This window comes from Triturus cristatus, chromosome 8, assembly GCF_964204655.1.
Source record: "Triturus cristatus chromosome 8, aTriCri1.1, whole genome shotgun sequence".
In the NCBI taxonomy this organism is placed as follows: Eukaryota; Metazoa; Chordata; class Amphibia; order Caudata; family Salamandridae; genus Triturus; species Triturus cristatus.
In genome coordinates this window covers 1,207,491,361-1,207,635,539 of record NC_140591.1, presented here as the reverse complement: position 1 = coordinate 1,207,635,539, position 144,179 = coordinate 1,207,491,361, and positions in this window count along the sequence as shown.

The following is a 144,179-nucleotide window of genomic DNA, read 5'->3' as shown; positions in this document are numbered from 1 at the left end:
AGGGCCCCATTTGGTAATAGCAGGTGCCGGTGGATCTGGGGGCCTGAAACCTGGCACCATTGGCAAGTGTACAGTGGTCTACACCAGCTCATCCATGAGCCGGAACAACACCTTGCTCCTGAGGCAAAAAAAACACACCACTTGTTGATGTCCTATGTGTGCCAGTTGCACAAAATGCTATGTGAGGCTGGAAGGTATAAGTAGTTGAGGCCTCTTCAGTCAGCATCCTTCGGCATCAGTCACTGGCTCTTAGCACACCTGATTTAGAGAGTCGAGGATCCATTTCACGTCTGCTTTCTTGTGTGCTCTGTGTTCCTTGAGGATATATACTTTTTCTGACTACAACACAACAAGGGCTAGCTGCAGGCACTAATCACTCTCCATAGCTTGGCAGATCATGTCGATGGGTAGACAATGGTCGAGATCATGCCACCACATACCTGACATACTCTTCTGTGTCATCTGCTTCTGCCTCTTCCTCCAGTGCCACTTCTCAGGAGTGAAGGGACAGGTAATCTGCCGGGCTATTCGCCCTGGTTGGGTATTCCATTGACAATAATGGAACTGTAGCATCCATTTCTCTTTGCATGGTGGCGATTTGAAGCAGGTGAGCTAAAAGAGTGGGACCAACGGCTTGTGATTGGTGCTCATGACAAATTGATTCCCATGGGCATAAAGGCAGAAGTGCCAGCATACCCAGTGGAGGGTGATGACCTTCTTTTCCATTGGGCTAGTTCCTCCATGTGTAATCTGAAGGCAAAATTGACGAGCTCTAGATCCTCTGGCGTGATGCTGCTAAGGAGCATGTCTTGACCTCCTTTGGGGACATAGATGATTGTGTTGACCTATGAGTCTCCATGCAAGATCTTGGTGTTGAAGCTGCCTAGCATAGGCAGGGGTTGATCTTGTACATATGCGAAGAACCTCATTTTGGCGTGGGTCAGTGGGGGTGGTGTGGGGATGGTTCGGTACAGGTTATAGTGGTATAGGTATAGTGACTTTGACAAGCAGTGGTGGTATTGCTGACAGTGGACACTGAGTGTGTAGTGTATTCCCTGCCATTGTCATTCATGTCTTCCTCTTCAGTCTCTTTTCCCACAATGGCATTCACAACCTCTTTAGCCTTTATCCCTTTTGACGACCTGCACACTTACGTGAAATGATCTTACTTTCCGCATGCTGTGCATTTATTTCCCCTTACCGGGCAGTCTGTTGGCCTATGGGTGCATACTTCATAATACCAATATATTCACACTGTTTTGATTGTTCATTTGAGTTTTTCCAGTGCCTTCCACGGTTGGGTCGTGTTGATGGGCTCGGTTTTGACTATTTGGTGTAGTGCTGCCTCCACATGCGATACTCTTGCCTTCAAGAGCTCTTTCGACATTCCCATGGTAAGGGTGTCTTTTGCAGGGATTTTCTGGGCTCTAGTAGAATGTTCTCTCTGAGCTTTGTTGAGGCACACCCTTGTATGATCTGCCCTCTTATATCCTCTTATTCATAAGTGAACCTGCAGGTGCAGGCTAATTCCCTTAGTCTGCTATAGAAGCTATCTAGTGACTCCGCCACTTCTTGGTGAGCCTGTCGGAATATGAATTGCTCATTGTCTTGGCTAGCCATGAGCTCAAAAGGGGGATTAAGGACAGCAACAAGTGTGTTGTACGTCTTGGGTGTCGCCTTGCTAATTGTTTTGTATATCTTGTGTATGCCTTTTCCCCCTAGATGTAGTAGGATGGCTCTTTTTCTCTCTGATTTGACCACTGTGGACTCAAAGTACAGTTCCAGGCACTCTACCTAGTCTATCCACTTGGGCGCCTGCATGGATGGAGCCCCTTCAATGATAAATTGCTCAATAGCCGGTATAATTTCCATGTTACTGTCAGTGGTGTCCTTGAGTGTAATGTACTCCTTCCGTATTCTGATGTGTTTAGAGTGCTGGTGTTCTGGGTTGTCCCCCTTTACTCCCAACTGAAAAGTGGGGCCTCAGTCTAATGGCTCTTTTTCCTGTATTGGGCGTGGTTTCCTTTGTAGCTCCCCCTGGCTTCCTTTTGGTGGGCCTCAGGAACAGCACAAGTGGCCAGGAGGGATGGAGATGTGTCACTCCCATGTAGGATGAATACCACCGATGGTATGCAGTCAGGAACCCACAACAATAAGTGGTCCATCCAGGCTCTGGACCATTACAGCTACGGTGAATATGAAAAGAGGGGGGTGTATAGTATCTTAAGGCGCAACTGCACTATAACACAATCTTTGAAACAACTGTAAGCTCGTATTGTGGTGCATCAAACAATGGGAAACACCCACTTCCCAACACAAAGAGCAATATACAAATTATGTTTGTGCACACACTCAATAATAAAGCATGGTAGCAACTTTTTTGAAATTTAATATAAAAATTCTGGAGCTCCTTCTCTTTTTTTGGGGTATCTTCTTTTATTCTTAATCTTCCAATCCCAACGCGTTTCGTCGCTTAGGTAGTCTACCGCGCGACTTCATCAGGGCTGGAAGCAATAAACAACTTCCATTGTGATGAATACAGGCCCCAGCTAGGCCCGCAGGACACAAGGGTTCGCTCTTCTGCAATGGAATCTATAAGGAAGTTGGCACGGAAACTGCAAAGTACAAAGACAAAGTTTATTAACCCTTAAGGGTGGTCCTACAATCCATACAACACCCTTCAGTATTGCATAGAGTAGCACACAGAACTTGCGTACACGGTCCCCTTTTATACACAAAGAGGGGCTCATAAGTGGGTGGATACAACATGACTCAAAGAATATTACCTTTTATGGTCATTTTCGATACAGAATCAATATATGGGCGGAGCTGACACACTCCTTGAGCCCGCGAAAACATGGTCAAGCAAGGACTAACTGATAACAGATGTGGTCAAGTCTGGGCATGCGCCAGACAGACAAAAGGAGCTATTTATAGACTGTTACTAGGCAGATTGCAAGAGCAACTAACACGAAGATAGGACTCTTCTCGTGCTGCACACGTGGAGGCATGACAATACAAAATGGAGTCCAGACTTTAGTCAACATAACGAGAGAAAACTCGGTCATATAAGGGGAATTCATGTCTTCAGTGAATGCTTACTCACACCGCTATCTCAATTTTCAACAGACGACCCTTTCAGCATTTACTGAAGACAGCCGGTTTGTTAGGATAATCATCGTATATGTCAATCTTCATCATTTCTTCTATTTCTTTAGTCAGATGTTTCTGGTAAGTGACATTGGCAATAGCTTTCTTATCAGGAATGCAGAGTGACACACATAGGGAACAGAGTAAAGGACCACATTGAATACAAATGCAACAAGAAAACAAAACTGCCACAATGATACAGAGACCAGTTAAGACCTTCCACCCCCATGTGGTGATCAACGCCCAAAACCATCCAGAAAAGGTCCAAGTACCATTTTCTGTATGGATTTCAGCTGCAATTTTATGCAGTTTATTGATAGCATTATAAACTGATGGCGTGTGGTCAGGAATAAACACGCAACAACTACTTCCGATAATTTTACAAGCTCCACCTCGGTCAGCTAACATAAAATCTAACACCATGCGATTCTGCAATGCAACAATTCTAGTAATCTGTAATTCTTCCGTAAGATTCCCAAGAGCAGCAGCGGTTTGATTTGTCACAGCCTCTACCACTCTTGTTAACCTTCGAACTTTCCTACTATTTAGGGCAGCTCCAACAAAGAAAAACAATCCTAAATTAAAATCAATATACTGCTGCAGACTGGTGTCAGTCTGGTCCACGTCATCAATCGATAGAGTACGTTTATACCTATTTACAGTCACATTATTCAACAACTTCAAATCTTTATGATAAGATGCAGGCGCCAAGAATACAGGGGGTAATAGGAATGCTACATAACATACTCCAGACCAACCGGCTGGCAAACGGTAATAACCTTTATTTCCACATACGAAGTATGTATTATGAGATGCTAAGAAGGTACTGTTATTCAATCCGTCGATATTTAGAATAGTGATGCAATCACTAACACCAACAGGAATATAACCCACACTCTGGACACACAGGTCCGCTTGAATCACAAATCGGTCTTTCCCCACAGTGTCTCTGGTGTTCGTGAAAATATAAGGAATCGATTCATTGTCTGGTCGATACTCTTCCCATTCCCAAATTGTCCCATTCGCTTGCGGGTATCCATCTTCATCCTGATGACATTCTCTATTAAGTCTGAAGAGTAATCGTCCCACTGTAGGTTTCCGGGTGGCAAAAAGCAAAGTGTACCATGCTCTACAAGAGCCATTATGAGAAAAAGGAAGAGGTATGAATGGCGTTCCTCCTTTCTTCTGATGAGCTGGCATCATACCACATATCCAACAGTTCGTAGCATTCGTGGCAACGTGGGTATGATGCAACATCTGGATGAAAGTGTTATTCAAATAAGACTGACGATGCTTCAATTCTTGATACGGAAGGGTATAAAAGTAGTGCTCCTCAGGCACTGGAGTAGTCAACACAAGTAACTTTCGAGCAGGAGTCACATCCTCCACAAACCATGTGGCTATCCCAACAATAGCTACTGTAAGCATAAAACCTGTTGCACAAAGGATTTTCTTTTTCTCCATGTCAGAATAAAGAATCAATATCTTCCTGAAACTAAAAGGTTTGTCAGAACTCTTCCCCTTGGGCAGCGGTCGATTTCTTCACCAGCGGGCCAAGACGGGTGTCGCTACACTAATGCAGGGCTGATCCCCCCCCTTGCCTCATTGGCTCTCCGTTTTACTAACCCAAGGGCCGTTCTGACAACATGTCCTAATACTGAAGAATTCACTTCCTTGGCCTGAGATGATATCGCTTTCCTCCAGGAGTCGTGTGGTCCGGGAAGAGCTCCTCAGTGTCGTTCGGTTCCACAGCACGGCCTTTCTCTGCAGTCAGAATCTCTCGTTGATCGGTCAATACAGCAGGCTCCACCAATCCGGGCGGTACTTTGCGACAGTGCAGGGAATGGATCCAATTCTTTCTGTTGGAAACCCGCACAGCCGTCCTCGTTGCAAGTAGGACCTGCTCAGGACCAACCCATCTCGGCTCCAAGCTGTTCGTCCTTTCAAAAATCTTCACCATAACATAGTCTCCAGGCCGGAGACTATGTCCTTCGCCGGTGGACCGATCAGGGAGCGCCTCCCGGACCTGTTGATGAATAGAAACCAAGTTATCCGTTAACTGCGCCAGATAATCATTCATCATTACACAAGGTACATCATACACAGCCTTAGGTCTTGGTGGACCCCAAATATTCATTGGGCGTCCGAAAATAATCTCGTACGGTGTAAGACCGGTTCGAGAGTGCGGTATCGATCTAATTGACAATAATGCCAGTGGTAAAGCATCTGGCCAAGTCAAAGATGTCGAAGCTTGGATTTTAGCGATCTTGAGCTTCAGTGTACCATTATACTTCTCAACTAGTCCTGCAGACTGAGGGTGAAACACTGCGTGAAACTTCTGGGTGATGCCCAGACCCTTCAGAACATACTTTATAACATCCGCTATAAAGTGGGGTCCGTTATCACTCCACAGAAGTCTACAAACGCCATATCGAGGGAAGAACTCCTTCAATAGCATTTTGGCGGTAGTCATTGCAGTATTGTCTTTCGTAGGGTATGCCTCGACCCATTTACTAAAGGCACATACCACCACTAGAACGTACTTCAAATTGTTACAGCGCTCAAGCTGGATGTAATCCATCTGCAAAACCTCAAAGGGTGCAGTAGGTGTCGCAAATCCTCCTGCTGGAGTTCGAGTACCCTTTCCTGGGTTGTACCTCAGTCAAATCATACAGGTCTGCACCACCCTCTTTGCCGCGCTAGCAATCTCTGGATGCTCCCAAACTTGTGTAAGCAATTTTACAATTGCGGAAGCTCCAACATGTGCTAGCCCATGTGCCATCTGAACCATAGGTTGTACAAAAGCTGTGGGTAGCTTCCATCTATCCATCTGCTTATTTCTCCAACAACCCTCATCATCCAATTCTCCCTCACTGGACCATTGCTCCCGTTCTTTATCAGAAGCGGTCCTCTGTATTTCCTGCACTTCTTCCTTCGCATCGTGCCATCTTTCTACCTGCGACTTCACTACATACATGGCAGTAGCACCGGGCTGCATCGCAGTCTCCCGTGCCACCCGGTCTGCTAACGCATTCCCTTCTCCAACTTTATCAACTACTTTCTTATGGGCACTACATTTAATGATAGCAATTTTCCTCGGATATGTCAATGCAGTCAAAAGGTTGTGAACTAACTCTCCATGCATTATTTGTACTCCATGCGACGTTAGAAACCCTCCCTCCTTCCAGAGTAGGCCGAAATCGTGCGCTACTCCGAAAGCATAGCGGCTGTCTGTATAAACATTCACACACAATCCTGTACTGAGCTCACATGCTCGTGTTAATGCTATCAGTTCTGCTGCTTGAGCTGATTTCTGTGGTATGCGTGCTGTCTCCACTATTGTTTGCAGTGTGGTAATTGCATACGCTGCTGAAGTCGTACCGTCTGGTAGCTTCAGGCATGATCCGTCCACCCACAGTTCTCCATCTACATCTGGAAAGGGCGTATCCTGGAGATCAATACGACCCTTTGTTTGTTCCTCAGTCACAAGAATACAATCATGTGCTTTCCGCGCTCCAGACTGAGTCTCGGGGAACGGCAGCAATGTGGCCGGATTTAACGTTACGCACCTCTTTAACGTAATATGAGGAGCCAAAAGCGTCAGCTCATATCCCGTGAAACGGGCACTGGTCAAATGCTGCGTCTTTGTCTGATTAAGCAGGGCATCAACAGCATGGGGGACGAATACCAACAGCTTATGAGATAACACAATTCCCTCGCTTTGGCGTATTGACACAGCTGTCGCCGCAACCGAGCGAAAACAACCAGGCAATGCTCGGGCAACAGGATCAAGTACAGCCGAAAAATATGCACAAGGGCGCTGCTTGTCGCCGTGCATCTGCACTAAAACTGATAATGCACATCCATCTTTCTCATGCACATACAGCGAAAAAGGTTTTGTATAATCAGGGGTCCCTAACACTGGTGCTGAACAAAGGGCCTGTCGCAATTGCTGGAAAGCAGCGTCACACTCATTTGACCAAGGAAGCGGAATAGGTGTGTCTTTTGTCAAAAGGGCTAATAATGGCTTGGCTATGTGTGAGAACCCTAATATCCATTGCCTACAAAAAGAAACAAGACCCAAAAATGCACGCACGTCCTTCTGCGTGGAAGGCGCTGGCGTGTCCAAAATTACTTGGATACGATCTGGTGTGAGTGCACGCCCCTCCTTAGACAAAAGGTGGCCCAGATAAGTCACCTTTGGTCTACAGAACTGCAATTTCTTCCGAGATACTTTGTGATTGTGGGATGCCAAAAAGGAAAGCAAGGACAACGTACTCTTCTCACACAACTCCGGAGTGTCAGCCGCCAACAAGATGTCATCGACATATTGAATGAGGGCGACACCCTCGGGCAGAACAAAGGAGTCCAATTGTCTTTTCAAAGCTTGACTGTAAATGCTAGGGCTTTCTGTGTAGCCCTGAGGAACTCTACAAAATCGATAAGACCTATTATTCAGAGTGAAACCAAAAAGGTATCGACTGTCGGGATGAATAGGAATCGAAAAGAAAGCATTTTTCAAATCAATGACTGAAAACGTCGTCGCCGTAGGCGGGACCAAAGTAAGCAACGTCGTGATATCAGAAACCACTGGATATTGAGGTATCACGATCTTGTTCACTTCTCTCAAATCAATGATAAACCGATAAACTTTGGCATCCGTATCCTTTTTCAAAATGGGTAGAATCGGACTGTTACAAACGTTGTAGGGAACCTCCTCCACTACTCCCACCTTAATCAAATCCCGCACAATCTGTATAAGGGCCTCCTCCCCCTCCTGGGAAATACGATACTGCGGGAGGCGTGGTAACACCGCCCCCTCCTTGACACTAATGTGGACGGGCGGAATCACCATCTGTCCTACATCGGTATCCGAAACGGCCCACAAAGTACGGGGGAGAGTTGCTAACACAGTATCCTCTGCAACCACACACATCCGTACAGACAAAGGGTGATTATCATTTAATATCACACGCACACCAGCGGGGGAGCAGCGGATCGTAGCTCTGAAGTGCTTTAGCATATCAAGACCCATAATGTTGTCCGGCGTGTTCGGGGCAAGCAAAAACGGACAGGGTGCAGAAAAAGAATCAACCTGAAATGTGAGGGGCCGAGAAAGAGGGCTTCGGGAGAGTGTACCATCAAACCCTACCGATGTAACCATTAAGCCAGATGGGGGAGCCCTCGGAACCAATTGTTTAGACAGCGCACTACGAGTCGCTCCTGTATCTACTAGGAACTGATCAGTAGAACCCAAAACCTCAGCTGATACATAAGGACCCTTCTGATCAACCGGCACCTCAACTGATTCTAACCCCCATCCAACGCATTCCTATGCATGCTGAGAATCATGGTACCCAGAGCGGTCAATCCCTGACACTTGATACTGGTTTTGCCGATCAAAGACATTAGGTCTATCTCGGTGCTGCCCGGCAGGGTCAAAACGAGCGTGATCGTTAGAATTCCCCCTAAGATTTGAGAAACTCCCTCTACCTTTATGACCACCCTGAGTATGTCCCTGCCGCGAAGCATGCAACGCCGGGCAATCTCTGGCCCAGTGTCCCACTTGTTTACAATACGCACATTGATTCCTATTCAAGTCAGATCGGCCCGAGGGAGGACCATAAAATCCTCCCCTACCTCTATTGACACCCCGACGGGGCGGGCCATACACTTGCGCTAACATCACCTTCGTTTTTAAATCTTTCGACTTCTTCTCCTCCTGCCCCTTCGCTTCTTGCTCCTGACGCTCATAATACTGAGCTATAGTCAGGAGGGCTGTCGGAGACGCCGTGGACCAAGAACTTTCCCTCGCCTTTAGGCGGGCCGCTATTGCTGGTAATAAATTCGCCACATATTTATCAGCAAAAAGGTGCCGACCCGTATCATCCGTAAGGGACTGACCACTAAAATCATGAAACGTCTCCTCAAAGCGCGTAAAGAAATCTGCAACTGATTCATCGGCTTTCTGCTTACACGAGGCTAACATGTTCCAGTCAATCTTTTTAGGGGGAATGATTGTTTTCAACTTAGTCAGAATAGCAGCAGGGAGATCTAAAATAATTTGAGGTGGTTTCTGCGCGGGCTTCCTCTCCCTATCCTCATCCTCAAGCTCAGACCACCGAGCCTTAAAAACGGCAACATCGTCCACCTTCCGTACGGATCGCCACATATCCGGTGGTAAAATAAGCCCAAAGAACAGATCTATATCTGCTAAGGTCATAGTACAAGAATTCAAGGCCCCCTCGACTTCTTCGTAAAAGGCCGCTGGATTCTTGCGGGGATCAGGCAACGCATTCTTTAATGCCATGACGTCAGCCCTATGCCAGGGAGTATAAACCCAATTGTACACAAAATATCCTTTAGCATCGGCGGAGATAATATCCGAACTAGTTCCCGCTCCTTTAGGAGGAACATACAAAGGTGCCGCCTCTCGCATTGGTTTAGCATGCACTAGGTCGCTCTTATCTGAGTGGGAGGTAGATGATTGGTCATCACCGACACGTGAAGCCGACTGCTTTTCCTCCTCAGCTTTCTGGCGCGCTTTCTCTTTAAGGTCACTCACAGCGTCCCGTAATGCAAACAGCCGTCGAACCGCATTAGGCGCCTTAGAGGGAGAGAAAACACCATTACGCAATGCTTTAGCATCTAATACCACATCATCAGGCTCAAAGACGCTGGAATATTTCCGGAAAGCAGCAATCACTTCATCAGAAAAGTGGCCCAAAAAATACAACTTCTCTCTATCCTGCCACTTCTCCCAAGAATTCAACAACTCAGCAAGGGATAACTTGCCCTTAAGTGCACGATAGGAAACTTGCCGAAGCTCACCCATTCGGTCAGCCGATAACATGGACCGCGTGTCTACCTTACCCGACACCGATCCAGAATCCGGTGGCCCTGGGGCAGACGCGCCAACATAAGGGGGCGGAGAGCGATCTAGTAAATAAAAATCATCGTCAGGATTATTAAGGACAGGATAAAGTGACTGACGGACAGCATATTGACCCGAGACTTGCAACCTACGCTCTTTCTCTTGTCTCTCCGCCAGTTCTCTTTCCTCCCGACGCTTCGCTTCCTGTGCTCGCACATGATCATTTTTCCGTTGCTCTTTATCAAACAGCGCTTTCTCACGTTTCTCTCGCTCACGCACTTCCTTCACCCATAATCGCACACATTCAAACATGTCTTGACGAGCACGCCGTTTACACATACACTGTTCCACATACTCAATCTTACGCATATCAAACGATCCATACAAAGGCCATCGTAACTCAGGATCCTTTCTGGTGTATTTCCTCCATATTGTGCTGTACATTATGGAAGAAAGACCATACTTCACATACATATCCCTATTAGGAGTCCCCTCTGGGGGAGCTGGAGCAGATTCCTCGAGGTTTAACCGGTTTCCAAAGCAGCAGCACCACTTACGGAGTGCGCTAAAAGCAGGCATGCTCAAAAATAATGCAAAATATGCAGTATTATCCAAAAAATGGCACTTAAACGTTGTGCCGCTCAAAGTTACACAGTTCCGGAGAAATATCTCCACATTACCTGCCTATATGTGTTGCAAATGCAAAAATAACAATTGATGGACAGAATGCAGAACAATGTCATACATTCACCCCAGTACAGAGATCTGGGCCTAAATCCATCGTTTTTTTGCTCACCATGCCATTCCAGTTTGAACCCAGCCATATGCAAATCAGTCTTGACCCTGTGCCCCATGGGAACAGTCCAGCCCGAACTGCCAAGCCAGGTCCTCCCTGGACTGGAAACAAGCATCCTTGGACCGGTTTCGGGCTTTCAGCCCTCATCAGCCAGGATAGCCTGATTCCAGTGGCATGGAGAGCAAGGGACTCACGTCTGAGCATACCCTTCCCACTCGGGGTGACAAATGCAAAAATAACAATTGATGGACAGAATGCAGAACAATGTCATACATTCACCCCAGTACAGAGATCTGGGCCTAAATCCATCGTTTTTTTGCCCACCATGCCATTCCAGTTTGAACCCAGCCATATGCAAATCAGTCTTGACCCTGTGCCCCATGGGAACAGTCCAGCCCGAACAGCCAAGCCAGGTCCTCCCTGGACTGGAAACAAGCATCCTAGGACCGGTTTCGGGCTTTCAGCCCTCATCAGCCAGGATAGCCTGATTCCAGTGGCATGGAGAGCAAGGGACTCACGTCTGAGCATACCCTTCCCACTCGGGGTGACAAATGCAAAAATAACAATTGATGGACAGAATGCAGAACAATGTCATACATTCACCCCAGTACAGAGATCTGGGCCTAAATCCATCGTTTTTTTGCTCACCATGCCATTCCAGTTTGAACCCAGCCATATGCAAATCAGTCTTGACCCTGTGCCCCATGGGAACAGTCCAGCCCGAACTGCCAAGCCAGGTCCTCCCTGGACTGGAAACAAGCATCCTAGGACCGGTTTCGGGCTTTCAGCCCCCATCAGCCAGGATAGCCTGATTCCAGTGGCATGGAGAGCAAGGGACTCACGTCTGAGCATACCCTTCCCACTCGGGGTGACAAATGCAAAAATAACAATTGATGGACAGAATGCAGAACAATGTCATACATTCACCCCAGTACAGAGATCTGGGCCTAAATCCATCGTTTTTTTGCTCACCATGCCATTCCAGTTTGAACCCAGCCATATGCAAATCAGTCTTGACCCTGTGCCCCATGGGAACAGTCCAGCCCGAACTGCCAAGCCAGGTCCTCCCTGGACTGGAAACAAGCATCCTAGGACCGGTTTCGGGCTTTCAGCCCTCATCAGCCAGGATAGCCTGATTCCAGTGGCATGGAGAGCAAGGGACTCACGTCTGAGCATACCCTTCCCACTCGGGGTGACAAATGCAAAAATAACAGTTGATGGACAGAATGCAGAACAATGTCATACATTCACCCCAGTACAGAGATCTGGGCCTAAATCCATTGTTTTTTTGCTCACCATGCCATTCCAGTTTGAACCCAGCCATATGCAAATCAGTCTTGACCCTGTGCCCCATGGGAACAGTCCAGCCCGAACTGCCAAGCCAGGTCCTCCCTGGACTGGAAACAAGCATCCTAGGACCGGTTTCGGGCTTTCAGCCCTCATCAGCCAGGATAGCCTGATTCCAGTGGCATGGAGAGCAAGGGACTCACGTCTGAGCATACCCTTCCCACTCGGGGTGACAAATGCAAAAATAACAATTGATGGACAGAATGCAGAACAATGTCATACATTCACCCCAGTACAGAGATCTGGGCCTAAATCCATCGTTTTTTTGCTCACCATGCCATTCCAGTTTGAACCCAGCCATATGCAAATCAGTCTTGACCCTGTGCCCCATGGGAACAGTCCAGCCCGAACTGCCAAGCCAGGTCCTCCCTGGACTGGAAACAAGCATCCTAGGACCGGTTTCGGGCTTTCAGCCCTCATCAGCCAGGATAGCCTGATTCCAGTGGCATGGAGAGCAAGGGACTCACGTCTGAGCATACCCTTCCCACTCGGGGTGACAAATGCAAAAATAACAATTGATGGACAGAATGCAGAACAATGTCATACATTCACCCCAGTACAGAGATCTGGGCCTAAATCCATCGTTTTTTTGCTCACCATGCCATTCCAGTTTGAACCCAGCCATATGCAAATCAGTCTTGACCCTGTGCCCCATGGGAACAGTCCAGCCCGAACTGCCAAGCCAGGTCCTCCCTGGACTGGAAACAAGCATCCTAGGACCGGTTTCGGGCTTTCAGCCCTCATCAGCCAGGATAGCCTGATTCCAGTGGCATGGAGAGCAAGGGACTCACGTCTGAGCATACCCTTCCCACTCGGGGTGACAAATGCAAAAATAACAATTGATGGACAGAATGCAGAACAATGTCATACATTCACCCCAGTACAGAGATCTGGGCCTAAATCCATCGTTTTTTTGCTCACCATGCCATTCCAGTTTGAACCCAGCCATATGCAAATCAGTCTTGACCCTGTGCCCCATGGGAACAGTCCAGCCCGAACTGCCAAGCCAGGTCCTCCCTGGACTGGAAACAAGCATCCTAGGACCGGTTTCGGGCTTTCAGCCCTCATCAGCCAGGATAGCCTGATTCCAGTGGCATGGAGAGCAAGGGACTCACGTCTGAGCATACCCTTCCCACTCGGGGTGACAAATGCAAAAATAACAATTGATGGACAGAATGCAGAACAATGTCATACATTCACCCCAGTACAGAGATCTGGGCCTAAATCCATCGTTTTTTTGCTCACCATGCCATTCCAGTTTGAACCCAGCCATATGCAAATCAGTCTTGACCCTGTGCCCCATGGGAACAGTCCAGCCCGAACTGCCAAGCCAGGTCCTCCCTGGACTGGAAACAAGCATCCTAGGACCGGTTTCGGGCTTTCAGCCCTCATCAGCCAGGATAGCCTGATTCCAGTGGCATGGAGAGCAAGGGACTCACGTCTGAGCATACCCTTCCCACTCGGGGTGACAAATGCAAAAATAACAATTGATGGACAGAATGCAGAACAATGTCATACATTCACCCCAGTACAGAGATCTGGGCCTAAATCCATCGTTTTTTTGCTCACCATGCCATTCCAGTTTGAACCCAGCCATATGCAAATCAGTCTTGACCCTGTGCCCCATGGGAACAGTCCAGCCCGAACTGCCAAGCCAGGTCCTCCCTGGACTGGAAACAAGCATCCCAGGACCGGTTTCGGGCTTTCAGCCCTCATCAGCCAGGATAGCCTGATTCCAGTGACATGGAGAGCAAGGGACTCACGTCTGAGCATACCCTTCCCACTCGGGGTGACAAATGCAAAAATAACAATTGATGGACAGAATGCAGAACAATGTCATACATTCACCCCAGTACAGAGATCTGGGCCTAAATCCATCGTTTTTTTGCTCACCATGCCATTCCAGTTTGAACCCAGCCATATGCAAATCAGTCTTGACCCTGTGCCCCATGGGAACAGTCCAGCCCGAACTGCCAAGCCAGGTCCTCCCTGGACTGGAAACAAGCATCCTAGGACCGGTTTCGGGCTTTCAGCCCTCATCAGCCAGGATAGCCTGATTCCAGTGGCATGGAGAGCAAGGGACTCACGTCTGAGCATACCCTTCCCACTCGGGGTGACAAATGCAAAAATAACAATTGATGGACAGAATGCAGAACAATGTCATACATTCACCCCAGTACAGAGATCTGGGCCTAAATCCATCGTTTTTTTGCTCACCATGCCATTCCAGTTTGAACCCAGCCATATGCAAATCAGTCTTGACCCTGTGCCCCATGGGAACAGTCCAGCCCGAACTGCCAAGCCAGGTCCTCCCTGGACTGGAAACAAGCATCCTAGGACCGGTTTCGGGCTTTCAGCCCTCATCAGCCAGGATAGCCTGATTCCAGTGGCATGGAGAGCAAGGGACTCACGTCTGAGCATACCCTTCCCACTCGGGGTGACAAATGCAAAAATAACAATTGAGGGACAGAATGCAGAACAATGTCATACATTCACCCCAGTACAGAGATCTGGGCCTAAATCCATCGTTTTTTTGCTCACCATGCCATTCCAGTTTGAACCCAGCCATATGCAAATCAGTCTTGACCCTGTGCCCCATGGGAACAGTCCAGCCCGAACTGCCAAGCCAGGTCCTCCCTGGACTGGAAACAAGCATCCTAGGACCGGTTTCGGGCTTTCAGCCCTCATCAGCCAGGATAGCCTGATTCCAGTGGCATGGAGAGCAAGGGACTCACGTCTGAGCATACCCTTCCCACTCGGGGTGACAAATGCAAAAATAACAATTGATGGACAGAATGCAGAACAATGTCATACATTCACCCCAGTACAGAGATCTGGGCCTAAATCCATCGTTTTTTTGCTCACCATGCCATTCCAGTTTGAACCCAGCCATATGCAAATCAGTCTTGACCCTGTGCCCCATGGGAACAGTCCAGCCCGAACTGCCAAGCCAGGTCCTCCCTGGACTGGAAACAAGCATCCTAGGACCGGTTTCGGGCTTTCAGCCCTCATCAGCCAGGATAGCCTGATTCCAGTGGCATGGAGAGCAAGGGACTCACGTCTGAGCATACCCTTCCCACTCGGGGTGACAAATGCAAAAATAACAATTGATGGACAGAATGCAGAACAATGTCATACATTCACCCCAGTACAGAGATCTGGGCCTAAATCCATCGTTTTTTTGCTCACCATGCCATTCCAGTTTGAACCCAGCCATATGCAAATCAGTCTTGACCCTGTGCCCCATGGGAACAGTCCAGCCCGAACTGCCAAGCCAGGTCCTCCCTGGACTGGAAACAAGCATCCTAGGACCGGTTTCGGGCTTTCAGCCCTCATCAGCCAGGATAGCCTGATTCCAGTGGCATGGAGAGCAAGGGACTCACGTCTGAGCATACCCTTCCCACTCGGGGTGACAAATGCAAAAATAACAATTGATGGACAGAATGCAGAACAATGTCATACATTCACCCCAGTACAGAGATCTGGGCCTAAATCCATCGTTTTTTTGCTCACCATGCCATTCCAGTTTGAACCCAGCCATATGCAAATCAGTCTTGACCCTGTGCCCCATGGGAACAGTCCAGCCCGAACTGCCAAGCCAGGTCCTCCCTGGACTGGAAACAAGCATCCTAGGACCGGTTTCGGGCTTTCAGCCCTCATCAGCCAGGATAGCCTGATTCCAGTGGCAAAGTGAGTCCCTTGCTCACTTTGCCACTGGATTCAAGCAAGCCTGGCTGAAGACGGCTGAAATGCCAGAAACCGGTCCTAGGAGGCTTGTTTCCGGTCCAGGGAAGGCATGGCTTGGCAGTTCGGGCTGGACTGTTCCCATGAGGCACAGGGTCAGACTGATTTGCATATGGCCATATCTGAACTGGGGTGGCAGAGTGGGCTAAAGAACGGTGATGGATCAAACCCAGATCTGATGACTGGGTGTGAGTGTTTGATTGGTTCTGATGCTCCGTCCATCACCACCCCCTTTTGTACCGCTTTGTTCGCCATAAGTTGGCAGGGTATGCTCAGACGTGAGTCCCTTGCTCACTTTGCCACTGGATTCAAGCAAGCCTGGCTGAAGACGGCTGAAATGCCAGAAACCGGTCCTAGGAGGCTTGTTTCCGGTCCAGGGAAGGCATGGCTTGGCAGTTCGGGCTGGACTGTTCCCATGAGGCACAGGGTCAGACTGATTTGCATATGGCCATATCTGAACTGGGGTGGCAGAGTGGGCTAAAGAACGGTGATGGATCAAACCCAGATCTGATGACTGGGTGTGAGTGTTTGATTGGTTCTGATGCTCCGTCCATCACCACCCCCTTTTGTACAGCTTTGTTCGCCATAAGTTGGCAGGGTATGCTCAGACGTGAGTCCCTTGCTCACTTTGCCACTGGATTCAAGCAAGCCTGGCTGAAGACGGCTGAAATGCCAGAAACCGGTCCTAGGAGGCTTGTTTCCGGTCCAGGGAAGGCATGGCTTGGCAGTTCGGGCTGGACTGTTCCCATGAGGCACAGGGTCAGACTGATTTGCATATGGCCATATCTGAACTGGGGTGGCAGAGTGGGCTAAAGAACGGTGATGGATCAAACCCAGATCTGATGACTGGGTGTGAGTGTTTGATTGGTTCTGATGCTCCGTCCATCACCACCCCCTTTTGTACCGCTTTGTTCGCCATAAGTTGGCAGGGTATGCTCAGACGTGAGTCCCTTGCTCACTTTGCCACTGGATTCAAGCAAGCCTGGCTGAAGACAGCTGAAATGCCAGAAACCGGTCCTAGGAGGCTTGTTTCCGGTCCAGGGAAGGCATGGCTTGGCAGTTCGGGCTGGACTGTTCCCATGAGGCACAGGGTCAGACTGATTTGCATATGGCCATATCTGAACTGGGGTGGCAGAGTGGGCTAAAGAACGGTGATGGATCAAACCCAGATCTGATGACTGGGTGTGAGTGTTTGATTGGTTCTGATGCTCCGTCCATCACCACCCCCTTTTGTACCGCTTTGTTCGCCATAAGTTGGCAGGGTATGCTCAGACGTGAGTCCCTTGCTCACTTTGCCACTGGATTCAAGCAAGCCTGGCTGAAGACGGCTGAAATGCCAGAAACCGGTCCTAGGAGGCTTGTTTCCGGTCCAGGGAAGGCATGGCTTGGCAGTTCGGGCTGGACTGTTCCCATGAGGCACAGGGTCAGACTGATTTGCATATGGCCATATCTGAACTGGGGTGGCAGAGTGGGCTAAAGAACGGTGATGGATCAAACCCAGATCTGATGACTGGGTGTGAGTGTTTGATTGGTTCTGATGCTCCGTCCATCACCACCCCCTTTTGTACCGCTTTGTTCGCCATAAGTTGGCAGGGTATGCTCAGACGTGAGTCCCTTGCTCACTTTGCCACTGGATTCAAGCAAGCCTGGCTGAAGACGGCTGAAATGCCAGAAACCGGTCCTAGGAGGCTTGTTTCTGGTCCAGGGAAGGTATGGCTGGACTGTTCCCATGAGGCACAGGGTCAGACTGATTTGCATATGGCCATATCTGAACTGGGGTGGCAGAGTGGGCTAAAGAACGGTGATGGATCAAACCCAGATCTGATGACTGGGTGTGAGTGTTTGATTGGTTCTGATGCTCCGTCCATCACCACCCCCTTTTGTACCGCTTTGTTCGCCATAAGTTGGCAGGGTATGCTCAGACGTGAGTCCCTTGCTCACTTTGCCACTGGATTCAAGCAAGCCTGGCTGAAGACGGCTGAAATGCCAGAAACCGGTCCTAGGAGGCTTGTTTCCCGTCCAGGGAAGGCATGGCTTGGCAGTTCGGGCTGGACTGTTCCCATGAGGCACAGGGTCAGACTGATTTGCATATGGCCATATCTGAACTGGGGTGGCAGAGTGGGCTAAAGAACGGTGATGGATCAAACCCAGATCTGATGACTGGGTGTGAGTGTTTGATTGGTTCTGATGCTCCGTCCATCACCACCCCCTTTTGTACCGCTTTGTTCGCCATAAATTGGCAGGGTATGCTCAGACGTGAGTCCCTTGCTCACTTTGCCACTGGATTCAAGCAAGCCTGGCTGAAGACGGCTGAAATGCCAGAAACCGGTCCTAGGAGGCTTGTTTCCGGTCCAGGGAAGGCATGGCTTGGCAGTTCGGGCTGGACTGTTCCCATGAGGCACAGGGTCAGACTGATTTGCATATGGCCATATCTGAACTGGGGTGGCAGAGTGGGCTAAAGAACGGTGATGGATCAAACCCAGATCTGATGACTGGGTGTGAGTGTTTGATTGGTTCTGATGCTCCGTCCATCACCACCCCCTTTTGTACCGCTTTGTTCGCCATAAGTTGGCAGGGTATGCTCAGACGTGAGTCCCTTGCTCACTTTGCCACTGGATTCAAGCAAGCCTGGCTGAAGACGGCTGAAATGCCAGAAACCGGTCCTAGGAGGCTTGTTTCCGGTCCAGGGAAGGCATGGCTTGGCAGTTCGGGCTGGACTGTTCCCATGAGGCACAGGGTCAGACTGATTTGCATATGGCCATATCTGAACTGGGGTGGCAGAGTGGGCTAAAGAACGGTGATGGATCAAACCCAGATCTGATGACTGGGTGTGAGTGTTTGATTGGTTCTGATGCTCCGTCCATCACCACCCCCTTTTGTACCGCTTTGTTCGCCATAAGTTGGCAGGGTATGCTCAGACGTGAGTCCCTTGCTCACTTTGCCACTGGATTCAAGCAAGCCTGGCTGAAGACGGCTGAAATGCCAGAAACCGGTCCTAGGAGGCTTGTTTCCGGTCCAGGGAAGGCATGGCTTGGCAGTTCGGGCTGGACTGTTCCCATGAGGCACAGGGTCAGACTGATTTGCATATGGCCATATCTGAACTGGGGTGGCAGAGTGGGCTAAAGAACGGTGATGGATCAAACCCAGATCTGATGACTGGGTGTGAGTGTTTGATTGGTTCTGATGCTCCGTCCATCACCACCCCCTTTTGTACCGCTTTGTTCGCCATAAGTTGGCAGGGTATGCTCAGACGTGAGTCCCTTGCTCACTTTGCCACTGGATTCAAGCAAGCCTGGCTGAAGACGGCTGAAATGCCAGAAACCGGTCCTAGGAGGCTTGTTTCCGGTCCAGGGAAGGCATGGCTTGGCAGTTCGGGCTGGACTGTTCCCATGAGGCACAGGGTCAGACTGATTTGCATATGGCCATATCTGAACTGGGGTGGCAGAGTGGGCTAAAGAACGGTGATGGATCAAACCCAGATCTGATGACTGGGTGTGAGTGTTTGATTGGTTCTGATGCTCCGTCCATCACCACCCCCTTTTGTACCGCTTTGTTCGCCATAAGTTGGCAGGGTATGCTCAGACGTGAGTCCCTTGCTCACTTTGCCACTGGATTCAAGCAAGCCTGGCTGAAGACGGCTGAAATGCCAGAAACCGGTCCTAGGAGGCTTGTTTCCGGTCCAGGGAAGGCATGGCTTGGCAGTTCGGGCTGGACTGTTCCCATGAGGCACAGGGTCAGACTGATTTGCATATGGCCATATCTGAACTGGGGTGGCAGAGTGGGCTAAAGAACGGTGATGGATCAAACCCAGATCTGATGACTGGGTGTGAGTGTTTGATTGGTTCTGATGCTCCGTCCATCACCACCCCCTTTTGTACCGCTTTGTTCGCCATAAGTTGGCAGGGTATGCTCAGACGTGAGTCCCTTGCTCACTTTGCCACTGGATTCAAGCAAGCCTGGCTGAAGACGGCTGAAATGCCAGAAACCGGTCCTAGGAGGCTTGTTTCCGGTCCAGGGAAGGCATGGCTTGGCAGTTCGGGCTGGACTGTTCCCATGAGGCACAGGGTCAGACTGATTTGCATATGGCCATATCTGAACTGGGGTGGCAGAGTGGGCTAAAGAACGGTGATGGATCAAACCCAGATCTGATGACTGGGTGTGAGTGTTTGATTGGTTCTGATGCTTCGTCCATCACCACCCCCTTTTGTACCGCTTTGTTCGCCATAAGTTGGCAGGGTATGCTCAGACGTGAGTCCCTTGCTCACTTTGCCACTGGATTCAAGCAAGCCTGGCTGAAGACGGCTGAAATGCCAGAAACCGGTCCTAGGAGGCTTGTTTCCGGTCCAGGGAAGGCATGGCTTGGCAGTTCGGGCTGGACTGTTCCCATGAGGCACAGGGTCAGACTGATTTGCATATGGCCATATCTGAACTGGGGTGGCAGAGTGGGCTAAAGAACGGTGATGGATCAAACCCAGATCTGATGACTGGGTGTGAGTGTTTGATTGGTTCTGATGCTCCGTCCATCACCACCCCCCTTTTGTACCGCTTTGTTCGCCATAAGTTGGCAGGGTATGCTCAGACGTGAGTCCCTTGCTCACTTTGCCACTGGATTCAAGCAAGCCTGGCTGAAGACGGCTGAAATGCCAGAAACCGGTCCTAGGAGGCTTGTTTCCGGTCCAGGGAAGGCATGGCTTGGCAGTTCGGGCTGGACTGTTCCCATGAGGCACAGGGTCAGACTGATTTGCATATGGCCATATCTGAACTGGGGTGGCAGAGTGGGCTAAAGAACGGTGATGGATCAAACCCAGATCTGATGACTGGGTGTGAGTGTTTGATTGGTTCTGATGCTCCGTCCATCACCACCCCCTTTTGTACCGCTTTATATGTGTTGCAATGCATATATTCTCACAATAATCAATACAAGATATGACCGGTCATCACAAATCAAACTCAAATAGCCAAACCAGGCTTCAAAAACTCGGAGCAAGTACCGTACAACGGTTCTTACCAATCAAGAGTCCAGATTCCAACTGCCAAGCTCCAAAATTCGCCCAAACGGCTGTCACGGCAGGACCGACAGAAGAGGTCTCAGTCGAGGACCGGCGCCACCCAGATGGTCAGCTCGGAAGGGAAGGAAGAAAACCTCGGGATGCCAGGACTAAAGTGCCTCTGGCAGTGATCACATCCCCGGCCAAATTCCTCACCTTCGTCACGACCAATCCTTCGAGCATCCGAGTCGCCGATGAGCCCCACGTGACGGGCGCCAATTGATGAATACAGGCCCCAGCTAGGCCCGCAGGACACAAGGGTTCGCTCTTCTGCAATGGAATCTATAAGGAAGTTGGCACGGAAACTGCAAAGTAGAAAGACAAAGTTTATTAACCCTTAAGGGTGGTCCTACAATCCATACAACACCCTTCAGTATTGCATAGAGTAGCACACAGAACTTGCGTACACGGTCCCCTTTTATACACAAAGAGGGGCTCATAAGTGGGTGGATACAACATGAGGCAAAGAATATTACCTTTTATGGTCATTTTCGATACAGAATCAATATATGGGCGGAGCTGACACACTCCTTGAGCCCGCGAAAACATGGTCAAGCAAGGACTAACTGATAACAGATGTGGTCAAGTCTGGGCATGCGCCAGACAGACAAAAGGAGCTATTTATAGACTGTTACTAGGCAGATTGCAAGAGCAACTAACACGAAGATAGGACTCTTCTCGTGCTGCACACGTGGAGGCATGACAATACAAAATGGAGTCCAGACTTTAGTCAACATAACGAGAGAAAACTCGGTCATATAAGGGGAATTCATGTCTTCAGTGAATGCTTACTCACACCGCTATCTCAATTTTCAACAATTGTAATATATGTATGCACATATTAAAACAAATTCACATAGATATGTGTTAATTGGAGATGAGCCCCTATAGAGCCTCATGCCCAAGGACTACATGTCTTGCTCATATATAGTCAATTCAATATGACAAAGTAAATAAAGACATCACTAAAATTGTATAACTGCACCAGTGTGTTGCTTCTGTGATCCTAAGTTTTTACCATGTTCAAATCACACGGGGACAGAGTATCCAATGAATAGAGTATTCTCAATATTTAGTTTCATATCTCCATAGTGTAGTAATAGTGAATCTAAAACACCTATACATACCAACATGCCACCATAGTGTACCAATGTGAATCATCCAATGATAGTAACTATTAAGTACCTCAATGTTTCAATCGCCGATATTAGATCTAAAGTTGACCAATAAATAGCATCAGGGTAAGTTGCGGAACACATGAGGCAAAGTATCCTAATACGCTGTATTCAATACACTTTGGCGGAAAACAAACGATAGTTATCATACCTTAAATCATCCTCCCAAAATTATCTTTCGTATACAGCATTGAAATCTTCCAAGTTGTGGTGAGTCTGTTATTCGTACCCGCCTAAGCCAATTCTATCAGTACGTCGTATCTTCACTCCCTGCAGAGGTAAATATACACTGCATATAAACATTTAAAAGAAATGTCGCCAATCCGATATCTACACATTCCTAAAAGCTATGTTAGCTTAAGCCACTAACGGCATCAATTGACTCGCATTTACCATCTAAGTGTTCGTAAGGCTCTTACCTAGTTTATTGTCGTTAAGTCGGTTAATTATGGCCGCAATATATTTCAATATGCCAATATTGATGTAGTTCTGTCCCTGGAGTACGGGCTCCTGTAGATAGGCAATAATATCAATAAACTACTGTCCCACGAGATTAAGTTTTAGAATTAAAGTGTTATGTCCTGATTCTCAATTGAAACATACCTGTCAGTTCTCATCTATATTCCGTCAATGATACAGCGGCGGTATGGCACTGTCCCAGTCTGCATTATATACAAACAATCAAAATCAACGATGCCTTTCCTACATTGGCGTTCTCAGTAGCCACCATTTTAGGATGGGAATATGATACGAGTTTCAGTATAATTCAGTGTTTACATCATGAGGGTATATTACCCCTACCTCATATCAAATATACTACTCCGTCAAATTCTACATCTAATTTCCGACACAATGTCAATATTATGGCTTTACTTTACTATATATGTCCTGTATCGAGACGAAGAGATGACGCCTCTATAGCTAAGTACTAACTAGGCGCCATTTTGAAATGGGAACATGTCCCACTTTACTCCCACGTAATCGTATTTAACTTAGTACGATGAAGAGATATTTCCAAAATGGTCAAATATCATAGCGTTTCATATCAACGTTTACATATACAATAGCCAATTCCAAGGTTTCATATACCATATATATAATCCATAGCCCGCTATTTTCATTATCCTTATCCAAGGCAATTATTGGATTCATTCTAATAACTTAACAAAACCGAAGTATGTAAGAGCAATATAGTCACCCATTACTTATAACACAATTGAATTCAAATCTATTTATGGTTTACCTTATTCTGTTGGATATATCAACTTAGTTTGTTCCGCATTCTGACCCTTAAATGATTTCATCTCCCTTAGTATAAATACGCAATAATTTGCATATCTTGAAAACAGCAGCCTAAGGGTTCAACAGATCTCGATATCTTAGTCTCCTAAAAAAGATTGAAGTTCGTGATCAGAATTAAGACCATTTTCCACAGCCCGCAAGCGCATGATCCACCTTGCCTCATGCCTTCTCAACTGAAGTTCCCTGTTGCCTCCACGTGGGTCCAAATAGATATGCTCAATAGCAAAAAATTCAAAGCTTTTCATTTGACCTTGTGCCCCACAATTGTGTACATGCTCTGCTATCGGATATCTGATGTCATTGTTTTTTACAGCCCTCATATGCTCACTTATACGATCCTTAAGAGCCCTGATTGTACTACCTACATATATTTTACTGCATTTACAAACAATAATATAGATAACATATTTTGTACAGCAATTAATGTTAGTCAATATGTTGTAGGTTTTCCCATTACTATCAGTAAAATACTTTGTTTTATCTCTGGCATATCTGCACATACCACAACGCCCACATTTAAAGAAGCCTTTTGTTAGTGTTGTTAACCAGGTATCTTGTTTTCTTGCTCGGGGGTAACTAGGGCTTAGCATTGTACCTATTGTTTTGCCCCTTCGGTATGTGATTTGAGGTTTCTCAGTTATACAGTCTCTGAGTGTGTTGTCCGCACGTAAAATGTGCCAATGCTTATTTAAACTCTTCCGAAGGGACACATTAAGTGGTGTGTAACCGATTATCATCCGTACTGGTTGTGTAATCATTGCAATTTTTGTCTTTGATTGCAAGGTGGTCAGACGTTCAGTCTTTAGGGCTTTTACCTTTGATATTGCTATCTCATGTCGCGAATAACCCCTATGTAAAAACCTTCTTTCCATGTCTTCAATACATCGTTTGAACTGAGTATCAATACTACAATTCCGCCTCGCCCTTATCATCTCTCCATATGGAATGGCTTTAATTTGATGACGAGGGTGAGCACTGCTAGCATGCAATATCGCATTACAGGATGTCGGTTTTCTATACATGTTACTCTGAACCTTATTGTCTTGAACATATAGTTCTACATCTAAAAACATCACCTTAGTCCTGCTGAAACAAGTAGTAAATCTAATGTTCATATCATTAGTGTTCAAATATACAAAGAATTCCTCCAGGGAATCCTCTGTACCTGTCCATATCATCAAGCAATCGTCTATGTAACGCCCCCAATATAACACATGTTCATTCCAACGACTGCCATTAGGGCCCCAGATCAACACTTCTTCTAGCCAACCCATAAAAATATTCGCATATGATGGCGAAAATCTGGAGCCCATAGCTACTCCTTGGTTTTGTTTGAACCATTCATTGTTAAACAGGAAGAAGTTGTTACACAATATCAACTCAATCATCGCCAGGATCATTTGAGTATGTTCCCATTGATTCGCAGGTTTTTTAGACAAAAATGTATGTATTGCTCGCAATCCCAAATCATTCCTTATACCGGTATAGAGTGAAACAACATCCAATGTAACCAGTATCATATCTGTGTCCCAAGTAATATCACTTAGGATATTCAGAATATGTCGTGTGTCCTTAATATAGGATGGCAAGTTACTAACTATCGGTTGTAGGAAAAGATCTACAAATTGTGATAACCGTTCTGTCCAGAATTTTTATATTGAATTTCCAAAAAGTTGCTACCATGCTTTATTATTGAGTGTGTGCACAAACATAATTTGTACATTAAAGCTACGGTGAGTGGATTCCACCCACCTCGTAGCCAATGTAGAGGTTCAATGCCTAAAGGGCATCCTGCTGTTCGCCTTTTAGTAGCTTGCATGGCTTAGCTAAATAAACACACCGGGAGACCATGGTTATGTTCTTGAGGGCCACCTGTGTCTACCATCGCAGGCCATGCCCTCCGCCTTTAATCAACCGCCTGCATCACAAGCAGGCCAAACCAAACACTCCCTCAAGGCAGGGTGCACCAGTTGAACTACCTGTCCACATGGTACCTCCCCAGTAGCGTGCTTGCAGATCAAGGAACTATACAGTGATCAGGCAGCATTTTAATTTTTTTATGGATACTTAGGGGGCTTATTTACAAGCCCTTGTGCCGCCGGTGCATCACTTTTTGTGATGCACCGGCGGCACATATTGGTGAAGCCACCCTACGTGGCTTTTCCTGCCCTTGTAAATATAGCCCCTTTACACGCAGCACTCTGCGTGAAAGGGCCGTGCAATAAGTTTTGCTGTGGGTGTTCCAACGCAACACCCATGGAACCTGACACATCATAAACCTGGAAATGTGTCTGAATGCATGCCTCCCCTGGGGAGTTGTAGGGAGGCGCAAGGAGGAGGAATGTATTCATTTCTCCTCATTTTTTCCTCTTTCAGTGCGTGCTGAATTCTGCAGCACACATAGAACATGGAAATCATCCCTGGTGATTGTTTATGTGCAAGAAGTTGTTTATTCCTGCACATAAACAATTATTTAAAAAAAGAAGTTTTGCAAGTTCTATGTGTGCTAATGCAGCACACATAGAAGTTGAAAAACCATTTCAGATTGTTTATGTGCAGGAAGGTATCCCTGCAGTGTGGTGCAGCCAAAGGGCTTGCAGTGCCGCGCTGCGGCACTTTCTTGTAAATGAGGCCCTTAGTCTGTGCATTATTGGACAAGGATATGTGGACTTTCGAATAAAAAAGCCAGGACATGACTGTGCATAGAATTTTTCTTCACACTTCACATAGATGGCTTTCACCTACACCTAAAAGATCTGTCATCAGTCATTGTGATATACATAAACTGATCAAATATTGATGCCTTAGAGGGGGCGTGGCCAGCAGCATGGCAGACTAGATGTGTCCGACCGGAGCTCCGATGGCCGACAACTGATCCTGCCTTAATCCTTCGCTCACCTGTATGATCCTGCTTTGAAACTCACGGGCTGAGTGCCGGACGACAGTACCCGTGCCCAGATCAGCCTGTATGGTCGAAAACTGACATGTAGGGGTGAGAAACACAGAAAGGATTGGAGACCTGGCCATGGACAAAATGGCGGCGGCCTGATCTCCAAGCAATGAAGGAGGCGTCGCTGGGGGAGCTGCAGACTTCCCTTGGGCCAGGGGCGACAGGAGTGGTGAGGAGGCGGAGGGCATGGCCTGCAATGGTAGACACAGGTGGCCCTGTCGGCCCCCCTTTTTCTTCTTGCCCCCTCCTTTGTCCTCAATACGCAGACTGCTGTGGCGCGGTGCCGAGCTGCAAAGACAAGAATGGAGGTGGAGTGAGGGATGGCACACAAGGGGTCGGCGACGGACACAGGGGTCTGCAGTGCAATATCAGCACTGACGGTGGTGTTCTTGCCCGCCGGCGTGAGGGAGCGACAGGAGAACTGCTGGAGTGGTGGCCGGTGTGCCCCTGTGTGCCCGAGGGCCCGGCTGCATTGTTGTGGAGGCCGTAGCCTGGGGGAGCCTCCGACTCCAATGGGAGGATTGCCAGCGGGGTCCCGGAGATACGGAGGTGCACTTGCATCATTGTTTTGCCCACGGGGCAGTAGATTGGCCCACGAAAGGCAGAGAGCCTGGCTGCACCGGGTTGGGTGAGGCCATGGGGAAGGGCCCAGACCTGTGCTGAGCCCAGGGGCTGACTGAGAAGGGGCAAGAGACTCCAAAAAGCCCTTCAAAACAGGGACAGAACGGTTATTACTTTTGGGGCCCCAAGCTGGAGGCGACAAGAATGGTAAGGTGAGCCGGTGTGGGGTTCGGGGAGCACGACAAAGAAGAGACTGAAGCCTGCTGGGTCAGCACTGGAGCCCCCCCTGCCGCTCACTGCCTGGCCGCTGGCCTGTTGACTCAGCGATCGGGCTGTGGACTTACACTCTTGCCTGGGGACACATATGGTGTAGAGCTGGGGGTCTGGCATTGTGGTGCAAGGAAGCTCTCGAGGGGGCCAACACGAACAAAGACATGGTGGGGAGTCCCTGTCAAACTGCAGGGGCAGAGCATTGAGACACCTGGGACTGTGGGGCACATACGGGGACGTGCAGATGAAGCATTGCCTGGGCCCCACACACGAAACCCTGTGAAACAAAGAGGGAGTGGTAGGCGCACCGGTGGATGGGAAGGAGAACTCTGCCCCAATACAGGTGACCACAGTGTGGGGTTGACATCCGTCAAAGTGGTTTGTCGGCACCATGACGGACCGGCGGTGGTTGGACCCCCCCGCCGCCGAGGGTATAGGTGGGACCCATGACCTCCCCCAGGAGGGAAAGCTCTTGAGGAGCACCGTCGCTGAATTGGCCACAAGGAGGGCCGGCCGCTGAGGGCGAACGGCCTACAGGTACAGGGAGCCATGCTGTTCTCTTGGTGCTGCATCCTTGCGGCCCGCATGGGTGGTGGCCACAGATGGCCTGGGACAAAGACCCCAAACCGCAGAGACAGGGGAGGATGGACAAATTTGCTAAACCATTGCCAGTGACTGACCCCCCTGCCTCCGCTTCAGTGGAAGCACCCGATAATAATATCATCCATCAAGCGATCCAGTCCTCCAGAAAGGTGTTGGAAGGTAAAATTGATGAGGTCAAAATCAATGTTAACCTGCTCAGCCAGGACCGGCGGAATGTATCTGAGAAAGTCACACAAGCAGAGCACTGTATATCGGAGGTTGAGGACACCACTCATACGCTCAGGGGTGAGGTCACAGCCCTAACGGCGGCCATGAAAGATGTGCTCTGGAGGGTCGATGATGAGGAAAATCGAGCCCGAAGAAACAATCTTCGCTTTCTTGGCTTTACGGAGGCCATTGAAGGAACAGACGTGTGTGCCTTCCTGTGCAAATGGCTGCTGTGCTCTTCCCCGATGCCAGCTTTTTACCATGCTTCATAATCGAGAGAGCACACAGAATACCAGGGACCCAGCCTCCAATGGGAGCCACGCCACGTCCGCTGATCACGAGGTTCCTTAACTATCAAGACAGAGACCTCATCCTCAGAGAATTCAGGCAAAAGGGGGAAATCCGGATGAACAATACAAAGATCATGGTGTTTCTGGACTATTCCAGAGAGGTACAGAAGCAACGCAAAACATTTGATTCTGTGAAGGACAATCTACGACAGCTGCAAATCATGTACATGCTCGTTTTTCCTGCCGAACTTAAGGTGATTTATCAAGCCAAGACACTGTTTTTCAATTCTCCAGAAGAGGCTAGGCATTGGCTAGAGGAGCACCCTCTGCTGAGAGCAGCCGGAGGCCCGACATCGCTCTCGGGGAAAACCCCATCAATACGCAGTAAGAGACCCAGATCAGAGTGCCTCAAATGGAGGAACACCGAGACTGCCCAGAGCGCGACACTTAGGGCGACGTCATACCGGAGTAGGAGGGTGGCAGGATCCACACCACGAGCCTCAGACTCTGAAAGCATACCACTGCACGGATATACCTAGAGGGACATTGTGGACGGAGGACCTTGCTACGCAGCGCTCGGTGGACTACACTGATCAGGATATAACAACAGACTCAGAGGAAGATCACCCCTTGTTGCAAAACATTAATCTCCTGGAAAATCAGGAAGAGGCAGGCACAGAAAACGATACGGACACAAGGACCCAGCACGCAGCCAAAGAAGAATGATGAGCAGTAACTGGCCGGGAAAATTTGCAGGACAACGGACCGACAGAGGAACTTGCACGCCACCCCTTGTGTTTTGTTTCCTGTGTTGGATTTGACTTTCCTGCGTCCATCTCCCTTGTATTTCCTTCCCCTCCCCGCCCCTTTCTGTTTCCATCTTTTTATTTCAGGTTGGACTTTTTTAATTTTTTAATTTGGTGTGGGGACTTCCTGCCTACTAGCTTGTTCTCGACAATAGCAGCATGAGGGCCTAACCCGCAGACAGCCTAGTTAAGGCCAGTAGATCTGAGCAGGAGGGACCTGGAGGGACAGAGAGCAATTTGAGGAGACAGGTTTGGGGGGTGACCTCTCCAGTCCAAACACAACACAGTTGGTCCTGTTGACCCAAGGGGCAGTCGGTTGGATAGTGGGGGACTGTGGGGGGGTGGGATGGTGCGTTGCAGTTGGGGTTCTTACACAATTATGTGGCAAAATAGTAGGAAGGTAGGCATTATGAGATTACAGAAACAGCAGCAGTGAGGCAGGGGAGGCGGGCCTGACAGTGAGACGGGCACAACATATCACCGGGATGGCTACACCTAATCAAGGGACTTATTTGGTCCTCTCCTGGAATGTGAACAGGATGGGGAATAAGTAAAAACTAGAATGACAGTGAACCCTGCAGCGGAACCAATACCTAATATATTTATCCCCAATGATTAATACGTCTGGTGAAAGTCGTCCACCAATGGTGTGTGCACACTCTTAATGCACCCACTGTCCAGCGTCGTTTCTTTGTGCGGGACTACTGGGGCACCTCTTGACTGCTCTACAGGTGCAAGACAGTGATTTCCATATGATATTCACAGCTTGCCTTATCTCGGTGAGAATGTTGGCCTAGCCGTATTCGGTTTACCACATCACTTGATTGCCCCGGGGACATTTTGGGTATTTTCTTTCCTCATTTTTAAACTTTTGATGAGATTATCTATTTTACTGCCTCTGGAAACATATGCAACTGACGGTCCTACCCTTGACATTTCGGATTTGGGTATGTCAACTTTGAATATTCGACTTTGGTGATATTATCTTTATTACCGCTTTTGGAAACGTACACACGTGACGATTATTCCCATGACAGCTTGGACTTGGGAGTGTCAATTTTGATTATTTGCCCTGAAGAAGTCCATCCTCTGGACAAAATGCATCGTCTGTTTGCTTAATGTTTTATGTCAAAAATTGAATAAAAGAAGAAGAATGGATATTTTGAACACAGAATTATTTCTTTGTTAAGTGTCCTTGTTCTGTATTGTTGAGTGGTGCACCTATGTGTATGGTTTTTGGGATGGGGAATATGGTTAACAGAGGACTGGTGGTGGCATATTTCAAACTACTTAAGCCAGATGTCATCCTTCTGCGGTAGACACATTTAAAGGGCACACATTGAGCGTTCTTAGGCATATAAGGCACTGGCCCACGCCGGGTTCTCCACCGGATCGAGGGGTGTGGCGATACTAATCAGGAAAAGCCCGCCCTTCAGACTTGAGCGCACATGGACAGATCCCAATGGTACATATGTCGCAGTCAAGGGTGTGTGGGACAGATGAAACATCACCCTTATCAGTGTATATGCACCCTCCAGGTTACAAAGACAAACGCTGGAGATACTCGCAGCAGTCCTGCTGGAAGCGGGATCCAACATACATTATTGGGGGAGACTTTAATGACATAATGGACCCCACACTGCACCGTACAACTGTCCCAATGGGAGGCCCCAAAGAGATACAGCTCAAACGGTTTGCAGACACACTGACACTTACGGACATATGGCGTAGGCAATATTCCCAGACCAGAGCCTATTCATTTTATTCAGGTGCTCACAAATCCTTTTCACGGTTAGATTACCTACCTGTCCGAATGGGAAAACTAGGAGAGATACATAAGGTAGAATACCTTTCGGACCACTCGCCCCTGTGGCTCACAGTGGATACCCGTACACAACGTCCGGCTGGGGAATGGAAGCTTAATCCATGGAAGTTAAGAGACCCTCAGGTCGCTAGGGAAATCAGGGAGGACACGGAACTCTACTTTCAAGAGAACGTGGGGTCAGGGGACTCTGCCATCACATTATGGAAGGCATACAAACCCATATTGCGGGATAGGGCCTAGAACATTATGGCCCATAAAAAAGCGGAAAGAAGGTGAAGAGATTGAAGGGATTAAATCCTGACTATTGCAGATAGAAACACAAGCCATTACAAGTGACGACCCCTCCTTGTTGCGCAGATCACAACTTCTTCGACGGGAATACTTTGCGTTGGCTAAAAAAGATGCGCAACATGCGATACAAGCCATGCATCAACGTCTGTATGACACAGGAGACAAGACAGGTAGACTGCTTGCATGGCTTAGCAAAAAAAGTTAGATAGTAGGTGGCTGGCCCTGATACAGACAGAGGATGGCCAGACTCATGTAACTCCCGTTGCAATAGCTAATGCCTTTGCGGAGTATTACGAGACCGTCTACACGCAATGTGCTCTGGCAGAACCGACACAAATTCAGGCATATCTTCAGACAAAAGAGTTCCATAAGTTAACAGCTAGCAAGTCACAGACGTTGGATGAAAAGATTACAAAGGAGGAAATTATAGCAGCCATCGGCCAGCTGAAAACTGGGAAGGTCTTGGGCCCTAATGGGCTCCCTCCTGAATTTTTTAAGCAGAACGTGATGCTATCACGATTGTGGTAATTTTCAAGAAGGACAGACCGCCATAGAAGTGTAGCTCGTATCGACCTATCTCCCTTATTAACATGGAGACCAAAATACTAGCCAAAATACTAGCCAAAAGGCTCGCCGGGGTAATTACTGACCTCATCCATCGGTACCAGTCCGGCTTTATGCCAACGAGGTTGACGAGGCTCAACCTTCGGAGGTTACACAATTGGCTAGAGGTGGTGACCACAAGGGAAGACCCACATCTCATCCTGTCCCTCGTTGCCAAAAAGGCATTTGACACCGTTCATTGGCCCTTTCTTATGTCTGCTTTGGAAGAGTTTGGATTTGGCCCGGTATTCAGGCGATATATTGCTGTTCTTTATGAGAGACCCTGGCCAGAACCAGAGTTAATGGTGTGGTGTCGCGGGATTTCTCAATAGGTAGGGGCACTCGACAGAGATTTCCTCTCTCCCCTCTACTCTTCCCTATGGTTCTGGAGCCCCTCTCATGTGTCAACCGAGCGCATCCGGACATAACGTAATTTCGGGGAAGAGAGAACGAGGATTTTGACAAGCGCAACTCTCTATATGCAGACGACATACTGATGTATGTCACATACCCGGAAACGATGCTCCCTAATATTATTGAATGTTGCGAAACCTACGGCGCACATGCGGGATATAAAATTATCTGGGAAAAATCATGTCTCTATCCGGTGGGCATGAGAGGTGGGTACAATACCTGCCCAAGCCGACTTCAGCTAGCCCCAGAGGGTATAAAGTACTTAGGGATTTATGTCACAACGAACACAGCAGTGGCGCTGGATCGCAATCTTTACAGGGTGCTCGGTGAGTTTCACGCGGATGTGGAGAGATGGAGGTCCTTGCCGCTGATGCTGCTAGGCAGGGCAGCGCTTTATAAAATGATAGTGCTCCCAAAATTGTTGTATGTTCTGCAAAACACTCATCAGTTGATACCAGATGAGGTGTTCACCAAAATTGACGACACACTGCGAACGTTTCTTTGGGACGGTAAACTGCAGAGGATAGCGCTGACGACATTGCAATGCAACCAATATAATGGCGGCATTTCCCTACCCGACCTTCGGGCATACTATTGGGTGACTTATCTAATTGTTGTGAATGAATGGGAACATATGGAGAGGGACCACCTCACATACACACTTGAATGCGCACAATTTGTTGGGCGCTCATACACGAACTACATTTATGGGGGGAGGGGCTCCGCACAACTCCTAACAGCTACACGGATCATTATAGCGGCATGGAAAAAGGCAGAAAGACAGATGAAATGGGACTGCCGGGTGACCAGGCAAACCCCGCTTTGGGTGGGAAACCAATTTAAAGAAATCACGAAACTGCAAGGTGTCAGGAAATAGGATTTGCTGGGCTTCTCACAACTTAAGGACATACTATATCGTAAGGAGCTGGTAACCTTCTTGCATCTCAAGACTGAGTATGACATGAATCAGACCCAACGCTATAAGTACTTACAGCTGGTGCACACGTGGCGGGCACAACACATAGACACCAGAGACATCCCTGAATACGCACCTTTAGAGGGTCGACTCCTGATGAGTGAGATCGGGGAAAAGGCGATCTCCTGGACATACAGAACCATAATCAATAATAAGCTGGATTCCTTGCAGAAGTTGAGGGCGAAATGGGAATTAGATCTGGGAGAGATAGAGCATCTGGATTGGGAAATGGCGCTGATGCATCCTCGGGAGGTGGCCATCAAGTCACGACTTAGATTGATTCAATTCAAATAGTTACATAGAGCATATTATGACATTGCTCGACTGCACCGCATAGGGAGGGTGGAAGCACCCAACTGTCTGTGATGTCACGCGACAGAGGGTACATTCTTCCACACGGTTTGGGAGTGTTCACAGATTCAAATATACTGGGCGACCCTGCTTGAAGAGTTAGGAGCTATCTTGGAGGAGACTATTCCCTTGAGTCCCCTGTTTGTTCTGTTGGGAATAAAAAGAGAGATTGACCTCCCCAGAACAAAGTTAATCCTACTTCAGCTGGGATTGGTGGTGGAAAAGCACGACCTGGCTAAGGCATGGGGGGCAGTACCGAGTCCATCACTGGCCGAGTGGAAAAGGAGTATGGATATGTGTATGCTTGGGGAGAAAATGACTTATAAAGCACGGGGCTGTCCCAAAAAGTTCTGGAACATATGGAAGCCGTGGCTCACACACTACGGACTCACACTCACTGACTCACAATGATCTCCCAGGGTGGGGTGAAGGCTGGGGGTGGGGAAGGGGCTCATGGTGAACCCTAGGAACATGGAACTGCTATTTGCCTGTTTACCACTGCTAATGGAATATGATGTTGATGTACCACCGATAGAGCATATGTGCTCGAAAGAAGAGTATTGTTTCTGTACTGCAATGAGGAAAATGCCAATAAACAAATTCCGAAAATATATATATATATATTGATGCCTTACAATCCCACACTGACATTCCCTTACTGAAATCTTAAAACAAGACACTCGAGCAACACAAGATGGGACAATCATGTCTCACAAGACATAAAGGGACACCAACATGTATTGTTCATACACAAATATGGTGTAAAAAAGACACAAATACAACTCATTGTCGCTCTCTATGATGAAAGTGGAATACTTTTATGATTAAACCATCTATTATCAACCCTGAGCACAAATGCTATTACACACAAACCTCAACCAAAAAAGTGACTGACTACAGTTTTGCACGTACCATAGACATGCAAACATAATTGATGTAAACGGCCATCGGAGTTATGTGATGATGGAAATTAAAAATAGGTGAACAGGTTGGCTATTTCAAAACAAAGGCAGCTTATGCAGCATCATTTAATATTCTGAGACTACACATATACTAAAAATCAGCCTCAACCATGAAGAAAATACAAAGAATTCTTGAGAATAGAAACTACACACATTCAGTAAATCCTTGTGAAAATGTTATTCACCATCAAGTAAAGAATATGTCTTAAATAGAAACACAAAAAGGCTCATTTACAATGCCCTCCCTAAAAAGAACTTGTATAAAACATTCAGGCCCAGTGCCTGTGCATCATGCAAGGTGATGTAAGGACAACGTAATACTAAAGTCAGATTTTCCAAGCAAAGCCACCTTGCATGGCACTGCATTGCTTGGCAAATCTGGAGTAATCAAGGTAGCACGAATCACTGCCTTGCGTTGCTCCTCCCTGGGAAGGCATGTAATGGTTGTGGCATGGGTGTTCCCACACATCCGACCATGGATTTTGGTACTTTCCTAGATTTACCAAGACTGGTAAAACTGGCAATGCATCAAAATGCTACGCCATCCAGGAAGAGGCACAATGAGGAGAAATATTCTAGCTATGCTGCATTCTGCAGCCCACAGAGAAAGGGGAAAAGCCTCAAAGTATTATTTTAGGGCAGCAAGGCATCCCTTCTTGCACGAAACAATCCTGCCTGCAATGCAATCATTGTGCATGAGTGCCTGCGCTGGTGCTAGGAAGCAGATGGTGAGCCTGCCCATACAGGGAGCAGGAACACTTCATATATTGGTAAATATAGCACATTCCTGCCCTCTACCTTACAGTTGTCTTGCTGTGTTGCACTGCGTGAAAGATTGATTAATTTGGCCCACAATGTTGGATTCAGCAGAAAGAAAGGCTACATATGTATACCTAGCAGGTTCATTCCTTTCAGTAGCATATGACATTGTGGACCATAACATACTTCTGAGTGTGCTCTTGCAATGAGCTACAGTTGATTGCTGGAATCATCTTCAAATGAGATGTAATGCAGACTCCCAGAGATCACCCTTATCCTACCTCTCTTTGAATATGTGTGTTTGGATGGTGCCAAAGTAATTATGCCAATATTGGGGGAGCCCTCGAATATATGCAATGATATACCAATCCACTACGAACTGGATAGCTAGTCAACTACTCAGGGTAATACAACTAAGTTTGGACCAAATTTTCGTTTGGATGACATATGATTTGAATGATCATAAAACCTATGAGCACCACCATCATTGGCATTGAAAGTATGAAATTGTGAGTTGTACTTGACTCTGAGCCTTCCTTCATTTCCCAAGCCAGTGCATTGGTAAAGGTTACCAAATTGAAGCCGTCACTTGATCAGAAAAGTCTGTCTCTTCTTCTAGCCAACTACAGGTGGACAGCTGAGATACCTACAGATGCCATGATTAAACAATGTTAGCATTCTATTACACCGGATCCCATAAAAAACATTAAAATTTAGAATCTTTTTGAGCCTGATAATGTGTGACTACTCCCTGAAAAGTTACATGTTGGCTCTAGTGAATGTATGCATTAGGTTAAGCATCCTATGATTTATACATATGGGGGCATATTTATGAGCCGGTTTGTGTCATGTTTGCACCACACAATGTGGTACATGTGCGATGCAAACCTTAAATGTGATTTGTGAAGCCACACAAGGCTACTCTGTGTGGCCCTGACTGGCTCCACAAATCTGAAGCCATAACCTGGAGTAAAGCAACGTAGTACAATTTTGCACTGTGTTGCCTTACTCTGCGCCAGGGACGCGTTCCGTGGTCATTGCGTGGGTGTTCCCAAGCAACTCCCATGGTTTTTGACGCATTCTGCAGCACACACATAGAGAGGAATATGCCTCTGAGGATTGCTTTTGTTTAGGAAGGTGTCCCTTCCTGCTCAAAAATAATTGCATGCAATAGAGGGTCCCTTGCAACATGGTGGAAGTGTGCCTTCATTGCTGCTAGGCTGCCAAAAGGACACCAGCGCAGGGTAAAAGGCAGGAATGTGCTGTATTCTTTTAAATACAGTGCACCTCTGCTCCTTCCCTGCCACGCAGTGCAGCTCAGCAATGAGACTTGCTGCACTGCACTGCGCTGCACTTTGTGACACTCTCATAAATCTGCCCCATGATGGTCTACTAGGGAAAAGGGACTCAACATGTACCAATTCCAACACATCACCATATCTCAACAGGGCCCTACATGCTCCAGTGGCATATCTAATCATATAAAGACACTTCTAACATTTTACAGTGAGGTAGGCCATGAGAGTCCTTGGCCCACGCTCTGGAATACCTTGAATACAGGCTTGTGTGCAGAGTCTAAGTACATGTGTTTCAGAAAAAGCCTCAAAACTGAAGGTTACTTGTTCACGTACAAACCGATTCAGTGCAAACACGGCAGTGCTTCAGTAATTTCAGACTGGAGTCAGTTCCTTATGTATATTATAACTCTCCCTTTGTCATAACATAAACACATTTGGTTATCTTAAACACTAAATTGGCTAAATGGCAAAGCACAATACTTTACAAAGCTTATAAAAACATGAATTAATACACACATACATTAGTTAAATAAATATATAAATAAATATGTAAGCGATCGCCCTATCATTGTTGTAGAAACAGAATATGTCATATGTTTTGGGGTCTGCAGCCAATCATCAAATATGTAGGGGTGTTCAGAATTAAAAAAAGATCACTTTAAAATGGAAAATGTTCCATTACAACATTGCAAACGTTTCCTATAATTGTCAATCGAAGAGAACTTTTGAAGTAGTTATTCCTCTATGAATATATGTGTGCTCCCTAGTGTTACCTAGAATTAAAATTAAATAACATTTCTATTGTCCCGCTTTGCAGATTCTTGGAAGGGAAATAACCTTTGATATCTTAGCAATGTCACAAAAAGAGGGCATTATAGATGAAAAACATGATTTGCTTGAGTAAGAACAAATGCTGCTCTGCGGATGTGCCTTGCCCTGTGGACATCTCATACATTCTCTGTCTATTCAAGTGAGAATGGCAGTAAAAATAACATCCTCTTGAAGTGTTAATGGTCCGGAGCCTTACGACAGAAATATGTCACAAGCATTTTGGCTGGTGTCCTTCAATGGTGAAATCTACTGGCCGAGAAAGGCAATGAACATTACCTAAAATCCTCCCCTGTAGTGGGGCAACTAATTGTGCAATGCTCCTAATCTCATTCAGCAAAATGATTCATTTTACAAAGTTGCCAGAACATTCTCCATATTAGTAGTACATTTCCAAGTTCCATATCCCAACCACATGCCTCTTTCAGAGACACTATTGAAACGTACAGTAAGCACACCTGTCACTCGAAATTAAAATAAAATACACAGCATCAGTTTGCATTATTTTAGATGTTCATTGAGGAGTTGATGAGCCACTGATCAATATTCTGGTTTACCTATTGTGAGGAAAAATATATATCTACATGTTTGCATCAGCCAAATAAGTGAATCAATCCCAAATTCTCCCCTACACTATCTCAGATCCACTGAGCTAACTATGGCTGTCTCTGACCAAACTGCTTGTTCTGTGCTCCTACAATCACCCCTCCTTTACAAATCTATTTCAGCCTGACCCAAGGACCTTTTATTGCCCTCTCTGAAACGTCCTGGGTTAACAGCTGTCAAAAGCCTCCGATTCTTGCAGGTTTCGCTTAAACTTGCTTTCTGTTCCCTTGTGTCCTTATTTTGCTCTATTTCTCTTGTGTCCTTATTTTGCCCTATGTCTTGACAATTCTATTTGTATACGTACAGCCATATTTGGCCTTGTCCACATCTAAGGATTTTACTGATGACAGCACTTTCTGCCCTATATATGCTCCCCTGAATATCTATGTGGGGCAGAAGAAGCTTGTTCCATGACGTGACACAGCGTCTGCTTTCTGCCTTGGCATGCCAATAAAAGAAGAAAGGTGCAAATACATTTCCTGTGTTTTGTGGCTGCTGGAGTCTGTTTGCTTTGGGTCGCTCTGAGGAGGGTTGGAAGATTTATTACCCAACACGTATAATAAAAAAAAAACTCTAATCCCACCAAACAATGGCACTTTGTTTTCTCAGCCTTATTACTGTCCAGCATTAAAAGAGACAATTCCTTACTATTGGCTGATGCCAGTGGTTCGTAACCTATGGTCCGGACTTCCCTAGGGGTCCATGACGCCTAGTGAAGGGTTCCACGATTGCTTAGGAAATTAGATTTGACAAGATAAATTCGGTGTAAATAGATAAAGAAGCAAAATTGCAAATTAGAAAACAGCCTGTAAATGTGCAGCAATTTGAAATCAGAGGCTAAAAACACAATATAATATGGACGATGGGGGGGGGTTCAGTTGAATTTACAAAACTCCAACTATCCCACAAAATTAAAATTTGGATTTGTTTATACCTGTGAATTAAATTTAATATTTAATCATTGGCGTGTTTGTTTAGGAATGCTCATTTCTGTATTTTTGTGTATTGTTTTGCGGTTCAAATCATCAAAATTACTTAGGCCTGGAGCCTCAGATTCCAATAATGAATCAAGTGGAGGTCCTATTATTCCAATAATTATTCAGTGGTGGTCTCTGGATTCCAGTAATGATTAAGTGGGTATCCAGGGCAGTCAAAAGGTTACAGGGGCATAGGTAATACTACCCTGCATCGAGCAACAAGTGTTATTTTCAAAAGGAAAAAGATGGACAAAAAGATGCTATTCCCCACCTCTCTTTCTTTATTGTGTAAAATTAGATCTTTCCTGAAATGTATATAATGCTACAATATCTTCAATACTACGTCAGTAATGGAGGTCTTTTCTTATGAAGTCCAGCGAGCTTTGATTTAATTGCCTGAAATAATAAAATTAATTCATAACTAAATGAATGAATAAATACATAAATAAATAAGGTGTACTGGATATATGTTGGAGTTCGTGAAGTAGACGTTTCACTAGGTGCCAGATATCCCCATTAATATGTCCCGTCATTTGTACAGTTCATTATGCTAGTGGGTTAAATTGCATTATGTACTGAGGAGGAGGATGGGCAGGATGAGGAAAGAATGTAATTGATTGAACATTGGTGAGTGTGGCAGGGTGGAGACGTCATAGTTAGGTGTTGAGGGAGTATGACACAAAGAGGTGCAGGGGAAACTAAGGATTGCTGCCTTTCATTCATAATTATGATGTAATAACAATAACTCAACATTGCCAGTTTGATGATGTTAGGATTGACTCCTCAAACAATATATGTTCTAATCACTTAAGACAAATATTGAAGGTTCCAATATTCACATGCATTTTCTTCCAGTTTTTCAGTGTTGATCTTTCCCATTTTCCTGCTATGGGGTTCTAATATTTTACCTTTGCAGAGGCTCCAGCTCATTTAAGGAGGCTGGCCTCATGTGCTTTGCTTACAAAAAGAAAACAATTGCATTCCATGGTTGCAATATCTGAAATATGTAAATCAACTGTGTGTAGTGATATATTCCGAGCCTTTGCGGAAAGTGCCGAAATATGGGATATAGGAGCGAAGGAAAAACGTTTTCCCATGTACATCTTTAAATGTAAAATGTAACGTGCTTTCAGAAGTACAAGCTATTTGTAGCCAGGCTGCAGATCACTGGCAGGAAATCGGAAACAAAAAAAGCGGGTGGACAGAAAATCGCCTATAAAATATCGAGGACCAAAATATTGAGAAGTTAAGTACAAATAGGTGAGTATAGATTTACTATTCGTAACTCCACATCTACATACCTTGAATATATATTTATATTGTCAAGGTACCAAAAGTACAGTTATATAAAGTAAAGCTTTGCTTACTTATAGAAACTTACATTCACAATATTTTTGTCCTCAATATTCTTGACACAATATTTTGCCCCACGATGTTTTTTTTCTTTTATTCTGTCTAAATACCGAGGCTGCAGAGCATATTTCCACTGAATAAAATGAATTCAACATTTAATCTGATATTGTTTGATGCAAAGTAGATTACAAAACAACATTTGCTGCATATTGGTACTACAGTATAGAAAACTGTGTAGTTAGAATGCTATTGACTTTAGAAATTATTCTAGTTAGATATCGTTAAATTTATTCTACCTAAGTTACTACTGTTTGCGGTTAAGTCGTTCCATTGGGATGTTCAGCCAGCAAATGTTAATTCAATGAAAGGCCAAAAACTACATGAAAGAATATTCTCTATTCTATTCTATGTATATTTGTAGAGCGCATGGCTACCCTTGAGTATCTCAGCTCTAGCAATGCAACATAGACTGCGCCCTTATGTTTTAGAGGGGTTAGTTATAGCACAACTAGGTTTTTAGGTATTTCCAAAACCTTCATGAATTGTCGATTAGCTGTATGGGATAGGACTTACCATAGTTTGGCCACATTGTACCAAAATTCACCAGGCCCTCTAGTGCTCATCAGTCTCTGAAAAGCTCTTGCAGTACTTTCCCTTTTTCACTTTAAGACAGGTTTAAATGATTGGGCAATGAAACAGGAAAAAGAAGCCTAGAGCAGAGCCTGGAGATTTAATGTAAAACTGTTGTGGTGGCTGGTAAATAGGAGTTACAAGACTGAACTACCTCTACAGAATGGTACAAGGGCTCCTCCATCATTGTTTGTTTGTGGTATATGGGTATTTCTGATTTCATTTTACTTGAGAGTGTATTTAATATGTGTTTCATAATATGGGGGGAAGAAGGCCTAGTTTTTACGAGCTTATTTGCTGAGGATTAACTTGAGCAATTGACTGGTTTTTAGATCTTAAAAAGCTTTGCATGACTCCCAGGAGAAAGTTGTTTGGAAGAGATGTAGATAATAAGGCCTTCTTACTTGCTTCACTGAATAATTTCAGCCTGCCTTAAAGTGATTTGTGCAGAGAATTTTGTACACCTCTGTCTTTAATGTCTGGGTAATGCAAGAAGTTCCCGGGACAAGTGGTGTTATCTTGCTGACCCCAAATATGTAGACCAACAAATAGGATGCATCCTGCTTACTTTCACCGCAGGGAGCTAGGGCAACCAGTTTCAACCAAAATATCAAAGAATGCTCCCTGGACATATAGTCATTTTAAAATTGGTTAAATAATGTATTCATAGAGGAGAACACGAACAGTAATTGAAATGAGCAATATATATTCAAATGAATTTTACTAACTATTACCTAAATGCACAAAAAGATTCCTATGTACCCAAAATCAATCAGAAAAATCCACCATGCCCTACGTTTTTTTTTAAAAAAGCATCCATATAACAAGGTATCACAATATAAAGGCCAGATTATGCCAGACTACAAATGAGGTCCAAAATCACTTTTCTGTTTGGTGTTGAAAATTTGGAGATCTGAAGCTCAGAATGACAAATAAAAACTCCGCAGGTAGTGGGTAAACCCAGTATCTTCTTCAGAGCAGCTAACATTTTAGCCGAAAAAACCTTTATCAGAGGGCATTCCTACAAAAAATGTTTGAAATTGCCAATCATTCCGCTTCACCTCCAACATGGTACCATAGATCCTTGAAACATTTTTTTAAAGCGTGGTGGCCTAACAGTCATTGGCTATCTTGTAGTACGCCTCTCTAGAAGTTACACCATGAACATTTTATTTGATATCTCACCTTAAGGCATCCTATGGAAAATCTGTTACAGCTGATCTTAGGAAAGTGGACCAGCGTGGCTGAAGCAGATGAAGGTTGATGACGGATACCTGTAACAAGTTATTATGCAAAGTGATGATACCATCTATAGTTTCCCCAGCCATCTCTTTACAAACTTTTGTAATGGGAATAACGATTGACAATAACCTGATTTTGAGCATAGAGATAAACAAAGTATCAAGGTCATGCTTTCTGTATCTAAAGAGGTTATTCAAAGTACCTCCAATGCTTTCTAAACAGACCCACAAGAAGTCGGAGTTAAATCCTTCAAGGCCACGGGCTTTGGGAGGCTTTGCTGAGCTCCACTGAGTGACAGGAAAAGGGCCAGAATACACAGTTTTTAAGTCAATATGGTGCATTCCTGCCCTTTCCCTTGCTCTGGTGCCCTTTTGGCAGTCTAGCACCAATGTAGGCACCATTGTACCATGGTCCAAGTGTGCCGGTGTTGCATGCAGGAATGGTTTTGTACAGGAAGTGGCACCTTGCTGCACAAAAACAATCCTGGGAGGCATATTACTCTTTCTATATTCTGCAGTACACATAGAAAGAGTAAGAAATGAGGAGAAATAGAGATATTGCTCCTCGTTATACCTCCCCTGGGAAGATGTGAGATTTTGACGTGTTCCCAGGTTTACAAGTTCTTATAAATCTGAGTATTCATCAAAATCCAAGGGAGTTGTGTGGGAACGCCCACAAAAACCTTGGAACTCCTACTCAGGACAGATTAACGGAATGCAGTGATTTGTGCTGAGTTGCATTGCTCCAGATTTTGTAAATCAGTCAGAACCACGCAAAATGGCTTTAAAAATCTGACTTAGAGGTTAGCATCATGCATGCACCACATTGTGTGGTAGAAACGTGACACAACGCTCTCATAAATAAGCCCCCTGCTATATTAATTTTATCCACCAGGCAGTAGAGGGATGCCAACTTACCAACTGGAGCAGAGAGAACAGTCATGTGATGGCCATGAATAAATGGAACCTACCGAGAAAGAATTCATAGTAGGAAAGTACATTACCTGGCAGACACACAGGTAATTTCTTGGGTTGTGCTTACCCTTTCCCTAAATTGGCAAAACACAAGAAATCTGAACTAAGATCGTATAAGACTTTATTAGAAGCCTAGTTAGTGGAGAGTAAATCAAAAAGTACTACAGCAAACATCACAAGAACTGTGGCAACTATAAATGAACAGAAAGTAAATAACATAAAAAAGCAGCATTGTATCCTACACAATTCTCTTTTCTACTAAGTCTTTGCAACATAGGGGCGTGGTCAACCGCCAAGCATGGCGGACGAGAGCTGGAGAAGCTCCGTGACCAGCCCTTACACTGTGGCAATTATCCTGACGACAATAGACCATCTGCGCTCTCCCATCGGCGCCCTTGACACTGGAGTGTCTGTGGTCTGAAGAGATTCTGAAAATGAGTTGTTTGGGGCTCGGTTTCGCCCTAAATGGTCCGTAAATATCTGGAGCCGAGGCCATAATTGGGACGATGCAGTAAAATGGTGTCAGCGTTGAACTTGCGCTGTGCGACCCTGGAGCTGCAGATTTGAGCTGTTGTGGCGAGTGCGGCTACCCCCTTGCATACCTGTCGTTGAGTGGACTGGGTGTTAAGCTTTGAGTGCCAGTCGATTTACGAGAAGCAGATGACTTGGAGCGGCTCAAACTGGCGGGCGGAGCTCTGATGCTGTCGGCGAGGGAGATGTGAATGGGACGTATGAGCTCCCTGCCTCTGATCACGCTCACTGCATCGCGACTGACCGGGGGAAAGTGACCTGCCCTGGTCTCCAGTCGAGTGAGATAGGGCCGCTCTGAGGCTGATACGCGACCTAATTGCTGTGCCACACCCGGATCTGCACGCTGCTCCGAAGCGGCCGCCTTGTGCATCGGAGGTGAGCTGAACTGGGTGGCCTGAACGTAGTGAGAGGGGCATATTTGCACGCAATTGCGGAGAGACTGGCTGATTGCGGGGGCTAATTGCTGATGATGCGGTGACTCCCCAGCATGTTTTCGTAGCCGCAGCTTGGAGGTGCATAGCAGTGTTTACTGGGGCGCCATATAGACACGGTGAGCTGCTGTGGGGTCGTGTGTGCCTGGACCTCAGCCGTGCTATGCTGCGCATGGAGAGGATTGGGGGGACCAGCTGGGGCCCCTATAAAGTGCAACGTGACAATGGAGCACATGGGCACAAGGAACAAGACAACAGAGAGAAGTATAGCGGATTAAACATAACAGAGAGGCCCCAGTTACTACTGTTGCTTCAAATGCAAGGATGAGGATGGCCATATGATGCAGGTGTGTACTAAAGCGTGTTTTGCACCTTCCTGGCTACGATCCCCATCCAATTGCGCAACTGCCAGTCAAGGAGAATATTGGGAGCCAGGGTTAGAACTAACTGAATGTCATCACAGTCTCTGCCATTATTACGCACGGAGCCTTTGCAGTACTGGTATAGCGAGGTGGGGCCAAGTTGAGGAAGAAACGGACACTAGCTGGTATCAGGGCGTTGGACTGGGCTGAAATGGAGTACGATACACCGCGGTGTGGTGAGCGCAAAGTAACCCCTGTGAGGGGAAGATGTGAATCACGCAGTGTACTGACGTGCGAATATCAAGGGCTGTCAACTAGTGCCCAACAAGTGGTGTTGTAGTGTGAGCGAGGTGGTGCCGCCTACCCTGGTTCCACAGCATTATGGGGCATCCCAAGACCAAACAACCAGACCCCCCACCCCCGGACGGCCAACCGGGAACGGTACAAGACACCCAGATGCAAAGCCCTGACCTGGATGTGATCCCGCCAAAGGAGCCCACTCGAAGTGAAGACAAACTGGATTTGATATTAAGGGAAATACGAGATTCTCATACTGCTATTGAAACTCAAATCGGTACACCACCAACCAGTTTTAATTTACTGAAAGCAGATCACACGAAACTGGTGGACAAAGTAAAATCTAACAGAATAGCACTGGATGACCTCATACCCCAGCAGACAAAACACTCTTCTCAGATAGAACAACTACAGTGCCAATTGAAAGGACTACAGGAGAGGGGGGATGATGTGGAAGGGAGGTTGAGACGCAACAATGTACGTATAGTGAGAATACCAGAGAGGAGCGAAGGATCCGACCCCACCTAATTTGTCGAACAATGGCTGTGAGAGCGGGTAGTAACCGTGGGTCTCACATAACATTATTGTGTGGAACGTGCTCGCAGAGTTCCAATTAGACCTCCCCTCCCTGGGGCACCGCCTAGGCCGCTTATAGCACGGATCTTGAATTATAAAGACCGAGACACGATATTGTGAGCGGCCAAAGAGAATGCTCCAATAACATTCAAGAAGAATTTCTCTCTTTCCGGATTTCACTCTGGCGGCCACTCCCCCTAAGGCGAATGCACTTGGTTATGGAAACTACAGAGTTTTTGTTGAGTTTCTTTTCATGGTTTGGTCCTCTAATGCTGTGTGGGGGAACCTAGTATTGGGAAGTTTGTTGGGGTATGCGGACTCAACTACATGTGGTACCTTTGTTGATCAGTGTACAGGGAACTCTGTCCATGGCAGGTTGCTCTATAGGAAACCCGATAGCGCAGCCTAATAGGTTTAAGTACACATCCTGGAATGTAAGAGGCCTGGGTTCTGTACATAAAAGGCATAGAATTCTGGCACAATTAAATCGTAGGAAGACGCATATAGTACTTCTTCAGGAAACCCATTTAATGCATGCGGAAGCCACTAAGCTATAGAAGAAATGGAGGGGTCAAATATTTTCTACTTCTTATTCTGCATGTGGGGCTGCGATCTGGGTCAGAAATGGCACCCCTTCATGCTCCTCGAACAACGGGCTGATTCCAATGGGAGATATGTGCTGTTGCATGGTCTGTTAGATGGGGAGCACATAGTATTAGGGAGCATCTATGCCCCAAACACAGAGCAGGAAAAATTTCTTGAGGTCCTTAGTACTGCTTTGGTGGACTGGGAAGGGTACCCGTGGGTTTTGGGTGGAGATTTTAATGCAGTGATGGACATTGAGATGGATAGATCATACCCTCCCCTACAGGGCGCGGGATGTAGGAAACTGGCGGATGCTCTCCAGACATTGGCCAGGGGTTGGGGTGTGGGAGACATATGGCGTGAGATGCACCCCACTGATAGTGAATACTCGGTCGTTTCAGCGCCGCATGGCCTGCACACTCGAATAGATAGAATATTTTGCTTGCTGAATTTATTAATAAACGTAAATACCACGCACTTAGGCAAAACCTACTCGGACCATAACCCGATTGAAGCCACACTACTTTGGGGGAAGGTCCCAATGCCCATACCAACATGGAGATTGCAATCCTCACTATTAGAAGACTCAGTGTTCCACAGTGCTATCTCTACGGCCATAGCTAACTACTTTACTGAAAACACAGATACAGCTAGCAAACTTTAATGGGACGCCTTTAACCCCTTCAGCGCGGCGCGGATTACCGCACCGTGCTGAAGGTTCGTTGCGCGGGCGGGGCCGTGACGGAGCGGTTCCGTCATCTGCACAGCGCGACCGATGCGCATGACGGAACTGCTCCGTCATGCGCATCAAAAGGGTTAAAACTGTGATACGGGGGTGGCGATCAGCATGAAAGTAGGGGAACTCACTGTCCTACTTGACAAGCTTACTGCGGTGCAAAATAGGCTGGGCACATTAAAACAGGAGACAGTATCGAATGACACAAGCAAAGCGGAGCTACAAGAGATGTACGTAACACATGCTGAACTTCTGGAAGAACTTTGTATCCTAGTTTCCCGAATATACACTCAGAAGGAACATGTGAATGCAGATAGGGCGGGCCCACTGCTTGCTAGGATAATTAAGGATTCACCGCCAGTGTCTCCTATTCTTGAAGTAACTACCCCAGACGGCGCTGTTGTGTGCACCCAGTTGGAAATTAATACTGCTTTTCGACAGTATTATGAACGGCTGTATGCGCCTTCAGAAGAGGCAGGGGAGGGTGAAAATGAGGCATTCTTTGAAGGGCTACAACTCCCACAGTTAAGTAGTGACCACACGTCAGATCTAAAACGGCCTATCGCAAATATGGAAATAAAGGCAGCAATTACAGCCCTTCCCCGTAACAAGTCGCCGGGTAATGACGGACTACCAATAGAATTCTATGCAGCTTATTCTGAGCTGTTGGTTCCCGGCCTACAGGAATTGCATTGGGCTCGCACTTGATGGTGGCTCCCTCCCACTTACCACACTTCAAGCAAAAATGGTTTCTCTTCCAAAACCGGGCAGGGACAGCAAAGATGTGGCAAGTTACTGACCCCTCTCACTCCTTGACACAGATTGTAAGATACTGAATAAATAGCTGGCAAACAGACTCTTCCAATATAACCCCGGACTGATACACACTGATCAGTGTGGATTTGTATCTGGTAGAAGTACAGTGCTCAATATTAGAAGGCTTCACCAGATAATGTCTCACACACCTGCAGATGCTTCTCCAAGGGGCTGCATCTCCTTGGATTTACGCCAAGCATTTGACTCCCTACAATGGGACTATATGTTGAACATGCTACCTAGGTTCGGAATTCCGCCGGAGTTCATGAAATGGGTGCGACTCTTGTATAAGAACCCGATGTCGTGGGCTCGTACGAGGGCCCACATCTCACAATAATACCAGGTAGCGCGGGGTACTAGACAGGGCTATCCAGTCTCACCCTTATTATTTATTTTAGCGCTGGACCCTCTCTTACATAAGCTCCATGTCACAGCAGGCCATGAGGGGATACGAATAAACAGCGAGGTGCATGTATTCTCGGCGTATGCGGACGACCTCATCTTATTTTTTTATATTTTTGATGATGACTATGATCCAATCCCTGTGCTTTTTTAGGTATTCCAAAGACTTTTGGGACTCTCCCTCAATGAGAATAAATCATATGTATATTTTTTTAATGACATTAGCAGGACCAAACCAATTTGCTTTGGCTGTTGGACGTTTCACACTGCGACTGTACTTTTAAATATTTGGGTGTCCAGATATATTGGGATGTGGAGGATAAATTAGATGGCAATCTGACTCGAGCTATAACAATGCTTAGAAAGCAAACATGGTTCTGGACTTCACTACCTATATTGGCAGCAGGGCGCGTTGCCATTACTAAAATGGTGATGCTACCGAGGCTGTTATATTACTTCGTCAACCTGCCTATTATAATTCCGCTTCAGATGTTTAAATTATTGGACACCCTTCTCATTGAATTAATATGGGGTTCGGGATGTAGGCGTATAGGACTATCTAAACTACAGCTGGCCACAGAACAAGGGAGAATGGGAGTCCCAGATCTCCGAGCTAATTGTTATGCAGGTCAACTGCAATGGTTAGCGTATTGGATTGCAGGCCTCAACTTGAGAGAAATAACTATGACTCCCCAGACATGGGAGCGAGGGGAACTACAGGCACTGCTGCTACCAGGCAGAAAAATTCCTTTGACGTCGCCACCACTATTGCAGACAGCTCGGTTGTATTGGAAGAAGGTAACCCACTACTCTAAGATAACAGCACCCTACGCCCCAAACATACCCCTAATGGGACGCCCCATACCATCGGGGATGGTGACTCTTAGACATGTAGCGGCATGGGTAGAGATGGGAGTGTCCACGTTAGGCGCGTTCTTTACCAACTGTACGTTGATGAATCATGATACATTTGTAAGGCAAATGGGAGTGCCAAACAGATTGTTTCTGCTCCATGCACACATCTCTCGTTATATCCGAACGATGTGGACCCCAGGGGGGGGAAGAGCCGTCGATGCATGCAATATCTGATAGGTATCGGTAGTCACCTGACAAAATGGTTATACCAGGGTATCCATACACACACTTTAGTATCACTTCAGTCGACCCGTGCCAGGTGGGACACAGATATTGGCCGTGCACTCACGGATAAGGAATGGGAGACACTACTGGAACACCCGTGCAAGGTCTCTAGGAACCCAAAATGTAAGTTTATACAGCTTATGATTGTTTACCACGCGCACCTGACCCCACACAAACTAAGCCTGATGTTCCGATAAGTGTCGGGTGATTGCCCTCACTGTCACTTGCCAAATGCCGGTTTATTACACATGTTGTGGGATTGCCCGAGGCGGAATCATTAGTGGTCATCAGTGCAAGAAATTGTGAAAAGTGAAGCCCCGACGTGGAACATTAAGTCACCTGAATATTGCTTATTGGGATTAGGTCCCAAGGGAAAGAAGGGGATCCCTGCCCACAAATTTGCAAACCCGGCATTGATATTAGCAAAAAGAAATATAACCATGAGGTGGAAGGCTACCAGATCGCCCCTATTATTAGATTGGTATAATGAGATGGTCCGCTGGGGTAGAGCGGAGGGAGCCGAGGTTAAACAAGAAGAGCAAAGAGGGTTCCAAAAGATACCTATTTCGCTAGAATGGAATGCAATGTTGGAAGAGTTCACAGCCATGGACTTACAACCATAGAATTGGAACACACATCTGTGGTGAAGGATTGGTCATAATACACAGGCGGAATACAGTGTGCGACAGTTTAGCTTTTTGTGTATTGCTCATGTCATGGAATGTGCATGTGACATTGTATATTACTGTTTCATATTGTGTGGTTGACCAGCAGGCATGTATAAAAAAATTTAGTCTGAGTCCGGGGATGGGTGGAGGGAGGGTGGGAGGTATTCTTGATTCTTTAACTTCATTTACAAATGCAATGTTTCCGATAGGAACCACTGGCTATAAGATTTGTATTGTTGTGAAAATCAATAAAAATATGTTTTAAAAAAAGTCTTTGCAAAATATCCTAAGCACAATTGGTACAAGCAGGATGGACTGTGCCTGCTTGGCCAGGTTGGGTCCCTTGCTTAATGTGGGTCTCTTGCTCACTTTGCCACTATACCAAGCTACTCCCACCTGAAGAGCCTAAATAAGGATTAAACTGGTCTTGCGTTCCTTTTGTTCCAGTTCAGAGAGGCCTTGGTTAGCAGTTCAGGCTGGACTGTTCTAACTGAAGCTGGACCACGGCTGACTTGCATATGGTTGGGTTTTATCTGAGGTGGCATGGTGGGCAAAATAACAATGGGTTTGAATGCTTCACCAAGATATTGCCAGTGGTTAGACATATTGTGAGCGTTGCTGCCATCACCTTTTATGTGTTTGATGAAGTATAATTAACATCTGCAAATTAGACTGAAGTTGGGAAACTTCTATGTCTCAAAGACGGGCAATGTGTCCTGGCTTTACCTTGTCTACAGCTCCGAGACTCTCCAGGCAGAGAACCCACCAAAGAAGGGTGGTATGTCAAGTTCCATGGAATTGTTTGCTCATGGAAATTATGTTTTCTGATGCCACTCACACTTTCCACTAATAATGACTGTCAGCAGCTAAATTGTAAAACAGTCCACTCTCATCCATTCTTAACTGACCAGACCAGATGCGATAACTAATGAGTGGCATGTCCTGTAGGCAGGAAGTGTGTCGTGCACAGTGATGCATGATTGCCAAATAGCAGCACCCAGCTTACTGCCCTCTGCAGTAGAGGGAACTGTCATTTTATTTGCTACAAATTTAGCAAATTTTAAAGAAGTAAACAAATCTGCAGAGTATTTGACTTCACAACTTTGCATTTTTCTTAATCCAAGCCACGTGATTCCTCAGCAGGGACAATACTATATCTTAATAATTCATTGCAACAAACCCAGCCATTTTCATTGCCAATAGGGCTGGCTCATGAAGAAGTCATCATACTTGCACTCCGTTGCTCATCTTTGCACACTAATTCTTACATTCACCCTCTAACTCAGTCAAATACAACACACACACACAATGCACAACATGTGCAAAATAATAAAATAGAAGTAGAAAAAAACATGCTGCTGTCAAAACACGGCTGGCAAATGCTTGGAATAATGAAACTAAGCATTGCAATGGCTGTACATCTTGCACCGGCATTGTCCATAGTCTATTGTTCTTTTAAAGTTCCAACTAGGCCCAGGTGAAATTTTAATGATGCCAGAGTAATCGTAGGAATTTTGGTAAGTTCACCATACTCGTGTCAACTGAAATTACAGTAAAATACGCTAATATGCCCAGTCTCCTAAATTAGAGTATTTGGGGGCAAAATGCCTATCACAAGAGCACAGGAACAGAACACGAGAAGCTGCTAGTTACTGCTGTTTGTGTTCTGTTGTATTTAGCACTATTGTCTTAGAGCAAAATGCATCCTTGGACCTACTTTGGGTGCGAGGGTGCATTTTGCACTAATAGAACAGTGTCAAATACAGGGTTACAGTCCTCGCATAATTCAGCATAACCGTGCAGACTTTTAATGTAATTTCATGATATTACAATACAGCAAATGGCATAAACTACGTCCACCCCAATTCCCAACATGGCTGCCAAATTTTGAAATTTACAGCAATGATACACTATGGACAACAGTATCCCATAATGGTTGTCTGGTTTAAAGGAAGTTACCGCTTGGGACGTGGTGCGCTGCAGACGAAACGAGCAGCAACCACAAAAAAAAACACAAAAAAAACAGAGACGCCAAGAAATGAAAGGGGTATAATAAAAGGAGATAATTGAAAAGTAAAGGACTGGCCAACCAGCCATGACACTGAAGCACATTAATTTTCAGGGAGATGTGCACAAGTGATTAGAAAAGGCTTCCATTCACAAAGCAAGAGAGCCAATGACTGCTGTGGATTGAACCATTACTCCATGAAGTACGCTGTCATGGATGGAAGAGAGCATAAATGACACTCAGGCAGTCCAATGGCTGAAGAGATAAAACCCACAGGCCCACTATGTATCTACATGATCATATATTTATATACATGGATGTATACATTATTGAATGATTTGGTTATTAACAGATCCTGCCAGTCAGCTAAGCCTGAAAAAAACTCAGGCGAACTCCTTGAGTGAACTGTGTACACTACTGGAAATCAATTTTTTCAAACCTACCATTTTGATATCAACACCGTTAATACTCTTTCATCATGATTAATTGAAAAAGCAATCCATAGTCATAATCAATTATTCATCATTGCTTCATTGATTCATGCAAGAAACATTTTATCAAACAGTATATGGTTCAAATCAATTGATGAAACTTATACATGATAAATAAACATTAACATAGAGAACAATCTTCCCAAAGATTTTTGATTCCACTAAATTGCGTGCTGCCCTATGCATTTTGGGACAAATTGTCCCTTCTTCCGGGACCATGTCACACGGATGATCCAGCGGGTTACCAACCTCAGGTACTCACTCACTATACATTCACTTGGGCCCATAAACACACTCATTCATGTAGGTTAGTAAATACCGCTGGGGTCAATTTATTGTGCCAATACCTGTAAGATGAATTTTATCTGATTATATCTTACCGAACCTCTTGATCCAATGTATTTTCCTCTGGTCAATGGACCGTTTAGTTAGCTGAATAGGTGAATTATTACATATAATAAACCTTTCTTGAATAACCACAGACTCAGGAGAGTTTAAAATATTTATCTAGTAAATTCATGTGAGCCAAGAACCATAACTAAACTACTTCTATTATACCCTCCTAATGGCATGTACCACCTCTGAATGTTTCGAATTTACGTAACTCCTAACTCTGATTGGACAAGGAAAGGGGAGATGATCATCAAACCATGCTAAGTTTAATATTTTTCTTTTAGCTTATTGTTCTATGTTCCCTCCCCTTAATTCACTTTCCAATGCTTTATTTCCCACCTATGTTAAAAAATTATTCAATACAAAGTATACAGTTTTATTACAATTTCTTCAGTTCTCAGGACATTATGTTTGTTCTCAGGACATGTTTCGTTATTCTTTTTTTGAAGACGTTCAAGGCTTTGCACCATGGGTCCTGGGTCAGTTTGTCTGTGCATGCGGAGTGGTCATGTGATGTGCTAGTTCAGTCCTACACGGAGGCCCAAATACGAACTAGTAGAGAGGTCAAAGACAAAGAATATTAAAATCAAAAATAAATGATTTCACTATATACCACTTATCTCTACTCTATTCCCGTTTACTTATATAAATCTTACGCATTAGCATTTTAGTAAACTTACATGGTTTAGTTTCAGCAAAGCATGCGTATTATCATGAGAGTTTCAAGCGGCCATTCTAAGAACAACTGTGCAGCTGCAAAGTTTTCCCTCCAAGCGATAGATGCGGTAGACGCATGCGCAATGCAGAATCCCGCGTTTAGCGACCATTTTAGAGACACACGGGTTACTTGTTAGCAATACACATATGCAAGCTTCCCTTAGATTTTGTGTGTGGCTTTCTGGTGCATTAATAATTTTTACGAGCACAATTATTACGGTATTATAAGTTATTTGAGAGGATTGCTTTCGAGCAAGTCTCTTTTATACGAGTCCTTGCTCCATCACGGACAGCGTCAATGATGATCAATCCAACTGTATAATTAAGTCTGTGGAATACTCACTGTAGACAGGATGCCGAAACTAGAACCGCTCAGCCTGTAAACACTGTGAGTATCCCCCGTTGTTTGGACGCTGCCTAACAATGACACGCAAGTTGAACAGGACCGAAGCTGGAGGCAGCTCGGGCGTATGTACGGTGTCAGCACAGGATCAATCAGCTAAGCCTGTCAGTCCTTCAGAAGTGATTTTAGTAGCGGTTATTACAGTGCAGATCGTCTAGTCCCAATTGTTGTCAAAGGTAATAACCAACACTAAAATTCTTCCCTGCAAAGGTAATCCGTGTACCAAAACACTTGACTGCAGGCGTTATAATTGGTACAAAAACAATTCACCCTTGAAGGTATATTAGCTTAACACATACGTTTCCTTGTAAATAAATCTGGGCTACTGAATGGGTTATAATTTTTCAGAATAAATTGATCAGACCTATAGCATTTGAAATACCTTTACCAAAATACCCAATCAGGACTACAGCCATTATCACTGGCTTGTCGCCATTGCCAAATCAGGCCTAATGTTTTGAGATTAAGCTTTTTTACAAGGCAACAATCAGGTGCATAGAGACATAAAATTACAAAAGTATACAAAATTGCAGTTGGCACAGCAAAATATTATCTCTCCAAAGAGGTCTAACTAGGATTCTCACAGTGCAAATCTTCTATCAGATGGGGTAATCAACACCAGAACCCTTGCCGGCTAACACAATAGCTATCTGTAGACTTTATTACAGAGTAACTATCCACCCTTAAATGCCTATTGACTTTAACAAATGTTTTTCACAATCAGTGTGTCAAGTCTACTGTTCTTATTGTAACTTTTAATGTTAAACAATCAGGCATGTACCCATTATCATTGGCTTGTCACCATAACCAATTTTGACCTACTGTGTGCAAGCATCAGTTACACCCTAATAAAATTACAAATATGTACGAAATTGCAGTTTTCACAACAATATAGACTCCTTCCTTGGAAAACCAAATAAGAATTATCATAGTGCACATCTTCTGCCACAATGTTTTTGTGAGGGTCACCGCGACCAAAATCCTTGCCTACTCTGGTAATCTGTGAGAATCCATGTAACTAAGTACCTGCATACAGGCTTTAGCACAATGTGATAGCAATCCATGCCTACTGATTTTAGCAAATGTTTTTCACAATAAATAAGCCAAGTCTGCTACCTTTGCCATAATGTTTTATAATAAAGAGATTCGACCTATGACTTTGAACATATATTTCTACCATTGAACCAATCAGGTTTGTATCCTTTATCAGTTGGTTGTCACCATAACCAACTCAAGCCTACTTTATTGAGTGCAGCTTTTCAACAAAACATCCATCAGGCATACCGTCACATGATTAAAAATGCTAGGGGCCCAATTCATATATTGGCAGACGGAAATGTAATCTGCATTGCAGAGTACTTTACGGCTGTCATGCCACAGGTACTCCACCGTCCACATTTAGATATGTCTATCGGTCCAGCGGACATATCTAGCATTTCCAGGAACTGCTATCATGGCAGTTCCTGGAAATCAATTGAAAGCTTCACAGACAGCTCTGTCAAGATGAAGGAGCTGTGGGTAAAACTTTCAAGTTTTTTTTTATATTCAAAAACAAAACCCCAAAGTGGGACTTTAAAAAAAATAAAATCAACCAGTGACCCCCTCGCCATGAAAGTTATCTACCATGGTGAGTGGGGAATTTTGTAGTTGTCACTCCCCCTTTCTGCCGCAGATTTTCTGGAGGTGATTGGCAGTGAATACTCTATGTCCACCCCTTTAAATTAGGTTGGTGGCCATACAGGTCAACCTCCGATGGCCCTTACTCCATCTCTGCCAGGTGTAACCAGGGCAGAGATGGAGTAGTCACCCAAGTTGTTACACCAAAGGTCCTTCCTCATTTAAATCGGGTGAGAGAACTATTATGTAGGTGGAAAGGGTACTCTGTTGCTGTTGTGGTGCAGTGCCTTTTCTGCCAACACATAAATTAGGCTCTAGGTTTCCTAAGAGGTCCTAACAAGGATTATCACAGTGCGGGTTTTCTATCCCCATGGTTGGCCAGAGGTGGTAACCAACTATAAAACCCTTGTCTACTATGGTACAGTGTGAGATTCCCTATAATAAAATACCTCTCTGCAGAATTGACTACAGTAATAACAATCCACCCTTAAATGCCTATTGAATTTAACATATCCTTGCCACAATAAATAAGTCAGGCCCACTCAATTTATCGTAACTTTTCATAATAAACAGATGTAGCTTATAGTTTTGGTCATTGGCTTATCACTGTAACCAACAAAGCCTGCAATATTAACTGTAAGCTTTGACACATGGCAACTAGAGAAAAACAAATAAAATAATTTTGTAGGAGACATTGTGTTATATCCTGCCCATGTATTAATGCATCTTCTATGTTATTTGCCTTCTAGCTGCTCAGCCCGTGTGAGTGTTCTGAGTGGAATGTTGGTGTGATGGAGATGAATGGAATGTTTCGGTGCCTATATAGTGAGGGGTGACAGTTGAAGATGGGCTGAGCAGCAGGCAGGCTCCTGGTGGGGCTGATTTACATGGGGGCTAACCTCTAACTAAAACTTAATAAATAATCTCCAAAGATGCTCCCCCGCTACTTGTATTACATCAAAACATAATTTTGGCGACAACATTACATGGAGACAGACCCATGTCTTACAACAGGACTTCCTGAACCTGGCTCTCAAGAGAAGGTATAAAACTAAAGGAACCTACAGAAACTACAGGTGCTAACAGCGCAATGTATATTTCCAGTAGGAAGATGTTCACACAAGAGCAGACAGCGCAAAGTACATTTCCAGGAGGAAGATGGTCACAGAAAAACAAGTGTCCACAAGGTAGTAGAGAAACTGGAGCACTGCGCCTCACAGCCTCACCAGTGTCCTTTACACCAGACAGCCCCAGACTAGGCATGCTGTGCTTATGAACATTATTGAGACTTTATGTTTTCAAGGCAAGCTACATCAGTCCGGTGTACGCTTACTGCAATAAGAATTGAAGCGATTTAAGCTGAACAAGATTCAGCTTGCCCCTGTCATAGTGCATGTGATATTACTTTGGAAAGAATGTCTGACTGTAAGACACATCACGGCGATGAACTTGTGTTTTTGGAAGTCATTGAGCGTAAAGAAATGATTGACTACACAACGTGCAGAAGCAGCATACGAATGCATTTGTTGGTTTCAGGCAAGCGGTCAACTGCGGTGTCCTTGTAACAACTATGTGCCGTTTGAATGTGAGGACAAGAGAGGGGTCACTTGTGAGTACTTTATTGATATAAAGGAAGACGTCATAAAAGATCCTTCAGCTGCTTTTGAACTGAAGTCGGAAGCATTCCAACATGGAGGCACCTTGAACCACCTGGCACGTGTCACCGTTGCATGCTTACATCTTTGGTGTTTAGTGCAGGCAAGTCTGCAGTTGCATTTCACGCCACGTTGTCCAGAAATGTTAATGTTCTACCAGCAAACTTTGATGCCACAGCTTATGGGTCTTTCCTCAACATAGCGTTCCAGAGAAAATGAAGACAGGAGCTAGCAAGGCAGATGTTCCTATCGGGATTGCTCTACATTATATAAATACAATAATGTTGCTGTGGCTCACCGTTAGTACAATTTTGGAAAAGGCATGGAGGATGCAACAACATAGAGGTGTTTTGTACAATAAGTGTTTTGATCCTGTGTTCTCCTCTTTCAAGGCTTTACGTTCCAAGATAGTTGTGTGAGATGTCACTCACAGTAGTTCTCGAGCTGTCTTAAATGGATCTGCCAAGTTTTTGCATAACATTTTTGTTTAACTTTGTGTTTGATGATTGATGTTCTATTTACTGCTTTGATTCATAATGCCATCATTCTAGGTAAAAGTCACATTTTTATTGTTAAGTTACTGCATATCCATTCATCCTTGCTGTGGTCCGAGGTTTGCACTCTGTGGGTATCCTGAGTGTATTATTTTCTGTGATCCATTATTTACATTTATGGCGTGCCTGCGGGGGTGTCATCCTCTTTCTGCTTTGTGAAATTCCTCACTGAAGTGTGCAGTTCTGAGTGTTGCCACTTCTTGTTATTATGGTGATTGGTACGGATACATTTTCTCTTTTTACACTACGTTGATTAGACTGCATTGGAAAGTATACATCTTATATTGCATGCACTCTACTTCTCAACGTTGAACATTACACATCCCTTACACATGGGATTGCATTATGGGCTTTATGTGCCCTTTTTCTTGTGTTGCTTTTGTACCCTTACACTTGAGACGTCACAATGTTTTAGTGTGTGGTTGACAGTGACACCCATTTCTCGGTTTTATGTTACACACCCTTACACTGGGAGATCGTTGTATGTGTGTAATTGTCCTGTATTTGCATTGCACGTTACACTTCCTTACATAAGGGATGTCAAAATGGATAAAAGTCCCATTTCTATAATTTTCTGACCCTTACATGAGGGGTGGCTAAATGGGTTTCAGTCCCATTCACACAGTTTACATTAAAAACCCTTACATGAGGGATGTCTCTATGGATTACAGTCCCATTCCTGCAAGTTTTTGACCCCTACATTACGGGTGTCAAGATGGGTTTAAGTCCCATTTTCACAGTTTTGTTTTCTATTCCTTACATGAGGAATCCCTGGATGGTGTACAGTTCTCCTGTGTCCACATCTTTCTTTTATTTCCCTTTGTATTAGAGATCGAATTCCTGGGTGTGTGTCACCCATGGCTACATGCTACATTTTTTAATGTTTTGCCCTGTTTTGGGATGTATGGTCGGGCACCAACACCCACGTCTGCAGAGTTTTCATTTGTCCTTAACTCTATCAGCTTCTCTCTTAGGGCCATATGTAGGTAAATTACATTTACCGATTCCTAAATACCGAATTTTACCGATTCGGTATTTATGAATCGGTAAATGTAATGTAGGTAAATAATTACCGATTCGGCAGATGTCGGTATTTTAGAATCGGTATTTACCGATTCGGTAATGGCAACTGGCTTCCCATTCATTCCTATGGGCCTGGAGGCCCATAGGAATGAATGGGAAGCCAGTTGCCATTATCGAATCTGTAAATACCAAATCGGTAATGGGGGAGGCATCATCATGGGTGGCAGGGAGTCACATTGACACCCTGTTGCACCCCTGATTCGTCCATGTGTGCACATGTGGCGCACATACATGCCCTAAGGGCATGTATGTCTGCCACATTGCACACTGCAAATGGGAAAAAAATGCTTTTTTCCAGGTATTCGTCATTTACCATCAACTTTTAGTTGGTGGTAAATAACGAATCCCCACACCAACGACACACTCCCCCTACATATCATTTCAGGATTCGGTATTTACCGAATCGGTAAAAATACTGATTCGGTAATTTTACCGATTCGGTAAATTACCGAATCCTGAAATGTGCCCCCTACATACCAAAAGCCTAAATACCGGTCGGTAACAGGATATTTACCGAAAATCGGCCGTTACCGACCGGTATTAGGCTTCCTACATATGGCCCTTAGTGCTTTTGAGTTTTTCCTTGTCAGCTGGCTAGTTTCTTTTGACGTTTTAGATAACATTGTTTCTACATTTCAATCTGGTTTTTATAAGGGCGGAGGATGGGTGATATTTCTTGTGTACCTTGTTATTCATCCTCTGCTGTCTTTACTGCTTAGTTCCTCCTGATATGTTTTATTTTATCTTGCACTCCTGGGTTCTGAGCTACTTCCCTTCATGTGTACATATTGGTGAATAGTTGTTTCTGATTAGTATTTTCAATTTAGTTTCTGTTTAAAAGGGGGAGGATATGTTATATCCTGCTTATGTATTAATGCATCTCCTATGTTACCTGGCTACTAGCTGCTCAGCCAGTGTGATTGCTCTGAGTGGAATTTTGGTGTGATGCAGATGAATGGAATGTTTAGGTGCCTGTGTGGTGAGGTGTGACACTTGAAGATGTGCTGAGCAGCAGGTAGGCTGCTCCTGGTGGGCTGCTTTACATGGATTCTGACCTGTAACTTATACTTAATAAAGAAACAACTTGGCGACGTCTGGTACACAACAACACATTGTTTAATAGCACCATCAGTAACATTTGTGTGACCTTAAAGGTCCCATGTGGAGTGAACTGGGATGCAGCTGCAGCCCTCTTGGGCTTCTGATGGCATGCCAGTGTCTCTGAGTGTTGTTAGGTAAATAGACAGCTTATTTTGCAATTATGATCATATTTGCAGAAACACTTAAAAGAAATCTGATTGGTTTATTAGCTTCACAATGGAACATACAATCTTTTCTGCATTAAGAAATATTTTAGTCTTCCCACAGAGGATTTCTTTTTGGGTATTATGGCTGCATGTATATATCCTTTCTTCATGTGTGTGCCAAGTCAGTTTAATGCTAAAAGCTTAAAGTCTTTCTTTGTGGAAAAAATAATGCAGCTTTGATGTGTTGCAGAAATGAAAAGGTTACGCAGGCCTTCCTGGTCTTTGAAAATAGCCAAAAACTTGAAGATGTTCAATTCTCATTGTTTAACTGTAATTTGTGATAAACATAAACAGGGAGATGCCACTGTGCACATATCCACAGTAAACATGTCATGTAATGGCTTTCTGACTTTTTTCTTTTTGGCATCAAACATGACTTTTTAGTTTTTGAACAACAATTTTGATTACTGTATCTGTAGAATAGTTCTTTTATTAAGCCAGGAAAAAGGTGTGAAAAGCATTAGAAAAAACATTTTACAATGATGTTAAAATGCCATTACTCCACAGCGGTAAAATTGTAGAGAGGTTTATTTAAAGACAAATGCAGCACGAACAGCACCAACGTTACAGCAGGGCTTCCAGCACACAAATGAATCCCGTCTTTCCTCCACATTCTAAATGACAGCATACTATTCTAAATCTGACATCAGCACGTCCTACACGCTTAAGATTAAAACACATCCCCCTCCCAAAAGAGAACGAAGAAATATATTACACGCTTAAAAAATAACAAAGAAGAAAGAAAGAAAATAAAAACAAAACCCCACAAAGGAGATAATATAAAAATCCCACTTAACATACAATATTTTGAAGAATTATAGAAATAAGTTGAATCAACAAGAAAAAATCACAGCATTAGAATAAACATACTTTTTATTTAAGGCAGGTAGATTCTTATTTCCTGCACCACTTCAAACACAACATAAAGATAAAATATAATCTTTGAACTTAACAGGTAGATTCTTATTTCTTGCACTGAGAGTTGGGACTAAAAGATGATGAAGAAGAAGATTCCCCGTAAACCTCACAAGTCTGGACATACTCCACGTAGAACCAGAGTCAAGTCTCACCACATTCTTTCTTATGGCAACTATGGTAAAAGTCTCGGAATCCGGAGAAAGGAACTGAAACTGTCCGAACAATCATTCTCAATGTTGGGGATGGTGAAAATGAAGTCGACAATGGGAAAATTGTTATGCCTGAGTGTGATATCTCGGTTGATGGGTATGGCTTTGTAGTTTTGGCGGATTCTGGCTCACCTTTCACAATGATTGGCAATAAACAATGGGACGAGATTGTGGGGTTAGACAGTATGTTGTTGTTGCCACCAGATATAAATCCACTCAGTTATGGTGGTGCAAAGATAAATGTTCTAGGATATGTAGTAGCCAATATCCATTTCAAGGGGAGACAGACAATAGGTAAGGTTTATATAGCTGAGAGAGGGGATAATCTCATGGGATGGAGACATCAACGCGATCTAGGCATTATGCGTAACGCTAGTGCACGCGATCCTAAGGACCAAGTTATGTTGGTGGATCTTGCAGGCAAGGGACAGGTCTCTGACTACTTTGACAAGTTTCCAGAAGTTTTCACGGACACGTTGGGATGTCCTAAAGATTTTAAGCATAGAATTGTTCTTAAGGAGAGGGCTGTGCCTTGTGTACACAAGGTCAGAAGAGTGTCCAATATGATGATGGCACCACTAGAGTCGGAGCTCAAAAGACTTTTAAGCCTAGGAATTATTGAGGAAATCGAAGGGTCAGAGTGGTTGGCTCCCATCGTTTTAGCCCCTAAGCATGGTGGTACCAGCGTCAGGATGTGTGTGGACTTGAGGGGACTCAATGAGTGGATATGGGTGGATCGTCAACCTCTGCCAAACATTTCGGAGTCTCTTAGCATGCTCAAAGGGGCACAGGTTTTTAGTGTACTAGACTTGTCTTCCGCATACCATCAGGTCCTTCTTCACAAAGACTCTAGACATCTGACGTCTTTTGTTACACCTCTGGGAGCTTACCGCTTTCTAAGAATGCCCCTTGGGTTGGCATCGGTGCCGGCATGTTTTCAGAGGGCGATGAAATTAGTCTTAAAGGGAGCGTTAATTATCATGTTCTTTCAGGATGATATCTTAGTATATGAAAAAAATGAGGATGAACACAATTCTACTTTGACATGTGTCTTGCAAAGGTTAAAGGACAGGGGACTCACCTTGAAGAAACAGAAATGTCGTTTAGGTTTAAGATCAGTCACTTACTTGGGTAATGTAATGTCGGGAGAAGGGATTCAACCCAAGTTGGAACTTGCGGAGAGCATTGTAAAAGTCCCTGCTCCCAAGGATAAAGATTAGGGCAGGTCGTTTTTAGGATTAACTGAGTTTTATTCAAAATTTGTGAAAGGATTTGCCAGCGTGACTGAACCCATCAGGGCTTTACTCAAAAAAGGTACACATTGTGTGTGGTCGGATGAGTGTGAGAAAGCTTTTGTTGTAATTAAAACTGAAATTGGTAAGTTACCAACCTCGGGACATTTTGATATCAACCGTAAGACTGTCTTAACCACTGACGCCAGTCTTAAGGGTTTGGGGGCAGTTCTCTCACAAATTGTAGACAGAGAAGAGAAGACTGTCGCTTTTGCCTCAAGGGCACTTATAGATGCTGAGGTGAAATGCTCATGTGTGGAGAGAGAAGCTCTATGTGTATTTTGGGCCATACAGCACTTTACATTTTATCTATGGGGTATTCCTTTTCTTGTCAAGATGGATCATCGACCGTTGATTCAGATTTTTTCATGCCGTCACAGTGAACAGATCACGCTCAGGCTTAAGCGCTGGAGTGAGGGTCTTCAGGAATTTAATTTTCATGTACAGTACATACCTGGGAATAGTAACAGATCTACTGACTGTCTCTCGCGGTTACCCGTTGATTGTGAACAGAATGAGATTGATATAGAGAGTGTTTGTTGGATGTCTGAGTTAACTTTGTCTGATGAAGAATGGTTAGACGGTGTAAAGAAAGACAAAACCCTTTCTTCTCTTACGTGGACGAGTCAAGGTTGGCCTGACTATAAAACCTTGGACCAAGAAATGAAGTCGTATTGGTCTGTAAGAGAGGAGTTATCATTTTATGGTGGAAATGTTATGAGGGGAGTTGGTGCGGAAGGTACCTGTCCCAAATCAGGTCACAACAGCTCATCGCCAGTGTTAAAATGCCATTACTCCACAGCGGTGAAATTGTAGAGAGGTTTATTTAAAGACAAATGCAGCATGAACAGCACCAACGTTACAGCAGGGCTTCCAGCACACAAATGAATCCCGTCTTTCCCCCACATTCTAAATGACAGCATACTATTCTAAATCTGACATCAGCACATCCTACAAGCTTAAGATTACAACAAATGATCAGAAAGAACATAGTTTTTTAGTCTGAACATAATTGTCTTCCTATACATGAGATGAAGTGGAGCTGATGTGGCCTAGTAGCTAAACTGATCACATGGCGACAAGGTCTCTAATCACAGCTCCACCCTTGACTAAATGTCCTATGATTCTAAGCAAATCACTAAGGGGGCGATTACGAGTCTGGTGGTCATTGGGCCCCCAGAATCGTGGAGCGCAGCAGTGGCAGTCTCCCGACCACCTAATTATGAATCAGGTGGTAGGACCACCACAGCCACTTTTCCCTCGTGGTGTAGATGCATCCATATGCTTGGTGTGACCGATAACGTTAGTGGAGATGTAACTTAATAAATGCTTACTTAGTGGTACCCTTCAGCAACTTGGTTTAGAAATGGGGTGGTAAGTAGTCTGTCTCTAGAGCAGGGGCGGCCGGCACGGTTCGCTGGTGGGGCAGCTGGCACACTGGGGAGTTAGGATTCTGCCATGATCTGCAAAAAAAATAAATAATAATAAATCAAAATAAATAAAGCTTATGTTACAGCCACCGCCGGGTCCTGTGCTTCTCTCCTGCTCGCCTGTTACCAACTCCAGATTGGAACAGGAAGCAGGCAGCCTGGCGCCCAACCCTAAGCCAATCAGAATGCTCCAATGGAGCATAGTGATTGGTCTGAGCACTGTGATGCGGTGCTCAGCTAGGGGCTGGAGGGGTGAGCATGTTCTCCATGCAGGCTGCAACGCCTTCACCGAGAAGGGGAAAGTGCGAATGACTGGTTTGGGGGGGCCCGAGAGGGCCAACCAAACTGCCATTGTGCACTCAAGAGAGTGCAAACCACTCTTCCCCTGCCCCGTATGCAGAGCAGCCCAGCCTACCCGCCCACCGGCAAAAAAAAGCATAAAATGGTGATAACTACGAGAAAGTAATGGGGTGACGTTCCTCCACCACAGCAGGGCCGACACCACTAAACTGAATTCAAGACTAGCTGTTAATGTCTCTCTTCCTGGAGAATAATGTTTACCACTGGGATCAGGAAGACGGTATAGGGATTACCCACTAGGGCACTTGGACAGGAACCGTTGACAACCCAAAAGCCAATTTTCAAAGCTTTTCCATTTTGATTGGAGAACCCAAATTGGGGTACCTGTAACTTAAAAACGTCTTGCTCCGATCCCCCCTATTTTTGCTCCCAGCAGGAGGATAAAACAGTTCCAAGAGTATTAGAGTGGAGGAATTATCTTCTCCATATGGGAGGGGCTAGAAAGAGAGGCGAAATTCCTATAGTTTGAGGGAGGCAAGCGGCAGTTTGGATGAGGAACTCTGAGAAGATTGGCTGTAAAATATAGTGCTGAAAATATGTTGACATTTTCGTAGGAAATTTGCCAGGATTGGCTATAGGGTATAATCCGGTCACTGGCTTGTGTGCAGGATAAAACTGGAACCTTACCACCACCTTTTTGGAGCATTCCGGGCCTGGAAAGAAACATATGAATAAAGAAGACTCTTGCTTAGTGCTGGAAGGGATAAATGTCTCTCAAATACAGTGCATGGTATCTGTCACTTGTAATTTAGTACTTGAGCTTCTGGTTAATCGGCAGCTTTGTGATTATGCCCCTGCATGGCTTCTAAAGGTGTGCTGGGTAGTCTTATCAACTGGTTAAGGGAATCTTGATAATTTAATAATTTATTGTACCTATGCGCATGATGGCACTCTGATCACTCGCAATGGAATAGGTTCCCTCATTCAATGTGGTTGCAACTGCCCCAGGGATCCCTTTTGTAGGCCAAGTTCTGGGATCAACTCCTTCTGCTGGATAGTCCATTCATGACTGACTGGCAAATATGGATAGCTTCCTGCATGGTCTATATTGTGCACCGCACTGAGTTGTTTTGTCAAGGCTGTACATTTTCTCAAGTAATTAAATGAGATGGAGCTGTGGAGATTCTGTCATTTGTGTGATGCATGCCTCATTAATGTGCGATTGGAACATCTACTTCATAAAAGCATTGGACTCTGAAACAACTCATCCACACTCGATATTACAGTAGAGGCTTCTTTCCCCCTTCTCCAATACCACCAGTGCAGCTCGCAGAGTGATACTCTTATCTTTTTGCTTGGGAAGGCCTCTGTCCACTGAGGTAGCAAGGTGAAATGGACTTGAAAGTTACTCATGCAGTCTTTTTGAAAAGACTTACCAAGAGTTTTAACTATATAAGTAAAACTCTAAGAGAGAGGGTTATACATGGGGGAAAAGGGAAACGGGATAAGGGAAAATAGAAAAGACACAACACATCTGCAGACTTCCATTACATAGATGTAGAGAAAAATGTATTTGGAACTTGCACAGAAATGGAAGTATTGAGTGGCATATTTAGGACCTTGTTGGAAATGGTGGTCTCTAGTTGGCAATGGTTTGCAATGTTGTCCAAGTAGGGACCCTTCTTCCTAGTCAAGGGGGATACAATTCTAAAATAACCCCTGCTCACCTCCTTGGTGGCTCGGCACGAGCAGAAATACTTCTCTCATAGGCAATGTGTAAAGCATTTGTGCACACATACAGTAATACAGTGAAAACACTACAAATGGACACCACGTCAGTTTATAAAAAATAAGTAATCTTTATCTAAACCAACCAAGAACAAAACAACAAAATCCACAATACGTTAATCAAAAGATGACTTTTAAAAGGTAGAAACAGTTCTGTTCAAGCAAACTGCAGATGCGACATTTTCAACACAAAGTACCTTGGATGCCCCAAAATCAAAAGCAGGAACAATCACAGGGAAGGAGATGCATTCCTTACTCCAGAGGAGGTGATGCGTCTGTTCCCTACTGCAACGCAGGGGAGGTGTTGCATCGGTTCCTTACTGAAGGGGAGGTGATACGTCGGTTACTTACTGTGCAGGGAGGTGATGCATCGGTTTCTTACTGCAACCCCAACGTCCTTGTAGACTTGGCACCCCGGTGCGATGCGTGAGGATCGGAAATGTGTTGGTTCGTGATGCGGCTGTGGCAATGGCGCTGCGTTGATTTCTTCAGCAACGGTCCCATGATGCGTTGGTTCTTGCAGCCGCACAGCAGGGCTTGCCTCAGAATCAATGCGGTGATCTCGGCCTTCGTAGATCGGTGCACTCGATGGAGCGTGCAGTGATTTCTTGAGCCACGGGTAGGGGCTGCGCCGGTTTCTTTGGCGATGCATCAGAAACAGTTAGGGATGCATCACGCTTCTCCCCGTTGCGTTACTTTTCTAGCTGCCAACAGCAGGAACAGCCCAGAACAGCTGCAGGCATCTCTTGGTAGGTCAGAATTCTAAGCAAGTAAGTTCAGGGGAGCTAGGGGTGAAGTCTTTTTTATCCCTGAGACTTCAAAACAGGAGGCAAGCTCTACTTCAAGCCCTTGGGGCTCTTCCTCAAGCAGGGGACACAGCACACTGCAAACTCATTGTCCTTTCCTTTGCAGAAACAGCCACTGCAGGCCAACCCCAGACAGCACACAGCAAAGGGGCAGTACCCTTCATCAGTTTTTCCAGCTCTTCTCCTTGGCAAAGGTTCCTCTTAAATTCCAGAAGTGATCTTTGAAGTCTATTCTATCCCTGAGACTTCCAACAGCAGGCAAGCACTACTTCAAGCCCTTGGAGAAAACTCTAACAGCAGAATGATGAAAGCACAGTCCAGTCCTTTCCCTGCCCAAGACAGAAGCTACCACTGCAGGCCAACCACAACAGCACACACCACAAGGACAATACTCCTCCTTCAGCTTTCCCGGTTCTTTTTCCTGGAAGGTTCCTTAGTTCAGCAGCAGACTACATTTCAGGGGTCTGTACCCCATTCTCTATAGCACAAATTATTTTGTTCTCTGGTGGCAGAGAATCTCTTGTGCAGCTTTCTGGCAGGAGGTGGAAACAGCATTGTCCGATGCAGACCAGGCCCATTCAGGTGTAAAGAAAATCTCCTCCGCCACTCTGAATGCAGCCCGGTTCTATGCAGCCCAGCCCTGACTGATTCAGGAAAGGCAGGACACACATCAACCCCCTCCGTGGCTGTTTGAGAGAATGCACCTCCCCAGCCCCTGTCACACCAAAGCCAGACCGTCAATACACAAACCAGCGGAGGCACACAGGATGGTTAAGCAAGAAATTACCCACTTTTTTAAAGTGGTATTTTCAAACACACAATATAAAAATCATCTTTACTAAACAATGCATTTTTATATTCTGAGTTCAGGCATACTGGATAATGGTGCTGTTGCATGCAAGCAGTGCGCTCCTACCCACTTTTACTGATTAAAGGCTCTTGTGAGCCGCCCCCAAGCTGATGAGCTTTGGAACGCCTGCCTGCTATGAGTGGGATTATACCTGAGAAAATTAGCAACCAGTAAATATTCTCTACTGATGAGGGAGGAATCCCGAAACACTGGTGTCTAGATGTACGATTTTGAAAGACAGCATTTGCTGAAAAATAATATCAAATTTGTGTGAAAAACTGAGCTACAACTACCAAGACACTACGGGGTAATGGCGCTGTTACATTCAAGCAGTGCACTCCTACCTACTTTCTTTGATAAAAGACTCTCATGAGCCGCCCCCAAACTGACAAGCTTTGGAACGCCTACACTCTATGATTGGATCATACCTGAGAAAATTGGCAGCATGTTCAGCACCAGTAAATATTCTCTACTGATGAGGGAGGAATCCCAAAACACTGGTGTCTAGAAGTACGATTTTAAAAGACGACATTAGCTGAAAAATAATATAAGATTTGTGTGAAAAACTGAACTACAAGTACCAAGACACTACGGGGTCATGGCGCTGTTACACATCAATGGTTTCCCTCCGATTGCCATATTACAATACTGGCAGTCAGGGGAAACACATGAGGGGATTCCGCTGTGCTTCCGACAGGCTCAAGGAGCCATTTGGAGCATCAGAGGGACTCATAGTTCCATAATGACTGCGGAGCCAGCCTCGGTTCCACTGTCGGGATTATTGATGCTGCTTTCCACCTGCCCGTTCATGGCGATCTGACTGCCATGAAAAGGTAGGTGGAAAGTGACTTTTGGGGTCCCTAGCAGGGCCTCCTTTGCCCCTGGCCCTCTGCTATGGGGCCTGGGGCAACCTATGGTGCCCCCCTAAAGATCCCTGTACCATGTGGCAGGCACCATCCATTTTACAATTGTAGCTTGTGCAGCCTTTTCTGCACACCTCTCAAGCTGCAATTGTAAACTGGATGTTTCTTACTGCTCATAGGGTGGCCGCATTCAAATTATGTGGGCGTAACCGCCGACCTATGCTCTGGTGGTTCCTTTCCACAGCGGTGTCCGACTGACATTGTAATAAGACCCTTGGAGGCAAAATGTAAAGTAGTTATGCAGCACACTGATAGTAATAAAGTGAAAACACAACACAAGAAAAATCCCAAACCAATTTAGCAAAATAGAGTAAATTTGAATAAATAAAAAGATACTAAAATAACAAAAACCCAATCAGTAGAATCGGTCATATACCATTTTGAAGTTTATGTAGATTAAGCATCTTAAAGTGGAAATCACCATTCACAGTCATCTGGCTATAATAGACCGGGGGAAAGTCACAAGTTCAGGCTGACTCAACGGAGGGACCAGGTCAGTTCCACTGAAATAGCTACCTTCTCAAAGACGTGCACAAAGACTCCAGATCATGATGGAGAGGGACATGTGATGCAGGGAGAGCAATGGGGATGGTCATAGCTGTAGCACCAAGAGCAGGCCTGGTGTCATGGATGGTCGTTGCCGTGGTGGGAAGATCAGGTCTAGTGGCACAGATGGTCTTTGCTGGGGCTTCATGTTGGTGGTCACTGTGAGCTGTCATTGCTGTAACGGGAAGTGGAGATCTCGCATTGCTGTTCATTGCTGGTGGTTGCTATAGTGCAAATAGTCTGGTTCACTGAGCTTAGCATTAGTGGGCGTTATGGGCGGCAAAGTCTGGGCACAAAAGGGCCCTTTCTCTGTTGCAAAAAGCGCAAACTTCAGGATTTCTCCATTCCTTATCAAAGTGTGCACTCTGATGGCAGCCAAGGGTCCATGACTATGGGAGAGTCCTGTTGTTGATCAGAGACACACTCTAGCAGAGGCAAGCAGGGCTAAGCCAGGTCCAGTTGCAGGTACAGAAAGGCCCAGTTGCAGCACACCAGCTGGGCAGTTGCTGTGAGGCCTCTGGAGCTTGTAGTGTTCCTTTAGCTCAGAACAGGAGGACATCCAAGTGATCCTTGCTGCCACTCAGGTTAGCCTGGGATTAAGGGACTAGGTTCAGTCTTCCTACTCAGAGAACAGGGCAGGCTTCAAGCAGCAGGGCATTCCTTTGGAGAACAATGTAGGCCTCAAGCAGAAGGGCAGTCTCCCAGTAGCTGTAGGGCAGTCCTCTGGGGAACAAGGAGGTCCTTCTCTGTAGTGTCCACTGGCACAGGAGTGTAATAAAGAGCGGTTCAAGAGGTGCAATATTTATACCTGGTGCCAGCCTTTGAAGTGGGGGAATCTTCTGGGCTACCCCCACCTCTGGTTCTGGGAAGTTCCATTCATCCCCTGCCAAGGATCCCAGAAGTCCAGTGTGACAAAAGACTAATGTCAGGTTTCTATGTGTGTACTCGAGGAAAGCCCATTGAAGTGTAAGTGGACAAGAAACAGCTCTGCTCCCAACCATCCTGGCAGGTTTGCCCATCCTGCCAATATCTAGTCCCCTATTGGTCACTGTCTTGGTCCAATATGCATTTGTAACAGGAGAGCCATTAACAGTCCATCCGCTGAAAACAACGAGAAGGCATTAAAAAGTTGTGGGCACGAAAATGTTATCTTTCTGAAAGTAAAAACAACAGTTGATGGACAGAATGCAGAACAATGTCATACATTCACCCCAGTACAGAGATCTGGGACTAAATCCATAGTTTTTTTGCTCACCATGCCATTCCTGTTTGAACCCAGCCATATGCAAATCAGTCTTGACCCTGTGCCTCATGGGAACAGTCCAGCTCGAACTGCCGAGCCAGGTCCTCCCTGGACTGGAAACAAGTATCCTAGGACCGGTATCGGGGTTTCACCCCTCTTCAGCCTGGATAGCTTGATTCCAGTGGCAAGGAGAGCACGGGACTCACATCTGAGCATACCCGTCCCACTCGGGGGGACAAATGCAAAAACAACAGTTGATGGACAGAATGCTGAACAATGTCATACATTCACTCCAGGACAGAGATCTGGGCCTAACTCCATCGTTATTTTGCTCACCATGCCATTCCAGTTTGAACCCAGCCATATGCAAATCAGTCTTGACCCTGTGCCTCATGGGAACAGTCCAGCCCGAACTGCCAAGCCAGGTCGTCCCTGGACTGGAAACAAGCATCCTAGGACCGGTTTCAGGGTTTCACCCCTCTTCAGCCAGGATAGCTTGATTCCAGTGGCATGGAGAGCACGGGACTCACGTCTGAGCATACCCATCCCACTCGGGGTGACAAATGCAAAAACAACAGTTGATGGATAGAATGCAGAACAATGTCATACATTTACCCCAGTACAGAGATCTGGGCCTAAATCCATCATTTTTTTGCTCACCATGCCATTCCAGTTTGAACCCAGCCATATGGAAAGCAATCTTGACCCTGTGCCTCATGGGAACAGCCCAGCCCGAACTGCCAAGCCAGGTCTTCCCTGGACTAGAAAAAATCATCCTAGGACCGGTTTCGGGGTTTCACCCCTCTTCAGCCAGGATAGCTTGAGTCTAGTGGCATGGAGAGCACGGGACTCACGTCTGAGCATACCCGTCCCACTCCGGGTGACAAATGCAAAAACAACAGTTGATGGACAGAATGCAGAACACTGTCATACATTTACCTGAGTACAGAGATCTGGGCCTATAGCCATCGTTTTTTTGCTTACCATGCCATTCCAGTTTGAACCCAGCCATATGCAAATCAGTGTTGACCCTGTGCCTCAAGGGAACAGTCCAGCCCGAACTGCCAAGCCAGGTCCTCCCTGGACTGGAAACAAGCATCCTAGGACCGATTTCGGGGTTTCACCCCTCTTTAGCCAGGATAGCTTGATTCCAGTGGCATGGAGAGCACGGGACTCACGTCTGAGCATACCCGTCCCACTCAGGGTGACAAATGCAAAAACAACAGTTGATGGACAGCATGCAGAAAAATATCATACATTCACCCCAGTGCAGATATCTGGGTCTAAATCCATCGTTTTTTTGCTCACCATGCCATTTCAGTTTGAACCCAGCCGTATGCAAATCAGTCTTGACCCTGTGCCTCATGGGAACAGTCCAGCCCGAACTGCCAAGCCAGGTCCTCCCTGGACTGGAAACAAGCATCCTGGGACCGGTTTCGGGGTTTCACCCCTCTTCAGCCAGGATAGCTTGTGTGCCAATGGAATCAAGCTACCCTGGCTGAAGAGGGGTGAAACCCCGAAACCGGTCCTAGGATGCTTGTTTCCGGGCCAGGTAGGACCTGGCTTGGCAGATCGGGCTGGACTGTTTCCATGAGGCACAGGGTCAAGACTGATTTGCATATGGCCAGGTCTAAACTGGGGTGGCATGGGTAGAAAAAAGAATGATGGTTTGAACTCAGATCTCTTGACTGGGGGTGAATGTTTTGATTTGTTCTGCATTCCGTCCATCAATTGCGTGTCTTTTGCTTTCTCGCCCTAAGTGCGCCAGGTATGCCCAGACGTGGGTCCTGGGCTCACTGTGCCACTGGAATCAAGCTATCCTGGCTGAAGAGGGGTGAAACCCCAAAACCGGTCCTAGATGCTTGTTTCCGGTCCAGGGAGGACCTGGCTTGGCAGTTCGGGCTGGACTGTTCCCATTAGGCACAGGGTCAAGACTGATATGCATATGACCAGGTCTAAACTGGGGTGGCATGGTGAGTAAAAAAATGATGGATTTAACCCAGATCTCTTGACTGGGGGTGAATTTTTTGATTTGTTCTGCATTCCGTCCATCAATTGTGTGTCTTTAACGTTCTAAAAGTGGCATTTTCAAAATTGTAATCTAAAATCGGAAAAAGAGAATTTTATATTACAATTAATTTGAGTGCAAACTTCCAGACATCCCTATCTATAACCAATCAAAAGTTAGGACGAATTTAATATAATAAGGTAACCCCATGTTACTGCATGTTTTGTTTCCAGTGGGAAAGATGGGCCTTAAAGTGCTGAAAAACGAATTTAGGGGTTTTCACCATCAGGACATGTAAAACTTGAAAGCACATGCCCAACCTTTTAAATTCAATGCACCCTGTCCTGTGGGCTGTTTAGGGCCTACTTTAGTGGTAAATTATATGTTTTAAAAAGGATGGTTTAGGCCTGGCAAAAGTTTTATCCTGACAGGTCGAAATGGCAGTTTAAAACAGAACCACAGGCTACAATGGCAGGCCTGTGATGTTTAAATAGCTATTTTAGTAGGTGGCACATAGCTATTTTAGTAGGTGGCACAATGAGTGCTGCAGGCCCACAAGTAGCATTTAATTTACAGGCACTGGGTGTCTGTTGTGTTATGTTAAGTAGATTTGTAGACTGCAACTTATCTCCCGTGAAGGTATCAAGGTGCTGGAGCAAGAGTGTTGGACGAGCGGTGCTCCTAGCTGAACAGCCAAGTCTTCAGTTTCTTATGGAAGACAAGTAGATAGGGGGAGGTTCTGATGTGTTGGGGAAAGTAATTCCATGTATTAGCGATTATGTAGCAGAAGATCAGCTTACTGTTTAACTTCTGCGAATGAAGGGGATATGTGCAAGCAGGAGTGAGGCTGAGCGTAGTAGTCTAGCTGGAGGGTAGAAGTGAAAGCGTTGGTTGAGGTAAGTAGGTCGGGCATTGTGAAGGGCTTTGTCGGCATGAATGAGTTGCTTGAATTGGAGTCTTTCCTGGATGGATGTACAGTGTAGTTTTCTAAGGTGGGGAGTAATGTATGCATTGTGAGGTATGTCTTGGATAAGTCTGGCAGGGCATTCTGGGTGCTATGGAGTCTTTGGATGAGTTGCTTGGAGATGTCGGCGTAGAGCGCGTTGCCATAGTCCAGTCACCTGGTTATGAGGGACTGGGTCACCGTGCGTCTCGTGTTGGCTGGGAGCCACTTGACAATCTTGTGGAGCATTCTTAATATGAGGAAACAGGAAGAGGTTATGGAGTTCACCTGTTTGGTCATTGTGAGTTTGTTGTCCAGGATGATTCCTTGGTTTCTTGTATGGTCTGCAGAGATGGGCATGTAGCCTATTTCAGCTGGCCACCTGGAGGAGTACCATGAAGAGCTTTTGTTCCCAATGATCAGAACTTCTGTTTTGTCTGTGTTCAGTTTTAGGCACTTCTCTTTCATTCAGTTTGCGATGTTAGTCTTGCAGGTTGTGAAGTTGGTCCTAGTGGTGTTGTTATCATCTGTGAGGGAGATAATGAGCCGAGTGTCTTCAGTGTAGGAGTTAATGTTGATTCTGTGTGCTCTTATAAGGTGGGTGAGAGGTGCCTTATATCCATTGAAAAGGCTTAGGCTGAGGGAAGATCTTTGATGGACTCCGCTTTGGAGGTTCTTGGGTTCGGAGTTGTACGTCGGAAGTCTGACTCGCTGGGTTCTAACAGAGAGGAAGTTGGAATCAATTGCTAGAGAACCACAATTAAATTAAATACACCAATAAAGTGTAGGCCAATTGTACTATGTTTTAGGCAGCAAGCATAAGCACTTCAAACTGTTTAACAGTAGTGAAGTGCAAAGAGTCCTAAACACCAACAAAAACAGGAGTGTAAAAATGTTTGTGGTCCAACAGATACAAATTCTGATGTACCTAATTTTATAAAAAAGAATCTCATTATCTTAAACTGTATGAGGAATAAAATTAGAGATAAAGTGTAATCACTGTTGCAGTGGCACACAGTTTGCCCTGAAAACTAACATTTAACAGTAGCTTTTCCTGTTTTTTCCTGGAAGAGATAGTAGTGCTTACATACTGTGAAAGTTCTATATGGAGCATGTTGCTTTATATAATGCTACTATCTGCATTTTTCATGAAAACCCATAAATTCAGTTCATTTTTAATTGATCCCTTTGCTACTACACAACAATATTAGCCTAAAAAGAAAATATCTATCCCATATTGCCAAATAAGGGTCACTCTGCATGGAAACACAATTAACTCCAAACATGTTTCAATTACAGCATGGTGTTTACAGCACCACCTTGCTTATGAGAGCCATCAAGCTCTATTTTGATCACATTCATACAGGAGGTTGCCTAGAAGATTGGCTGGACTGTTCCCACTGACGCAAGACCAAGGTTTGATTATATGTGGCTATTCTCCTTATAAAATAACATAGATGAATACATTGTGAACTGTAATTTGGAAAACACCTAGAGTAATTACCACTGTTTCAGATTAATTCAAGCATTTACACCCCTCATTGTGTGTTCTTGTGTTCAATGTCTGTTTCTGGAGTGAGTTATACATCTTGCATCATTATCAAATTAATATAATTTCACCACATGTAAAAAAGAAGCATAAAGTCTAATTGTAGGTTGTGGAGTGGCTTGGAGGTTGGAGATGGCGGATGCATGAGCTGAGAGCTCTGCGTCAGTCAGCCAATTTATCCTGAATTAACGGAGACGGCGGAGGCCTGGGGGCGCCCTGCTGGGACCCGACCCGCCCAGAGGCGGCAGGAGACCGGCTTGACTGGCCTGGAGCCCGGGAGGGGCCAGGAGGAGCGGTGATCGGGAGGTGTGCACCAGACCAGAGCGCACGCAAGATGGCGGATTAGACTCCGGAGAGAAGCATTGTGCAGAGACGAGCCAGAGCTGTGGAGTGAGTTGGGACGACAAGCGGACCGAGGATCTGTGACTGGAAGAGTGGAACTGGAAGTATTAGTGGACTGTGGTGAGGCGGCATGGGAGCCCAGCAGATGCTGCAAGGAAGTGCTGATGAGGCCGGAGCCTGGAACGTGAGTATCCCACTGCAGGAAGCAAAGGCAGAGGCCAGAGAAGGTCGGAACTCAAGCGCCTGAACTCGCAGGCGGAGGGGCATGAGACTGAGGGGCGGGCTGCGATCGAGCCTTTGCAGTATTACCCAGGATAGAGTGCTCTGCGGCCAGCAGAGAGGCCTGGGGGAGGGGCAGCCCATAAGCGCTGAAACGGGCCCACAGAAAGAAAAGATACGACCAGAGACACGGTGGAAATAGAACACTGGTGACACTGGGGCTGGCCCCCATTAAGAGGCAGTGTGGGAAACTCACGGACCCCAGTGGGACGTGCTGCCAGTACCGATGTCTGGAGTGTGAGTACTAACTGGGGGAAACATAGGAAGAGGCTGTGTAATATGAAGAACTGAACACCTGGCCCTGCAGAGGAGCGAATTTGGGGATCGCAAGACAGCGGGCTGTGATTGAGGCTAAAGGTTGTGCCCCAGAACACGTATATAGGGCTGAACGCTCTGCGGTCGGCAGAGAGGACCAGGGGAAGAGTGGCCTACAGACCTGGGAGCAGGTGTAAGGGAAGAACATGAACTGGAGTGAGCCAGGGACAGTACTATATGTTGAAAGGGAGCCATACCCCATTCGGACAGTGGGGAGGTTTCACGTGAGGAGGTACAAGGTGAGACATACTTAATACCGTGGGCAGTCGACACACCCCAACGGGTCCGAGTGGGAAAAAGAGGTCCAACTGAGGCTCAAAACATGAAGGCATGAAAAGGAACTGGGCCGGAGACCTGAGTAATTGGTGAAGAGTGACGGACCAGGGAACTGGAACAAAGGAGGGCCTGGCTCTCCTGGGGGAACGATCAGGGAGAGTAGAAACACACATAACAGACAACGGAGAGTGCGATCACAAGAGGTGTTGAGACGTTCAGATCCTGAAGAGGCTTGGTGCCCATCTCTGTTAGCCCAGAGGGGAGACAGGTTAGAATCTCTGACATACAACACCCCCCTTGCAAAATGAGAACACCTAGAGGGAAACAAATAGGTCACTCTCTGGAGCACGAGGACTCAGCACAAGCGTTAGCACAGAAGGAGCCAGGAAGCGAACCCTCCAACAACCCAGTTCAGCAGCAATTGTCTAAAATATTGGAGGCCATTGCAGATACAAAGGCAACACTCCACCAGGACATAAGCACAGTAGCAGTGGGCCTGGGCTTGCTGAGAGCTGAACATGACAAGCTGGCGGACATAGTGAAGCTGACTAAAAACTCCCTAGCTGACATGGCGCCGGCGCAACAAGCACTGACACTCCAAATGGGGGACCTAAATAGCAGAGTCCACATTCTGGAGAGGAGAGTAGAAGATGCGAAAGGGTGGAACAGAAGGAACAATGTGAGAGTCCTGGAATTGCACGAGAAAGTGGAGAGGGATGATATGATAAAATTCTTGGAGGCTTTTCGTCCTTCTACACGTTGGAGAGAGCGCACCGAGTCCCGGCTAGACTACAGGCCCCGGGAAGACTTCCTCGGCTCGTGGTGGCCAGACTCCTCCACTTCAAAGATAGGGATTATCTACTGCAAAAGGCCGGTTCTGGAGGGCCATACCTGGTCGAAAACAGTAATGTGTCCCTCTTCCCGGATTACACCTTGGAGGTTCAGCGGCATCGTGCTTCCTTCCTGGAAGTTAAAAGAGCATTGAGGGAAGAAGGGATGCAGTACTCACTGATGTTTCCAGCCCGGCTGCGAGTTATGCTGGACAGGAAACCCATTTTTGTGAGGACCCAAAAGCAGCATGGGATTGGATTGAGGCTTACAGAACCGAAAGCCAGCCCAACGCGCAGAGGACAGGAACACTGCCCAGGGAACAAGAACTGGGGAAAAGGCTCAGGAGAGGACAGGGGCAGGGAACCCCCAAGAGACCAAGCCTCTTGCAAACGACAAGGGCTGAGGCACTGACGGCGGTGACAGACATGATACAGAGCAGACGATCATAAACAGAGACAGGATCAGGATCCAGGAGGTGATCTAATGGGTCGGACTCGGACCCGGCTCCTCTCCTGCTGTCTCTCCTGTTTCCTTTGTGGGGACTGGGCCCGGGAGATTCAGGGGGCAGGCTGGGTGGGCCCCTAGGTTCGAGCCGGTTCAGTCTTCCAAGGCTGATGCACCATATGTGAAACTCCTTATTGTACACTGATTCCTTGTGGGGTATTCTACGCTACCCTTTGGGTCCTTACATCACTGGTTTGAGACCTTTACTTGCTGATGCAGTCCTATCTGCTGTTTGGGCGGATGGCCGTTGCCAGACCCTTCTGAGGTCAGGGAGTTGTCCTATGTGGACTTTTTTTTCGTGTGTTGTAAGTGCAGAGGGAGGTGGGCAGCCAAGACGGGGGAAGTACTGAATCGCAGAACAGTAGGGATCGACACGGAGGGAGAACCAATCACAATGCCATCCACACATACTGTGCTAAAGTTTATAACATGGAACATTAGAGGGTTGGGAACTATGAGTAAAATACACAAGGTGTGTACATATTTAAGGAGGAGAGATGTCCACATAGCCCTCCTGCAAGAGATCCATCTGATTAGTAGTGAAGACAAAAAACTCCGCAGGAAATGGAGGGGTCGGATATATGCCACTACCTATTTGGCGTATGCCAGAGGGGTGTTGATATGGGTAAGGTCCGGGGTTCCTTTCCACCACATCAGTACCAAAATCGATAGCGAGGGCAGATACGTCCTGGTAACCCAGAGATTGGCGGGGAAGGAGGTGACGATAGGTAGAGTGTATGCACCCAACACTGAACAGCTGATGTTCCTTGGTACCCATTCGGCTCAAATGGCTGGCTGCACAGGTGGGAGCTTAGTGATTGGAGGTGATTTTAGCTGTGTTGTGGACATTAAAGCGGACCGCTCACACCCGCCTCTCTAGGGAACACAGACCCATCAAGTGGCAGCAGGATTCAGGGGTCGGATAGAATAAGGGGGTTTACATGATGTTTGGAGGGTACAGCATGCGGCAGACAGGGAATACTCATTTTTCTCCCTGAAGCACCAAGTGCATACTAGATCGGATACCTTTTTGAGCACACCAGACTTTAATGTGTCAGTGAAGTATACAGAATACCTGGGGAAGACCTTGTCAGACCACAGTCCTTTATTAATGACATAACAACTAGGGAGACGTCCCCTGATACTATTATGGCGATTAAATCCCTTGCTGTTGGGAGATGCGCCATTCCATGAGTCCTTGACGACCCTTATTGATACCTTCTTCCCAATAAATGCCAACTGAACGCCATCAGTACTAGTGGAATGGGAGGCGTTAAAGTGGTGGTAAGGGGACACTGCCTGGGTCAGTCAATCGGTGCACAGCAAGAAATTAGGCAGGAACTCTTAGGCCTGAAGTCCAAGATTCGTCAGTTAAACAACGTACAGGGGAGGGATGATACCTCAGCGGTGCAACTAAAAGAAACCCAGGCGTGTTAAAACAATACATTAGAGAGGTTGATATGTCACAGTCATAGGGAGTACCTAGACAAAGTGTAGAGGGAGGAGGGGATGGCTGGCCGCTTGTTAGCATGGTTGATCAGACCTGAGAACAGGGGGTCACCGATCACACAAATACAGACAGACACCGGAGAGCGGGTATATGACCCAGATGCCATCAATGACTTGTTCTGTAGCTACTATGACTGGCTGTATGCCGCACCTGCACTGGCTCCCGCACTAATATTAGGGACTTCCTGGAAATGTTACCGGTCCTGACGTTAGAGGAACAAGAGCAAGAGGAATTGTGATAGCAGATATGGCAATTGGGAAAACACCGGGCCGGACGACCTTTCGGCAGAATTTTACGCATGATATGTGGACCAATTGGTGCCACGTTTAGTGACCATTTATGCAGAATCCCTGCACCTCGGGGGGCTCCCTGAATCTACCCAGAGCGCATTGGTAATCCCTCTCCCCAAGGCTAAGGAGATTGGAGCACCAGTCACAGAGTACAGACCTCTATCCATGCTCAATCTGGATTTTAAGATTCTTAGCAAGATACTGGCAGTCAGATTGCTCCCATATATGCAATCCCTTCTAAATGTGGACCAAAATGGATTCATTCCCTCCCGTAACACCTCTTATAATTTGCACAGGCTGTTCTCTGTCCTCCTCCACGAAGAGAGGAACTCCACGCCCACAGCAGCGGTACTCTCGATCGACCTAGAGAAAGGCTATGATATGGTCGGCTGGGACTACCTTTTTGAGCTAATGATACGGCTGGGCTTAGGAGAAGGTTAGGTGAAATGGTTACAACTTCTTTACTCATCCCCGATGGCAAGGGTTCGGACGGGAAAGACAGTGTTCTCCCAGTACTCCATACTGCGAGGAACCCGAAAAGTGTGCCACCTCTTGCCTTTACTCTTTTCTCTAGCGATTGAACCCCTGGCACAACTGTTTCAAGAGGGTGGGGGGGACATAGGACTTAGACTAGATGGATGGCTACCCACCATCTCCCTATACGCCGACGATCTGCTGGTGTATTTGAAGTCGAATGTGACAGGTACTACAGGGGCCCTTACACTCTTGGAGCGCTTTGAATCCCTATCAGGCTTGAGGGTCAATAAGAAGAAAACCTACCTCTTCCCATTGGTGGGACCGACGCCTAGACCAGAGAGGCTCTGGGCAGACATTAGCTGTGCCCCACATTCGTTTAAATACCTGGGTATACAAGTCTTTTACACCACGGATGACCTGAAAGAAGGGAACTTGGGCAAATCCATGCGGTTACTCCAAAGCTGTGTGTCTTTCTGGGGTACTTTGCAGCTGCCCATCCTCACCCGGGTTTATTTGACTGCAATGGTACTTCTGCCCCGGTTATTGTATTTTTGCGTGAATCTGCCAGTCCTGATGCCTTATGGATGGTTTAGACCGCTGAACTCTCTCGTAAAAGATATGATATGGGGAAACGGGAGACAAAGAGTATCCTTGAAGATATTACAGCACCCAATGACGGAAGGGGGCTTAGGAGTTCCAGATTTTGAATTATACATGCTAGCAGCCCAGCTGCAATGGTTAGCACAATGGGTAGAAGGGTGAATGCGAAAGGAACTTGGCTGATGGACCCTAATGATACCTCTGACTTTCTATTAGCCAAATTACTGAGACCAATGAATGTCACTCCCTACCGGTCTGTGCTATAACTTACAGCCTTCCAGACTTGGAAGCGATGTGTGCACAGACTAGGGGGGCCCCAATGGTACACCCTCTCGCTGCCACAGGTCGGGCTCCCTCATGCGGATCCAGTGACGATGTTCACGACTGATCAGATCACCCCATGGACGGAAGTAGGTCTAGACTCGATGGGAGACTGCTACCAAGATGGCTCACTAATTCCGTTTTTCTGACTTAATGGATAGCAATGGTTCCCCCAGGACAGTTTTTACGATATGAGGCCTTGGTAAGCACGTTTGATCAGTTGTGGGGCAAGGGAAGGGAGGAGCCAGTGACTCACCCAGTACTGCATGCATTGCTCATGCTGGGTACTGCAAGGCACCAAGTGAAGTGGCATCATGAGGCTTTGGTCTCCCCGTCCACTACACCATTGGGGGAGCTCCGTGTGAGATGGGAGAGGGTGATAGGCAGAGAGCATATGGTGACAGAATGGAGTAGGGTACTTCGTTCACCCAAGATAATATCACTAAATATCACACTCAAATACACTCAGTTCAATTACATACACATGGCCTATATGATGCCCCATTGGCTTAATGTAATGTATGGTGGGGAAGTGAGGAATTGCCCAAGATATGCCCATGCAGACGCAGACGTTATACATATGACTTGGAGCTGTGGTATCATACATATATAATGGGTGGAGATTTTAGTCAAGATCAAGATCTGGGGTGGAAGCTGGCCCCCACAATAGAGACTTGCTTACTGGGGCTTTTCCCGTGACCAATGAAACGAAAGGTGGGGAATAGCCCGATCGATTTGCCCTTGGGATTGGCTAAGCGATGGATAGCACTAGGATGGAAGTCCTCACTTGGACCGAGGATATCCAGTTGGAACTGGGACATCATTAGCTGGGCAGGAGCAGAGGCCAGAGCTTTGAATTGGGAAGAATCGAAGGGCATAAGGAGAAAGCCCACAGCAAACCTATGGAGGGAAGCCATGGTTACTTGGGGGAATCCAGAACCGGAACAGGAAATGGGAGGAGAGACCGGGAGAGATAGTGGGTAGCTCACCCTATACCACTGTAGACAGACATTTTTAAGTAGGGGCGGGTGTGGGCAGGTAGACGGCAGTGCAAAGAATATAGACACCTCTAAACGAAGACAGAGCCACACGCTCAGACAGGCCTGGCAGCAGAAAATTAGGAAACCCCCATAGGAAGATACGTAACAGTTGGCGCTTAAAGCCTCAAAGCTAGGAATGGTGGCATATCCCTAGAATTTGGTACCCTGTACCCCTCTGCACGATGGTGGGTTTTTTGTTTAAATTTTAAATTCTGAGTTTGATTTGATGAGGATAGTACTGAACCCTGGTCTGTGGCTGGAGTCCAGACAATGGAATGGGACCGAGAAATAGTGGTAGGCATTGTCCGGGTGGAAAAATGGTAATAAAGCATTATCGAATGGTAGATAAGATCTAGAAAGAGTATGGATAAATCGGGAGAAAAGAGAAGTGGTTTCTAGATGGGTTATCAGGATAAAGTGTTTATGTAAATGCCTATGGAATTATGCTGATTAAGCAATGTAAAGTGAATAACTGAGAAATATGAGTATACAATTGCCTCAAATTACAAATGCAAATTAAAATTTGTTTTAAAAAAAAGTCTAATTATAGATAAAGCATATACCATGTTGATTGACATCCCTTTTGAAGAATACAGTTGTCAGAAAGGGGGTTATGTATTTGGAAGTGAGTCACACTACCGACTTAATGAAATACAATTGTGTTGTATCACAGCATAGTTTAATGAGAAACTCTACTCAATGCTGGTGGATATGGCATAAGCGACAGGCTATTTCTCATGGAAATCTGTAATACCTCCAGCAGTAGCACAATACATTAAAGTTAAGAACACAAAACAATAGGATTACCAAACCAATTTAGAAAAATCTCAAACTAAAAGTACTGATCAAATTGGCACAACATTGTTACAACTTTTTCAAGGATACTGGTGAAATGCATTTTTAATATCGTGAGGGGAAAAAACACAAGGAAAACACAAATTGTGAATTAAAGTCATTGGTTAAAGATGACTGGGAACTAGGTCAACTTTAGCATTGTTGGGGGGCTTGACCTGGACCAGCCAAGATGGCCGTGTAACTTAAGAGATTTGCACCGTCCAACATCCATCCGCCCGAGATCCGACATCTTTTAAATATTAAGTCACTCCCGAGTATCCACAAATGTGAGGTGAGCCCGTCAGTCTAATCGCTGTATGAGAACAACAAAAGACTGCGGAGATCACGCTGAGTCCTACGCCACTGGGGAACGGATGACTGTGGGTGGGCCTACCAGTAGGAATCTGCACCTTGCAGGTAGGGAGCCGGAGTAGTGGAGGTGACCCAGAGCCGCTTGCAGACACTGGACTATAGCCCCTAGGAATGGCCAGAGAGGTGCCCTTGGACCTCCTCTCACTTACCAGAGGTGAGTGCAATTGCGGAGTGACAGAAAGCCCCAGGTTCAGCTAGAGAGGTGCCCTGGGACCTCCCATCACTTCCCAAATGTGAGTGCGATTGTGGAGCAGCAGTTTGGGGCTAAAGAATTGAAACAGCGGGTGGTTCCTAACACCGGACTGGGGAGGAAGAACCAGTTTTGATCTTTAACGCTCCTGCCGAGGCTCGCATGCCGGAAAAAGAGCAGGCGGTAAGCAGTGCGCGGCTGAGCAAAGGGGAATGGACATTGTTAGCAGGAACCCAAAGGAGGGAGCGGAGGGGAGACAAAAAGAAGACGAACAAGGAGAGAACCCATAGAAAGAAATAAGGGAAACCGAGGACGCTGGGCAAAATGAAGGCAGGACATAAGCTGGCCACAACACAACAGAGAACCAGGCATAGCTAACGGTTTATCAGGGGAGATCAGACTGTAAGGTGCAACAGAGGACTCGGGCCAGAACACATCAAGTTTGTCCACATAGCGACTAGTAAGGAGAGAGCACGACTCCTAATAAAGACATCAATGGCGCTGAGGCACAACGGAATATACCCCGAGAAGGACTGTGCCAAGAGCAGTTGAAATAACCCAGGGTGCAGGAAGTTGACAAACGAGAGAGGCAGAATAACACCACGAGGCAGACACAATGTGGCCGAAATGAGCGTCAACTACTCAGAGTAACAAAATGGACAAATACGCAATACCCAAGAAAACGATGGCAGAGGGTGCCGGGCCATCTGAGGACCAGGAAAAGGAAGAGTCATCGCTGGGGACCATAATGGAGGCTATCCACAGCCTGGGAATGACTCTTGACACAAAAATCGACAAAATTAACATAGATGTAAATCTCCTCCAAGCAGACATGAACAAGACTTCGGAGAAGGTAAAGATAGAGGAAACAAATATCGGGGAGCTGCAGACCATCACCAGAAAACTAGATGAAAAGGTGCAACGATTATCGCAATAACAGAAAATAATGGCTGCAAAGCTGGAAGACCAGGAAGGACGGGCACATAGAAATAATATTTGTGTGGTCAGGGTGCCAGTAGGAATGGAGGGACCCTCAGCGGACCTCTTTCCTGAGGACTTAGTTCTGAATCAGCTGAAATCCAAGCGTCTCTCTAGATTCTTCACGGGTGCCCCGCCAAGAACAATAATAGCCATTATATTAAATACTGGGACAGGGATGCCATATTGCAGGCTGCCCGGACTAGGGGAGACTTTCACCACGAGAATGCAATTAGGTTCTTTCCGGATTATAGCTTAATCGTGCAGCGGCAGCTACGGACCTTTGACGAAGTTAAGAGAGTACTAAGAGGGGAGACACTCAAGTATGCTATGCTGTTCCTGGCTAAACTCAGAGTGATGGAAGATGGTAAATCATGGTACTTTACCTCACCAGAAGAAGTGTGGGATTGGCTTGAAAGAAAAAGAAAGGCAAAACCCGAAGGTGACAAAACCGAGACAGGAGGCAACGGTCAGTGCAGGATGACAACCTGTCTGGATTTGGACAAGAAGTTACAGCGAGTAATGGATCCACACACGGCGGAGGACAGCCAGAATTGCAACCGGATACCAAATAGTGGGTGCAAAAGCGAGATAGGTGAACACGGAGAAGGATCGATAACGAGACATTGTGTGGACTCCTGGGCTGGAAAGACACTGTGGGGAGAGGAGTCCGAGAATGGATCTGGCTGCCCCCTCTAGATGTAGTACTGTCAGTGATGATCACATAGACACATAAGATCGGACAATATGTATAAGGGGTGGATGAAGGGGGGACGGCATGGAAACAAGAGAATAGGTGCCAACCAACCCCTATGAAGTAGGACGTTCATGACTGAGCAACAGGCACTCTACAAATTGGGGCAGTGTGAAGTTTCAGACCTACAGTGCAGGATGGCAGGGATGGGGTTTTGAAACAAGGGTAATGTTCTTGTTATTACCATAGTTGTTTACAACAAATGAGTTATGTTATGGTCGAGTTAGAATCAAGGGCACCAAGGAGCTTGATATAAAAACCACAGACAAAGGGGATGGGGGCGGACAGGGCAAGAAAGGAGGAGGGAAACACACATTAACTATAGCATCACGTATAGCTAAAGCTATAACTAACCTGTCTTGGAACGTCAATGGCCTGGGTATGAAAATCAAATGCAGAATGGTCCTCCAATATCTGCGCAGGCACTCCCCAGACTTAGTGTTACTTCAAGAGACACATCTAAAAGGCAATTGTTACTTGGCATTGAACTGGTACAGCTACACACTGTGGGGTTCACATCCTGTTAAAGGGAGGGTGGAGATGTTAAGGAAAAATACAACCCCTTTTGTGTTGGGCCGCATTTGGTGTGACCCGGAGGGGAAATACGTAGCTTTGGCTGGGGCATGGGAGGGTACAACCGTTAATGTATACTCGCTCTATAAACTGCCAAAACTCCACTCAGAAACCTTGCCCGAGCTTAATAAAGTACTGCCCCAAGGGATCCTTATACTAGGAGGAGACATGAACCCAGTAATGTTCCCGGAGGTAGATGGAAGCACAAGATCTGAAAGAGCCACTGGGCCAGGACCATTACGTCCATTTGTGGCAGCAATGGGGCTAACAGATATATGGAGAGTTCACAACACCAACACTAGGCAGTACACGCACATTTCAGCAGCGCATGCCAGCGGGTCCCACCTAGATTACATATTTACACAAAGTATACAAGCAGGGTTATTCAAGGAAGCATGACACAAAGCTAGAGGAATATTGGACCACTAACCGGTAGAAGTAGTGCTCAAGGGGTCGATGAGGGACTGCACCCTCCTACCACAAGTACAATCCTGGCTATTCAGGGACGAAGAGTTTGTGGACAAATTTAGGGAAAGAACGGAACAATACTTTGAAGAGAATAATGGGACGGTCAGCTCTCACGGTACTCTATGGGAAGACATAGAACATGCTCAGATACTAGCTGGGGGCAAAAGGAAAGAAAGACTGGCTAGAGGTGTGGAGTTGGATCAGGAGATAGCAGATCTGGAGGATCAAATTGGGTGAGTGGACATATTACAACACACCCTAGGACACTAATTGCAGTTGCGGCAATCCGAACTCAAAGACCTGGAAGGTTGCGCAGCCAGAGCCCATGCAATAGCCACACAAAGGAGTATATATGACGTAAGGGACAAAGCAAACAAATTGATAGCATGGCTAGAGAGGAGAAATAAGTGGTGAAATAGCTGGGACTTTTGCAACTTACTATGAGTCGCTATACCAGTTGGTAATGACTACTGCAGCTGGAGATAGAGCAAAGCTTCTGAGAGACCTCCGACTGATGGCACTCACAGCAGAGAAAAGAGCCGATTTAGACAGAGACCGGACAGTAGAAGATATAACAGGAGCCATATGAGACTTACAGACAAGGAAAGCGGCTGGCACAAATGGCCTACCCGCAGAACTGTACAAAAGCTTAGCAAATAAGGTGGCACAGTCGATATTAAATATGTTCCATTCAGCACTGGAAGGCAGAAAACTGTCTGAAGATATCCGGTTGGCTACAATAGCAGTAATACCTAGGGAATGGGAATTCCCTAGAGCGGTGCAGCTCATACAGGCCCATATCTCTGATCAATTTTGAAGACAAGGTACTAGCTAAGGTCCTAGCAAATAGGAAACAACTGGTAATTTCAGCAATAATTCAACCAGACCAGTCTGGATTTATACCACACAGAAGCACCAGGCAGAACCTCAGAAGACTATTCTGAGTTATGCACGAAACAGCGTTAAGGCCGAGGGAGGCAGCGGCTGTATTGGCACTAGATGCTCGCATCGCATTCGACAGTATTGAATGGCCATATCTATTTGAGGTTCTGATCAGACTGGGTTTTGGGCCGCTGTTTCGGTCATGGATAGCCCTCTTGTACAATGACCCATTAGCACTGGTGAGGGTAAACGAGGCGGTGTCCAGACCCTTTAAGATACACAGAGGGAAACGTCAAGGGTATCCTCTCTCCCCTCTGATTTTTGCAATGGCAGTAGAGCCACTTGCAACGTGGGTGCGCAACGACCCTCTGGTATATGGTATTGACGATGGAGGTGGATGGGAGGAATGCATCTCCCTCTATGTAGATGATGTGCTACTCTATGCTAAACCGTGGCAGACAATACATGGACTTTTCATATAGTGCAACTTTTTGGCAGTTACTCGGGATGCCAGGTAAACTGGGACAAATCGCTGGTATTCTAGCTGACGCTGGAACTGGCAACCCTCATGTCTGCATGTGCAACATTGGAACGGAGGGAAGAATTCAAATATCTAGTAATATATATTACCAAGTCCGAAAATGACTTCCTGGCCCTGAATTTAAACTAAGGGTGGGTGGAAATTGCATAATCGCGTTACACAAATCTTCGCGAAAACGCTAAAAATCTCCGTGAACACGTGGAAATATCGCGAAGACACGGAAGTTTTTGTCCCGGCTGTTCGCAATGTTTTTTGCGCGATCACGTTGGAAATGTGTCGGCAACTTGCCCATGCGGTCACTAATAGGCGCAGCCATCTTGTTTTCACTTGTCCCGCATTCTCGCGATGCTATCTCCTGTTCCGGGTCGCGCAATGCATGCTCGCGCCCATTCGCGATAGGTATTTCCTGTTCGGGGAAGCTTATTGTGTGTTCGCGACGCTTTTTGGGTGCTCGGGGGGAAAATATCTCACGAACTTGCCCATGAGGTCGCAATGGGTGCGGCCATCTTGTTTTTCACTCTATGCTATGGTTCTGGGGCCTGCTTTTCAATCCTTCCTCTATCTTTTCAATCCTTTGTTTCTGAAAACTTTTTTTTGATCTTTTTTATTTATTATCTCTCTCTCTATATTCCTGATTCTATATTTTTTGTTTTTGTCTACTTTTTGTGTGTTTTTCAACTACATTTTCACTCTTTTTCTATTACCTGCTTGTTTAATTTCTTTTATTTACTTTTTTAATTTTTACCTCTTCTTTTCTGCCCCCCACCTACCACAGAACCATGGCAAAGGGCCACAGGGTGCATCGCAGCCTGAGCTGCGACCGCCTTCCTTGCGGGAGGCGACGCCCACAAGGGGTGCAGGCACGGGCCTTATTTGGGGAGGTGGATTTGGCTGCACTGGTTTTTTTTGTGCAGCGCCACCTCCCCTTAACCCTGGCAGCAGGCGGCAGGCCTGGGTCCGGGTACAGGCTCCGGGAGCGTCGGCAGCAGTGGGGAAATGTGCGCCGGGCAGTGTTTCGCTGCTCTGGTGTCCGGCGCAGCCAGAACCAGCTGACGCACCGGTGGTCTGATATCCTGGACCGGGAGCAGGACCTGCTGGACCTGCTAGGAGTGGAGGTCCCGTGTCTTGGTGAGTAGCAATTTAATTATTACTACTTTGTGTCTGTTCTTCTGCTCTGTGTTATATATTGCAAATATATTTTTTTTCCGACCAGCTAGAAGGCTGCTGCTTACATTACAGGTAATTTACGTTTAAAAGTCTTCTGTGATTGTTATAACACAGGTGCTCTGTGCTACTAATCTTGTTATTTGCAACTTTGCATTTGCGCTCGTTTTGCGTGATTATGTAAGAGTTTATTTTAGAAAACTTAAGTTAGGTAATGCTAGAGTGACTCTAGTCCTTCTTTTGTCCTGTCACTAAGAGATAGGGGTGGATTGATGCTTAGGTTTAGTTACTTATTATAAGTTTGTAATTTTTTAGTGGTCTGCGACGCGTGATGCCCCCTCTGTTATGTCACGTGCTGCTGAGTGCTGCTAGTGCTTACCCCAGTCCTTAGTAGAACCTTTTGCAGTTTGTTCAGTGAGTGGTAATAGGCTTAGCACTAGCAGAACATCTGCATCAACCAACCAACAGTTTGGTGTATGCAAAAATGCAGGCATATGTCTTCCATTTATGCAGGTCAGGTGGTAAGTACTACTTAGGCTTAGTTAGTATTCTGGAATCAGAATGGAACACTGGATTAATGTAGATAAATAATAACCAGTCGGTCCGCGAATCCCCAGATACTTCTTGTCGACCAGATTAGATAGGTCAATTTTATTGCAATTGTTGTTTACACAAATGTTTTTTTGACAGTCTTATAAAAATATTTTATTTGTTTCACACAAATCATCAATGTTTGTCTCTTTCTTTCTTATATCTTTCATGATCAGCACCCAGGGGCAAGAAGACGGGGGCAGAGTCGGCGGGAGCAGTTCCAGTCGGACAGGAGTACCAGAACGAGGGCTCTTCTGCTGGCCCCAGTAAGCAATATTAAGCAATATTAAGCAATATTAATAATTAATTAATAATTCTTATTCACTAACTTTTACTGCACCATATTTTTTTCTCGAACTATTGTTTCCGTTTCCTAATGCTATTTTTACCAACAATTATCATTCGATCTAGACTATCTGTTTCTAACTGCCTCTGCTATGACTCTCTGTACTACTACTATTAGTCTGTCTGTAGCTAAGCATGCCCAGTTGGCCACTCTTTATTTAAAAGGTTTTAAATAAAACTCAGATTCCCCAGTAGCTCTAGCCATTGAGTCCAGTCCTTTGGGTTGTCCTCTTGTACTCCTTCTATTCTTCTTAATCTTTGAGGTATTATTAATCTTGATGTTTTTCGACAATTCCCACCAACAAAATGCCCAACCAGATTTTACTATTTTGATAGGATAGGACATACTACTACTGTTGTAGGGATTTTCCACATACAGAACTTTGCACAAGAAAATAGGATGTTGGTGATGAGAGGTTGGACCTTCCTCATGCCTCAATCAGAACAGAACCCACCACAATCCCCTGCCCGACTAGTTGTAATAGTGTTTCATTACTATTAGCTCTCCAAAACCCCCTCAAGATACCCAATGAGTAGACAGCCCAGAACATAACACTCCCGACCTCTCAGTCGTGGAAGCAATGCACATGCACAGTTTGCACACCCTTCCTTTCGCTCGCTCACTCGTGTAAGTCCATCCACACCAAATACCACCGATTCTATGTAAGTTCAAAAATTTTATTTGCAACTGACAAGCTCTGTACGTTGTTCTATAATGCAGCACCAACAGCTAAATGCATAGGATTAAAACTATAAACATTGTTACACTCAGTTACACTTACAACAACTGCAAGTCCATTGACCGGAGAAAAGAAAATGCTAAATCATGATTGATAACTGAACAGCGGTGGAAGCACCACCATCCCCTTTGTAGGAATATAGTTTATATAAAATTATAAATGAAGATCTCTGAGCAAATTCTGCGGACCCCTCACCATAGAAGAAGCTAGTACTGGTTACATCATAAGCTCTGCAAAGCTCTGGTTTGTAGAAGGGAATCTTCCGTCTGTTAGGAGAAAAATGGTGCGCGTTAGTATATTGCAAGCATTTCTCAGTCATGGCAAAAAGTGTAGCATTTTGGATAAACAATATGGACTAACACCAGAACTCCATAACAAAGTGGCTTGTTTTGTTTGACCTTGTACGCAGCGCTTAGACAGTAGCAGTATGAGCTCATGTGGGCTCAAAGGCGTCACTGTTTATACAACAAGCTGCGAGGTAACGACGCATGTGCTAAAATAAAAGACACAAAGGTAAAATGGTAGCATGGCTCGGGCTAACTAAGCAAAGACTAGAATGACCCTAGGGACAATATAACTATTAGTGTCTACTCTACTACTACCTGATTTGTACTAGTGATGTATGTTGTATATGTATGTATTACTATTAACTCATTTTTCAATCTTGCTAGTGAAAAATAGGGGGAGGTGGATATGACACCTAAAAAATGTGTAATGTTTTCTCAAGGCGCACTACCAACCACCAGTGCCGGGGCCAGCGGCGAAGGTGACACGGCTTCTGACATAGGAGAGGATGCGGCAGTTACAGGAGGAGCTGCAGGGGGTGAGCCAGCAGCAGTGGCGGGTGGTGGTAAGTTAGATTCCTAATCCTTACTTATTGACATTACACTCACTGCAAGGGTGTACTGTATAATAATGTACAGTTGACGTACTGAGTAAGAAGTTGTTGTGAACGGTTGAAGACACCTTTTACTTAGCTTTAGTAAAAGCATTAGTGACGGGAGTGTTGAGTAACCAATGGCCTCTTCTATCTGATTTCAACTCAGCTGTGAAAGTTTTATGGAGAAGACTAAAAGATGACCTTGATGGATGGGTTGAACGAAAAGCGAAAGAAGAGTGGAAGGAAGAAGGATGGGCAAGATTTAATATTTATGACTGGCAGAGAAGGATTTGTGGGATGCATGCAGCATGCATAGGTGGCTGATAGGAATCAGATGCATGGTTGGTTGAATGCCTGAAACTCCCACAAATATTAAAGTCCAAGAAAGTGGGAGGATAGATACATACCACAAATGTTATGTACTGTGCTTGCTAGTGCTACCGTGACACTATGTGTAGAAATAATTGATCTTACTGCCTTGCTAAGAGTATATTTTACAATAGTCTTGTTTTTTCTTCTTCATATATAGCTACTCCTTCCAAGGGGAAACCTGACCGGAAGGAGTTGGCAGCCAAGGCCCGGCGCCGGAAGCTGGAGGCTATACAGACTGAATATCATTGGCTGGTGGATCTGGAAGAGGAGGAGGAGGAGACAGCAGCAGCTGCAGCCTCCTCCAATGCCCCAGGCCCCAGCCACTGCCCTCCAGTGGTACGATGCCACCGTCTGGCAGCCGTCCGCCACCGCCCCTCCATCAGTGCTGCCCCCCCTGTGGATGCAAATGCTGCGCATTGAAGCACCGTGTTCCCTGCCTGGAGGAGCAAGTTTGTGTCCTCCTGAGTCAAGCCCGCCGAACTCAGACCCTGTTTATTGCCCCTTTTTTAATTATTCTTTGGGTAGGTGGGAATCGGGCGTTGTGTTTTCTCTTTTGGACATTTGGACATTTTCTTTACAGACATTGGTTGGGGTTAGGGAGAGGGGTGGGTCAGGTGTGGGATTTTTTTACATAGTTTATTTTTGGTAGGGTATTAAATAATATATTTCTACTTTACATACGATGTTGTTAATGTTTTCTGGGTGGGGTTACTGTTTTACATCACACTGTATCCTTCTTTCCTTGCTGGTGCAGGGCCACCCACAGCCAGTGTTTGATTTTAATAATTGGATGACTTTGTAAGACAGAAACAGATAGATGCGGCACCCCTCACTGAGTGACTTGTCCTACTAGTACTGTCTGCCTCTTCTACTCTAGGCACTCTGCAACTGGACTCAAAGGGGTGTGTGAAATTGAATTAATGAAAACATGTACATTATTAATTATGCCTCCCCCAAACTTCTCTTACCTTTGCTTGATGTTTAGCTTAGGCACAGCAATGGCTGCATGGTGATGATGGTTTTCTTTCCTAACATGCCATGGTTGTGGTGTAGTAGTAGTAGTAGTAGACACTGGCAGCAGCATTTGCAAAAAAAGAAAATGAGACAGTCAGTAGCCTGAGAGAGACTCTTCGAGGATTAGTAGAATGAAGTACAGTACAGAACTTACTGCCAAACAATAATATGCCAAAATACATAATGGTGGTGGGGATAGCCTAGTAGTACACAGAGTTATAAACTCTAGTTGTGTCAAGTCACTTGACTAGGCCTACAGTACACTGGACACAAGCATAACTGTTAGTGCTGTGTAGGAGGATGACAACAAATGAAATCCATTAATCCAATCAATGCCGGGAATTAATCCTGATGTATTAGGTTCCTTTCGTAAAAAATTACCTCACAAATATACTGCTCATGGGTGGACAAGCAGAAGAAGATCCCCGCCCTGCCTTGAAATTGAAGTACTGTGGCTTTTGCCACCTCCACCCCAGCAAGCGTGTGATAAATTATTGGTGTACATTTAATGTAGTCATACCTCAATAAGTCACACAGCCCGGGGAAAGAGGGTTAGGGTTTGTTGAATGGTTGGGAAGGGGGGATTGGGGAAAGGTTTGAGAAAGAAAAACAGTACGCATGGACAAACATCAAACGACAGAATCTTTGTAGACTACCATATCCATATCAATTTCTTAAGGGGGAAAAAGGAAATGCATGCATGATGATGATAAGGAGACCCGGATTACATACAGTTTGTGTTCAGTGTTACCGGGCTTACTTTTACAGATAGCAAAGAAAAATTTTAAATATCTGTAGGGATGAATTATAGACAGAGAGCAAACCTAATGATAATAATAGTAACAAGAACACACTGTTGTAATGATTGTAGAAAAAAAAATGAATCGAATTATTTAAAAGATAATGAAAGTTGATACTGTTACTGTGTTAGCCTGGTCAAATGGGGAGTTGAATCTCGTCATTCCTCTTGGTCCTCCCTTCCATGGATGCCCCGTCCATCAATCGTGGGTGACGCCACTGCCTGCCTGGCAGATGTAGATTCATTGGTAAGGTAAGTGTGCATTGTTTTCCCAAGCATAGCATAGGGTAAGGCCCGGCCTGTAATTGTAGATGCAAAAACAAAAGGGATATTGAGAAACCAAGTTGAAAAAAATGCACAAGTTATGATGTAGTGCAACAAGAACACTTTCCGAGGCGGCATGGATGCATCATCTCTACTCTAGTCTGTTTCCATCATTAACCTACAACACCAACAGGACAGAGCAGGTCCATGGTGATGGCACCCTTTGCACATCCTCCATTTAGCGTACATTTTTTGAAAGAGTTGGACAAAGCACATATCCAGCAACATAGCATTTTACAATTTAAGTGACTAAATCAATGCACTAAAGTCATACCACCGCTACACTTGACTCCACCGCTACACAGACATTTAGGTCTGTTGTGGTTGTTGTTTACTTGTTTACCTTTTATGCCACTCATGAAACGCCCTGACTTATTCCATCAATCATCTCCGATCCATGCACTGAGTGACTGTGAAGATATAATGTCACTGTGGTCATCATGGTGGTGTTGTTCAACTCAGTCTGCGTGTACCGAGTGAGTCCCCTTCTTATATTCAAAATGCAATGTATCGGCCTGCAGTAGAAGTACAAATTTGTTATTAAAAATACAAGAAAGGAAAAGGGACTTGAGATACTGTTAGTGTGTAGAATATTACATAAAGTACAAAATGAAGTAACTTCATGCACAACAAACAACATAATCACTCAGTCAGCGTCCAATGCATGGCATCATTCATTACCTGTTCCTTCTCATCTTTAGTTAATGGGCAGTCTCTCTCGGATCAGAAAGGAGGATAGCTATGGTAGTCATCATCAATCATGTTCCACTTCTTTTGGAGGGACTAGGAAATATTTTCTTTTTTCTTCTATTTTACATCATCCAATCATCATCTGTCTTGAGGGCAATGGATTTAGGGAGATTCAGGAGGATGGAGGAGCAGGATTCGGAGGAGTGTACTGTGATATGCAGACAGCTGAAACTTGTGTATGGCAATAAAACAATTAGAAGACGGTGGTGATGGATTTGTTGTGATTCGAAGTTTCGAACCAGAAAGACAGACACACAAATAAAAGATAATAGGGGAGGAAGACAGTAAGAACTGGAAGTGCAAGCCTAATTGTCAGGGAAGTATAGTGCATCCTCAAATTCTGGGGGTTCAACCAGAAGTAGTTAATCATCATCTAACACACCACTTCCGTCACCTGAGCTGCCGTCCTCATATTCCTCCCTTGATTCATGTATTGTGTAATTCGGTGGTATAAAGTGCTGATTCATTTTGATCATTGTTAATCTCTCCACGTTTTTGGGTGAGAGACTGGTCCTTCTCACTGTTACAATGGAACCAGCAGCACTGAAAATACGTTCCGAAGAGACACTTGCTACAGGGCATGGCAGATAGTTTATCGCCAGCCTGCTGAGCACTGGCCATTGGCCCCTTTTCCCATACCAATACCTCAATGGGTTTTGATCAATGTACACCTCTGTTGGGTCGTCCAGATAGGCCTGGACCATCCGCTCAATGTTCAGGGATGCTAAACTTTTTTCGGGCTCTTTTCTCGTTGCATCAGCACTGGACTTACCAATGCCTTGCTGTAAATACAAATCTTGTAACGATTTTACTGGGCCTCAAGATCCAGTTCTTGCTGTTGTCGATAGTGTTGGTGAGTGTTCTGAGCCAAACGCACTGCCCTCAGGCTCCGAAGTTGAACTTGACACCGGATGCCCTGCTGCAGTACATGTTGTGGGTTTATCTAGCGGGCTTTTAATTAGCAGCCGATAGTTTTCCAACTTACTCGCTGACTCAGCTATCCAAGTTTTGTACCGGGCAACATCCATTTCTGAAAAAGGAATTAATGTCTTCAGTGCCCATTTTGTCAGTGGATCCAGAATTGTGGCACAAATGTAATGTTTTTGTGACAAAATCTTATTTTGCACCGTTGTATTGTCAGCTAAGTGACGGACTAAGCTCTCCACCAACTCATATGCTTCTTTTTTTCCTCTACATCTTTGTATGCTTCAGACATCTCCTTCAGCTAATGCTCTAGCATTTGCAACAATGGGACAGCTTGGCCCATAGTATAGTCCTCCTTGCTGACTTCACGTGTGAAGACCTCGAAAGGAAGAAGCATCTCAGTCAGGCATTTAACTAGGCACCATTGTTCATCTGAAGGGTCATGCCTTTCACAGTAGCATCCCCTCTTTGCATGACATATTCATTGATTGGCCTGTACTGCTCAAACAGACGGTCAATCATGTAATAAGTTAAGTTCCAATGTGTTGCCACCTCCTGGACGAGTGCTTTAACTGGCATTCTATAGTCACGTTGAATGATCCTCAGCTGCTTCCGAGCTTTAAAAGAATGGGTGAAATGAGTGCATATTCTTCGGCAGGTGGTCAGTAAGTTGCTGATTATGGCTTCTTTTTTCAGAAAGTCTTGAACAATAATGTTAATGCAGTGCGCCAAACATGGAACCCTGAAATAGGAACCAAGCTCCATGGCCTTAAGTACATTACTGCCATTATCTGTGGAAACAAAACCTATCTTAAGCCCTCTTGGGCGCAGCCATTCAAAAACCTTGCTGTGAAACTCTTCCAATATGTTTACAGCAGTATGAGATTTCTCCATGGCGAACATGGATACAGTTGCATGTTTCCCAGTAGCTTTAAAAATCTCAGCTGTATCAACAGCACCTACTTCAGATAGCTTATCTCTAACCCCCACAAATGAGCCCCAGTGTGCAGTGATGCACATGTAATCAGTGGCTTGGCAACTGGTCCAAATGTCTGTTGTTAGGTGGATATTGTGACCAGCACTCTACTGCAAAGTTTGTCCAACCAATTCCAGCACATCATGATGTAGTGCTGGTAAAGCAACTCTTGCGAAATAGGACCGGCTGGGAACCTTCCATTTTGGGCAGATGGTTGACACAAATTCAAGGAAACCCACCCCTTCCACAAATGAAAAAGGGAGAAGGTCCAGCGCTAACATTTTAGCCAGCTTCGCATTGTACAACTGTGCCGTTGGGTGGTTGCATTGGTACTGCCCCTCGAACCTAAGCATGGTTGGATTATTTTCCTTTGTGGTGCAGTTGTTTTCTTTAACCCAGTTAGGCTCAACGACGCACTTTGATTCATAATCATTGCAGTACTACACGGTCGCCTTGGTGTCTCAGCCTGACTCTGACTCTTACTGCGGAGCCAATGAGATGATGCTGAGGAGGATGTGGGCGGTACTACTAGACTACTGGGGACAGGGCTAGAAATATCTCCCTCTTGCTCACCTTCCACCGCAATAATATCGTCCCCTGATTCTTCATGCCCAACAACAATGGGTTGAGTTTTACTTTGTTCTAAGCGAAGTAGGTGAGCCTCCCACACAATAGTGTGGTGTATTTTGCGATGACTTGTTTGGCCTCCGGTACCATAGTTTGTACCAAGCTTTCCCCGCCTAACAGCATGTTGACAAATTGAGCATATAGCAATGTTGTCCTCCTTACTGCTAACCGAAAAGAAGTCCCAAACTGGGGAGGAGAACTTTCTGGTCCTGGTGGATGTTCCACTTTCAATACCAGATGAACTGGAGGGTGTGCTTGGAATGTGACTCTGTGCAGCTACACTGCGACTTCTACCACTACCTACTGAGGTGGTGGTTGAGCTGGATGTAGGTCCCTGCCTTTCCTTTGCAAATGAAAATATGGAAGCTGGAGGTCGTGGTGGTGTTACCTGTGTTGGTGGTATCCGTGCTACATCACTTGCAGCCATTTTGGATAGGGTAATAATGTTGGTCTCCATATCCTTTGGGCCGGGAGTGATGTCCGTGATGATTGGCTCGTCATCATCATCTCCCTCTTGTACATCTACCTCCATAACTCCAAGGCTTTCTGGAACCTTCCTTTTCACTAGCCTTGTCTTGTGGCGTGCATCACTCTCAGACTGAGCTGGTGGCTTCCAAGCGGCATCAAGATCATCAGATGCGGGGCTTGAAGAAGAAGATGATGGACTAACCCTCCTTTTCCTTGCTGGGGGTCTGGAAGACAATGGATCTTCTGAAACAGTGGCTTGCCCCTCTTTGTCTGCAGGAAGCTCGATTTCCTAAAATGCCCCTACTTCAGAAGGAACAATTACTATTGTGGGCTGTTGTTATGGCTGTTCTTGCAGCTGCGGCTGTTCTTGCGGCTGTTTTTGAGCCTGCTGCTATTCTTGCGGCTGCGCCTGCTGCTGCAGACTTATCTGCTGAGTTTCCACCTGCGTTGATTGTGTACTACCTTGCGATAATGACATTTCAACATCGCTGTCTACCTCTGCGACACTCATGGGCTTGGGCCTAGGTTGGTGGGCTTGGCCCGCTGGTGCGGATGTGCTGCTCCCAGCTTGGTTCCTGCCGGACAACGCTGCTGCGGCGTGTGTTTTTTGGTCCCAAAAAATACATTTTCCGGCACACCAGTCGTGGTTAGTGCCTCTTGATTTTTCTGTTCCTTCTTCTTCTCACCGTCAACTTTCTTGGTACTGGAGGACTTGGTACCTTTCTTTGGGCCCATTTTCTTCAGAGGTCAGACAGGACGCAGGTTCACAAGTTGCAGAGATGTCTGTGGTCACAGCTGGACGTGATGTGGCGTGCAGCAGGACTTCTGTCTGGCAGTACTACGGATGATGTTGATAGTTACCTCTCTGTCTTTTTGTGCCCCTAAAAGCAAATAAGCGAGGAGAAGAACATCAGTGAAATGTTGCATTTGTTGTTGTGGTTCAATTACTACTAGTACAAACAGAAGAATAGAAGATATAGTGTAGCCATTTGTGAGACTTTGGCAACAAGGGCTATGGTATACTACTTACTGTGTACAGTGTACACACACTACACTCTCAGGCAGGATAGGAAAGAATAAGTACAACAACCAAAATACAAATGTAATGGAAGGGAGCTGCTGATGGCAAAGGGGATGGATGGAAGTAGTAAGCCAATAGGAAAACCATGCAGACCAATATTAACTCCCACCAGAAAAGGCCACCAGCCACATGGACACTCACAAGCAACAAGCAGGAGGCCTGGGAAAAACTTGAACTGCCAAAAGGCCTATAAAGGAAGCCAGGGAAAAGATGCATGCTAAACCACACTGCTGTGCCTTTTTAATGCAATAAAATACAAAAACGAAAATCCACAGGGCAAAACAAGGTCTGGAGGGTGCACACCAACATACCAGGCACACACAACAAAGGCATTTCTTTAACACACACCCAAAAACAGAAATACCACCCAAAAAACACATTTTCCAACTCAATCCAATGCCATCCATGCCCTAAATGATATTTAAATTCAACAGAACACACAGATAAACACTTGTTTAATGCACCTGTGGCTACCTGTTCTGAGCCTACTAGATGAAAGCAGGACCGTGGGCAGACAAGGCCACATAAGCTTGCAGGCCTAGGCTTCAAAATGGCCACCAGCCACATGGCCAGGCCCACCCAACTACAAGAAACAGAAGACAGACAATGCAGGCCTGTTGTAAAAAACACACTGCCTGCCTTCAAAATGGCCGCCAGCCTCATGGCCAGGCCCACAACAAGAAGTCTAGGTCACAAAGGAATACCATGCAGGCCTATATATGGCAAAATTAGCACACTAATAACTCCCACCAGAAAAGGCCACCAGCCTGCCAAAAGGCCTATAAAGGAAGCCAGGGAAAAGATGCATGCTAAACCACACTGCTGTGCCTTTTTAATGCAATAAAATACAAAAACGAAAATCCACAGGGCAAAACAAGGTCTGGAGGGTGCACACCAACACACCAGGCACACACAACAAAGGCATTTCTTTAACACACACCCAAAAACAGAAATACCACCCAAAAAACACATTTTCCAACTCAATCCAATGCCATCCATGCCCTAAATGATATTTAAATTCAACAGAACACACAGATAAACACTTGTTTAATGCACCTGTGGCTACCTGTTCTGAGCCTACTAGATGAAAGCAGGACCGTGGGCAGACAAGGCCACACAAGCTTGCAGGCCTAGGCTTCAAAATGGCCACCAGCCACATGGCCAGGCCCACCCAACTACAAGAAACAGAAGACAGACAATGCAGGCCTGTTGTAAAAAACACACTGCCTGCCTTCAAAGTGGCCGCCAGCCTCATGGCCAGGCCCACAACAAGAAGTCTAGGTCACAAAGGAATACCATTCAGGCCTATATATGGCAAAATTAGCACACTAATAACTCCCACCAGAAAAGGCCCCCAGCCACCTGGACACTCGCAAATCACAAGCAACAAGCAGGAGGCCTGGGAAACAATGAACTGCCAAAAGGCCTATAAAAGAAGCCAGGCAAAAGATCCATGCTAAACCACACTGCTGAGCCTTTTTAATGCAATAAAATGCAAAAACGAAAATCCACAGGGCAAAACAAGGTCTGAAGGGTGCACACCAACACACCAGGCACACACAACAAATTCATTTCTTTAACACACACCCAAAAACAGAAATACCCCCCAAAAAACACATTTTCCAACTCAATCCAATGCCATACATGCCCTAAATGATGTTTAAATTCAACAGAACACACAGATAAACACTTGTTTAATGCACCTGTGGCTATCTGTTCTGAGCCTACTAGATGAAAGCAGGACCGTGGGCAGACAAGGCCACACAAGCTTGCAGGCCTAGGCTTCAAAATGGCCACCAGCCACATGGCCAGGCCCACCCAACTACAAGAAACAGAAGACAGACAATGCAGGCCTGTTGCAAAAAAAAACACCGCCTGCCTTCAAAATGGCCGCCAGCCTCATGGCCAGGCCCACAACAAGAAGTCTAGGTCACAAAGGAATACCATGCAGGCCTATATATGGCAAAAGTAGCACACTAATAACTCCCATCAGAAAAGGCCCCCAGCCACATGGACACTCGCAAATCACGAGCAACAAGCATGAGGCCTGGGAAACAATGAACTGCCAAAAGGCCTATAAAGAAGCCAGGCAAAAGATGCATGCTAAACCACACTGCTGTGCCTTTTTAATGCAATAAAATACAAAAACGAAAATCCACAGGGCAAAACAAGGTCTGCAGGGTGCACACCAACTCACCAGGCACACAGAACAAAGGCATTTCTTTAACACACACCCAAACATAGAAATATCCCCCCAAAAACACATTTTCCAACTCAATCCAATGCCATCCATGCCCTAAATGATGTTTGCAAAATATTCAACACACACCAAAGGAACAGTTGCTTCATCATGTACTCAGCCATGACTAGCTCTGGGCCCACTGGCTACCCCCAACAATTTAAAAAGAAGAATGATAAGTACCAAAATTGTAGTTGCAGCAACTGCAATGCCCCCAATCAAACAGACACAACACCAACTTACTTGTAAAATATCAAATTCAAAAGTCCTCAAATCAAATGATAATGATGCAGCAGACACAAAGAGTGATCCTTCCCAGCTGAAATCCAAACGCAGAATGAACAGGAGATGGACAAAGCCCTGGGAGGAGCCTGATGGACAGGAACAGGAAGTTGGAGACTCTGTGGCACTTCCTCCCTCTCCCCCCAAAAAGTTTTTTTTTCTTTAATGGACTCTTTGCTAGGGGTGGGCGGAATTTGCGTAATCGCGTTACGCAAATCTCCGCGAAACAGTAAAAAATCTCCGCGAACACGCAGAAATTCCGTGAACACACGGAATTGCTTGTTCGCGATGGTTTTTTCCTGTTCACAATCGCTGTTGGGTGCTCGGGGAGACATATCTCGCGAACATGCATTTTGAGAATGCGAACAAGCAAAAATTTCGCGAAGTCGCGGAAAGCGGAATTTTGGGTAATTTTGCGTTCTCCGCGGAACGCAAAATTACCCAAATTCCACAAATTCCGCGAACAGAACGGCATTTGCCGAAAAGGCCTACTCTTTGCACAAAAAAGGACAGCCAAATGTCAATCAGAGTAGTGTTTTCCATCCAAATCATCATTTAGAGAAGGTTTTATGCAGCTAGAGTTAATATTCTTCTCCAAATCGAAAATTTGGCGTGTTCGCGACCTTCACCACACTTCTGCCGGATGTCGATGGTGCGTCCAAAATTACGTGTTCGCGATCTCATGCTCTTTGTCGCGGTTGAGACTGACGTGTTTGTGACCTCATGCTCTCTCTCGCGGTGGAAAATGACGTGTTCGCGATCTCAGACTCTCGCTGTGTCTGATGGCGAGGAGAATGACGTGATCGCGAACTCTCATGGGATAGCGCAACCGGCTATCAACATCTCGTGGAGCACGCAAACGGATTGGAAAACTCGTCGGCGAACGCAGGGATCTCGGTAAGGTGATCGCGCGCGCGAGAACGCATTTTCAAAGCGCGAACATGAAAAAAATCTTCACAACGTGGCAAATAGCGTAAATTTTGGCATTTTCGCTCTCTTCGCGGATCGCGAAAATGTCAAAATATCGCATATTCCACGAGCGGAACGAAATTTGACACCCACCCTTAATTTAAACCCGCATTTGGCGAGACTACGAGAGGACGTAAATAGCACCGGACGGTGCTATTTAAGATGATGGCGCTCTCCCACCTGACATTAAGAGTTACTATATGGCATCTCAATTGGTTAACGTCAATGACTGAGGTTTCTCACCTGTGTCAGAACAGGCGTACTGAGTAGACTGGCAGACTGTGGGGAAGGGAGGCTATCTAACTGCCCAAAATCATAAAATAGCCCCGAAATCATACCCACAGCACACACAGACGGTGAGATGAGCCCGGTGGCAGACCACAAAAAGATTAGGGTGGGAAGCAAAATTGACCGAACAGACCCCAATATGGAAAATCGGCATGCTGAGGGAAGTGGGGCAATTGCACAGGTTTCAGAAATGGAGCCTTATATGTTTGGAGCGGCTGGGGGACATATGGAAGAAGGGCTGAATGCTTAAGTTTGAAGAGTTACAGATGGAGTATCAACTAGCTGCGTCAGAGAGATTTTGTTTTCATAAGCTCAGACATGCCCTGAGGAGACACATGGCAGAAGGGGATATATTGCCGGAGTACCCCCCTTTGGAGGACAAGTTATTGTTAGACCCGATGATAGATAAAGCAGTGTCCCTCACCCACTGGAAGATCATGAATAATTCCACGGACCCCTTAGTCCCTCTGAGGGAGGCGTGGGAGTCAGATCTCAGAATCCTAGAGGACGAGGACTGGAGGGAAGCCATTCAATGTCCTAGGGAGATCGCCATAAGGTCAAGGTTCCGGCTGGCTCAGCTTTGGATCCTACATAGGTCATGCACCCATAGAACACTCCAGTATTGGTAGGGGGTGTAGAGAAAAAGGACCCTTCTTCCACATAATCTGGGCCTGTCCTGAACTACAGCGGTACTGAAGTGGGGTGACTCAGACTATGACAGAGGTGGTGAGGCAACAGGTCTCAATGGACGCAAGGTGGGAGTGACTGGGGAAATCAAATGGCACACACATACCAAGATATGGCTAATGCTGGCGGCAGGTGTGGCTAAAAGAAATATTGCTAGACACTGGAAAAGTGCTGTTCCTCCAAGAATCAAAGACTGGAGGAACGATCTAGACTGGTGCCAACAAGCAGAAAAAACGGTTTGAAAGAGTTGAGGATGCCCAGCAAAATGGGAAAAGATCTGGTCTGTGTGGGAAACATATAGGGCTGGAACGGGGTGAAATCTAAAGGGAGGATAATAAACACAAGGTGGACCAAGGAATTACAGGCTTTAATGTGTGAGTGTCTGTAATGCGTTAATAATCTTGCTATGTACCTGTTTGATATTACTCAGTGTCAAAATTCTTGGGATAGTGTGCCAATTTTTGTTTAATAAAAAGAATTGTACATTTTTTTTGTAGCATTGGCATCAAAGAGAGAATGCTAAATACGTCTTATGTGTTGCATCGGTCAATAATTTCCCTTGGGACTTTGTAACCCTGAAATAGTCAAGGGTCCCTCTAAGTTGGTTACGCTGTTGTCAAGTCCCCATTGAAGCTTTCAAATTTGGCACCAAAAGTTCCAATTGGGACAAAGGTGGAATTCCTAGCCTCCAAGATCCCTTTGGTGATGGAGTAACTTTATCGCCATACTCCAGTCCTAAACTTACTTCAGACTTAGTTGCCTTTTAGGCTCTTAAATTCCTCTGGTAGAATAAGGCTGAGTGCTGCAGCTGGGTAGAGCTCCAAGATGCCACAACTCTTCAGTGCCTGCTAGAATATTTTTAGTCGAAGCATCAATCTCAATGTAATGAATCTGAATATCTGAGATCCTTCAATTCCTGGGGTAACCTGAGTGCATTGTCCGTGATCCACTGAAGGTCAGAAAACGGCAACAAACAAATTTTCTTCAGTTGTTGGAAAATTGTTTTCTGTCAGGATTTGACAGGGAAGGCCTGAGGGTTGGAAGAAACAGCTCACAAAGATGAGACTCACTTAAAGACAACAAAGTATCTGAAAGACCCAGAAAGCTTGGTAGACTGATCTATGGAGACTGGGGCTGAGCAGGAGGCAGAGGTGGGAATAAGGCTAATAACAATAGCAAGATCATAAGGGCAACACTTCAAAGCCCACCTATTTGTTGTTTTTAACGTTCTACTCTCTCTTGCATCCTCCTTCCCCTATCATAACCCTGTATTCTTAGCGGTCATATTTGTGTTTGCCTAATGATACTTCTTGGTAGAGTTTCTTGATTTCTGACACCTGGCAGTTCCTCTGCTTTGGCATAATGGTGCTCCCCAGTCTATCTGGTTTTCACTGTGCCTCCTGGGATTATTACTGATTGTTATCATTGGAGCATCTGCAAAGACCTACTCATGAGCAAGGGACTGAGGTGTATGTATGATCATTGCCAATATCCACAGGTATTTCTTTTGTGCAATTCTTACAGACAAGACACCATATGGGTCTGTATCACAGAGGAAAGTAATATGTGTTTTCCTCTTCTTCTCTATACCTTGCCTATACCTTATCCCCCATTTTCCAGAAAACAGATTACATTACAACAGTGATTCTATCTTTACATCCTGATTCTAGTCTCTTTTGAGTGGAGGATTAGTGTTGGAGTTTTTGTCATTGTGTACATACAATATATCATCATTAGAATTGCAACATTTTCTGGTTTCTCCCACACCTTACTGGTGGTTAGGGAATACTATGCACCTACGGTCTAGGTCTTTCTCCAGCAGTGTCCCCAATAGGAATCAATATAATTCATGTCCAGTTGAGCAGTTGGTTCTTTCCCTCAGAATGGCATCCTTCTTCAGCCTTCAGTATCCCTGCATCATACAACAGGGGGCCATTCATTTGATCCTTAGAGAGCACTTCTAGGACCTGGTATAAGTGGAGAGTAGGAAACCTTTGGACATCATCCCTAGTATGATGTTGATGTTTTCATTCAGGTTAGCGAACGTTCTTTTAGAACACTAAGTGATCTGTTATGCCCATAGACTCATGTACCTTAATAATGTATAATCATAGGAATAGCATATTGTAAAAGTCAAAAAGCTTTCTCTAAACTGGCCCCAAAGGCTCAGATCACCATCTGTAGTTAACATCAATTCCAGGAGGAATTTATTAGGAATTTAAATACCCATTCTCTTAATGTAGGTGTTGTAGGAAAAAATGCAATGGTAGTTATGACAATAACTTAGGGCCAGTTGTACAGAGCTTTTTTATGGTCGCAGAATGCCCAATTTGTAGAATCTGGACATTTGCGACTGCAAACAATGTTTTACAATGTACTTAAGGCAAATTGCAATTCGGCAATTTGTGTTTTCTACCAAATATCAATTTTGTATTTGAAAGGGGAGTCCCTCCCAAATACCAAATGAACATGGTATGTATTAATGTTTTGTGACCAAATTCTGATAACAAAACAGTAATATTTTACCAACAGTTTAAAACTAGTGATAACCCTTTTGCAAAGGGGGAGGGTTCCCTGGTGGACCCCTTCCTATTTGAGAATGTACAAAATAAATAATTTAAGTGCAGGCAGTGGTCCCACAGACCACTGCCTACTCTTTAAAAACTAACATGCAAAGCTAAAAAAAATTCTCTTTATATGCATCCCGTTTTCCTTTAAGGAAAATGGGATGCAGTTAAAAAAATATAAAAGACTGCCTTATTCAAAAACAACCACAGACATGGTAGTCTCCTGAGCTCAGTAGGCCACCATCCCTGTGATGGATGCGATTTTTAATGGGTCACAAATAGAGAACTACCTTATTAATATGTGATGTAGGGAGGATCTATTTGCGACCTACTAGGAATCTCTAATGGAACTCTTAAGAGTTTCCTACATTAGGAATACCAAATTCCAAGAGAATCGCAATTAGGAAATCTGTATTACTAATGTTTGTACCTAAGATAAAAACACATAACTATTTTTAGATGGGATGGATTGGATAAGCAAATTTATCAAAAAAATGTCCAGAATTTCACTTACGGTGTCTCTTGATTTTATAATGTCAGAAATGTTGGAACTCACTTATCTCAACACTAGTTACCTCTTCTTTTTGTAGACAATTTCTTTACTATTATTTACAAACTATATATAGGACAGTTCTAGTAATGTTGAGGGGAGCTTAGGGGTATGGTGGAGTGCCATTCTATCAAACACATTACCCAGTGATTGGAGTCTTGCGTCAATCCAATGTCCTCAGAATTCATACCAAAACCCAATCCTCATTTTCAGAATTTCTTGACCTGGGTCACTGTGACTCTTCCTATAGATGCTTCTCTTAAATTGTAAAAATTGCAAAAATAAGGCTCACCTCACAGGATCTTTATGTGCTCTCCCAGATAAATTATTGAAAAGGAACAGCTTTCACTCCTGCTGTGTGGCACGGACAAATGTCTTTGAAGGGCATTTAGCTGAAAGGTTTAAGTCACTTGTAGGTTTCTGGGGCCTTTCCATGAGAAAAGGAAGACTCATGATTTGGTTTTCTGTTATGCCATCTATACCTGTCTCTTCCTCAAATGACTTATACCAGCTGTGTTTAGTGATTCCACCATGACACCCTATCAGCATTTAGAAGTTTCTGTTTGATTGTTACAATATGCCTCTTCACACTTATTTATATTGTTGATTACTGTCACTGGAGGCACAGAGAAGCCAGAAGAACAGGTTAGCCTCTGGTAGGCTCCCAGTCAGCACAAGGTGTGATTTTCAAAATGTGCTTCCACACTTTTAATATAAAAGAAATACTTTCACTACTAAATTAGTGTTTGACAAAAAAGGTAAACATGAATTTATAGAAATGTACCTAGCATTCTCTATGGAATCATGCCACTTCACCTTTATAACGACACACACCATTTGATAGCTATTCACTGATAGGACATACGTTTTTTAATATTTAGCATGTCCCTCATTTACACATTTAGTAGTCAATCCAGAGGGCTTACAGGTAGGCCTGGGCCAAAATTCTGTTCCGTTCGCGGAAATTGCGATAATTTGGCATTTTCGCGTTCCGTGGAAAGCGCGAAAATGTCAAAATTTCCGCATTCCGCAGCTTAGCGATAATTTGTTTCTTGCTCGCGCTGTAAAAAAATACATTATCGCGTGCGCGCGATAGCCTTACCTGGATCCCCGCGTTCGCTGACAAGTTTTCCCGACCCGGTCGCGTTCTCCACGAGATGTTGGATGTTGATAGCCATTTTGCGCTGTCTCGCGACAGTTCGCGCCTGCATTAACGTGATTTGTCGCGCGAACACGTCATTTGTCGCGTGATAACGTCTTTCGTCTTGCGATCATGCACCGCGAGAGAATAAGAAGATTGAGATCTCGAACACGTCATTCTCCACCGGGAGACAGAGAGTGAGGATGCGGGCACGTCTAATCGAACGCGAAAAGGAGAAAGAGACCCCGAACACGTCATATCCAACGCGACAGGGAGTGAGAGAACGCGATCAAGTCATTTTCGACACGCAATCGACATCCGGCGGAAGTAATGTGAAGCTCGAGAACGCGAACATGTGAAATTTTCAATTTGGAGAAGAATATCAGCTCTAGCAGCATGAAACCATCTGCAAAAGATCATTTTGGATGAAAACAACTCCTCAGATTGACATTTGGCTGTCCTTTTTTGTGCAAGGGGCCCTTTTTTAAAAAGGTGGGTAGAGGGAGGAAGTGACACAGAATCTCCAACTTCCTGTTCCTGTCCAGCAGACTCCTCCCAGTGCTTTGTCCATCTCCTGCTCATTCTACCTTTGGATTTTGAGCTGGAAAGATCACTCTTTTTGTCTGCTGCATCATTGCAATTGGATTTGAGGATTTTTTGATTTGGATATTTTACAAGTAAGTGGTTGTTGTGTCTGTTTGATTGGGGGCATTGCAGTTCTTGTAACTACAATTTATTTTTGGTAACTATCATTATTCCTTTTTTTTAAAATGTTGTGGGTAGTACTAGTCAGTAGTAGGCCCGAGCAACATGGGCATAGCCTTTGGGTGTGTGTGTGTGCATGATGAAGCAACTGTTCCTTTAGTGTTTTTTGAATTTATTTTATTTTCAAGGATCATTTAAGGGCATGGATGGCATTGGATTGAGTTGGGGAAGTGTGTTTTGGGGGTGGCCTTTGTGATGTTGTTGGGCCTGGCCATGTGGCTGGTGGCCATTTTGAAGCCTAGGCCTGCAAGCTTGCCTGGCCTTGTCTGCCAACAGGCCTGCTTTTTCATCCACTAGGATCAGAGCAGGTAGCCACAGCTTCATTAATCAAGTGTTTTCTGTGTGGGCTGTTTAATCTAGACATCATTTAGGACATGGATGGCATTGGATTCAGTTGGGGAATTGTGTTTTTTGGGGGTGGCCTTTGTGATGTTGTTGGGCCTGGCCATGTGGCTGGTGGCCATTTTGAAGCCTAGGCCTGCAAGCTTGCCTGGCCTTGTCTGCCAACAGGCCTGCTTTTTCATCCACTAGGATCAGAGCAGGTAGCCACAGCTTTATTAATCAAGTGTTTTCTGTGTGGTCTGTTGAATTTAGACATCATTTAGGGCATGGATGGCATTGGATTGAGTTGGGGAATTGTGTTTTTTGGGGGTGGCTTTTGTGATGTTGTTGGGCCTGGCCATGTTGCTGGTGGTCATTTTGAAGCCTAGGTCTGCAAGCTTGCCTGGCCTTGTCTGCCAACAGGCCTGCTTTTTCATCCACTAGGATCAGAGCAGGTAGCTACAGCTTTATTAATCAAGTGTTTTCTGTGTGGTCTGTTGAATATAGACATCATTTAGGGCATGGATGGCATTGGATTGAGTTGGGGAAGTGTGTTTTTTGGGGGTGGCCTTTGTGATGTTGTTAGGCCTGGCCATGTGGCTGGTGGCCATTTTGAAGCCTAGGCCTGCAAGCTTGCCTGGCCTTGTCTGCCAACAGGCCTGCTTTTTCATCCACTAGGATCAGAGCAGGTAGCCACAGCTTTATTAATCAAGTGTTTTCTGTGTGGTCTGTTGAATTTAGGCATCATTTAGGGCATGGATGGCATTGGATTGAGTTGGGGAAGTGTGTTTTTTGGGGGTGGCCTTTGTGATGTTGTTGGGCCTGGTGGCCATTTTGAAGCCTAGGCCTGCAAGCTTGCCTGGCCTTGTCTGCCAACAGGCCTGCTTTTTCATCCACTAGGATCAGAGCAGGTAGCCACAGCTTTATTAATCAAGTGTTTTCTGTGTGGTCTGTTGAATTTAGACATCATTTAGGGCATGGAAGGCATTGGATTGAGTTGGGGAAGTGTGTTTTTTGGGGGTGGCCTTTGTGATGTTGTTGGGCCTGGCCATGTGGCTGGTGGCCATTTTGAAGCCTAGGCCTGCAAGCTTGCCTGGCCTTGTCTGTCAACAGGCCTGCTTTTTCATCCACTAGGATCAGAGAAGGTAGCCACAGCTTTATTAATCAAGTGTTTTCTGTGTGGTCTGTTGAATTTAGACATCATTTAGGGCATGGATGGCATTGGATTGAGTTGGGGAAGTGTGTCTTTTGGGGGTGGCCTTTGTGATGTTGTTGGGCCTGGCCATGTGGCTGGTGGCCATTTTGAAGCCTAGGCCTGCAAGCTTGCCTGGCCTTGTCTGCCAAGAGGCCTGCTTTTTCATCCACTAGGATCAGAGCAGGTAGCCACAGCTTTATTAATCAAGTGTTTTCTGTGTGGTCTGTTGAATTTAGACATCATTTAGGGCATGGATGGCATTGGATTGAGTTGGGGAATTGTGTTTTTTGGGGGTGGCCTTTGTGATGTTGTTGGGCCTGGCCATGTGGCTGGTGGCCATTTTGAAACCTAGGCCTGCAAGCTTGCCTGGCCTTGTCTGCCAACAGGCCTGCTTTTTCATCCACTAGGATCAGAGCAGGTAGCCACAGCTTTATTAATCAAGTGTTTTCTGTATGGTCTGTTGAATTTAGACATCATTTAGGGCATGGATGGCATTGGATTGAGTTGGGGAAGTGTGTTTTTTGGGGGTGGCGTTTGTGATGTTGGTTGTCTTAAAGACATGCTTTTGTTGTATGTGTCTGGTGTGTTGGTGTGCAATGCATGCACCCTGCAGACCTTTTTGGGGCCTGTGAATGTTCGTATTTTCATTTTGCATTAAAAAGGCAGAGCAGTGTGCTTTAGCATGCAGCCTTTGCCTGGCTTTTATAGGCCTTTTGTCAGCTCCTGGTGTTTCCCAGGCCCCCTGCTTGTTTGTGTTTTGTGAGTGTCCATGTGGCTGGTGGCCTTATTTTGTGTTTGGACTGGGAGTTATTATTGTCCTGCTTTTGCCATAGGCCTGCATGGTTTTCCTATTGGCTATTTGGCTTACTGCTTCCATCCATCCACTCCCTTTGCCGGCAGCAGCTCCATGGATGCCGAGATGCTCAAAAGATTTAATGGAAAATAGGGTCCACCCCACTTCCATTACATTTTTATTTTGGTGGTCATTATTAACTTTCCTATCCTTCCTGAGAGTGTATTGTATTGTATTGTACACAGTAGTATAACATAGCCCTTGTTTAAAAAAAGTCATAAATGGCTAGACTATATTTTTTTGTTTGCACTAGTACAGTACTAAGTAACTGAATCACAACAACAAATGCAACATTTCACTGAGGTTCTTCTCCTGGCTTATTTGGTTTCAGGTGCACAAAAGACAGAGGAGGCGGTGTCATCAGCATCACCCGGCTACCCGTTGTACTGCCAGCCAGACAGAAGTCCTGCTGCGAATCACTTCCACGTGTGACCAGAGCTTGTTGTGCATCTGCATCCTGCCTGACATCTGAAGAAGATGGCCCCAAAGAAAGTTACCAGGTCCAGTACCAAGAAAGTTGCCGGTGAGAGGAAGGAACAGAAAAAGGAAGTGCCATTAACCACGACTGGTGGTGTGCCGGCCAATGTTTTTTTTGGCACCAAAAAAGTTACGCCTGCAGCAGCGTTGTCCGGCAACCAAGCTGGGAGCAGCACAGCGGTCCAACCACACCAACCTAGGCCCAAGGGCTTTAGTGTTGCAGAGGCAGCCAGTCTACTAACGAGCAGCGATGTTGAAGAAATGTCATTACCGCAAAGTAGTACACAATCAAGTTCAACGCAGGCGCAAACTCAGCAGATAAGTGAGCAGCCGCAACAAGAACAGTAGCAGCCGCAACAAGAACAGCAGCAGCCACAACAAGAACAGCAGCAGCCGCAACAAGAACAGCAGCAGCCGCAACAAGAACAGCAGCAGCCACAATAAGAACAGCAGCGGCCGCAACAAGAACAGCAGCTGCTGCAACAGCCTACCATAGTAGTTGTTGCTCCTGACGTAGGGGCATTTCAGGAAATCGAGCTTCCTGCAGACAAAGTGGAGCAAAGTCAAACCACTGTTTCAGAAGATCTATTGTCTTCCAGACCACCAGCAAGGAAAAGGAGGCTTAGTCCATCATCTTCTTCTTCATCCCCGCTTCTGATGATCGTAATGACACTTGGGTCCCACCAGCTCGGTCTGAGAGTGATATACGTCACAAGACAATGCTTCTGAAAAGGAATGTCCCAGAAAAACTTAGAGTTATGGAGGTAGATGTAGAAGAGGGGGGTGATGATGATGTTGAAGAAGATGAGCCAGTCATCACACACATTACTCCCGCCCCAAAGGGATTGGAGACCAACATTCTCACCCTATCCAGAAAGGCTGCTACTGAGTGGGATGTAGCACGGATATCACCAACGCAGCTTACACCACCACTACCTCCAGCTGCCATATTTTCCAAGGCCCGGCAGGGACCTACATCCAGCTCAACCATCTCAGTAGGTAGTGGTAGTAAAAGTCACAGTCTAGGTGCACAGGGTCACATTTCAAGCACACCCTCCAGTTCATCTGGTATTGAAAGTGGCACATCCAGCACTGCCAGAAAGTTCTCCTCCCCAGTTTGGGACTTTTTTTCTGTTAGCACCAAGGAGGAGAACGTTGCTATATGCTCAATTTGTCGGCAAGGTGTTCGGCGTGGTAAGCTTGGTACAAACTATGGTACCGGAGGACAAGCAAGTCATCTCAGAATACACCACACTATCATGTGGGAGAATCACCTACTTCAGTTAAAAGAAAGTAGAAAAACTCAACCCATTGAAGTTGGTCAGGAAGAATCAGGGAGCGATATTATTGCGGTGGAAGGTGAAGAAGAGGGAGGCATTTCTAGCCCTGTCCCCAGTAGTGCAGTGGTACCGCCCACATCCTCCTCAGTAACATCAGAGTTGCACCGCAGTAAGAGCCATACTCTGAGTCAGGCTGAGACACCAAGGCGACGGAGTACCGCAATGAGACAATCTGTGTCGTTGAGCCTAAGTGGGTTAGCACAACAAAGGAAAGTAATTCAGCCTACCATTGAGAGCATGTTTAGGTTGGAGGGGCAGTTCCAACGCAACCACCCAACGACACGGTTGTACAATGCGAAGCTGGCTAAAATGTTAGCCCTGGACCTTCTTCCTTTTTCATTTGTGGAAGGGGTGGGTTTCCTTGAATTGGTGTCTGCCATCTGCCCTAAATGGAAGGTTCCCAGCCGGTCCTATTTCGCAAGAATTGCTGTTCCGGCACTACATCATGATGTGCTGGAATTGGTTGGACAAGCTTTGCAGCAGAGTGCTGTTCACAATATCCACCTGACAACAGCCATGTGGACCAGTTGCCAAGCCACTGATTACATGTGCATCACTGCACACTGGATCTCTTTTGTGGGGGTTAGAGATAAGCTATCTGCACAAGGTGCTGTTGACACAGCTGCAAATTTTGAAGGTACTCGGAAACATGCAACTGTAGCCATGTTCACCATGGAGAAATCTCATACGGCTGAAAACATTTTACACGAGTTTCGCAGCAAGGTTTTGGAATGGTTGCGGCCAATAGGGCTTGGTATTGGTTTTGTTGCCACAGACAATGGCAGTAATGTACTTAAGGCCATGGAACTTGTTTCCTATTTCAGGGTTCCGTGTTTGGCGCACTGCATAAACATTATAGTTCAAGACTTTCTGAAAAAAGAACCCATAGTCAGCAATTTACTGGCCATCTGCCGAAGAATATGCACTCATTTCAGCCATTCTTTTAAAGCTCGGAAGCAGCTGAGGATCATCCAACGTGAACATAGGATGCCAGTCAAGGCACTCATCCAGGAGGTGGCAACACGTTGGAACTCAACGTATTACATGCTTGATCGTCTGTATGAGCAGTACAGGTCACACTATGAATATGTCTGGAACAGAAGAGGGGATGCTACTGTTAAAGGCATGCACCTTGACATGGAGCAATGGAGCCTAATTAAATGCCTGACTGAGATGCTGTGTCCTTTTGATGTCTTCACACGTAAAGTCAGCAAGGAGGACTGTACAATGGGCCAAGCTATCCCATTATTGCAAATGCTTGAGGATCAACTGAATAATGTGTCTGAATCATACAAAGGTGAGGGGGACAAAAGGCAAGCCCTTGACTTGGTGGAGAGCTTATCCCAGCGCTTAGCTGAAAATGTGAGGATACAAAATAAAATTTTGTCTCAAGAACATTACATTTGTGCCACAATTCTGGATCCACGTGCAAAATTTGGACTGAAGACATTCTTTGCTTTTTCCGATTGATGTTGCCCGCTACAAAAGTTGTATAGCTGAAGCAGCCAGTAAGTTGGAAAACGAACGGCTGCTACTTAAAAGCCCGCAAGATCAACCCACAAGGACTGAAGCAGGCCATGCAGGATCAAGTGCAACTTCGTCGGCTGAGGGCAGTGCGTTTGGACCACAAGACTCACCATCACTATCGACCACAGCAACAATAACTGGATCAGTAGGCGGAGTACAATCATTACACGATTGGTATGTAAAGTTAGGCATTAATAAGAACAGTGCTGATGCACAGAGAAAAGAGCCCAAAACCTTACCAGCAGCAACCCTGAACATTGAGCGGATGGTCCAGGCCTATCTGGACGACCCAACAGAGGTGTACATTGATCAAAACCCATTGCAGTATTGGTATAGGAAAAAGTCTGAATGGCCACAGCTCAGGAGGCTGGCGATAAGCTATCTGGCTTGCCCTGTCGCAAGTGTCTCTTCCGAACGTGTTTTCAGTGCTGCTGGTTCCATTGTAACATTGAGAAGGAGCAGTCTCTCGCCCAAAAACGTGGAGAGGTTAACAATGATCAAAATGAATCAGCACTTCATACCACCGAATTACACAATATGTGAAGCAATGGAGGAAGATGAGGACAGTGGCTCAGGTGACGGAAGTATTGTGTCACATAATTACCTACTACTGGCTGAACCCCCAGAGTTTGAGGACGAGCTATACTTCTCTGACAATTAGGCTTGCACTTACTGTCTTCCTCCCTTTTTTCCCCCTTTGTTTGTGTGTCTGTCGTTCCGGTTACAAACTTGTGAATCACAACAAATCCATTACCACCGTCTTCTACTCTTCTAATTTAATATACAAGCTTCAGGTGTGTGCAATTCGACAGTACAGTACTCCGAATCCAGCTCCTCCGCTCCATCATACTGAATCTCCCGCCCAAATCCATTGCCCTCATGAATGATGATTGGATGATGGTAACAATAGTAGAAGAACAAATTCAAACTTTCCTAGTCCTGCTAAAAGAAGTGGAGCATGAATCAGATGACTACTATAGCTCTCCTTTCAGAGCCGAGAGAGACTGCCCATTAACTGAAAATAAGATGGAACAGGTAATGATTGATGCCATGCATTGGACGCATAGTCGCAGACTGAATCATTTTTTTGTGTTTGTTGTGCATGAAGTTATGTAATTGCGTACTGCCACTAATCATCTTTCTACAGAACACACTAAACTTAACTCAAGGTAAATTAAATTTTCCCCTTCTTGAAAATATTAAATTTGTACTTCTCCTCCAGCCTGGTGATACATTGCTTTTAATTCAATACAGGAAGGGTACTCACTCAATCTGCGCAATGAGTATGATTGACACAACAGCACCGTCCATCATGATGATGGCGAAATAGACTGCCCGTTAACTTAAGATGAGAAGGAACAGGTAATGACAATTAATGGCATGCATTGGACACCTGACTCTGAGCGATTGGTCTTTTTGTTTTTGTTGTTTGTTTGTTATGCACAAAGTGAAGTCAAAGTGTACTAGTAATCTATCTTTCTGTACACACTAAAGAATGACTCAAGTCAGTAATATTTCTACTCTTGTTGTGTAATAAAATTTTTACTTATACTGCAGGCCGATCTTCACAGTCAGTCAGTAAAAGTATCGGAGATGATGATGAAGTCAGGAGGGTGTTTCTTGAGTGGCATAAAACGTAAAAGCCTAAAGGTAAACACGTCAACAACAACCACAGCAGACCCAAATGTCTGTGTAGAAGTGGAATAGAGTGTAGCGGTTGGATGACTGCGGTGCATTGATTTTACTAACTTAAACTGTAAACTGCTATGTTTGGAATGGATAATGTGCTTTGCATTTGTCCAACTCTTTAAAAAAAAAAAAAAGTACTCTAAAGTCTTAACGTAGGATGTGCTACTGCTAAGCACTGTGGGCCTGCTCTCTCCTGTTATTGTTGAAGGTCAATGCTGGAAACAGACTAGAGTAGACTGAGATGATGCATACATGCCACCTCGGAAAGTGTTCTTGTTGCACTACACCATAAGGTGTGCATTTGTTTTAACTTTCTTTCTCAATATCCCCTTTGGTTTTCCATCTACAATTACAGGCCGGGCCTTGCCCTATACTTTGGAAAACATTACAATGCACACTTACCTTACCAATAAATCAAAAAAAAAATTCCAGCCGGGCAGTGGCGAGTGGCGACTCGAGGCGACACACCCAAGATTGATGGACGAGAGGAGCAAGAGGAATGCCGAGATGCAAATCCAGTCCACATTTTTTACCAGGATAACACAGTAACAGTATCCACTTAAATCTTCTTTTAAATAATTTGATTAATATTTTGTATGCAATCTTTACAACAGTGTGTTCTTGGAGTTGTTGTTATCATCATTAGGTTTGCTCTGAGTTTACGATTCGTCCCAACCAATATTTAAAATTTCAATCTGCTATCTGTAAAAGTATTAAGGCCGGAACAACAGAACAAGAACTAGAAGTGTATGTAATCCGGGTCTCTCATCATCATGCATGCATTTCCTTTTTCTCCCTTAACATATGGATATGGTAGTCTTCAATGATTGTCGTTTGTTTGTCCATGCATACTGTTTTTCTATGTCAAAACTTGCCCAAAAACCTCCTTCCCATCCATTCAACAAACGCTAACCCTCTTCCCCCGGGCTGTGTGACGTATTGTCGAGGTGTGACTAAATTAAATGTACACCAATACTTAATCACACACTTGCTGGGGCGGATGTGGTGAAAGCAACAGTACTTCAATTTCAAGGCAGAGCGATGATCTTCTTCTGCTTGCCCACCCATGAGTAGGATATTTCAGAGGTTATTTTATTTAACAAAGGAACATATACCTCAGCATGAGTTGCCGGCATTGATTGGATTTGTTTGTTGTCATTCCTCATTTATAGCACTAACTGTTAGGCTGTAGGCCTAGTCAAGTGTCTCGACACAACTATAGTTTGTAACTCTGTCTAGTAGGCTATCCCAACCACCATTATGTTTTTTTGTCAAATATTTGAGCATATTATTGTTGCTCGGTAAGTTCTGTACTGTACTTCACTCTACTACTCCTCTAACAGTCTCTCAAAGGCGATTGACTGTCTCCTTTTCTTTTTTTGCAAATGCTGCCGCCCTGCCAGTGTCTACTACTACTACTATGCTACCACCACCACCACCCCAATCATGGCATGTATGAAAAAGGAAACCATCTTCACCATGCAGCCAGTGCTGTGCCACAGTTGGACATAAACATCAAGCACAGGTAGGAGAGAAGTTTGGGGGAGGCAGAATTAATAATGGACATGTTGTCAATGATTTCATTTTCACACACCAGTCCAAAAAAGGCATAGACTAGAGGACAGACTGAAAGTACTAGAAGGACAAGTCAATGAGTGAGGTGTGTCGCATCTATCTGTTTGTGTCTTATACAGTCAGCCAATTATTTAAATCAAACACAGGCTATGGGCGGCCATGCACCAGCAAGGAAACAGTGTGATGTAAAACAGTTACCCCACCTACAGAACATTAACAACATTGCAGGTAACATAGAAAAATATATTTAATTTACCATAACAAAAATAAACTACACCCACAAAAGCTGACCCCCCCCCCTCCCAAACAAGAATTAAAAAAGGGGCATAACAGGATGACAGGGACTAAGTGGTGGGGCAGGACTCAAAGAGGACACGCATCTGGCCCTCTAAACGGACGACGCAGAGTCTAAGGGCGTGGCAGTTGCAGCCACAGTGGTGGGGGGCACCGGAGATGGCACTACCGTGGCGGCGGGCAGCCGCCAGACGGCGGCGCCGTACCGCTGGAGGGCGGTGGCTGGGACCCGGGGCACTGGAGGAGGCTTGAACAATTGCTGCCGCAGTCTCCTCCTCCTCCTCGGCTAAGACCACCAGCCGCCGGTATTCCCGCTGGATTGCCTCCAGCTTCCGGCGCCGTGCCTTGGCGGCCAACTCCTTGCGATTTTGTTTCGGAGTAGCTGTGTATCAAAAAGAAAAAAACAAGACAATTGTAAAATATACTCCTAGAAAAACAGTAAGACAAGTTAATTATTTATACACATAGTGGCATGGTAGAGTAACACTATAAAGCACAGTAGTACATAACATTTTAAATCTCGCCCGTCCTTCTTCCTTCCTCCCGTCTTTCACTTTTTAGTTGAACAGTGCACCAGGTGCTCTTCTCCATAAAACTTTCAAAGCGGAGTTGAAATCAGATAGATGAGGCCATTGGTTACTCAATACTCCCGCTCCTATGCCAGTTAAAGGGAATTCTAGTCTTATAGTTCACTCTTCAAACGTCCCCAACAACTCATACTTACTTACGACATCGGATAGCGGGCGGACTTTGTCCGCCCGCAATCCTCACGCTAAAAAGGGTGGGGGTCCCGTGGGGACAATTAATTAGGATGATGCGGGCGCATCCTGTTTTTTTTACATTCTGGTTGGCGTTGCCGAAAGCAATGCTAAAAATACATGTTGTGCTGCTTTTCCAAGCACAACATGACGGGCCCCGCACGGAGCCTGTCACGTTTTGCTTTGAAAGGCGGGGGGGTACCATAGCATAGGTAGGCACCCTCCATGGGGGCCCCCAAGCATACACTGCAATGTCTGCATGCCTTTCTGGGGCGGATGGCAATGCCGCCACGCAAAGGCATTCCAAAATGCAGATTATATGGCTGGCGGTGTGTTCAGAGAGACACCACCGCCATATTGAACCCTTTTCCGCCTGGTCGACATGTGGGAGGTCTGAATATTTTCTACAGGGATGGCGGGAGGTTTGCCCCTGCGGTGTCGGCAGTGAATTCCAGCCGGCCCGGCGGGGGCAATACGCCCACCATCCTAATGGGGCCCTAAGTCACAACTGTACAGTATACATATACATACAGTACACCCTTGCAGTGAGTGTACTGTCAAGTTCAATAGTTAAGGATTATGAATCTAACTTACCACCGCCTGCCACTGGTGCTGCCACTCCCCCTACCGCTCCGTTGCTATCTGCAGCAACTGCCGCATCCTCGCCCTCCGCGTCGCCTTCGCTGGCCCCGGCAATGGTGGTCGGTAGTGCGCCTAGAAAACATTACACATTTATTCGGCGTCATATACACCTCCCCCCTATTGATCAGTAGCAAGGTTGAAAAATGAGTTAATACTAACATACATCACTAGTACAAATCAGGTAGTAGTAGAGTAGACACTAATAGTTATATATGATCATTGTAGCCTTTGCTTAATTAGCCCTAGCCATGCTACCATTTTACCTTTGTGTCTTTTATTTTTGCACATGTGACGTTACCTTGCAGCTTCTTGTATAAGACACCTTTGAGCCCACATGACCTGCCTCACACTGCTACTGTCTAGTCTACGCGCTACGTACAAGCGGTCAACAAAAACATTAACAAGCCACTTTTTTAGGAAGTACTGGTGTACTGTTACTGTTAGTCCATATTGCTTATCCATAAATGCTACACTTTTTGGCACGGCTGAGAAATGCTTGCAAGTTGCAATATACTAACGCACACCATTTAATTTGTCGCATTACAGACGGAAGATTCCCTTCTACGAACCAGAGCTTCTGAATGATGCAACAACTACCAGTACTAGGTTCTTCTAAGGTGAGCGGTCCCTTCACTCACATCTTCATTTATAAATTTATATAAACTAAATTCCTAGGGGATGGTGGTGCTGCCTTCCACCACTGTTCAATTATCATTATTTAATTCCCAACTGTATAAGTGTAACAATGTATATTGTTTTAATGTTATTGATTTTCCGGTTGGTGCTGCATTTTATAATAAAACAGTGTACAGAGCTTCTCAATTTGAAATAAACATTTTAAACTTACATAGACTTGGTGGTATTTGGTGTGGACTAACTTACACGAGTGAGCAAATTAAAGTAAGGGTGTGCATGTGCATTGCTTCCACGACTGAGAGGTTGGGTGTGTTATGTTCTGGGTTGTCTACTTGTTGGGTATCTTGGGGGGAGGGTTCCGAGACCTAATAGTTATGACAAGACAGTACTATAGTTAAGCAGTGGAATTGTGGTGGGTGCGGAATTTCTGATTGAGTTGTGTGAGGAAGGTCCAACCTACCATCACCAACATCCTATTTTCTGGTGCAAATGTCTGTGTATGTGCAAGATCCCTACAACAGTAGTAGTATGTCCTATAGGCTATCATATCAAAATAGTAATAAATCTGGTAGGGCTGTTGTTGCTGTGAATTTTCAAAGCCTCAAGATTAACAAAGACTCAAGATCAATAAGAGTAAAAGTAGTACAAGACGACGGCCCAAAGGATTGGACTCAATGGCTCGAGCTACTGGTGAATATGAGTTTTATATTACAACCTTTCACATAAAGAATGGCACTGGCAAACTGGGCAAGACTAGCTACTACTACAGACAGACTGATAGTATGTAGTAGTAGTAGTACTGAGAGTCATCATAGCGGAGGCAGGGATAAGATTTTTGAAACCGTACAGATCGAAGGATAATTGGTGGTAAAAAAATAGCATTTGGAAACAAACAATAGTTTGTGAAAAATATGGGGCAGTAAAAGTTATGGAATAAGAAATATTATTAAAAACAAGAAGACTTACTGGGGCCAGCAGAGGAGCCCTCATTGTTGTCCTCCTGGTGGTGTTCTGACTGTCCCGCCAACTGCCCACTCCCTGTCTGTCTGCCCCTGGGTGCTGATGAACAGGAAAGATATAAGAAAGAGACAAACATTGATGGATGGTGTCAAACAAATACAATATTTTTCAACAACGGTCAAAAAACACTTATGTAAACAACAATTGCAATAACTAAATTGACCGATCTCATCTGGTCAACAAGTAATATTGGGGGATTCGCAGTTCGACTACTTAAGTTACTATTTATCAACAGTAATCCAGTCTTCCATTCTGATTCCAGAATACTAAGTTACAACTAAGCCTAAGTACGACGTACCACCCAACCTAGCCCACCTATTCCAGGCATGCCAATTGTACATTAAGTATGCATTTCCACTGTATTCCTCAACAATGCATATGGTCAAATCATGGAGGACACATGACTACATTTTTTGTATACACCAAATTTTGGTTTGATTGATTGATGCTGATCTGCTAGTGCTAAGCCTACCACCACTCATTGAACAAACTAGAAAAAGGTTCTAATAAAGACTGCCGTACTAGCAGCACGTCACGTAACTGAGTGAGGGGGCATCACGCATACCACTAACAAATTAGAAGCTCATACAAAGTACCTAAACCTAAGTATCAATCCACCCCTATCTATTAGTGACAGGACAAAGTAAGGAGTGGACTAGAGTCACTGTAGCATTACGTAACTTAATTTCTCTAAAATAAACTCGTAAAGAATCACGCTAAGCAAGCGCAAACGCAAAGCTGCAAACAAGTAAGATTAGTAGTAGCACAGAAGAGCACCTGTGTCATAATCACAGAAGACGTTTAAACATTATTAACCTGGAATGTATTGTAAGTAGCAACATTCTAGCTGGTTGGAAGGAAAAAAAGATATTCGCAATATATAACACAGAGCAGAAGAACAGACACAAAATTGTAATAATTAAATAAGTACTCACCAAGCCCCGGGACCTCCACTCCTAGCAGGTCCAGCAGGTCCTGCTCACGATCCAGGATGTCGGACCACCGGTGCGTCAGCTGCGCCTGGGTGCGCCGGACCCCAGAGAAGCACAACACTGCCCGGCGCACGTTCCCCCACCGCTGCCGACGTTCCTGGAGGCCGTACCCGGACCCAGCCCTGCCACCTGCTGCCAGGGTTGAGGGGAGGTGGCGCTGCACAAAGAAAATTAGTGCAGCCAACTCCACCTCCCCAAATAAGGTCCGTGCCTGCACCCCTGTGGGGGCCGCCTTCCGCAAGGAAGGCGGTCGCGGCTCTGGCTGCGACGGCGAACAGCCCTACCCTAAGACATGGTTCTGGGGACGGGGCGGGAAAGAAAAGGTAAAAAAAATAAAGGAGTAAAGGAAATAATTAGCAGGCAATAGAAAGAGAGAAAAAGTAGCTAAAAAACAAAAAAAAAGTAGACAAAAACCAAAAATATAGAAGCAGGAAAATAGTTAGAGAAATAATAAGTAAGAAAGATTAAAAAAAAAGTGGCTATAAACAAAGGATTGAAAAGATTTTGGGAGGATTCAAAATCAGGTCCCAGAACCATGCAATAGAGTGAAAAACAAGATGGCCGCGCCCATTGCGACTACGTGCGCAAATTCGCGCGATATTTTCTCCCCGAGCAAACAAAAAGCAACGCGATCAAGTAAAAGCGGTCGCGAACAGGAAATAACTACCGCGAACGGGCGCGAACGTGCATTGAGCGACCCGAAACAGGAAGTAAGCATTGCGAGAGGGCGGGACAATTGAAAACAAGATGGCCGCGCCCGTGAGCAACCGCATGGGTAAGTTGGCGACCCGCGATCACGCAAAAAATACCGCGAACAGGCGGGAAAAAAACTTCCACGTCTTCGCGATATTTCCGGCGTGGTTGATGAGATTTTCAGCATTTTCGCGATCATTTGGGAAAGTTAATTTCCCAAATTCCGCCCACCCCTAAAAAATACCGTGAACAGGCGGGAAAAAAACTTCCGCGTCTTCGCGATATTTCCGGCGTGTTTGCGGAGATTTTCAGCATTTTCGCGATAATTTGCAAAAGTTAATTTTGCAAATTCCGCCCACCCCTACATACAGGGCACGCTCATGGATGACTTAACTGAGCTTATTGATGAAAGTAGATTTTATACAATCAGGGGCACTTTCCTAGACATGTGCTAATGCAGTGGTTTATGCTGCAGTCAGCCAGCATACTATGAATATCCTGGATCCTTATGTTTTGTCTTATATGTGGGTGGTATAAAATATAAATATACACTGCAACTCATATGTAACATTTACCATCCCTGACACTTTTGTATTTCCTGCATCAACTTCCATTACCCTATTGGAAAGATAGATAAGCTGATTTAGTATAACCAGCTATATATCATGTGTTCTGATTACCAAAAAAAAGCATCAATTGCACAGCAAATTTGTTAATGTTCTGATTGCATAAGTTAAACGTTATTCTCTCTCACCTCTTTCTCATTATATTCATTAATCCTGAGCCATTGACCTCCTAACAGAGTCCTTGCCGTTGCTCCTGACTTAAAAGGATTTTTTGTTCATTTTCGTATATCCTGTGCCATGCGGCTCTCCTCTATGGGGGGAGGGGGAGGGGGTGACTTCATGAATATGGATAGTATGCCCAGGATCACATTAATCTACCCAACTGCCTAAACTATATTCATCCCTAATCTGTAGACATGAGGAAGTGGAGATAGCAATACAAATGTCCTTATGTAATCACAACTTTTACCAAAATTTCTCCACTCCTCATCTCATTTATTAATCATATGAACATATGTAGGCCAAAGGAAAAAACTAGGAACAAGTAGTATCAAAGGCTAAAATTATGAACACATTGTATCACACCAAAAATACAATATGCATAAAGAATCAAACCACAACCGAGGCAGTTCAAATGCAAGGTAGAAACCACTTTTACCTCAAAACAATAGTTTAATTGATAAAAAGGACGTGGCATACTTGGCAACCCTGCTGACATTCACAAACGGAACACCAGATGCTGAAGACCCAGAAGCTGACACTCATGAAGTAGGGGCTGTGTGTAGACTTCAGATGTGGCAGGTTGAGCAAAGCCATTTAAAAGGCACTTACAACATGATCTCAGACCAATCAAATAAGAGTGCAAGTAGATCATCTGAACATACTCACTCATTGCAAAAACAATAAAAAGAGAATAACATCTCTGAAACCAAGCCTTCCTATCCTGATACAAGGTAGCCTCTCTGTGCAGATACAGGCCCCAACATCATCCACCCAACCTCCCCTGCAGGCACACCATGAAGCACCACATTTGGTTGATATGAAAAGAGAACAATACTGTTGAAGGAAGAGAAAGGAACGACCAGTTAAGATAACTAACAAATCGGGTTGGATCCTGCTATAAGGTAACGTATGCAATGAAAGCTCAGTTCATCAAAACTCCTTAAGGAAATTACCACTACCACAAATTCTTCACACAAATGCAAGGAAAATCAGACAAAAGTTCAACAAAGGAGCCTGTATGACCATCAAAATCACTGGATGATCCCAATGCAAAAGCATAGACTATAAAGGTTCAATATGCCCAGGTCATCCCAAGAATGTCCAAAGAATGCTAAAACCCCTCTGAAAGGCACCAAGACTGGAATGAAGCCCAGTGATGGACCTTAGTCCTGTAAGTACATAGTAGCAGGAGAGCTGAACAGCCTCGATCAAATGCAATACCTGAAAAACCTCAATGCTAAACACTTAACCTGTCAGCCACCAAACCATTAACCTACTAACTCATATGATAGGAGAGGAGGAAAAAAAGTAAAAAATAAATGCAGTGAGTGAAGTAGAGGCCAATTATATTGGCACTCCAAACCAGATTTCATAGTAGGTTACCCACCAAGGATAAATGAAGAGAACAGAAGCCCTTTCCACCCAAAACTCAGGCAACACTGGAGGACTTCAGGAAACGGAAATAGGAGGAAAGGCATTGAGGATGTATCTTGGTTAATGCAGAAGTAATTCATCCACCTCCCCCAGGTTAGACAGTTCCGAAAATGGGAGCAGAAGTGGGGCCAAAGTCTGTTGTTCATTGAAGCAAACAGATCCAGTGTAGGAGTCCTGAACTTCCTGCACACAAGACAAAACATTCTGAAAAGACACTTGCCCTTTAATATGAACAACTATAAAAGAAAAGAAACAAGGTTCTGACCATGAAAAATTCCTGCCAATCACCATTGCTTGTCCACAAAGTATCTCCTCCCAGCGGTTGATGTACGTTTTTGACACAGTGTTTTATGTCCTCAAAAACATCCCTGGTTTGAAGTAGAGGTGAGAAAAACTTATAATGTTCCAGATTGCCTCCAGCACCCTACAGTAGGAGTCCTAGGTAGAAGCCGGATTAGAATTGGTCAAGAAGATAGAATTGGTCAAGAAGATGTAATTGATCAATGTGGTTGCAAAGTTGGACATGACACATTTTTCAAAGAGATTTGCCAGAGTTTAAATGTTGGAGAGGGGGCAGAAGTTATTCAGGTGTGAGTGATCAGCTTTGTTTCTTATAGGATGGGGTGACCTTCCCAGACTTCTTGCAATCAGGGATCATGCATTGAAGCAGAGAGGCATTAACGATCTTGGTCCAAAGTGGGAGTATCGATAGTTTGATCTTTTGAAGAAGTTGGGGGGGAATGGGTCACCGAAGTGATCAGATCTGCTAGAATTATGAGAATGGCTTTTTCCTCAACAGTTTTGGAAGAGTTCCACGGAGCGTTGTTTTTGAGGATGTACTCCAGTAGACATGAGGGTACAGCAAACGGAGAAGGGGAAGGTCTAGTGTGAGGTGAGAGAGGACGGTGCTTCAAGGCTCTCTCCAACTCCGACCCAATATTTTTCATCTACTCAAGTAAGGAGGCAAATTATTTGCAGTTTGGTGGTGGAGTGGATACAGCTGGAGAAGGGTAGGTTAGAGAGTAACAAAAACCGGTATGCATTTACTAAGAAGGGAGGTAGCAGGTCAGATATATGGGAACCAAAAGTGGGGGGGCTGGATCCTTTTAGGAACTAGGGCCCTAACACACCCAAATGTGTGTTATGCTTCATCATTGGGCTTGGTCCTCTTCAGGCCAGAGCTGCGATGTCCGATGGGCACCCTCGAGGGGACTTTTTTTAGAGATCTTTTGCCCCAATGCCATCTGTGAAGTGGAGGTGAAGGGTCCTTGGTGTAGATTGAAGGAAATTCAGATGTGAGTGTGTAGTGAATGGTGACTTGAAAATGGACTAAGCAATTCTCTAAAAAGGGGTTTTATTCAGTGAGCTTGCTTGTCCAATTAAAACGTGATAGCCACCAATGGAGACAATGATCCCTGGTTGTCCAGGTGTTTAAAAGGTCGTCATGTCTCTTACCATCGTGGAGTCAGTAAAGATCAATGGGCAATTTGTCAGGACTGAGTAAATCTAATCTACACAGTGTTTGGGACCTAATTGTGAATGCTACTGAATCCAGACAATTAGGGGCCTATTAGGATGGCGGGCACCCTAGCGGCGCTGGAACCGGCCGCCAGTGGGGCGGTGGTCCCGCACTGGCAATTGGGATCCTCTATTCCCAGCATTTTGGTGGGCAGTGCTCACAGCACCGCCCGCCACAATGCTGGGAATGCACGTTGTGCATTGGCATGCACAAGGTGACAGGCATCGCGCGGTGCCTTCCACTTTGTCCATGCCAATGCTATGGTACCCCCCCATGTGCCCCTCCACCCCTCCTAACAACTGAGAAATCCGCATGCCTTTCCGTGGTGGCAATGCCACCACGGAAAGGCTGCTTCCCGCTCCCATCGTAATATGGATGGAGGTGTCTAGCAGAAACCGTCACCATATTCAACCCTTTTCTGCCCTGTCGACTCGTCGACGGGGCAGAAAAGTGGCGGACGGTCTTCCCGTCCACCACGGTACCTCCACCATCATAATATGGCGGGGGGAAATTGGAGGCGGGCGGGGGATCATGTCGGGTGGATCACCACCGCCATGGGTCCGACATCATAATAGACCCCTAAGTACCCAAATATGATATACCTTCAAAAGAGGCTGACCCAATTTGGGTCACTTATTTGCCACCTCGAGTAAGTGCTACAGTTACTAGTGATACTGCACCTGTGACCCACCTGGTCTCGAGCGTCTCGAAAGTACCTTGAATTAAACACCAAGCAGTACCCTTGGAAAATCAACTCAAACACCCACAGATGTTTTTAGTTGAAGGTTTTAGATAGCAGAAGCAAGACCCTCGCGGGTATCAGAGCACTGTACACGTTAAAGAACAGAGAAATATAATATCAATATTATAATAGTCGAGAAACAGTTCAGGATATGGCAGATCCACGATGAGGGTTGGATCACCTCAATGATAACACAGAAGGTAGTATCTTGGTAGTTAGTGTTGTGATCAGTTTAGGCACCAACATCCTTCACCCTTCAGGCACCTCTCCTGTCCATCATCCTACCCAAATATTCACCAGCCTCTCCGAACAACATCAGATAAGGGTCCCCTTCATAATTGGTGACTCTGAACCCTCTCGTGTTGCTTCTCCATGTTTTCTTCCACATCCCATACCAGTAGCCAGTGAGGCAGGGGTTCACTTATGGCACATCAGAAGCCCACTGCAGAGCAGACAAGGTGAATGAAGGAGGGTTTCTCTGGCCACTGCAAAGCCCAACATAGGTACTGTTGGAAATTGGGTTACTGGTTGAGGGAGAGAGAATCCCTACTCAAGTAGCAACCACAATTTCTGTCAGGGTGAAGTAACAAGCAAGCCCTAAATTTACCTGTGCTTAGCCCTCTTGTAACTTGGCACAAAGTAGCATAATAAAGTGAAAACACAACATATGAAAAATCCCACCCCAATTTAGAACAAGCATTTGCAATGCAATCAATCTCGCCTTTGGGACCTTCTATGTATTTAGCTATGCAGTACATTAGCCTGGGTGCTGAAACATATACTGTTCTTTAACATGGAGGGAAAGTAAGCATTAAACTGCGTGACACACCAGGAATGGGAACACATGGAGAGAAATATTGCCTTTTAGTGGAAAATAGTATAGTCCAAAGCTCTGTTTTTAATATAAAATCAGGGTCTTCGGTGGTCATATCACAGAAAATACAAGATTTGAAAAAAAATATTATTGTCTATGGGTGCCCGTGGAAGACAAATTCTATGGACTGGAATCTAGAGAATGATAAAGTAATTCTAGTATTTTACTGACCTTTGACGGTCGTTTTCTATCAAGAAAGTTAAATAGAGGCAGTTACCAGAAAAATTAAAAACAGAAAGTCGCTCAGCAGAAAGCAATTCTGGTATTTTACTGACCTCTATTGGTCGTTTTGCATCAAGACAGTTAAATAGAGGCAGTTGAACAAGCAGAAAGCAATTCTGGTATTTTACTTACCTCTGCTGGTCGTTTTCTATGAAGACAGTTAAATAGAGGTAGTTGAACAGAAAATAAAGTCCCCAAGCGGAAGCAGACAAGTCCTAGGGCTGGTTTCCAGAGCTAACAAAGTACATACACATATATGTATATACTAAAGTATATACAAGGGGTCTCCAATGCTCGACCTAAAAAAGTGAGGAAAATCGAATAAATGATTTGACACCAAAACAACAAAAATCCTATCATTAGCACTGGAAATATGCAGTTTAATTAGAGTTAAGTGAAAATAGCACCAATCTCCAACTGTGATTATCTGGTCATGCTGGAACCAGGACAACGTCACAACTTCGGACCGACCGAAATTAAGTGAGGGTCGGATAAATGGACTACATTAGGCATGCTGAACAAAGTACCTTCAAACCTGGTTGCAGATAATCACGAGATCCCGAGTTGAGGATGCATCATGCAGCGGCAATTCAGAGTACCTGTGAGGCTGCATTGTGAGTTCCTGCTTCATCATCGAGGATGCCATAAATGAGGGGCTTACGATGTGAAGTCTTCTGTCGGAGAACTGTTCCACACCGACCGTTCCAATGAAGCTGCAGGGCTGTGATGCAGAGTCTTGCATTATCATTGAGGATGCTAACGAATGAGAGACTTGAGATGGGAAGGCCTACATCAAGGATGCATCACACAATGTCAGTTCTAATGATACTGTAGTCTACAATGTGAACTCCTGAGTAGGGAATGCGTCCCGCAGTGGCGGTTCTGAAGCAGATCTGTGAGGAGATGCATGGTGCTGCATTGGATCTGCCCATAGGATCATATATGGACTGGTAGAGCACCTTCGTGACCTTCAGTTCCACTTTTAAATGTCCAGTACTGGTGTGGTACCACTTGGAAGGGGGGGAACCCACAGCAGACTAAGTCCAGGTGCTGGGTTCAAGGTGGTTGGAACCTTTTCTGTTCCTGAGGCTCTGATCTGTAGGATAGTCAACTAGCTGTTAGAGTCACTCTGGTGGGATCAAGATGCAGGTCTCGTCCTTTTACTCAGGCAGCAGGGCACCGGAACAGAGTACCAGTCCTTCTTGCAGAGCAGCAGAACAGTCTTTCTGGATCTTTCATAGGCTCAGAGGTGTAATGAAGAGTTTGGTCATATGGTCCATTATATATACCTGGTGCCCACTTTGAAGTACAAGAAGGTTCTAGAGTTCCCCACCCCCAAGGGTGCTTGAAATATTCTGCTACCTTGCCCTAGCCCCCAGCTTGCCTGTGGTCACAAAGGCTAGTGCCAAACCATTTGTGAGCGTGCCCAGGCACAGCCTTTGTGATTTGCAAGTGTGGTGGGTGGGAGCTCCTCACCCTTATCAAGTCAGAGATGCCCATCCTACCAACATCTATCTTCCCTTTGTCTCACAGTCTGGGAGCAATACACAAAGACCAACTGTCAGCTAGACTTAGTCATCTGACCCAGGAAACAGGCAGCAGACACCAAACGATTGGGCAAGAAAAGGGCAACTTTCTGAAAGTACCATTTTCAGAATTGTGACTTAATATCTGACTTTACCATTAAAGAGGGCTTTAAGTTACAATTCTTGAAGCACAAAACTCGACTTTCCTACCTGCTCCCAATTGAAAGTTATCATATATTAAATATATAAGGGAACCTACTGTTATACTTTTGGAGAGGTAGGCCTAGCAGTAGTGAAAAATGAAGTCCAGCTTTTTTTACTTCCAGAACATGTAAAAGTTAAACATACCTGTCCAAATTTTTAAATACACTGCACCCTGCCCTCTGGGCTATTTAGGGCCTTCCCTCAGGCTGGCTTAAATGTTTTAAAAATGAAGGGCTAGGCCTCGCAAAAGGTTTATTTTGCCGGGTCGAAATGGCACTTTAAACTGCACGCACAGGCTGCAATGCCAGGCTTGAGATATGTTTAAAGGGCTTCTTATGTGGGTTGCACAATCAGTACTGAAGGCCCACTAGTCGCATTTAGTGTACATGTCATGGGTACATGTTGCACCACTTTACTAGGGACTTCCAGGTAAATTAAATCTACCAACTGCATGTAGGCCAATGATATCACTTTTAAAGGAGAGAGCACATGTACTTTAGCACTGTTTAGTAGTGATGAATTGCACAGAGCCCTAAGGCCAACAAAAACAAGATCATCAAAAATGGAGGAGTGAGGCAAAAGGTTTGGGCGAAGACCACCCCAAACGCTGACAGGTCTAACAGGTACATTTCATGCCAGTCATTTTACTAGATTGCCTCCATAGCCTCATCCAAGCACCATACCTTCACTCCTGGCCCAGCCCATTTACTTTGCTGTCTCCACAGTCCTGTGTGGCCCTGTGTCTCCCTCACCAGTGAACGTTTTGGGATGAGGCTCTTTAGTACTATGTCTTGAAGACCTAGAGCAGGTCTATTTTAATATTATTGGTAAAATGTTAAAGAATGTCTTATATGCAGGAGAAGAACAGTTCGCAGTTTTTGTTTTCTTGCCCTTTAAATCATTTTCACTTTTACTTGGACTTTTTTTTCTTGAATGTTTCTGGACTTAATTAGTTTAAAGATCTTATTACACTGTCTCATCCAAGTTCAGAAACTTTAGCTATACTGACAAATGTGTTTAGTTAGTTTGTTTATTGTTCATATTTTTCTAAATGAAGCTTGCCCTTCCTATCCTGATTCATTTTCTGTATCCTGAAAAGGTTTCTTTGTCTCATTTACTGTAGATACATATAAATGTATAGTCTATATTTAAAAATCGACTCAGTCATTTATCTCTATTAAGTTGTCTGGGGCATAATTGACATATACAGCGGCATAGGTATAAAACAAGTTTACATTTTGCAGAAATCTCACCACACACATTATTCTGAGATGTCAAACCTGTAGGTCACAATACACCAGAGAGCTTTACATATATTTTCACAAAGGTTGGAAGGTTTATTTTTTTTAATGGAGGTGGCGGGAGTAGGTAGTGAGTGATATATGTGAATCCAGGTGGGTAAATTTACATACTTGAACAGGTGGGAGAAGTGAGGGTCATGTGTGATAATGTGGAGCCCTTGTACACTAAATAACACTGCTGAAACATTTACTTGATTTGACCACATATTGGATAAAAAAATATTTCACAGCTGTAACCCTTCATGGAGTGTACTGGGGCATAATAATAATAAAAATCAACAGCATCTACGAAATCTTTGAGCCCAACCGGACCATTTTAACCTTGCATCCCTCCTGCCCATCTTTACCAACACCCAGAGGACTACCAACACCACTCAAGAAACCACAGCAACCATGCTGTCCATACACTCCTGGATACCCTCAGAACCTTGCACTCGCCATGTCCCAGGCATCATCAGCACAGTCCTTAACCAGCTCAATCCTCTCAGCCACCTACGCAGATGCCTGGAAACATGCCGCAATACTCATTCTCCTCAAGAAACCTTCAGCAGGCCTTAAGACACTAGCCAACTACACAAATAGTTAACTACTAATAACTATAATTACTAAAACAAATTGGAAACGGTAAAATGGAAATTCTTCTCCCACAGCCGACAGCTTTACCTTGTGAACAATTCTGTGGTCCAGTTCCTTTCAAAAGAACAACAATTGAGATTTGCTGTCTCTGGACCTATTTGCACTTATTCTCCAACCACATATGTTCAGAAATGTGTTAGACTGTATGCATGTTGTTTTATTAAAAACATAGGATGCCATTCTCTGAATGAGAGATATGTTTGTTACTTAATACTTTAGGCAAAAAGATAATAGTAGAGAATTTGTATACACAAAGCATTTATTATAAACAAGCTATTCCCTTAGACTATGGAACCTGCATTTTTGTTTAGAAAAAAGTAAAGTGTTTTGGCTGCCTGTGGTGATGCTCACTTTCTGCATTTTTCAGGAACATCCAGGGCAATGTAAAAGGCTACTCTGAGCACTTGAATCACTGAAAATCATGGACGAATCGGTAGATATTTACAGGTATGCATTATACTTGCCCTTGGCTGTGAAAACTTTGGGCCAGATTTATAATGCTTTTGTATCAGGTTTGTGTTACTTTTATGATGCAGACCCAACGCAAAATCATGAAAAATGTAAATCTGGAGCAGTGTCAAATTCCATGGGTGTTGCGTCGGAAGACCCACAGCAAAGCCCATGGAATGTCTCCTGGGCTCACAGTAAGATGACGCAGCGATTTGTCACATCAGTATTTCAAATGCACATTGACCAGTGCTACATTCAGTTTGAAACACCCTTATCATTGTAATTACGTATTTCAAGTAAATTAAGGTTTGCTGAAAAAATTTGACATACAACTGCAACTCCTTTTAATAATTAATGGGCTATGCTTGAAGTCTTTTTTACAATTTCACTATTTTACACAAGTCAATATTGTACACTGATCACTGCATTGTGGCCCAGTTTGTTTAAGCCACTCTCTTTAACTTTACCGCCGTATTTTTTGCTTCAAATAAATGCAATTTGTCACACATTTCCAGCCCGTTTGACTATTGTCTTCATAGATAACCCAATTTCTTGTGGATACATTGCACTGGATCTGTTGCTTGAGAAGTTAATTTACCTACAGCATCCAGAAAAGGTCTTATTTGGAGTAGAGACATGGTACTCCATCAAAATATGGTACATGTTTGGTAGAGTCCCCCATGAGACAAATTCTAAATAAAGCCCTTGGCCAATTTTATTTCCATTCACTCATTCCTCCTCGCAATACAGGATAGTTTTGAATGCATTCTCATGGACCTCCCTGTAGCCTCTAATACCATCGATCATTTAGCCTTATTTAATAACCTGATGCACTAAATTAATTTGCCAGCACCTTCTCACAGTACTTTGAGTTGAACTAGAGTAAGAGAATCCAGCTGGTCTAAATTAGCTCAAGAAGATACAGATCCAGACTTGTAACCTGACATACACCATCCCCCCAGCATTCACATCTCTCACCAGTGAGCTTCAACTTACACATTAATGGCAGGGTTTCACGAAAATAAAACCTGCTTGAATAGAACCCCTCCGTGTGTTGAATAATAATCAAAAGACGGGTGAAACTAATAACACAAAACTAATGGGGAAAGATGAAACTGCGCAAGCGCGTGTTGGGAGTGTTACGGGTAGGCCACAAATGCACACGACTAATGTAGTAAATAAATAAGTCAAAAGTCGAGAGTTTATTTTTCACCAACAGTTTGAAAATAAATGTATAGCGCGTAAAGAAAAGAAAGCAAATGAACATGTTCAAGGTGCTTTTGATGGAGTTTTACAAAGTGATAATTAATGCGTGTATTTGTCTTTCCTAAAAGCATAATCTGCTGCCCTGCAGGAAAGGCTGAGTGACATTTTAGAGTTAACATGAAAATACTAGAAATGTAGAGCGAGGCGAGAATGAACGCTGTGAGCTGTCCTTCGCAAGCTCCTGATGATGGCCAAGGTTGCGCAGAGAAGGAAGAGATAAAGAAAGAACTTCCTTGGCGAGCGGAGCATGAGGACATTTGTTATAATAAAATGTTACATGAGTGAGATGGAGAGACATACAAACATGGAAGCTCGATACTAGAGTTTCCTATGCTGGAAGTAATTACAGTGTGTGAAGATAGAAGACTAGGACATTATGAAGTTGTACACATCGAGAGTGGTGTGACTGAACACCCCTTGTTCTTGACCAACCACAAAGTGCAAAATTATGTGAGATGACACAATGAGGGTTGGACGTTTAGTGAATTTGGGGTATAACTAACTATACTAAGGGGTGTTTTTTTGGGGGCGTTTTCTTACTGTGCGAGAGGAGAGAGCTGTGATGCTGTTTCCTATATTTCATGGTCTGGCTGTTGGTCTGCTCACCCTGACTCTTTGACTTTGCTCCTTAACTCTTCTTGAGGGGCCTAGCATACTCTGAGAAGTGTGGCTCACTGGTTAGAGGAGGCATACCCTGAAGCAGAGGTCAGACCCGGGACCAGGGTTCAATTCCCGACGCGGCAGGGTCTGAGCCCAAGTGTCCACGGACTCGATAATTCTCTCTTCGGTGCCTACTCGAATCATGGGTTCACACTCTGCAACTCTGGGCAATAGCTTGCTTAATCTTCACTACGGCCCCCCCCCCTGCGGCAGGATGCCTGGCTTTCACCTTGGGGATGCCCAGTACGGGTTATCTCACAGGGAAAAAGCCAGGACGAGTTCCCAATGCAAGCGCTGAGATGCCCAAGGGTAAGTCGAGCGCTATATAAGAACACACATACATACACACATACATACTCTCATGGCCGGAGGGTAGCTTTTCAGATTTCTTGAACTACATATGATTGGTTAGTATGATATTCTGAATTTGCATTACTTATTTGCAAATGTCTTGTTCTTTATACTTTTGTCTCTGTGCCTATCCACTCACTCATTGCGCTGATATTTGAGATGTATAACTGCTATTATATTTGTTAATGATTTTCTCTTATGTGGTGATCTATGATTCAAGCTGCATTGTACTTGGTGAGCAATCTCATTATATTAGATAAAACATTTTAAACTCACAAATGGGTTTGTCATTATTAGTGATATTGTTTCAATGATACAAAAGATATATTCTATGATGATTTAGTAATTCTAATATTATTTTACCAAACCCTGGTTGACTTATGAAGATGTCATCGCCAAATGAAAAGGATAAATAATGATGAACCAATTGGTAAGATTTCAGTAAACTAACCCAGCGTGGAAAGGAATCTAAGGTATTGAATTTGGGTCCAGATGATAAATTTGTAAGTTCTTGAAATGCTGGATTAACATCGAGCCAAAGTATTCCTGCTAAATTGACAAAGCTTGGCATATTTTGAACACAGGGAATCTGTCTGTAGAAAGACCGCTTTTCGCTTTTAAGCGGAGTGGTAATTTACGGGACATGCTGGTACATACTAGACCCAGAACTGATGTAAAAGTAATGAGACAACCAACTATATGGGGAGCAACACCAGTGGTTGGACATTTTCCGTGTGGGGCATGTTCAGTTTGTCCTTTAACACAAAAAGTGACACAACTTGAGTTAGGCCTTGAAACCCCTTGGATTTTGCATACACACACTAATTGTAACACAAGTGGTGTTATATATATGATCAAGTGCCCGTGTTCACTTATATACATAGGTATGACTACGAGGAAGGTTAAACAAAGAATGATTGAACATCGCAGTGCCTTTCGCTGTAGAAAAACCAACACTTGCATGACAAAGCATTTTTTTGAAAAGTCACACAAAGAAGATGACTTTACTTGGGTGATTATCGACAAGGAGCTGTTTGCAGTGGTTAGGGTGTCTAGGGAGGGCAGGTGCACGAACCGTTTCAAGTCTGAGAGGGGGGTCCGCCAAGGTTGCATCTTGGCCCCCCTCCTTTTCACCATTTATATCAATGGACTTGGAAACAGTCTAGTGAAAGTGGGGACGGACGTTCCGCGTGTGGGAGATATACTGGTACCAGCACTCCTATACGCGGACAACGCAGTTTTATTAGCACAAACGGGAGTCGGGCTCCAAAGACTTTTGGATCAATTTGGGGCGTTCATGGGCCAGCTAGACTTAAAAATTAACGCCAAAAAATCACATACAATGGTGGTAGGCAAATGCAGAGGCAGGAAAAAATCCAAGACCTTTTTTTGCGAAGGGGAGCTGGTCTCTAGAGTCACGGTCTTCCCTTATCTGGGCGTCCTTTTTGACGATAAGGGATCTTTGGGCCCCCAGATTAAGGTGAAGAGCGTGTCCATGGCTCGCTCTTCTTCAGCTCTTATGGGCTTCTCAAGGAGATTAGGGTCTCGGCCCATGGAGGCCCTTCTGAAAATATATAACACTAAGTGCCTATCAATCGCCTCTTACGGTGCATCCTTGTGGGGCTATGCTCATGTGGATAGGATTCAAAGAGTGGAGAATGGTTTTATCAGACAGCTTCTCTCCCTCCCTAAATCCTCCCCAACCTTTGCCTTACACTCGGAGGTGGGCTTGGATTATCTTATGGATAGGTTGAAACTGGCCCCTTTGATCCTCTGGTTAAAAACCTGGCTCAACCCAGAGTTAACACTAAACCATGTCATCTTGTCTGATGTCAGGGGTCCGGACCGAGCCCACAAAATTCCATGGATGTCCTACCTGGAAATAACTTTTTATCAACTAGGCCGTATAGACCTTTTTAAATCGCCAGCTTCTATCAAAAAGGAGGACGTGAAATGGATCAAAATTAAATTTATGGAGAGGGCCAGACTGGAGCGGGAGGTAAAGGAATTGGAGAAACCTGCGGTTAGGGCACATTTTATGCTAACCTCTTCCCCCTCTTTGGAGCCTTACCTTAAAATTGTCACTAAACCCTTACATAGGTTTTTTTTGACCAAATTTAGGTTTAACTTGATTCACCAGATCCTAGGTGGTCACCCCTCCTGGATAAAACCTGAACTAGGCCCCCCCCTGTAGCTGCGATAAATTCTTGCAACAAGACACTTTACATTTTATCATGTTTTGTGAGATTTTCAGGGATATAAGGAAAAGTTACCGGGTTCCATTATTGAAAGAGGCTGGCTTCATTCAGGTTAGGCCCGCTCTGGTCTATATCCAGCACCTGGGGTCTACTCGTATCATTTTTTGCGTAGCTAGCTTTTTAGTGGCAGCTCTTAGGATTAAAAAGCAAACTCCCCTCAACGATATTAATGAAACATGTGAGGTTTTAAACAATTTTTAAACAATCAAATAATTCGCCAAGAACTTTTTAAGGTTGTCCCGTTTTTTATGTAAAACTGCTATTGAGTGTTATATGTGTATTTTGTGATTGTAATTTTGTATTGTCGTTTTTTAATGTCTTTTATGAGTCTAACGATTCGAATAAAGAGTATTTGACTGACTGACAAACCTAAATACAATGTCAACATGGGTCCGTTAGAGAGAGTACTATTTCGCAGGGAACAGAGATGGGTGTTCCGTTTGAATAGTCATGTCACTGGTCTTAATGAAGATATACTGTGGAATACATTATGAGATTGATTCTGTGATACAATCTCACTCCCACTGTCTCTTCACATTGCTGTTTGTCATATCTTTGACTACTTGTTGTGGTCATTGCTGAGTCCAGATAGATGGTGTTGAATAAAGATGTTATATACACCATTTCCACACCACCTTTATACTGTTTGAAGAAGGGTCTAACATTTGGCGATCTGGCCCTGGTATATTCGTTGATAAATTATGAGGAATTACATTTGGGAGATAGTGGTGTGTCCGTCTTTTTAGTTTGAATACTACTTTGTTTACGATACCTGATGTGTATATTTTACACGTGGGTATGGAAACTAGCTCTAAGAGACCTATACTCTTTATATTATACATTTTTATGTATTTTATATTATGGTTACAGTGATATAGTTTTATTCGCTCTTATGTAGACACACACACTATGTGTCCCACAATACATCACATTGGGACATTAATCAAGTAAAAAATAGCGAGTTGAATTTGTACATAGTTACAGTTCTCGGTCCATTGAATATGGGCTAATTAGTATGAAGAACGATACTGCTATCAAATAAGTAATATTGGTTGTGTCCCGAGCTAATTGTAAATTTTACTCGGAACTTTTAATCGAGTTTAACGTGAACCGGAAGTTCTTGTTGACTTCCGGTTCGCCTTGTTTGTGCGGAACGAAGGAAACGAGAATATACGAGTTGGTAAGTCACGTTTCCTCCCTTTTGATCCTTCTGGTTAAATAATAATTGTCGTTTGAGATTATACTCGCAAATACATCAGCGAGATGTCATAAAAGTATGTTGTGGAAGACAACACTCTTGTGGGTGCTGTTTTTAGGAGATGTGTCTTGAAACTGTGTTTAGAGGAATAATTTTTGAACAATTGGGGGCAGCACAATATAGTAATCGGTGTGCCATGACTTACGAGGGAGATTGTTGAATCTTTTACCAGTTTCGTTTATCACAGCATTAACATGGGCAGTGAAACGCTGTGACCTTATACTGGGAGTGCTTTACAAGATTGTTTAGGCACATCACTGTAGGCAAGAAAAGTGTCTCTTGTAACTGAGACTCAATATGATGTGTTAAATTGTGTGTACTTGCTTGTTTCTTCTTTTTTACATATTTTAGACACCCGTTCGCAAAGACCATTGAAGGGTACTGGCAGGTATTGAACTGCTTAATGATGAGGATAATACTCTTCATTTTATATTCACCTGTGTGCCACTTGGGTGTTTTTTGGCACAGAACGTATATACACTTGATGATAGATATTGGAGAGGAACAAAATGTGAGATATTGAAGGCTGTTATATTCATGTATTACAGAAAGAAGACCCAATGATGCTGGTCATTCATGAGACCTACAGATTTTAAGTATGGTTTTTTGTCACGTATTTTAAGCAGAGCGACAAGACAATGGTCCTGATGAATGCCATGAATTCGTATCAACAGGCAGAAACATGTTGACCTGACCTAGCCAGATAAGAAATTTTGTATTCTTATTGTCACGCTACTTATTTTAATCCATCCATTAAGGAGAGTCAATAAATAATTTTTCTCCTTATAGAGATGGTTTTAGATTCACATTAGATATTAATTTTTTGCACTCTGCCCCTTATTCACACACTCACATTGGAGTATAGAACACCTCATGCTCCTCTCCTGCGGGAGAGTTGTAGCCCACACAGAGTACCTTGCAGACACTGTGTGCAAGAGAGGACCCAATGATGAAGCATGTCACCATCCTGGTGAGTGAGGGTTCTCGTCTTTAAACTTAATACTGTTCACAGGTACAATCTGTATTGTTTGAATATTTTTCTTCAGTTTTCCTTCCCAACATTTTTCCATTGCAGTATTTTTTGTGAATTCTTAAATTGACAAAGACAGCAGCAGTGAAACAACAAACTGGTGATGTAAAACCATATCATAATGGCACTCCAGACAAGATACTGCTCAAGGTCAGACCCGCCTCAACACAATACAAGTCTGGAATTCAAAAGCCTACATCATGACAGAGTTTGTTCTCATTGCCAATGTGAACATATACCACCAATTCACAGTATCACTTATTTGTATGAATTTGACAGCTGGTCCTGCCCTGTTCCTGCCCTCTCTTCCATGTTCTCCACCTGCCACTTCCAACCACAGGATTATCTTCACAGCCACACCACTTGTTAACCATATGCTCCAACCGGGTGGTAAATAGATGTTGATTTGGGCCCAGTATTACACACGGAAGAGAGAAAACCTTGCAAATTTCTATCTGGTATCCTTGGGTCCACATGTTGTTCTCTATTCCAGGAACATTGAATATCTAGGTTTTGGATAATAGCTGGAAATTGTAATTAGGATCACACAGTATCCGCACATGTAAATCCTACCAACTCATAAGTACCCATAAAGATCATTATTTTAGAGGTCAAACCAATAATATTTTGAAATAAAATATACAGTTGCTACAAATATATCATCACTTATTGCAAGACACATAGGTCTGCCAGTGGATTGCTGCCAACTTCCTAAAGTTCATCCCAAATTACTGGTGAAATCAACAGATAGGACCCATCCAACATGCTAGATGTAATGAGTCTGTTTACCACTCTATAGATTCCAGTCTTTCTTGAACAAATCTCTAAAGTAGTCAGCACTTGCTTCTGGCATCTGAAACTGTAAACTATTTTTTTGCTTTATTTTGGCTCATCACATCATTTCCTGCTTAAATAGCCCTAGTCCAATCCTATTAGGACTAAGGCAATTCATGCTACATGAGCCTTTCTTTCAAACACTTCAGGCACCTAAATCTGGTACAAAATGCAGCTGCCTCTCTGATTACAGACACCCCATGACGAGGACACATCGGACCCTTCCTCTCTCTCCTTCAATGGCTGCTCATAAAGTTCATCGTGCCATCTACGGCAGAGTCCCACACTTTGTGTGGGACTCTGCCGTGAAACTCTAACCCAAGTGCAAAATGCCACCTCTGCCTTCGTCAGAGGTCCCCTCTTTCCACTGGCCAGTTTTTGATAACTATTTGTAAAACCTGCAAGATGAAATTCGTGGATAGAGAATTTTCTGTTGCAGCGACCAGGAAGTGAAAAAAACGTCCAATCTTTTTACTCCTTATCTCTGTCATTTTTGTAAGACACTGAAGTCCTTGGTTTTTGCTAATTCATTTTAACCTCTGTCTCTCTCCCTTACTATTTCTATCCATGTTTTTCTACAGTGCTAACAATCTTTGGTGCAGAGCCTTATATAATGAAACCCATTACAAAGGACTGCAGCAGAAATGGCACGTAAAATCAGGAACTCTTAACTTAGATCTGACAGTCAGACAAAATAATATTTGACAGGTTAGTTGACTGGCGGAAAATAAAAGCTCAGCTTCCTCGCCTGCTTTGATATCTGAGTACCTCTTTAGGGAGCCTGTATACGAAATGAAATGGGTCTGACAAGCTGCCCACCTCTCTCAATTGAAAATTAATTTTCGTCTCATATTCGTTGAAAACTCATGATTCTCTTAACAGGTGGTAATGGCAGCAAATATAACAGTGGCCCTTTCTGTGACTCTATCTGGATATGTTGATTCTTGACCAGCAATCATCATTTTTCTGCCTCATGCTACCTTTAGAAAAAAATTGAAAGAGGCGAGCAAGCACCTCAGATTGATATCTCTCTTAAGTGATGACCATTGACAGTTACAGAATGAGTCACCCTGTCTTCAAATATTCAAGATTGCCTGTTTCCGGACTTGGAAAAATGAATGCATTTACTGTGAATATTAGCTAGCTGTCAGTCCCTTCATACATATTATTTAATACGCATCTTGTTTACTGCTACTAAAGGAAAAAGATGTGATATAAATTCAGAGACAAAACAATTTGTTTACTTTTAAAGTCAAACAAGGCGCTGGGAATCAGCTAAACACGATCAAACAAGCCAGAAATGTCAGGGACAGTTCTCTGCTAAACAACAGAGCTCCATTTCCAAAGAGAAAGGATAATTATTCTCGCCTTACAAGCTAGACGGCTCTTCATTAGAATTATCCGGTCTCCTAAAGTGGGCACCAAATTAATCTGCATTAATCCTTGTTATTGTGATTGCATAATGTCTGGATTCAAATGTCTGATGTGCTGTTCCCTTCTTCCTGTACCCCATGGCAATCAGAAGTGTGAAAATAAACCTTGCGCTTAAATGGAAACAGTGCATTTATGGAGTGGAGGACATAATCAGCCTGTAGGAAAAGAAATATATTTTCTTCACACATGGATAAATATACGACGTGTCAGTTTTGCACTTATGCTGTTCCATGTTAAAATATGCAGCGCTGCATCTCACGCTGTTAAAATAGACAGTCTCACTTTTGGATACATTAAGACTTGAAGCAATGTACATTTTCAGCCTTAATTATTTAAACCACTAACCCGACAATCATGTTTTTGAGAACATTGACTTAAATAGGTTTCATATATGTATGCGTCATTCCTGTAGCCGTGCTAGCAGTTCAACATTATCTGGACTATTTATGTACTTTTTGAATATTGATTTAAAAATGATGATAGAGATCTTATCTGCCAATTGTACTCATGTTGAACCGCTTGATTTTGGTCCTTGCAGAGTCTCTTCTGAGGACTGGGCCTGTATTTTTGCCTCAGCTCTCATCTATTTCTCTGCATGGGGAAACCTTTCAAACGCAGAAGAGCTAAAAAGGAAACAGGAGGGTTGCTTGAGATAGGACAGACCTACTGAAATGTAAGTTGTCATGCAATTTTACTAAAAGTGCGCCTATCAAAGTAGATCCTGTATCGATTTACGTCAGAATATCAACCACAAAAACATTGTGGGGTTTATTCATGAGCCCTTTGTGCTGCCGTTGCGTCACTTTTTGTGATGCTGCGGCGGTATTAAAGATGAGCCATTCTTACAAGTGACACATCTAAGCAGATACGTCACTTTGTAGAGCCATCCACTGTATTATACCTGTGTCAGGTATAATGCATGCAGGGTGGGCATTGCCCAATAAAATAGGGTCGTAGAAGTGGGACAGTGAAATATATGAGATTTCACTACGCCAATTCTAGGACACCACTGAGTCAAAATTGTACGCCTCCCTCACAGCAAGCATAAGACTGACACAGGCGCCTTTAACATGGGACTTTACCATGTGTATGGACCCATTGCTGGAGTAGGGTCACTTTTGCGACACTCCAGCAATGCGTCATTACTGCACTTACAGATACGTCAGAAATACTGGTGTATCTGTAAATACTTGCACCATGGAGCACCATACACTAAATACGGCACATCCATGGTATCGCAAGGAGTCCACACTGAAAAGTGTTGCATTGCGGTTTTCATGCAGCGATGCAACACTTTTCATAAATGAGGCCCTGTGCTATGTTTTAAAATAAAGACACAAAGCGTTGTTATTACAGTAAATGTTCCGCAAGCACACCTTCAGTTAACAAAGATGATCCAATGTAGACATTTAAAAGCCCATACATGGAGCCATGAAATATGGAAATATTACACTGATTCATGTATAAAATGGTTTCATCATCCAAATAACAGCCCCCAAACAACTCCGCGGAGCTTTAACATTGTCAGGGCCTCTGAGATTTTAAGGCATGAAGGATTAAATTATGGTTAGGTAAATTATAGTGCAAGAAAATAGGAATGATGGGGTATTAAGAGGCCCGTTTTCTGGCAATATCATTTGGATCCATTTGAACTAGAACATTTGTGTTGAAATCTGCAAATTATTTGGCAAATGCAGTAAGTCTACAACTATGCAGTAAATGCTGCAGCCAACTGTGTCGTAGAATTCTATTGGCCCTAACCATTGTTAAGTGTTTCATTGACATTGTTTTCATTTAAGTTAAACAAAACACAAAGATTTTAAGTCCATTCAGAAAGCATTGTTAACCCCTTCGGTGCTCATGACGGAACGGTTCCGTCATGAGCCACGGTTGAGCTGTGCTCATGACGGAACCGTTCCGTCATGACCACGCCCGCGCAAGATTCCGTCAGCACAGCGGCGGAATCTGCGCAGCATGGAAGGGGTTAACTTCACTTTGACACCTTTACGAAAACTGCATCAACATACTCTGCATTCAGCAGACAAATGTATTGTTAAAAACACAAAGGTCAAACAGTCTAGTATTTTACTTACTTTTTAAATAATCATGTCCCTGTTTGGAAAAACAAACCTCTTGTAAACATGTAGTATGAAAGAACAACAGAACATGCAAGGGATAAAAATGCTCTGGAATGGGAGTCTTAAGTTGAGACTGTTGAACCTGTCGGTGTTAGGTTGGTCTTCCCCCCAAACCGTTTGCCTACTTAACTCCATTTTTATGCTGAGCTTCGGTTGTGGTGGCCTTAGGACTCTGTGCAATTTACCACTGCAAACCAGTGCTAATGCTCACTCCCATAATCATGCTTTGATTGGCTTACACCTGATTGGCTTATTCAATTTACATATAACCCCCCTGTAGAGTGGTATACCATATTCCCAGGGCTTGTAAATAAAATACTACCAGTGGGCCTGCAGCAACTATTGTGACAACCACTGAAGTAGCACTTTAAAACCAACCTCAGGCCTGCCAATGCAGTCTGATTACAGTGTTTAAACTGCCAATTCGACATAGTAATGTTACCCTCTTGCAAAACATAAAATCTCATTTTATTGCATATAAGTCACCCCTAAGGTAGGCCCTGGGTAGCCCATAGGGCAGGGTGCTGTGTACTTAAAAAGGCTGGACATGTATTCTTAAGTTTTGCATGTCCTGGTAGTAAAACCCCCCTAAACTAATTTTTCACTACCGTGAGGCCAACCCCTCCAATAGGATAACATTGGGGATTCCTTATTACATGTAATAAACTGTAATTTCCAATTGGTAGTACGTAGTTTTTAAATCTTTGCTATATAGAACATTGTGTTAATAAACCCTCTTTAATGGTAAAGTCAGATTTTTCATTACAATTTTGAATATGACACATTTAGAAAGTTGACATTTTCCTTTCCTTAGCTCTTTCTGCCGGCAGTCTGTCTTGGGTGACATGGCTTGGTGTAGCTGACAAATTTTGTAAATTCTTCCTAAGCAGTAACACAAAAGAGGGGTTAAGTGTGCCTCAATGGGCCATCTCCTAGCAGGATGGTGGGGTGGAGATGATCCCAGCTTGGAGCCAGGGCAGGGGACTCAGGAAATTCCATACGCTTCAAAGAACCTTTCTAGAAGCTTCTCCCACCTTCCAGAGGAAGGGCAGTAGGTTATCAGACCCACTCTTCAGTTCACTCCTGGTCCTGCAGAAGTACTCTGTGAGGACTGACTGCTTCTGTGGCCTGCTGTACACTCTGCACAATTGCTCTGAAGTACCTGAAAGGACTGCTTTGCACCCTGGAGTCTGCCTTGCACCCTCAGGGGCCAGCCCTGCTGTTGAGCCCTGCATCTTCGCTTGCACCTATGTCTACCAGAATAACTCAAAGGGCTACTTTGATGGCCTCCTGGACAAAAAAGCTTCCACAATCGAACCCACACCTGGGCCCAGCCTGAGTGAGTCCTGAACCCACATGAGGTGTCCCATCAGTCCTGGATCCTTGGATGTGGTGCTAAAGGTACTCACATGACTAAATCCCCAAAAAGAGTAATTTGGGTAAAAACCTGCTCTGAGAACTGGGAGGAGACTTGGACCAACCTGCTCGCTTATCCACCAGAGGTGAATCAAAAGTCAGATTTCCTTTGCGGCT